Raw genomic sequence first — 144179 nt, forward strand, 5'->3', positions numbered from 1 at the left:
CATTAGATGGGGTGTGCTTTGAGAGGAGCAAAGAGAAAACTAATGACCAGAATAAACTGGTGAATAAAATAGAATCAGAGACATGGAAATGGAACAAACTGACAATTGTCAGAGGGAAGAAGGGTAGGGGGGCAGTAAGAGATTAAACAAAGATCTTATATACATATACTAGTACCTATGGACACAGACAATAGCGTGGCGAAGGTCTGGGGTGGGGTGGGAACTGGGTGGAGGTAGGTAATGGGGATAAAAAAGAGGGGCATCTTTAATAATCTCAACAATAAAGATTGAAAAAAAAAGAAATGAGAAGAATGATAGAAGTAGCAAATATTTAGTTATCTAATTAAGTATTGTCTATGTTCCAAACACTGGTTAAGCACTGGATATATAGGGGTGTCATTCCTGCCCTCATGAGATCTGCATTCAATGGTAGGAAACAGTAAAGAAGTGACATAAGCCAATTAATGACAGTTTATGATGAGTGGAAGATGGGAGATGAGAGTGTGTAACTGAGAATGGAGGAAGTGTTGGGGAAGTAACTTCAGATAAGGAGTTGAGGGAAGGTCTCTTAGAGCTGGAGAACTGTGAGCTGACAGCTGAGTGATGAAGACTCCAGAACTGTGTCCATCCATAAAGAAGAGACATTCAAATGTCCTGGGGTGGGGACAAGGCCAGCATGATCTGCAAAGAGCAGAGAGCCGTGTGGCTAGAGGGGAGTGAGCCCAGGAACACTGACTGTAGATCGAGTTGGACACACTGGCTGGGGATAGACGAAGAAGGCGTTGTCTGCTGGAGTGGGGAGTCACTTAGTTCTAAACCCATTGGAACCAGTGGACATCTTCAAGCCACGAGTGGGCATGGTTGGATTGGTGTGGCATTAATGTTTATGTTATAAGACATGATTCTTTTCTAGTTAAGCTTTTTTTATGTTGCACTGGAAATGATGTTTCCTGGAAAATATTCCTTCCCATATTAATTACTCCTGAACTTAACATAGAACTATTTATTCTTTGCATAACAATTTACTTTTCATAATATTTCTTTTCTTAATTGAATTTATTGTGGTGGACATTGGTTAATAAAATTACATAGGTTTAAGTATATAATTCTACAATACGTCATCTGTATACTGTCCTGTGTGTTCACCACCCCAAGTCAAGTCTCCTTTCATCACCATTTATCCGTCTTTACCCTCTTCTACCTCCCCCATACCTCCTTCCTCTGGCAATCACCATATAAACAAAGTGGAGACAGACTCACGGATACAGAGAACAGACTGACAGCTGTCAGAGGGTTGGGGGCTGGGTGAGAAGGGTGAAAGGATTAAGAAAAAAAAGTCATAGAAACAGGCAACAATATGAACTTTTTTTAAAAAAAAATTCTGGCTATCTATCTATCGGCAAGACTTTCTCCCTGCTTTACTTTTCACTTCCCTCTCCTCTCCACTGGGGGGCTCCAGAGTTTGTCATAAGTATCTAGCCTGGTTAGTCTCCGAGCAATTTCTCTGGGATGGTCTCCTCAGAGTCCCTCCAAAAGCTATGTTTAAGATAGGCAATACTGACAAGAGAGTATGAGCAACCGAAGAGATAAAAGATTAAAACACAATTAGCTCTTTGAAACAGGTCTGCCTTTGATGGACTGCATAAGATACAGTAATAAGAATCACTATTTCTCCATAAAACCTATGGGATGCCAAGCCTTTACATGGCTAAATTCACTAGGACCGATGAATAGTTTTTATTTTAAGTGAAAATGATTGTACAAACAGCAGAAAGATTTATAGAACAAATCTGAAAATTACTAGGGCAGACCCTGGAAACCTGCCAATTAGTGACAACCTTACCTGTTGACAGTTTCTGAGTGTTTACTCTGGGCTAACGCCATGCTAAGTGCATTATTATTTACATCATCTCATTCCGTCCTCCATCACTCACAGCTGGTAGGAATGACCATGATCCCCTCTACCGAAGTTGGAAAACTGAGCCTCAAAGTGACTTGGCCAAACATCTCAGATGTATTCAGTGGTGGAGCTGGCATTTGCACAAAAGACTTCTGACTCCAAAGCCCTTCGTGCTAACCAGGACACTAAAAGAAAGAGAATTCCAGAGACTTCCATTCTAGTCTCAGCACACTTTCTTGCCATTTCAGTTTCCTCAGTGATAAAAGCATATCATTGTTGCCTGAGGGGAGGTGGGAGACAACACAGGTACAACACATTTGCAGAGCACAGCATCCCTAGTGCCAGAAAGGTAATTAAAATGTGTTGTAAGCTACCAGAGGTCACACAAAAACAAAGTATTTTCAGCTAGGTGACTGATGTTTGCTTTCAAAAGAACACCCTGTCCCCCAAATGAATTCCTTAAAAATTCTTTTCTGTTTTCTGAACTTGGTTGCCCTCTCTTGCAACTTGACCCAAATTCCACATGAAATGTTCATTTCTATCATCTGATCCTCTCTCAGACAGGAGTTGGCAACATAGGTAAATTTCTACTGAGCTCTGCCACTAACTCACCCTGTGGCTTTGGGCAAATCCCTCTCTCAGAACCCCAAATGCAAAATGAGAGAGTGGGTTCATTGAAGTTCAAGGTTATTCCTATTGTAAAGTACTAGGGTGGAATGCTGCCCATGGCTGAGGAAAAGGGCTCGGTCATAACATAACAAGGGAATGACTCCGCAATATTTAATGAGTGAATTACGGGGCTCTTGACCCTCCGGTGGTCACTGGTATTTGGGGTGCAGCAGACACCATTCTAGGAACTGGTCCTGAAAACATGAACAAAGCCCGTCTGGCTCCTGCCCCCTGTGGAACTTCTACATCAACAGATCAAAACGTTGGAGCCTGAAAAAGACTTCCAACCACAGACGCATCTCGTCCGACACGCACACAGTTTCTAACGTTTGTGAAACTTGCCAGTGTTTAAATATAATGGGAGATTTCGCACAGACCGTCTCGTTTCCAGCTACTCTTTTAAAACAGGAATAGTTGGCAACGCTGAGCTGGCATTTGCACATGGCAGGGAAATGCTGGAGCCGAACAGAAGCCGGGACCACCCCACCCTCACCACTGCCCACCCCACACTTCAGCCGTCTCAGTGAGCCCCCCAGGGCTCGTTCTCCGGTGGCTACGCTGTGTGATAGAGGGAAAACTGAAAGAAGCTACTTCAATCGTGTTGGTTTGTACAAAGGGGAGGCACAAGGTGCTCATGGGGCAGAACGTATACACTTCCAGGGAGCTGCCTTCACCTCTGAGCCTCTGACCCTGCCCTCCCCTCCACCCACCGAGGAGGAGCCAGGAGACCTGGGTCCACAAAAGATCCTCTCCACGAATTGTTACGCCACACGGGGCAAGTAGTTTCCTCCTCTGTGCCTCCGTTTCCCCAGCAGTAGCCCCAGGAAGTCTGCTAGGTCCTAACTGTTAAGAGATCCTTCTTGCCGGGACCTACACAATTCTCAGTCCTGTCTCGGATCCCCCCTCCTACCCTGAGGACGGACGTCTAAAAGGGAAGCTTGCCTTTCTTCACCTGGATCTGCAGGCTCATACCCGCCACCCCCTGCATCCACCCACCCGCTGTGGCATCGCCCAGGTCTCTTGGACGGGAAGGGGGTCACTTCAGGGGAACTGGGCCTCGGCCCGGGAAGTTGGGGCGCGCTCTGCATCCCGGCGGCTGGGGACGCCGCCAGCTCCCAGCCCCGCCCGCAGCGGTCTTCCCGCACGGACCCCGGGCGAGTGCTCTCCGTTTCTGGGAACAGGCTCCGATCCGATCGCGGCGTCCGCTGGCTGGCTGCTCCCTGCTCCCCTCCGCACCCCACTCTCCAACCCTCCCCCTGGGCCAGCCCGGAGCCGCCCCTCCACGGGGAGCTGCGCACTTGGCGGCACTTGGACCCCTCGGCAGCCAGCAGGTGCCGCGCTCCCGCCCAGCCCAGCCCCGTCCCCGCGGCCACCCCTGCGCCCTGCTCTCTCCGCGTTTCTGGGGGTTCCCGTGTTACCCCTGCTCCCCGGACGGAAGCACCAGTCCCAGCTTCTGGGAAGGCGAGAAGGGAGAAGCCAGATCTAGGTGAGTGGTGGCCTCGATTTTTCCTTTTCTTGTTACTGAACTTACATGCTAAGGGCACGCACTGTTGGGAAGCTAGGAAGTTAAAAGGGAAGAGAAATAAGACAAAGGCAGGCGGTCCAGACAGCCCACCACAACCAGATAGGTCTGGGACCAGTCCTCGCTCCCTGGCTACTCTGCACCCCACAGGTCCCCCAGCCTCCCATGACCCGGGTCCAGACACACACCGACTTCAGCGAGTATTTGCTGGGTGGAGACAAGCGCTGGGAGCATTTCTGCTTGTTTCTCTCACTCAGCCTCTAATCAAGCAGAAACTGCCTTTGATGGTTGGCTTCATCTCCACCAGGATTCCTCCCCCCAGAGCGGAAGGATTTGAACACAGACAATAAAAAATGTGGTGTGTTTCACACCATGGCCTGCTATGCAGCACTTCACAAGCAGAAGTCAGGGCTGTGGGGGTCAGCATGCCTAGATGGCAGAGGTATAAAAGTAAAGGAGCATCAGGTGCAAAAATATACCTACTTTAGGATGTCATTTAGGTGACTTACTTTAAAACACATGTCACATTGTAAAATCGTAGAAAGTGGACTGTAAAATGTGTCCCAGATCCATGATTGTGGCTGTCTGGGCAGCATACAAGGGGAATGGATTTGGCATGAGGGTGAAGGTGGAGGTAATGTTTTACCTAGAATTCTGAATACATACAGATGACGAAGCAAAGATGATGAAACGGAAACAATATAACGGAGGGCACCGTTAACTTGGGTGTTTTTTTAATGATACTTTCTTTCTTCCCTCTGGTTCTACATAATTCCCAGTTTAAGACGTTCTGTTTTTCAAGTGCAAACACAATACGTTATGCCTATGCGATGCCTTGGCAATGAGATGTACAGTTTTGTCAGAAGTTGCAACTTTCTTGCATTACAACTTAGGTTCCTCAATTCCTGAAGATGACACCTCTGCACCGAGGAAGCCCTTACAAAAGCTCCCCTATTAACAGCCCCCAAAATATAGGCCCAAGGTCAAATGCTGGCCTCAGAGAAGGAGGCTGCAGTTAATAGTCTGGTAATAGGTCAAGGTGGAATCTGCAAGTTTCCTGTGTTCTTATAAACCGCATTGTTCTCTCTCTTGTATTTCCTGTGTTGAGGAGGTTCATTTCCATGGGTGGAACCCTCTTGACATTTTGAAATGAAACTTATTTGACACTGCAGACTTAGTACCAGGAGGTGAGGAGGGTGTTAGGTTTGGTAGAAGAGAGTCCTATAGCTCTTCTGGGCTGTACTTCAGTAGAATGGGGGGGGGGGGTGGAATGTGTCCCTATTTTCCTAGCAGAGAAAGGTTGATTTCTTTCTGGATGCGAGGGAAAGTTGCCTAATTTGATTATCCACATGGGGAGAAGAAGAGAAAGCCAGTTCTAAATTGGATTGGGTATGTTAAGTGCAATGGAGAAGCCACCACCTACCACCTAATCATTCCATCCGCCTTTCCCTTCCCTGTCTACATAGCTTCTTCCTGCTAAAAATCACCGCATCTTCGGTGAACAAAATTGCACATCAAAATGAACTTCTGAAATGTGGCAAGTTGCGGTAATATTCCTCTCTCTTTTGCTTTCTGATTTGACAACTTGCAAGGTCAATGCTTGGCTGCAGAAGATAAGCTACTCGAGAGAAGCCTGAGGTGTGAAGAGCGTATATAAGAATGACAGGGTGGGGTGTGGTGGGAAAACTTGAGGCCTCACATAAAAAAATAAAAGAGAGTATAGCCCCCCCCCCCCTCGCAACCCCTGCTGTGTTAACAATCACAATTCCTTAAAATCAATGTTCTCTTTAGGATCAATCTTCTCAAATGTCATCTGTGGTTCAGCCCTGACACTGGTCCCCACTTATTCGGGACTCCAGATGCAATAATAGAATGCACAGGGTACCCCCATCCTTCTTCTTAGCCCACAAGGAAACACTAAGACTTCTTCCTACTCCCTTTCCCGAGGGAATTAAAAGCTCTTTGTTTTTTTCAGCCTGGAGAGACAGTTGAGTTCTTTCTATCTCCCTGAGCTGAATAATCCCCCGGGCTTCCTCCGGCCACCTGTTACCACCTGCCCCTCCAGCCCCTCCAGCCCCTCTCCCAGGCCATTTAATGGGTTGCTTCCTAATTGCTGACTCTTTCTTTGCTCTTTGTTTAAAGATTCTTTTTAAAGTTCAGAAGGCGCTTTGCCAGCAGCTGGCTTTTAGTATGAAAAGTAGAATTTCTTTAATGAGTCTGCCTTCCACATGAGGGCTTGACTTACATTTTCCTCACAGGAAAATAAGCTTTTCTTCTAGGCTTGTTTAGGGGTTTCTCAAGTTCTTTTTCAATAACATCCTTAGGGCAGGTTCCCTTGGGACACTTTCCTCAATGATGTCTCTACTCTGTATTTCCTTCATCTCAGAAAACGTCCAAGAGGAAATCAGTCCGCAGGAGTCAAATTAAATGAATGCATAAATATATGGAACAACACACCCATGATTTTTTCTCTCGCCCTCCCTTTCCCTCTCTAAAAATCAATTAAAAATCATATATGATAAGGAACTCCTGCTACTATTAAAAATATCTGTAGCTAACATTTATTCTGTGCATGGGCCCTTCGTGTCCCCTGCTTGTGAGTAGCTCAGGCCATAGAGCTAAAAATGAATATTGAAATAATTTGTATAAAATCACTAGCTTCACCCGTTTATGGTAGATCTGAAAGGCTAGCTCTGGACCCATGTTTCCACATGGCAGCACTCTCTTAGATTTGAGGGCAGTAGCCTCTTTTTGGTGGAGCCTGGATCCTCCAGGTTGCCAGTGTTCCCACGGATCGGTCACTCTGCCTTCTGCCTGGGTTGGTGAGCTCATTTGCATTTCTGCCTGGCTCTGGTAGGCATCTGAGCCTGTGATTCCTGAGGAAGGCACTGTCGTTTTCCCCATGTTACAGGTGAGGGGTGAAGTCACCGGCTCAGAGCCATTCTCCGCATCAGTTTTAGAACCAGAACTCTGGATGCTGACTCTTACCAATTTCAGGGAAAGTAAAATTCTCTTTTTCCTCACCTGAGGATATATTTATTGATTTTAGAGAGAGAGAGGAAGACAGAGAGAAACACCTATATGAGATAAAAATATCCATCGATTGCCTCCTGTACACACCCTGAGCGGGGATGGAACCTGCAACCTAGGTACATGCCCTAACCAGGAATCGAGCCCATAAACTTGGTGTTCAGGACAATGCTCCAACCAACTGAGTCACCTGGTCAGGGCGGGAGAGTAAAATTCTTTACGACTGGGTTTAGGAATGAAACAAAAAAAGCCATAGTGCATATGTTTTCCAGGGCTTTTTAGCTCTCACATACATTACTTAATTTGAGCTTTAGAGTAACTAATAATTATTGAGCACTTACGCCGTGAAAATACTTTACATATTATCTCATTAAACATTTAATCTCCCTTGGCAGTATGGACCATGATCAAGTTCAGGGGAAGGGAAAAAAGAAACATGTTGAGTAAAAGTTAGCAACTTCCTGGGGTGGCAAAGCCCAAACTCAGCCCTTGTTCCTTTTATATTGTAGTACCTTCCAGGGTCAGAGAAAAGAGAGAGGGAATGTATTACTTACAATTAAAAAAGAAATTAAAGTTGTTGATCACACATCAAAATTTTTTTTTAAATCAGCATATTTTTCTCAAACATATGGAGAGTCACAATAAAATCTTATTTTTATTTTATAGTTGTTAAAGCACTGCTGACCTCATTTTAAACTTGTCTTCATACTTCAAACATATTTCGCTTTGCTCCTTCTTTGTTAAGTCTAGGTCCACTACTAATGAGTCTGTGAAGTAGCTTCTCCCAGATGCTTAATGTTCTTTCTCTGTTATTGCTGAAATTATTTTCAAGCACAAAAAATTTCACCAGAGTGGTACAAATGAACATTTCAGCCACAGTCTGCACTCAGGGTACTAGAGTATGCCATTTGTACGGTATTACAAGGCCATCATTTCTTGTTCTCTCCTTGATATCTAGCTAAGGCATCCAGACCTCTTTTGAGCGGAGATGAATGTTTCTGCCAGGATTATGTAACTGGAGGATCCAGGCCTGAGCAGACAACCATGGGAGCCAATACTTCAAGCAAACCCCCAGTTTTTGATGAAAATGAGGATGGTAAGCCATGTGTGGTGGTTGTGCATTAAAGGTGGACTTTTGCACAATTCCAAATAAGCTCTTAGTTTCTTAAGTAAATTTTAATGTACTGCAAGGGTGAGCCCAAGAACCTTGTACGCTCACAGTTAGATTTTACCACTTTCCATGGGACTTCAGGCAGCTGTCTTAACCGTGACTGTACCAATGCCCTGTGTCCAAAGGGGGCTGTTGGGCACTTGGTCAGGAGAAGACCTTGAAGTGAAATGATTTGTTTGTTCTCTATGCTGTTCCCTTGACAGTTGAAATTACTACTACCTACTGCTAGTTATTATAGAACATTTCTTATATTATCAAATTACATGTGAACGATAACGCAGACTCATAGTATAGAATGAAGTCATTACGTAGGTGTTCTCTGAGCCTCTAACTGGCAAAATCTGGGGTCCTAGACCAATTCCACAATGCTAGGTCACAGGAAAAAGAATTGGTGGAAAACTTTCAAGGCCAGACTCAGCAAGAAGAGCAGTAAAAAGCATGGATCCTGATTCTCCCGTCACCCCACCATGAGTCGTGCCAAAACCAGGCAAGGGCCTGGTGATTCTTCCTTCCCATAGTGGGAGTCAGAGCAGCCTCGTCAGTGCATGCAGGGTAGCAGCTGTTTATGTGTTGTCTGGGAAAAAGAAATCCCCTGCTAGTAAGTTGTCCAGGCTTCCCAGAGGGAGCCCCCAGAGTCATTTCCAGGGAGTTCTGCTAATGGGCCTTAAAGGAAAAGAAGAATGAATGAAATTCAGAAGATCTGAGCACCAGGCCTATTACAAGCTACCTGTGTGGCTCGAGAATTATTCCCTCTTCAGTTTCATCATAAGTTAAGTGAAGGATAGGCTGATCGTGAAGGTCTTTTTAAAGGTCTTTTTTTGTAACTCAAAAAGTTTACCATTTTGAGATCCTCAAACCAATTTGCAAACATGATGATGCAGTATCAAAGTCATTAAGGAAAGTTGTGTTAAAATGGACATTTGACTGCTGGAAGGGAAACTGAATATCAGTGGCTTAGACAAGACGGACATGTTTTCTTTATTATGTAACAATCTAGGCATAAGTAATAGGTGATATGTGGCTCTAGAAGGTTAGGAATTGTGACTCTGAAAAGCTGATTTCTCTCATTCTCTTTCCATCCCTAGAGTCTTACTCTCCCCCTGGTGCCTCTGGATGGCTCACCACCACTTCCAAATGCCAGCAGTAGAAGGGGGAGGGGAAGGCTGTGCCCACTCCTTTGAAGCACATGATCTGGCTATAGCTGGTCACTTTCATTCACATGCACATACCTAGTTACCAGGGACATGGAAATTTATTTATCTTGTATGGCCATGAACCTTCTCAAAATAAGGTGTTCTGTTTAGTTCCCCAGGAAGAATTAGCAGTTTGCCATGGTTGTGGGGCATACCAGAAGCCTGCTACAATCTAAGTTTTTGAGACTTTGGATTGACCCTTTTAAAAACAAAATATTTGATCCCAGCTATTCACTAGTAATTTAGAGGCACAAAATATTGTATTGGAACCCTGAAATTATAGAGTTAGAAATGGTCTTAAGAAATTTTTTCCGCTCTTAATTTCTATTGCTTTGCTTTGCTTTCTCAAGTAGTAAAGGCAAGGATCTAGAGACCAGTGATGGTACTTGATTTTTCCATCTCTAAAATGGGAAGACAAGTTGCTTTGGATTTTATTCATTTGGTTAACTATCCTCCCTATGGATTCAGAGCTAATGTTGTGCATGGGGCTGGTCCTCAGAGAACAGAGTAGGAAAGAGAGGCCAGCTTCATGCTTGTAAGTTGCTAAGGATATGTGTCATATTAAGGCAGTGGTTCTCAACCTTCTGGCCCTTTAAAACAGTTCCTCATGTTGTGATCCAACCATAAAATTATTTTTGTTGCTACTTCATAACTGTAATTTTGCTACTGTTATGAATCGTAATGTAAATATCTGATATGCAGGATGGTCTTAGGCGACCCCTGTGAAAGGGTCATTTGACTGCCAAAGGGGTCGCAACCCACAGGTTGAGAATAGCTGTATTAAGGTATTAGGATGGCATTAGAAAGAGCAAACATAGAAATGACTAAATCCTCTTTAATTCAGCCAGCCCTTCTTCTCATGGGATGCCCAAGGAAGTTAAGAGTAAGAAAGTGTGACCAATGGGAAATAAGGCACCACTTCATAAATACCTGCAAGGAACTCTGGAGAGTTAGGGTTAGGGTAGAGTCAGGTTTAAGGAGCAAGCAGTTCTTTCTCAAAACCCTCTAGGCTGCCACTTTTTTGTTGTCCAGCCTCCCCAGCGCAATGAGACGATCCCATGGCAGCACCCGTAAAAAGAAGAGCTGAGCAGAACAGTCTGTCTGTGCTTCCCAGGGGACAAGGCTGTGAGTCCATTCATATACACAGCTGCAAGGCAGAAACTGAAGGGCAACTCCAGCTACTATGAGCCTGTCACTCTGTTAGGATGAGGAATAGAATAGAAAACAAGATGGCCACGCCCTGCCCTTGTGGAGAAGACAAACAATAGACAAATAAAAAATCCAGATAACTTCAGAGAATGTTAAAGTGACTCCAAGGAAATAAGTCAGAGTGATCTTATGAAGAGTGACAGGCTGATGGTGGAGACCATGATAGATAGGGTATGGTCTGGTGTGGCCTCTCTGAGAAGGTGACATTTGACTTGGAAAAAGTGAAGAGGAGCCATTCATGCAATGACAAGAAGAATAGTTCAAGCACAGGAAAAAAGCAAATCCAAAGTCCAATCAATGACAAAATTGGGATTGAATAGTTGGCTATCTGATGACCATGAGTTTGCATATATAAAACTAATTTTTAAATCAATGCATCTCATAAAGTTGATTTGGCTCCTTTTATAGCTCTGGATGGAGCACAAGGTAAATTTTATTTGATTGCTGTGAAGCTTCCAACCAAGAAACAAAAACAACAAAGAAAAAAGCACAGACTAATCAATTAACATTAATGCTTATGTTATTTTGATGTCCATTTTTTAATGTAAATAATCAAACCAGGCCAGAATCTAGGGCACCAAATGAGCCAATTTAATTATTTTAAAAATATTGCTGAAGAGAATCCCAATATGTGATGATGAAAAAGTATGTAATATTTCCTTCCAAGTGTTTACTATTCCCAACATTGCTTTGAAGAATATTCAAGCCGATTTTCCCCGGTAATATTTCAACATTTGTTTCTCATGGAAAGTGTTTTGGTTCACATGGAAGGTAATTAAGGAATAAGATAAGATGTTATTGGATGTCCCTTGAGATAAGCTGTTCTCACTAGAATTCATCCTGACACTTTGATTTTTGTGTTGTTCCATCTGATAGTGATCCTGAAAGAATTTTTCTCTTCGCTACTTATATAGGTCTTTATTTAATGAAAACAAAGTCTAAGCTTATAGTACCGTTAGACACAATAAGGTTTGCTTGTTTGGTTAATGTTAAGTCAACTTTTACAAAGTAGATCTCAAATTATACTATTGTTCTGTTCTGGGGCTCTCACTTTTATATTTTAGCACAAACCTAAGTCCTAATTACTTATTTTATTATGATAAAATATATATAACTCACTGTACCATTTTAACCATTTTTAAGTGCACAGTTCAGTGGCATTGAGTATATTCCGATTTGGGGGCAACCATCACCACCATCTAGAACTTTTTCACCTTTCCAAACTAAAACTGCGTCCCCACTAAACAATAACACCCCATTCCCTCTTTTCCCCAAATTACAGAAAGGAAGGGAGAGGGATAGAGAGTTAGAAACATCGATGAGAAAGAAACATTGATCAGCTGCCTCCTGCACACTCCCTCCTGGGGATGTGCCCGCAACCCAGGTACATGCCCTTGACCGGAATCAAACCTGGGACCCTTGAGTCCGCAGGCCGACGCTCTTTCCACTGAGCCAAACCAGTTAGGGCAAGCCATTCAACTTTCTGTCCCTATGAATTTGACTATTCTAGGTCTCTCATAATATTTGTCCGGCTTATTTCACTTATCCAATGTTTTCAAGGTTTATTCATGTTGTGGCATGTATCAGAATTTTATTCCTTTTTAAGGCTGAATAATATTCCACTGTGTATGTATACAACATTTTGTTTATTCTTTCATCCACTGGTGGACATTTGATGGTTCCCATCTTTTGACTACTGTGAATTTGACTGCTATGAACATTGGTGAGCAAATACTTGTTTGAGTCCCTGTTCTCAATTATTTTAGCTATATGTACTTGGAAGTGGAACTTTTGGATCCTATGGTAATTCTTTAATTTTTTGAGGAACTACCAGACAATCTTCCACCTAATTATGTTTAGTGTTTTAGTAATGGGAAACCACCCGGCATAATGGGCTAAAAGCATGGGCTCTGGTATTGGAAGGACATGCACAGGTTCAAATCTCAGCTGGGCCACAGACTAGCAATGTGAAAACTAAAGGGGACATAGCTTGATCTGGAAAACATAGCTTGATCTGGCATCAGGAAACACTGAAGTCAATTGGACTAATTACAAAGTGTTCTAGAGGGACTTGCAATATCATGAACAAAGTCCCAGCCTAAACAACTACTAGTGAATTCATTTGGAAAAAAACAACAACAACTTATATATGTAAGCAATGGGTATACTTCATTGGGCCATTGTGAGGATTAAGTAAAATAATGCGAGTAAAACACTTAGCAAGCTGTCTTACCTAAAGTGATCACCCAATTAATGCCAGCGATAGTGTTATTTATTAGCACCAGAGTCTCTTAGCATGAACTCTTTGAACTACTTCAACTTTGGAAAGAAACAAAATTGATTCAATGCAACTCTGTTGATGCCATAGTCAACATGACCCATTCACAGTTCTATCAGTGGAATCGGGTCAGAAAACCTATATAAAAGCCCTCTAAATAGAAGCTAAGTTATTGACTGTACAAAACAGTCTCATCTGGTTTCTTTTTTTATCCCCCTGAGTTGATTGTGATTTTATTTAAGGCAAAATTGAGAACTCATTGAGCTGTAAATCAACAAACTTTTTCTTTTCTTTTTTTAAATATGTTTCTTTTTATTACAGAGAGGAAGGAAGAGGGAGAGAGAGACAGAAACATCAATGATGAGAGAGAACCTTAGACCTACTGCCTCCTTCATGCCCCTCACTGGAGATTGAGCCCGCAACCCGGGCATGTGCCCTTGACCAGAATCGAACTCAGGACCCTTCATTCCTCAGGCCAATGCTCTATCCACTGAGCCAAACTGGCTAGGGCTCAATAAACTTTTTCTGACTTCAACCTAAAGCTGCCTATTTAAGTAATCCCATTGGATCAACAGACACAGTGACAATTGCACTCCCTCCCTTTCCCCACTCCCCAACTACCATCTGGCTACTCTGAGAAAGGAATGAATGATACAGAGACATTTTAAGTTTTCTGAAAGAAAAGGAGTGCAAGTGATACTTGTTTTTAATGTTTATAACTCTTTTCCTTTAATCTGTTTTATTTCCTCTTTCTGAATGCAGTGGTTTTGTTTGTTCTGTGTAGTTTGGGCTTCCTCTTCTTCCTCCTCCTCCTCCTCCTCCTCCTCCATCATCTTTTTCTTCTGGCTGGTTTTATTTTTTTTTTAAATCAACATTTAAAAAGTTCAATAATTGAGGTCTTTGTGCTAATTTAGAAAAAGTTATTTCATAACAGGAGAGAAAGTAGATCTGTTAGTAATTCAGGGTCTAGCTAAGACCCAAGAAGAGGGCCTTGCAATCATTATAAGCTGCCTGTGTTTCCAAGTATGTATACAAAAAATATACAGGTGAGTGGGTTTGGTTCAACCAAGAGACAACTTTCTTCTGGAGGGTTGTAGCTAAGAAAAGTTGGCCTTAGGTTAAAAAGCTGCTACAAAGAGTCCAGCCATGTCCTGAGTTTGCAGAGAGAACTCAATCATTGCATTATTCTTTGGACTTGCTGAAAACTCAATGTTCTTCTTTCATTTGGCAACGCTGGTCTCCTCGGACATGTGGCTGTTTCCAGTTTTCTTCCGTCTTCAGTGACAGAGGCCATGGGTCCTTCAAAATGTTGGGCCAAAAAAATTGGTCACAGATTTGCAATCCAAAAGAAATGGGAGGTTACTGAATTGATTCCAGCAAGGAAGGACTTTGAGAACCTCCTTGGTTAGTTTAATGTCTGTGCATTGCATATTTGTACCCACGTTCCCCCCTCAAACTTGAGTAATGCTGTCTTATGTTATTCACTGTCTTGCATTAAAGTGGCTAAGAAAATAAAAGCAAAAAGTCTCTAGCAAGAATTAGCTTCTTAAAAAATTAAGTCATCTTGAAATGTCTAACCTTTAGGTATGACATTTGTCATAAATAACTTCAGATCCAACAGTTTATCGCAACAGTTTGTGAGGGCTTTAGTTGCCCCAGCCCAAGGGGTTGGAAGACTCAGAAAGAGACAAAATAGGCAGCTAAGAAACAACCTGGGAGATGGAACTAGTGCTTCCGACCTGCACGTTCCCCGAGCAGTGAGTTAGGAGCACGTGTGTAGGAAGGAGAAGCTGCTCAAGTGTATTAAGAATTGACATCCTGCCTTTGGAGATTCCCAGAGCTCCTGAGCATATTAAAGGCTCTGGAATGTCCTACAGTATTAAAATCTCAGTATCCTGATGTTTTCCAAACTTATTTCACAATGTAACCATTTTTTATGGAAAACATTTTAATACCTGGTGACACGTAATACTCTGTGGATCTCAATTTGGGAAAATACTCTAGGTTAAGAAACTAAATCTATAAGCCAGTTTCACCTTCAGACAATATGTTTGGTACTCCAAGCCTACTGTCTTTTATTGTTTTTTTTCATCCTTACCTGAGGATATTTTTTCCATTGATTTTTAGAGAGAGTGAAAGGGAGTCACATGTGACCTGTCCAGGGCGGGGATCGAACCTGCAACTGAGGTACATGCCCTTGACAGGTACATGCCCATGCCCCAAACCCTTAGATCTGCTCTAACCACTGAGAAAAACTGGCCAGGGCTGCCTTTTTTGTTTTTAATCCTCATCTGAGGATATGTTTGTTTTGTCTGTTTGTTTATTGATTTGAGAGAGAGAGAGAAAGAGAGAGGGAGAGAGAAAGAAAAAGAGAAACATAGATGTGAGAGAGAAACATCCTTTGGTTGCCTCCTGTACAGCCCTGACTGAGGATCAATCCCACAACCTAGATATGTGCTCTGGTCTGGAATTGAACCTGCTACCTTTTAGTGTATAGGACATGCTCCAACTATCTGAGTCACTCATTGGCCAGGGCCAAGCCTAATGATTTAAGTGAGAATGGGGGTGAAGGCCTTCAGGGGATCCAACTTCTCTTGTATGGCCTTTCCCTGGGAAACTTAATCACAGTAACTCCTGTTCACCATCATTTCTCCAATTCTAGTCTTATGAAATATAAATACACAGTGATTTCAGCTATGCCTTGCTATGTGACAACCAATGGGAATTTCACTTGGAAACACACACAGAAAGCCAGTCATGCCATAATATTCTTGTCAAACTAGGACACTGAGCCAGTTTACGTGGCAAAAAAAAATGCACAACTGATGGTTATTGATTTTTGAAAATTAAATAGTGTCACAGGCTATATTTTTTCCTTCTGAATGATTTCTTCTTTCATTTCTGGAGGCATTTTTACAGTAAAAGAGTAATATTAACCTTGTTTTATGCTTGAGTAGCCTATATTTTTTTGTGATTTCTGAGAATGATTTAAAGTGGAGTTGGAACACTTTTTCTGTACTGGCCCAAATAGTAAATATTTTATGCTTAGCCACTCATACAGTTTCTGTCACAACTAGTCAACTCTGCCATTGTAGGCTGAAAGCAGTCAGATAATGAAGAATCAGAGAGATGACTGTGGCTATGTGTCAATATCATTTTATTTGTAGACACTGAAATTTGAATTTCACATCATTTTCACTTGTAACAAAATATTTTTATTTCTTTCCAAGCATTTAAAAAATATAAAAGCCATTCTTAGCTTATGCGCCATGTAAAAATAAATGGAGGTTGGACTTGGCCTACAGGCCGTATTGTGCTGACTTCTGCTGTAATGTATCCTGCTGACATCTATTTCCACGGGCTGGGGCCGTCTGGTACCCATCCCATTCATAACCCTCTAGCCTTAACTCAGAGACTGGGCAAGGAAACTGACTCTTTGCTGTAGATTCTTAACAAATTCACTCTTTTTTATTTTTGTATTCAAATCTTTTCCTAATCTGATCTTCTTTAAAAATTTTCAAGTGACATTCAACACCATTCTACCTCAGTTTCAGGTGTGCAGCGTAGTGGCCAGACATTTATACAATCGAGGAAGCGATTCCCCACCCCCACCCCGAGCATTCCAGCACCCACCCGGCACCATACACACCTATGACAATACTACAAATTCACTCCTCACTGACCATCTTTTGGTTGATCACTGTGAGCCAGTGGAAATACTTGGACCAATCAATCAAATGTAGTAGAGGACAAAATATATTATTTGATAGCCCTACAGACTGGGTTTCATTAAGCGGGTACAGCCTGCAATTCATTTGCAATATCAGCAGGTAGAGTTCATTTCCTACTCAGAGCATTTATTCAACTGAGGGGCATCCACCAACTGGGGGTGTTGATCCCCTCATCCTGCCCTACTGTTCTACTTTGCAACTTGTTCTAAAGAAATAGCCAGTGTATTTCTGACTTCTGGGCAAACTCATGAATTGGGGTCCAGGCAGCAGGAAGAGAAGCTGTTGGTGCCCATCGCTTGGTCTTGGCACCAGTAACGGGTGTCAGTAAATCCCAGACTCCCTGGGGCGCCGTGTTTCATAAAAGGGAAGCGGAGGCTATGCAAACTGATGCCACCAACTGGCTCTGGAAGCTGCTTTTCTGGAGAAATTCCAAATATATTCTTAAAAGACCTGCCAAGCCCACATGCATTACGGGCAACCATTTGCTGCCAACCACTGGGATAATAAAGGGCTCATGAGCCAGCTAAATAATTTTTTCACCAGTAGATCATGAGTGATATAGCTGACCTCCAACCTTAACTAGTACCGTAGTATCACAGAGGTTAAATCAGTGGTACCCTCTGTAGACAAATACCAAACAATGGCTATTTCACTTAGTCTGTGGTGAAAAGAGAAAAAGGCAGACAATGTACCAGGTAATAAGCTTCTCATAAAGCTAAAGATTGTGTCCTTTCTTGGTGTGAGTGTTTTGTATTTAAGGGTTATGGAAATAGAATTTTTTTTTTCATAGTGAGAACTTAGACATGTGATTTGCCTCTCTGATTCCCAGTTTTCTCGTCTGTAACACGGGGGCTCATAATAGTATCTGTCTCAGAGACTTTTTTGCGGGAATAAAAAGATTATCCATGAAAAATGTTTGGCATACACTTGGCACATAGGAGTTGTTCAATAAACATTAGCTGTTATTACTACCATTTTCATAATCAGAGTTTTTAATGTCCTTACATGGCAAATAAAAGCTAACCAATGTTGGTTTTCCTTTTCTCTCCCTGTTTTACTTTTTTGGGGGTGGGATTTTCTGATTGGTGAAATTAAGGTCTATAATTATAAGTGCTATGTAGATAACTTAAGTAGCTGAAATTGGGGAGGGCAGGACACAAAGGTGATCTGTTTTAATGAGGACAGTCATTCATTTATGTGAATGATGCTTGGGCCAACAGAATAGCAATGTGGATGGAGAGTTTATTCAACATTTATTTTTAATATACAATAATTGGAAGTTACTAATGGTTTGATTATGGGGTAAGAGGAAAAGAACAAAATCAAGAATGAATCAGATTTTTGCTTGAGTAGTCAGGTAGATAGATGGCTGTGATATTTTCTGAGATGGAGAATAGGGGGTGCTGAAGGGCTGGGACATGTTTGGGTTTAGTCAAGAGTCCTAGTTTGGATGCATAAAATGATTGTGCAGCATCTAAATGGTGATGTCAAGTCTGGGTCTGGGGTTGAGTGGCCAGAGATGACTTTATATCCCTCTCTGATATAAAGGCATGGGGATTGGTGAGTCTTCCTTGGGAGAGAATGTGGAAGCAAAAGAAGGAAGGAACCCTAGTATTTAGAAGTCAAGCAGAGGGGAGCAATTCATCTAAGGAAATTGAGAAGGAACAGCCTGTGAGGAAGGAAAAACATTTGTCCTGAAATTTAAAAATGAAGGGTGTTTTAAGTACGAGAGGGCAGTCCCTTACACTGAGTGCTCCTGTGTGGTTGCATAAGGTGAGGCCTGTCTATAGGTTTAGGCAACTACAGGATGTTGGTAATATTGACAAAAGCAGCTCAGGGAGGTGAAAGCATGAGCCAGATTTTGGGGAGTTAGGAATGTTTGGGAGCTGAGGACATAGACACAGCAGGTATAGTCAACTCTTTCAAAACGTTTAATCTAAAGAGAAGCAGAGATGTGAGCCAATAGCTAAAGCTGAATATGATACTAAGGGAGGAATTTTTCTATTAAAGAGCAGATGCTAGAGCAAGTGGAATTAATCAATATAAAGGGAAGAAACTAATAATTCATGTAGCCAGGAACCAGGACTGGCTTCCTCCCTGTGGGGCCAATGCAGGCAGGCAGGTCAGTGCATTCAGGCCCTACATTTTGCTTTATGACCTGCAGGTACTGTCTCTAAATTCTTACTAATTTTATCTTTGAATTTGAGTGTGAGGTCTGATGGGACAATGGCTCATGCCCCAGAGGCTGGAGCTGGGCTCACACACTGCTGCCTCCCCAGGAAGTTGGTTGTTCCTGGTGCCACCCTGGCCCATCCCACCCTCTGTCTATGGCATGAGCCTGGGTGCCAGTGCAGGGATGGCTGGGGATGAGCACCCCCATGACATCCTCAGATGGCCACCCACCAGGCTGGAGTTTATCTGTTGGGTGGCCAGATAGAGACTCTTTTGAATTAGAAAAAGGGATATAGAAAAATAAGCTTATGTATAAACAAGACAATTATTGACTCCAGGGAAACTGAAACATTGTGCAAGAAGAGGAAACTAATCATGCTGAACAACTTAGCTGCACATACCATTTCCATACTCATAATAATTAGAATATTGATCTAATTGAAACTATTACATCAGATACCGATATTTTGGAAAGATAGGAGCATTTTGGCATAAGCCCAAATGACCAGGAGAGTGAGTTAAATCCTTGCCTTCTATCTTGGGAATTCAATAAGTAATAACTAAAGCTAAAAAGAAATAACAGTAAAATTATATTATTTAGAAGATATGGTGGAAACTACCAAATTTATTACCAAAAGAAGTAAAGGTGTTTATTTCTTGGCTTGGAAAGATTGGAAAGTGAGACAAATGGGTCATAGAACTAATATCAGTGTTTTATAATAGACTTTTAAAAACTATTTGATTCTAAGCTGTATATAAATATAGATACAGATATATAACTTTGGTAAAAATAAGAACATTAAAAAGACAAAATTTAATCAAAATATTAACTATTATCTTTCAATGATTTTGTTTTTCTTCTTTTTACTTTTCTGTATTTTTTGTATACCAAAAGTATATTAGTTTTATATAAAAATAATCTTTATTGAGAACAAGAAATTGAAGCTCAGAAAGGTCAGGTAAATTTCTAATTTTATTTCTCTTGTAAACAGCAGAGCTAGGATTCTAATGCAATTCTGTCTGACCCAAATAATATTTATCTTTCATCAAAGCTTTCAATCATCATCAAAAACCAAGAAGCAAACTTTTCATGGCGCAATATTCTTTCCCATCTCTGCAGGTCCAGAGAGCCTCTTTCTATGCCAAATAGTAACAGTCTGCGGCTGTTTTTTGTCTGCTGTATTTGCCCATGTACCTATTTATACTTACCTAAGTCTCTACCTCCAGAAAGAGGAAAGATTGGATTCCAAAGATACATACACTACACACTATAGCAAAATAAAATAAGTTAAAATGAGGTATGGTGTATTTGATTAGCTAATTTAATGTTCTCACAAATACTGCTGAATGAGTCACAGTTTTCTGAGGATGTGACTTAGTCCCAAGCTCCTTTTGTTTTCTTATTTATTTTTATTTATTTATTTAATTTTGAGAGCGAGAGAGAGAGAGAGGAAAAGAGAGAGAGAGAGAGAAATGTCTATGTGAAAGCAAAGCATCAATTGGTTGCTTCCTGCATGCCCCCTTCCGGGGAATCAAACCCACAACCTGAGCATATGCCCTGACTGGGAATCAAACCGGCAACCTTTCAGTGCACGGGATGATGCCCAACCAACTAAGCCACACCAGCCAGGGCTCCTTTTGTTTTATCATCAGTGCCTAGCAGAGTCCTGGGCACACAGATGCTCAATGAATATTTGTTGATTTGACTCACCAGCAAAGCTGTGGCTTCTGGGGAAGTGGCTAGCTTTTCCCCCCTCTTACTGTGACTACCTTAAAAGGGTATAAGTGAGCCTTTCCTTGCAAAGGCCTCCATTGGGAATGTAGCACGATGACCAAACATTCATTCATTTAATTAATGGAAAACTGTGAAGTCCACTGGAAGAATTATATCTGTAAGGAAAGCCTTAATTTATGTCTGTCCTTTTTCTTAAAAATGGGCAAAGTGACAGGATGTAGAGAGGCACTGATTCCCTCTTCCTTTGGACAAGGTGTATGGGAGACTGTCGCTTAATGTTGGCTCCTTTGTGTTGCATAGGATGATACAGTGATTTCCGTTCAAAGAAAACGCAGTGCTGACAAAGCAAGAGCCCTCTGACTCCCGCTGTTAATCACCTGCCTTTTCCTGGGCTTTGCATCCGTGGCCTCACTTAGGATAGCTGGTCACTGTGAAGTTGGTGGGGTGGAGAATGGCAGCTCTCCATGCTTCTGAGCTCAGAAAGTCAGTCAACCCTTGAGGCTTTTAAGGTATAAATCCATTTTCTCCAGATGAATCTGAAGTTGTAATATTATAATAACATTCCAATGGAAGCCCACTCTATTGCCCAGCACATTAACAAGCCGTTTGATAGAAAGTTGTTGGTACGACATTTCTTAGGAAGTACCTGTTATAAATGATGATATGCTAGGAAGTCGACGTGGAAAAAACTATCTTTAAATTTTTTCTCCAAATATAGCTTTATACTCTGGGAAACTTTGCTGACGGTGCTTTATTGCCTCCTTCTTCCACGGAACAAGGGTTTGCCACCTGCTACTTGCCCAAGGGGTTCCAAGCAATGTAGATATAGAGATAAACAGGGCAGGCCAGTGTCTGTCTTCAGGGAAGTGACATTCTTGGCAATGTGTCCTGTGTGAAGTCACAATATCATTTAGCCTAATGTTTTGGCAAATGATATTCTGGGCTGATATTAAGATGACTCACACAGTAACAATTACAAAAAATTCCAGCAATAATAGTGGTACATTTATTGAGTTCTTATTCTCTCCCCAAAATACCCAAATAAGAACCTTTGATACATCTTGTTTCACCTAGTCCTCATAAAAACCTTAGAAGGGATACTGTATATGACTAATTTTTTTCATAGGGAGAAACTAAAACTCAGAAAGCTTAAATAATTTACTTCAAGTTCATAGCTAGTAAGTAGTCTGGCCAGAACCCAAACCCAGAGTTTCATGCTCTTAACCACCATATTGTATCTGCTTTATCTTCTAGAATGCTCTTTTTCCAAATTTCAAGTGTCTGAGTGTTACAATAAACTGTAAAGAGGGTTTCCCCTTTTCTTTCCTTCAACACTGTTTATTGCGCAGAATGTTGAGAATGGGGAAATGGTATGAAAAGTAAAGCAAAGGAAATCAAAACATCAGCCCTGGATTCCACAATCAGCATGTTTGTGTTAGAGAAAGGCTCAGAAAAACCTGACCTGGCTCATCTGATTCTAAAAGGAGAGATGAAGAAATTCCGTCTTGTTCCCCTGATTCTGCCTCTGGGATAGGTAGATGTGAGATAATAACACTAAGACAACCATAAAAATAGTGGTTAAGAGCCTGGGTCCAGGCTCAAAAAGGTGTATATTGAATTTACATGAATGCTACTGAGCAGACTCAGGTGGGTTGATTCTGCCCACTTTTCCACTGAAGTATTAAGTGTGGCTTTGCAACAGGGACGGGGGAGGGAAAACAACAATGTGAGAGAGAAACATTGATCAGTTGCCACCCATACAAACCCTGACTGGGGATCAAACCCCCAATCTAGGTATGTGCCCTGACCAAGAGTTGAACCCATAACCTTTAGGTGCACAGGATGATGCTCCAACCAACTGAGCCACATTGGCTAGGTCAAGTCACTTCACTATTTTGAGTCTAAAACCAGGATTATTTGCAATGTACATGCTGCCTCACATGATTAAATGGCTTTAGTGGTAGAAATGAATTGATTTGGGAGTTTAGAGGAGAAAGTAATGATCAAGTCTATTGATGTAAGGAACATTCAAACCTGTAATGAATGTTTATGAGTTTACTTGAGCCAAACTGACGACAATTGCTAGGAAGCAAAATCTCAATGGACTGACAAAATGCCCCAGAAAATGGCAGTTTTACCAGTTATTTTGTACATCAGAATCAAAGGGGAAGATGTAAGGAGGTTACATGAAATCTATTTGGTGGTAGATTAGGGAGAAAGCAAAGTAGGGAAATCTCTGAGATTGGATAAAAAGTAAAACAGATAGACACATACTTCTTTTACATTGGTGGTATAGAATAATTAACAATGAACATTTACAGCATAGAGAGAGAGAGTATGCAGGAGAAGATAACCACGAGGGGTTCTGGGATCTGTGCTCCGGTGTGAGGCTGTAGAGTGATCTGGAAAAATGGGATCACTCTGACATTCCCAAGTTATGTTATTATAGATGCAAAAATGACAATAGACAGGCTCACATAAGGTAATGATCATCCTTTGTCAAAGGAAATACCTGCCTAGGACATTATTTCCCACAATGACTTGCTTTTAGTTAGGAAGTTTTTTGTTTGTTTCTTTGAATATATTGTTATTAATTTCAGAAAGGAAGGAAGAGGGGGAGAGAGATAGAAACATCAATGATGAGAGAGAATCATCCATCAGCTGCCTCCTGCATTCCCCCTACCAGGGATTGGGAGATTGAGCCTGAAACCCAGGCATGTGCCCTAACCGGGAACCAAACCATGACCTCCTGGTTCACAGGTTGACATTCAACCATTGAGCTACATCAGCTGGGCTAGGCAGCTTTCATTTCAGACCATCCTATGTGGTTACTTTAGGTCTCTGAGTTTGTAAGATCCACCATACAGGCCCCCCTGAGCCTGTCAGGTCTAGTATGTGGCCCCTTTTTCATCCATAAGTTATATTATAGACATGTTTTGACCCTCAGAAAGCTTGGAAAAGCCTTTAGATGTCCCCTTACTTATTTCTCTTTCCTTCAGAAAGAGATAATATAATTATTTTGAGAGAGAGAGAGAGAGAAAGAGAGAGAGAGAGAGAGAGAGAGAGAGAGAGAGAGAGAGAGAGAGAGAGAATACATCTTTTAAAAAGAAGAGTGGTACCTTTTAGTGTTTCCCAACCCTTTCAGAATAAGCTCTTATAATTCCTCATTTGGAATTTTACTCATCTAAATCCTTATTTCAAAAACCAGGAAACAAGTGGAATGTTTCCTCAAAATCATCAAGGCAAGAAACCAAAAATTGTCACCTAAGAGAATCTATACTTGGCTCTTCTCATCACCAAGCATTTCATGAGCACTGACCAAGAGACCACGCCACCTATGCACAGCTACTGCTTTTGACTTCTCGGTGCTGAAGTGTTAAAATGGCAGGTGTAAAAGATCATCTGCATTTCATAGCCCCATTCAGTAGACTCTGTCCACATGTTCATGCTAATCTCATAGAAATGTCCTTTGGGGATCGGCTCATTCTATGAACTTATGAGTGTAATAGTTTTCTACTTGGGAAAATGAAAATTATTAAGATACAAAGGAGTGGTTGGTTGGGGGAATAGGCAGGGAGAAGGTATTAGAGGTGCGGATCCTTAGTAGGACCAGATCCACAGGGGACTAGATCTCTCCATAAACATCTGTGTCAGAGATGCTCCCCCTGACTTTGTCGCCTGTGTGAAATCCCAGTACATGCTCTTAGAGCCCCACAACTTTATCCTTCCTAACGTTCAGTAGCAGTTTTAATTGTCCACTTATTTTTGTGACTGTTTAATCCTTAAGGGTTTCTTTCTGTGTGGAGCCTTCACAGGACCACAGGCTCCATTTGGGTAGAGGTTAGATTTCTACTCTGTTATTGCTGTATCCTCCAGTACTAAGCACTGTGATTATGGCATCATATAATACAATGTTCAAGAGATATTCATTGACTAAATGAATGGGCATTTTAAGCTAGTCTGGAATCTTGTTTTAAACAAGGTACTTCGGTTTAGCCCAATCTTTATTTATTATTTATTAGCTACTAAAAGACAACTGATAATCACTTACAATGTTCTTCTGTTTGTCTTACAGTCAACTTTGACCACTTTGAAATTCTGCGAGCCATTGGGAAAGGCAGTTTTGGGAAGGTGAGAATCCAAATGATTAATAGGGCTATACAATTCAGGGAGCAGAGTCCAGGATGTTCAGGTTACTGAGTTACTGGGACCACCAGGAATAATTCAGAGATGTCAAGGTAAGCATTAAACCTTTTCATGTGGGAAAGATGCCACCTAATTTCTGTTCTTCCCAAGTCGTACCATGTTTTTATTTTTTTTTAAAAATCCTACCATGACAAATATACATATACAGTCTAATTTTTTGGAAGAAACTTCTAGATTCAAACCCTGATTATTTGCTTCCTAGTGGAGATGTACCTTGAGAATATTTCATATTGAACTTGCATTTTAAAAGTATTGCTGTCTACATTATCAGGCTTTATATGAACCTCTAAAAATACGTCAAAAATATGGACATCGCGTTTCATGTTATCCCTTTCTGAAAAGTCTTTTTTGGTTCGTTACATCACTTATGGGTACAAACAGAGATTCTTTGCACAATATCATTCAGCCTGACAGCTTTGCCCATTCATTTAAGTCACTCAAGCAGAATGAGGATGGCATTTGCTACGGGAAGTTTCCTGACAAGGAGGCAGCTATTTTCTCCAAAATGCTGTTTTAAAAAAGTTCCCAAAGCAAAAACAGGCAAATTCGTTTGAGAAAGCAAAGATTTAGGAGTTTATCTTGCACATGGGAAGAAAATGGAGTTTTTTTTACTCTGAAATCAGAACTAAGTGGCAACTGTAGCGTCAGAGAATTTGCAAGTGATAAGGCCTCCAAGCCATGCTGAAGAACGCATCTGGTTCTGTCGCTCATCGCTATGATCCGTCATCTCCCTAATCACCTTCTCACTCTGGTTTGCCCCAATAGGTCTGCATCGTTCAGAAGAACGATACCAAGAAGATGTATGCAATGAAGTACATGAACAAACAGAAGTGTGTCGAGCGCAACGAAGTGAGAAATGTCTTCAAGGAACTGCAGATCATGCAGGGTCTGGAGCACCCTTTCCTGGTTAATTTGTGGTAAGTGGTTTTTTTAAATATAAATTTTAATTGATTTCTTAGAGAGAAAGGAAGAGAGAGAGAGAGAGAGGGGGGGGGAAAAAAACCAAAACATTGATGTGAGAGTGAAGCATCGATCTGCCGCCTCCTGCACACCCCCTACCCCGGCAGGGGGATCGAGCCTGAAACTCAGGCATATGCCCTGATAGGGGATCCAGCTAGCAACCTTTGGATGGACAGGATGATGTCCAACCAACTGAGCCACACGGGCCAGGGCTGTGGTGAGTGGTTTTATTGCACCTCTCTCTGAATGGAGATACCCCGTCTTCACCCCAATACTGTGGTATGAGCGTGCCTTGATTTCTAGGTGTGCAATTGCAAAGTCCTTCTTAGGATCTTCCCCAAGGACTCTTGTTCTCCGCGGTGTCTTTGGCTTGATAATGAAACAAAATAGCTGTTTTATTGTCACCAATAAGTACTTCTTGGTCTAGTTGTCACAGTTTCTCTTGCCCTTGAGATCAAGTTTTATTTTTTAAGGGCATTGTAATTAAATAGGTTGAAGGAATGAGTTCAGATGTCTCCTCACTCATTAGATACTTTCCCCCATTAACCGTGGGGCAGAGACTTTAGGTACAAAGTGTGGCATCACTGGCTGACATGAGGTTGATCTATAGAACTTGTACTAAGGGCTTTCTCCTTTAAATGATTGGCAATAACAGAGAGGTCTCTGGTTTGATCCCCAGTCAAGGCACATGCCCAGTTGCAGGCTCAATCCCCAGGAGGGGGCGGGCAGGAGGCAGCTGATCGATGTTTCTCTCTCATAGATAGATGTTTCTATCTCCCTCTCCCTCACCCTTCTGTTCTCTCTAAAATCAACAAAAACATACTTTCAAATGATTGGCAATAAAGCTGATTTCCTTGAAGCGAGGATGGGTGCTGCCTTTCTCTCCATATAGGTTTTAACAGAGCTGGAGCTACCTTAAGTGATCTGTTTTCAAAGCCATTATTACAACCCCACGCTTAGAAAATGGCGAGGCTTTCGTTATCTCTGACTTCCTGCTCTTTTCTTGTGTGTGGAGGTCTTTCTGTGGCCCTCTCATTTTGCTCTGCATTTGAAGGCAGCCATTATGCTCAGAGCCAATTCTTAAAGCTAATTCCGTAGGACTGTCATTTAAATATGCATACCAAGCAGTGCTTACTTGCCAGCAAAGGCAAGAAAAAGGTCTTTATCCAGCGAATACTAATGGAAAAATAATTGACATGTCACTGTGCATTTAGGGACATTCCTCTGGAGGAACGAGTGCATGAAACCTGTCTCTCTCCATCTTTAATGAACACACTTCCCTTACTATGCACTTTGCTCAAATGCTATCCACTGCCATTGAATAGAAGGCGGTTCCGTGTGGCTTGGAAACAGGTCTATTATAGCTTCTGCACGACTGAGACATGGGAGAGTCTAATTCTGGCTCAGGCTCCTGTATTCAGGCAGTATTTTAGAGTGGCCCGTTGAACACGCTGCCATGGAAAGAGTTAAACAGGCAGCTCTTTCTTCTCCATCCTTAGCAATCATCATCAAATTGCCTTTTTTCCATCTCTCTCCACCCTGAAAATGAGGAAGTGCTCTCACTTCACAGGCTCTTTTTGTCCAAAGTCGCATTTCCCTTCTTTCAAAGTTCACTCAACTAATTTTCTCTTTTTAAGACCAGGAGCCCTTCATAAAGACAGACTTAGCCTTTTACCCTTCCCTGCTTGTCTCTCATCACTGAGTAGGTAAGGCTGGTTTCATTCTAATCCTGTTTTTTTCCTCCCACATGGGTGGGTGTTATGAGACTTGAAGCTAGCCACAGTCTGCAGGCTTTGCAATCTGCTGACATGGTATCGTTCCAGATGACTTTCTGTCCTCCGTGGGCGCTGACTTGGTGACAACAGGACGTCTACCCTGTCCTTCTGTCTTTTCACACTGAGTCTCACAGTGGAACACTGGGCGCCATTAACATTGAGAGAGGAGAGAGAAGAGACACTCCACCCCTCATCCCATGATTCCAGCCCCGCGTTCAGAACTGAAAACTGGGAGGGGTACCATTCCTCAAGGTATAGCAGAAAACCTTTGTCTTTCAAACCCTGAGCTAAAGATCTTCTAATAAATGCTGTCTGGCCCTAGCTGGTTTGTCTCAATGGACAGAGTGTCAGCCTGCTGGCCGAAGGGTCCCAGGTTCGATATCGGTCAAGGGCACATGCCTGGGTTGCGGGCCCTATCCCCAGTGTGGGGCACATGGAAGGCAGTCAATCAATGATTCCCTCTCATCATTGATGTTTCTATCTCTCTCTTCCTCTCCCTTCTTCTCTTAAATCAATAAAAATATATTTTTTAAAAAATGCTGTCTGCCTTAGTAAGTACAGCACAGTAAATGTAAGTCACTCTTTCCATGACTCTTCAGCACCTTGCAATACTTCTGGAGGTGTGATTGTGAGCAATCTTTATCATTAAGTCACATTGTTCTAAGGTAGGGTTAATGGATATGACTTGGGTTGTTTTTGTGAATGAAATGAGACAAAGTGCTATGCTCAGTGCCCAGCATGTAGTAAGCATCTTACAAATTCTAGTTCCTTTCCTTGCCCCATTAAGGTGAAACATTCTGGACATGCTCATTATTAAACACCCAAAGTACATTTAAATGATGCTTGGAACAAGGCATCATGGGAAGTTGTCGGGGGTTGGGGGTGGGAAGGAGGAGTCTTCAACTTATTCTCTATAAGAGCTTATGTTTGTCTCACTTGGTTTTCCACCCTCATTCTGCAAATCAAACAAAAAAATCAAAGCATCCCCAGTATATTATGTACAATTGAATCAAGATTTGTGTCTTGGGTTTAACTGGACTTACTTGTACATTCCCAAAGCTTCAGGAGCCAATTTTCTTAAGAAGTACTGTATGGTTAGTAAAATAGCAGCAATATTTTTTGAACTTCTTGTACCCCTTTGTGTATTCTAGTTTACTCTAGTTTATTGATATGCAGAATATGCTTCTCAATATTGCTTTCAATAATCTTCTCATGTATTCCCAAAATGCCCCTTACCACAGGGATGTGTTCAGAAAATTCTGGGTTTCAGGCTGAGGGAAAACACAAATTGTTTCCTTTGTAAGCAGGTTTATTTTGTTTAAGATAGTACGTACCTATATGGTATTTGAAAACTTTTCTGCTCATGTCAGTCAATTGAAAATCGTACAAAATCACATCGAAAAACAGAAATTTTGCAATAATCCTATCACCTTGAAATAATCACCCCTAAGGCGTTCCTGTGTACTTCCCAGTAAAATATCTGCATTCGGTTTTCTGTTTTTGATCATGCTTTAGCTTTGTTCACTTCTTCATTCATGTATATATTTACTGAGCATCACAGACAAGCTGTAATTAGGGTTGCCAGGTAAAATACAGGATGTACGGTTACATCTGAACTTCAGATAAATAACCAATAATTCACAGTATATCTCCCAAGGATTGCACGGAACATATTTTAACTGGAAATCATTCATTATTCATATTCCTAACATAACTGGGCATCTTGTGGTTTTATTTGCTAAATCCAACAACCTAATTGTAAGAGGGACCCACACTGCGGGGAAGCCATGTCAGCAGGAGTGAACAGAACGCCTGACCTGCCTGACATTTCCAATACCCAGGAGAGGCCGACGTGGTCAAATGGCACATGGCCCGGGCCAGTGTGGCTCAGTTGGTTGAGTGCCCTTCCATGCAACGAAAGGTCACAGATTCGATTCCCAGTCAGGGCACATGCCCAGGTTGTCCACAACCGGGGCATGTGCCCTGACTGGGAATCGGGGTGTGTGCAGGAGACAGCTGATTAATGTTTCTCTCTCACATCAATGTTTCTCTCTCTCTCTCTCTCTCCATCTCTCTTTCTCTCTCATATCTTTAAAACCATATTTAAAGAAAATGTCACATAAATATATGAACTGTGAAAAGGGCATGAGAAGTATAAGGGGGAGTGTGTGTGTATGTGTGTGTTGAAGGGTTTCGGGGAAGGAAATTCGCTAGCCTGAGAGCAGCAGTGTAAAGGGTGAAAGAACATTCTGATTAAAATTCAAATCTTCCCAGGCTCCACGAACCTGGCCCCTCTCTGAACACAGTCATCAGATGTAGGCCAGGTTATACAGTGAAGGCTGCCGACAGGACTGGCATACAGGAAAAGCAAATAAAGTCTTCCTGCGGGGCCCGCGCTGAGGGCTGCTAACAAAGCCCTGGCAACCCACAGCCTGCAAACAAATGGGCCCCAGCCATGCCCAGCACAGCCGGTTCCCCAGGTGGCTTTTGTTAATTGTGATTGAATCTGCAGCTGCACACAGCTCCTCGGGCTCCACTTTCTCCTCAACCCAGCTCCCTTCTGACTTGCTTCTCTTGCTCCTGTGAGCGGAAAGGGTCCATGTGTCATTTCAGCAAATTAGGAGATGAGATGGCCTGTTTCCAGCGGAAGGGACCACTTGTACTGGGCGTGTGAAAAGGGGTCCTGCCGGATGGCTGAACGGAGCTGAGTAGAAGGGTTCCCTGGAAGACACCCCCATCATCTGTGACTCAGAAACCAGTGTTTCTTCAGGGAATCACAGACTATGAGAACTCAGGGTAGATGCAGGGCATCAACATCAATAATAATAATTAATAATAATAATAATAACAATATCGCAATAGTAATAGTGTTCCTATCCATGGCGTTCTACTACTTTTTGGGTTTTACATAGATTATCTCATGTATTCATCCTAACAAACTAGGTTTATAGGGATTATCATTCCTGTTTTACACTTGAAGAAATGGAAGCTCAGAGAGGTTGAGTAATTTTCCCAGAGTCGCACAGCTAGGAAGCGGCAGAGCCAGGACTTAAACCTAGGAATCCTGACGTCAAAGCCTGTGTGTGCCCTCCTGGCTATACTATACCATCCTCTATAGACATCTTGTGACTCCTTTACATGATCTTGTGGAAGGAAACCGACTTTATTTTGTTTATTGTCTTTCACATCCCGCAAGAATACAAACTCCCTGAAGCAGGTATGTTTGCATGATTTGTTCACTGCCTCATTCCCCAGCTCTTATAATAGTGCTTAGCACAGAGTAATGTTCAGTACATATCTGTTGAATGAATGAAGTGAGTTAGTGGTGGGACCAGGTTTCTGGCTCCTGCTTGTTTGCTCTTTCCCCATCATACCACTGCCACCTCTTGCACACTCACAAACATCCCTTCGTTTAATCACACCCACTCTGGGTCTTTGCAGGCCCTGATGTCAGAGAGACCCACATTGAATCCCCGAGTCACCACTTGGTATCTATGTGAATTGAACAAGATACCTTATGCCTTCTGCTTGGTTTCCTCATTTATCATTTGGAATAAGAGCAATACCCGTGGCAGAAGGTACTGCTATGAATATGTACTTAAAGCAGCTCACACATAGTAGATGCTTAATAAATGGCTTTAAACAAACAACTCAGTGAAGCCCCTTCCAGAATGGAAATCCCTATAGACAGAGAAGATTCTTAAGTGAGCCAGTTCACTCGATCTAGAGCTGGCTTGGGCATTAGAAAGTCTTTTGTTTTGTTCTCAACTATTAAAAATACAAATCATTCTTTTGAATGTAAATAACACATATATAAAATATGCAAATGCAGGGAGTCCTAATGAAAATAGAAATTTTGTCACTCAGAAATAACTATATTACTTTTCTATTGCTGCTGTAATAAATGATCACAAATTCAGTGACTTAACACAAACTGGAGTACTTGAGATTAAAGCTATTTTCTTATTTTTTATTTTTGTTAATCTTCACCTGAGGATATTTTTCCATTGATTTTTAGAGAGAGTGGAAGGGAAGGGGGGAGATAGAGAGAAACATTGATGTGAGAGAGCCACATCAAATTGGTTGCTTCCTGCATGCGCCCTGCCAGGGCCAAGGATTGAGCCTACAACCAAGGTACATGCCTTGACTGGAACCGAACTCGGGGCCCTTCAGTCTGCGGGTCCAGGCTCCATCCACTGAGCCAATCCAGCTAGGGCAAAGCTATTTTCATAATATGCTTAAGACATTATTTCCCTTCTGCCCTGCATTGTTATTTGCACTAATGTTCACAAACAGACATCATGCAGTCAACCAATGAATATATAACTAATCAGAACAACGATTCCTTATGGGTTGGAGAGCTTAACTAAAAGGTATGTGGCAAACTTTTGGAGTGGCTGAAATACTGTTGCCTTTACTGTGATGCCAATTACATGAAGGTATATATTTGTAAAAATTCAGTATGTGGTACACTTAATACCTGTGCACTTTACTCTAAGTGAATTGTACCTCATTAAAAAAATATGAAAAAAAATTTAAACCCACACATTTATTATCGTTCGATTCTGAGGGTCAGAAGTGTAAAATCACACGGGGCTGAAATCAAGCTGTCGGCAGGGCTGTGTTCCTCTGGAGGTCCTAAGGCAGCGGTTCTCAGCCTGTGGCTTTATCCTATGTCCCCTTACAAAGATGAGTAAAGCCAAAGATGAGAGGTTTGATTCCTTGCCCAAATCACAAACCCAGAAAGTGATAGCAACTCTGGGTTCCAAATCCCACCCTCCAACTTCTCTAAGCTCCTCAGTGTTAACCTATGTTTTCGTTCATTAATTTAAATATGTATCACTGCTTCCAAATCTCTAAAACCAAATTTTTAAAAATTAAATTCAATTGCAAAATCAGTAAGAAAAAGTTTGAAGAGCCATTTAAAGTAAATGGCTGAGAAATGCTAATGTTTTAGTGAAACAAAATCAGCACGTGTAACTTACTACACTCCAGTTTGAGAAAAATTATACCTATTCTACCTTCCCTGGTAGAATTCCAACCACTGGACATCAAAAAGAGAGATGGATAGGAGCACCCCCTGAGATGAGAGCAAAGGCAGGAAAGATCCCAACCTTTCTGAAGATGCACTTGGTCTGGTTTGACTATAAACACCAGGCAGGGGAAGGGAAGTGGGGTGCATTACAAATGGAGAGGCTAGGAGGAGGGCATGAAAGGCAAAATAAGAATTTCTGTTGGCCTGACTGGGTAGCTCAGTTGATTTGATTAGAGTGTCATCCCAATACACCAAAGTTGCAGGTTTGATCTCCAGTCAGGGCACACAAGAATCAACCAATGAGTGCATAAATAACTGGAACAACAAATTGATGTGTATGTCTCTCTCAAATCAATAAAAAAGAAAGAACAAGAAAAAGAAAAAGAAAGCACCATTGCCCTCTCCCCATCCCTGGGCAGACATTATTAATCAACCTTGGCATGCTTTTCATTGAGCCCAGACCCAACCTCAGAATCTTGGCCCTTACTGCCATGAGGAACTAGTAGCTCAGTGGAGATACAGGGGTGTGTGTGTGTGTGTGTGGGCGGGGGGGGGGGGGGGGGGGGCAGAGGTTGTTGTAGGTGTGCCTGTGGGGGAGGAGGTTCTGTAATTGGTAGTAGTGCTGGGAAATCCTCTCTCTGCCCTAAAATTCTGAGACTGGGCTGGCAACTTGGTCAGCCAGGAAGTAAATTGCCTCTCTGGCTACAGAGATAGAGGCTAGACAACACCCTGAGCCAGATGAACATTTTGTCTCTCCACTTCATCTACACTGGAGAAATAGCCAATCAAAGTGTGACTCAGCCCGCTGGTGTGGTGCAGTGATTGAGCATCTACCTATGAACCAGGAGGTCACCAGTTCAATTCCCAGTCAGGGCATATGCCTGGGTTGTGGGCTCAATCCCCAGTAGGGGGTATGCAGAAGGCAGACAACCACTGTTTCTCTCTCATCATTGATGTTTCTATCTCTCTATTCCTCTCCCTGCCTCTCTCTAAAATCAATAAAAACTTTTTTTTTTAAGTGTGACTCAGCACGTCCTGGACCTCTCTCAACCAGGTCAGAGCTGCCCAGTCACTCTCAGCATCACCAGTGGCCATTTGCCAACCCATCAATGACCCAAACTCATCCCCCTTAGATTGTCTCTCTGCAATCAGTCTATGAGTCTCATGAAGCAAAAAGCGTCAACTTCAAAATGTACTTTTCTGAATCCCTGATAAACACCATGCATAAGAGTCTGATTTAATTGTTCCTTCTTATCATCTGAGCTTGTGTCTTGGGTTTTCATTTTATATGGTTAGCAACATCTTTTATTCCCCTTGGCCTGTTGACTGGCTGTCCTAGTCTCTGAGGTAATGGTCTCCAGAGATTCTGTAGAAAATAATCAGTCAAATTTTCCCCAGACAGGCTTCATAAATAACATCTCCGGAGCCAGTGTAGATGAGCCGACAGATCGCAAAATATCACCCAGAGCTCTGTCCAGAGAAAGGTCAGGGCTGAAGAAAAGCCAAAGACTAAATCAGAACGTCAGGACAATAATTGGCAACCTATTATGTGTGATTTTTAAAAAATCACCCACAAATTTTTTCATTGTGGAAATCATGGATTTTGCTCACTTTATTTAAGGCTATAGTTTATGGTTTGAATCAGGCAAGTATGTCTATTACTTTAGTGAGGATTTCTTGACCCCCTATAATCAAACTTAGGTCCTTCTGAAAAAAAAAATGAACAAAAAAAATTATTAGGTTCTTCTGTTGGTCTTTTTTTTTTAATGTTTTTATTAATTTCAGAGAGGAAGGGAGAGGGAGAAAAAGATAGAAACATCAATGATGAGAGAGAATCATTGATCAGCTGCCTCCTGCACACCCTCTATTGGGGATTGAGCCTGCAACCCGGGCATGTGCCCTGACTGAGAATACATAGTAACCACGACCTCCAGGTTCATAGGTCAGTGTTCAACCACTGAGCCACACCGGCCAGGCTTTTCTGTTAGTCTTTATCATGGTTTCCTGCACTTCTCTCTCACAGCCCTTAGCACACACTACAACCACATATTTGCTCATGTAAATATTTGTTTATCTGTTATAAATGATTAGCTTCAAGAAGGGGGAACCATGTTCCTTAGTTGACTCCTTTATCTCCAGTAACTGTACAAGTAAATAAATATACAATAAATATTTGTAAAATGGCCATTGAATAAACAAATGCTCATTATAGACCAAGCTGTCAGGGGGTGGGGAGTGGGGGAAATGGGGGCGGCTGCTGATGGATTGAGGTGAGCAAAGCACAAATTCATCACATTGTTCAGTCAAATGAGGAATTTAGGTAAAACATTAATTTTCCTGATACAATCCTATCTAATAAAAGAGTAATATGCAAATTGACCATCACTCCAACACACAAGATGCCCACCACAAGATGGCCTGCAGGGGAGGGCAGTTGGGGGTGACCAGGCCTGCAGGGGAGGATAGTTGGGGCGGGACCCAGGCCTGCAGGGGAGGACAGTTAGGGGTGACTGGGCCAGCAGGGGAGGGCAGTTAGGGGCAACCGGGCTGGAAGGGGAGGGCAGTTAGGGGTGACCAGGCTGGCAGGGGAGGGTAGTTGGGGGCGACCAAGCCAACAGGGGAGGACAGTTAGGGGTGACTGGGCCAGCAGGGGAGGGCAGTTAGGGGTGACCAGGCTGGAAGGGGAGGGCAGTTAGGGGCAATCGGGCCAGCAGGGAAGCAGTTAGGCGCCGATCAGGCTGGCAGGGGAGTGGTTAGGGGCTGATCAGGCAGGCAGGCAGGCAAGCAGTTGGGAGCCAGCAGTCCTGGATTGTGAGAGGGATGTCTGACTGCCCATTTAGGCCCAATTCCACTGGGATCGGGCCTAAACAGGCAGCCAGACATCCCTTCAGGGGTCCCAGATTGGAGAGGGTGCAGGCTGGGCTGAGGGACACCCCCAGCCCTGTGCACGAATTTCATGCACCGGGCCTCTATTATAATATAATATAACCATCTATATAGATAGGTTTCTGGAGTGTTCTATACCAGAGAAATGGCTGGGTGCTGGGGAAGTGCACAGAGAGAAACAGAGAGAGGTAACATGTAATTTGTGTTTGGCAAGAATAGGTTAGGAAAGACTAAAGTAGAAGAAAGATGAACTTTGATCAAGGGTGTTAATGCCCAAAAAGTTTCTTTTGCTTGAAATGTACCCAAAAGTTTATTCTGCCAAAAAAGGGATTTTTAAATACATTTTTAAATGTATTTTATTTTTCCCATCACCATTTATCCCCTCTATGCCCTCTTCCACCTTCCCACTCCCTTCCCCCTGCAATCACCACACTATTGTTCATGTCCATGAGTTCTCTCTTTTTTGCTCAATCCTCCCACCCCTCAACACCCTCCCCACCAGAGCTGTCTGCCTGCTTTCTATCTATGAGTTGGTCTCTATTTTACTTGACATTTCTTATAACTCTTACATGGTAGTGCCCTCAAATCCATTCTACTCACTGTCCAAAGGATCTATGTAAACCCTAAATGATCTATGTTTATGAATTTTAACTATATGGATGTTTCACCTATACATACGCATGATACACAAGAGTGAGTGAGGTCATTAGTGTGTTCTCATGGGGGCATTTAAGGTGTGCTTTTTCCTCAGAGAACTTTATAAGGCTACTTATGAGACAGAGAAAAAGTACTATATACATTTCAAATGTTCTCGCTCCACTGGTGGGTTTTTCTGAAGTTAAAAACTTCTGGAAATTTGGCAACATACTCTAGAGAGAGGATATGGGGAAATGGGAACTCCCATATATTGCTGTTGGGAATCCAAAATCATACACCCTCTATGGAGATTAATTAGACACTATTGAGCAAGAATTGCATATGCCTTTACCTTTTGTTTTAACAAGTCTTTATCTTAGGGAACCGACTTCTAGAAATCTACACCAAAGTCAGACTGGCCAGAATACAAAAAGACATCGGCATAAAGGCTTTCACTGTTACACTGTCAGTAACAGCAGAAGACTAGGAACAACCTGAACGCCCTTCATAGGGAACAGGCAGAGTGTCGTTATGAACTTAGGATGTATTTATCTTAGCTTACATTTGTGTATGCATATGTACACTAGACCTTGACCTGGATCAAATATCTTTATTTATTTCTATCTCTGTCCAGTGAGAAATCCTAGTAACAGTAACAACCAGATTACAGCAAACCCATCTACCTCCCAGATAGTCTGGAAGAGGGCATGTGCAAGGTAGCCAGGAATATCTTTTCACATCAGAAAGTCATAAAGTTATCAAAACCTCCTAGGGTCATTTCAAAATAACACGATTCAACTTAACTATTTTTCTGCTGGTCAAAGAACAGTCATGAACTGAGCATCAATAAGGATGATAGCATCAAACCCGGGAATTCCTTAGTTTAAATAAACTTACTGATTTTTGCGGGGAGGGTTCTAGGAAACCAACACATCATTTTGAAAGTGACAGATAAAGACTTAAACTGTCAGTCTGCTCCATGCTTCCATGCTTCTGTTTCTATTTTGTTTGCCAGTTCATTTTGTTCATTAGATTCCACATGTTAGTAAGGTCATATTGTATTTGTCTTTCCCTGTCTGGTTTACATCACTTAGCATAATAATCTCCAGGTCTATCCCCATGATGCCACAAAAGGTAAGAGCCCCCTCTTTTTTATAGTTGCACAGTATTCCATTGTGTAAATGTACCACGGCTCTTTTATCCACTCATCTATTGATGGACATTTGGGCTGTTTCCAGATCTTGGCTATTGTAAACAATGCTGCTATGAACATAGGGGTGCATATAATCTTTCAAATTAGTGTTTTGGGATCCTTAGGATATATTCCCAGAAGTAGGATCACTGGGTCACAAGGTGGTTCCACTTTTAATTTTCTGAGGACACTCCATATTGTTTTCCACAGTGGCTGTACTAGTCTGCATTCCTACCAACAGTGCACTAGGGTTCCCTTTTCTCCACATCCTGGCCAGCACTTGTTTGTTAGATTATTGATGATAGCCATTTTGGCAGGTGTGAAGTGATTTCTCATTGTGTGTTTTTTTAAAAATATATATTGTTGAAAGTATTACAGATGTCCCCTTTTGTCCCCCATTGGCCCCCTCCACCCTGCTCCCACCCCCCTTCCAAGTCTTCACCACACTGTTATCTGTGTCCATGAGTTATGCATAAGTGCATATAAGTTCTTTGGTTAATCTCTCCCCAACCCCAACCTCCTGCCTTCCCTCTGAGATTCTTTAGCCTGTTTCATGCTTCTATGTTTTTGGATCTATTTTGTTCATTAGTTTATTTTGTTCATTAGATTCCACATATGAGTGAGATGATGTGACACTTGTTTTCTCTGACTGGCTTATTTCACTTAGCATAATACTCTCCAGGTCCCCCCAATGCTGTCTCAAAGAGTAAGAGACCCTTCTTTTTATAGCTGCATAGCATTCCATTATGTAAATGTATCACACATCTTTTTTTATCCACTCATCTACTGATAGGCACTTGGGCTGTATTTATAATAGCTAAGATCTGGAAACAGCCCAAGTGCTCATTGTGGTTTTAATTTGCATCTCTCTGATGATTAGTGACTTTGAGCATTTTTTTCATATGTTTATTGGCCATCTGTATATCCTCTTTGGAGAAGTATCTATTCAGGCCCTTTACCCATTTTTTCATTGGATTGTTTGTCTTCCTGGTGCTGAGTTGTATAAGTTCTTTATGTATTTTTGAGATTAGCTCCTTATCAGATGTATCATTAGCAAATATGTTCTCCCATTCAGTGGGATCCCTTTTCATTTTGTTGATGGTTACTGTGCAAAAGCTAGTTTATGTCGATATACATAGACACAGACAACCGTGCAGTGATAGCCACACAGAAAGGGTGGTGGGAAGTAGGTGGAGGTGGGCAAAGGGAGAAAAATGGGGATGGAAAGAGACTTTGCTTGGGGTGATGGGTGCATGATGCAGGGAGCAGATGATGTTTTATTGAGTTGCACACTTAAAATCTGTATGATTTTTCAAACCAATGTCACCCCAATAAATTCAATTTAAAAATGTAAGCACTTGTTTTACCTACTTTACTTTTCCTAATAGGAAACTAATGACCTATTAGTTTTCAATTGATGAAAGCCAAAATTTTTCTTTATAAAAGTCCTCTAGCTAAAATATAAAGGAGAAATGAGAGAATTGAAATATCACATCCCCTAAGGAATTTTTGGATCTAGACATTCAGATGATTAATGGCTGATAACACCATGAAAAGATACTCTTATTAATTATATGCCTCCTGATCAAAGATTACACACCATCTGTGAAATAGTCTTTCCATCAAAAAATCAAATCTGAATCCAAGCAAGCCTCCAGATCTAACCAATTTTCACAAAATACAGAGCTGTGGGACACTTAGAAAGATGTGATGTGAATGCAATCAGCAAAATTCAGATTGCGGAAATGCTACAGAAAAAGTGATTTGGTTTCTTCAACAAAAAATTACTAGGATTAAAAGAAGAGTTGTCAGGTAAGCTATAGAATTTAAAAAAAAAAAAGATTTTAAAGGCACATATACCAAAGGTAATATGTGAATCTTATTTGACTTCATTTAGAAGACCCAAATAGTCTATAATTTTTTTTAAAGGAACATTTAAAGAACAATCATGGAAATGTGAACATTCAGTATTTGATGAAAAGTACTAAATAATTTATGTAGATTAGAAGCTGACATATTTGTGTTAGTTCCTTTCCTGATGAGACAACATATATTACTATTATTCCTTTTTTAATAAATACATTTGACACATAACATTGGGCAAAGATAAGGTGTACAACATGTTAATTTGATATATTTATATATTGTAATATGATTGACATTGTAGTGATAATGAGCACCTCTATCATGTTACATAATAATCCTTTCTTTTTAGTGCTTAGAATCATTAAACTCTAGTCTCTTAGCAAGTTTGATGATTATAACAAAATACTGTGGTCTACATTCACCCTACTGTGTATGTTTCATGGCAAGGAAATGACATAATTATATCAGAGTAGAAAAAATATTTTTGTTATATTTTTTAGGCTTTTAAAATATAAAAATATGAATACAAATATTTATAATCTTACCATTTAGATAACTGGTTATCTTATTTCCAAGAAAAATTTTATGCCTATAGTGACATATATATAGTGACACACACACACACACACTTTAATAGCTAGTAGCTCAATTTTGAAAATGAAATGTATTTTTATAAGCACTGCCTTTATAATTATTTAAAGTATGTGTATACATTTTGGGGACATCTATATGTAATATATTTATTTTTCTTTCATGCTTGTGTGTATATCCTTTTTAAAATATATCCTAAGTATCAATATACTATTATGCTAGTTATGGTATAAACATTGCATCTATATATTATAATGTAAATTACATACTCTAATGCATATTATAGTATGAACATTGTTCTTTCCCTCACTTTGTCATTATAATATAATATCATAAAATCTTTTCACATCAGAATATAGATCTGCCTCATTTTTTAAATGTGGCACAATCTATAACATGAATTTACCATAATTTATTTGCAAGTTCTATTGATGGACATGCAAATTGTTTTTTATTTTATATGATGTAATGAATTTCCTTATAAGTACATCTTGGTATAATTTTTCAAGTGTATCAATAGTGAAAGCTCCTAGCAGTGAAATTACAGGCTCAAAATCCTGCATTTTAAAGAGATATTTCCAACTTGTCTTCAAACGTTTCTCCAGATTAGCCTCCATCCAAAGCATAGGAGAGGCCCACAGCTCCACATCCTCACCGACAGTGGCTCTTACCAGCCTCACTGGAAATGTGCAACTTTAATGAGAAGTCATGACATGCTTGTTTAGATTGTAAATTCCCTCTAAATTTACAGCAGAAAGAGTTGTTGTCTCAACTTGGTTCCAATGTTATCCAAGTCATTAACTCTTCTTTTACTTCAGTTTGTAATGGATGCTGTGGCATATCAGTTACACACACACACACACACACACACACACACAACAATTGGATGTAGTTTTGATAAACTGTTGAAATCTGACTTTTACAAACCTTGGTTTTTAAATGTTGTCATGGTAAATTAACTGGTTGAAATAATACTAGTTTGGTTTTACTTTTTTATTAATTTCATACTAGATACGCTTTGGAAAATTATTCCAGAGCCACAGGAGAAATACGATGGGCCATTGCGCCAAAGACAGGTTTTAAAATTCAAATTTCTAATTAAAGAATGGAACATTGTACCCTAACCTCGTCTTTGCCCATTCCTCAGGGATCTCTTCTCACAAGGCTAGTGCTTTTCCTAAACTGAAAAGCCTGCTGTGAGCACCCCTGTTCAGAGTCTGAAAAACACAGATACTTGTTCTATTGCTTTAGTGCACAGGACATTATTGGTTCTTAAAAACTTCTATGAGGGTCCCTGGCTGAAGATACATGTGTCCCAGCATTGGAATATGACGTTCCAGGAAGCACCCAAATTGAATTTTGGGAGTTGACTTGAAAGGGCATTTTAATAATTATCCTGGCAGGATTTTATTATAAGTTTCAGATGTTTTTTTCTCCCATGAACTTTATCGGGCATTGTGTGCAGAGCATGTGTGTTAACTGCTTAGGGTTAGATGCAGTCCTGCCTCCACAATTTCCTACCACGTGATTCTAGAGCAAATACTATTTAACCTCTCTCTACACACTAATCTTTTTTTCCTACTCAACATCCTCTTTTTATAACAACTTTATTGAGGTATATTTACATATCATGAAATTTACCCAATCCCAATGATCTTGAGTAATTTTCTGAGTGGTGCAACCATCACCATAAATCAATCTTAGAACCTTTTCTTCCTTCCTCTAAGATCCCCTGTGCCCATTTAGACTTACTCCCCATTCCCAACCTGAGCCCCAGGCAACTGCTAATCTATTTTCTGTATCTGTAAATGCGCCTTTTCTGGCAATTTCATCTCAATGGACTTATCAACATGTACTCTTTTGTGCTGCCTTCTTTTACTTTTAACATGTTTATGGGATTCATCAATGTTGTAGTATGCATTGCTAGCTTGTTCCCTTGTAGTGCTGCATGGTATTCCAGGGATAGGCAATACTGTGTAGATACCACATCTTGTCTGTCAATTCACCATTTGACATTTAGCTTATCTCCAATTCTTTTGCCATTAGGCATACATGCACAAATCTTTGCATGAAGATATATTTGTATTACTTTTTTTTTTAATCCTCACCTGAGGATATGTTTATTGATTTTAGAGAGAGGAAAAGAAACGTTGACATGAGGGAGAAACATCAAGTGGTTTCCTCTCAATGTTGCAACCTAGCTATGTGCTCTGACTGGGAATTGAATCCTCTACCTTTTGGTGTATAGGACGATGTTCCAACCAACTGAGCCACACTGGCCAGGGCTATACTTGTATTTCTTTTGAGTAGATATTTAGGAGTGGAATTGAAGGGTGATGTAATAGGTTTATGTTTAACTTTTTGAAAGTCTGACAAACTATTTTCCAAAGTGACTGTACCATTTACATTCCCACCAATAATACATGAGTGTTCCCCTTTCCCTACATCCTGGGGGCAATATTTGTTATTATCTTATTTCTTATAGTCATTCTGATGGGTGTGAAATTTATGGTTTTAACTTTTATTTCTCTACTGACTAATGATATTGAGCATCTTTTCATGTATATCTTCTTTAGTGAAATCTATGTTTGTATCTTTACTCATCTTTTATTGAGTTGTTTGACTTTTGGAGTGTAATAGTCCTATGTATGTTCTGGACATAATCCTTTATAGGTTATACATTTTATAAACATTTTCTCTTTGTCTGTTTCTTGCTTTTTCATTTCCTTTAATGGTATCTTTTGAAGTGCAAAAGTTTTGAATTTTGATAAAGTCTAATTTATAACATTGTTAATGGACTTTGATTTTGGTATTATATCTAGAAGCTTTTGCCTATTCTGAGGTCTCAAAGATTTTTATCTTACATTTTATTCTGAACGTTTTATTATTTTTGTACTTACATTTACATCTGTAATCTACTTGAGTTAATTGTTGTGCATGGTGTGGAAAACTAAGTTCATTCTTTTTGAATGTGGGTATCTAATTGTTCCAGCGCCATTTGTTAAACTGATTGTCCTTTCCTGCATATTTGTCAAAAGTCAATTGACTATAAATGCAAAGATTTGTTTCTAAAGTCTAAATTCTGTTCCATTGACATATATGTCTATTCTTATGTCAATGCCACATTTCTTGGTCTCTCAAATTTTTTCTTCTTCAAAATTATTTTGGCTATTCTAGGTATTTGTAATTTTCTTATAAATTTTAAGAACTTCTTGTCAATTTATACAAAAAAAAAAAAGCCTGCTGGGATTTGATAGGGATTGCACTGACTCCATAGATCAATTTGGACAGAAATGACATCTTAACAATATTTGAGTCTTCCAATCCATGACCATGGAATGTTTCTCCCATTATTTCAATCTTACCTAAGCAAAGATTTGTAATTTTCTGTGTACAAGTCTTTGCAATTCTTTGTTAAATTTAATCCCAAGTATTTTATTCTTTTTGATACTTTTGTGAATGTAATTGCATTCTTAATTTCATTGTTGTATTGCTCACTGTTTATATAGATAAAGACAATTGATTTTTGCATATTGACCTAATATGCTGCAAACTTGCTATTCTTTTTGTTAGTTCTAATAGGGTTGTTTTTGTGGTGTGTGTGTGTGTGTGTGTGTGGTTTCCTTATGATTTTTTTTGTATACAGAATTATGTTTTCTGTGATTAAAGGCATTTTTACTTCTTTCTTCTCTCTCTCTCTCTCTCTCTCTCTCTCTCTCTCTCTCTCCTTCCTTCCTTCCTTCCTTCCTTCCTTCCTTCCTTCCTTCCTTCCTTCCTTCCCTCCCCACTAATTATACTGGCTAGAACCTCCAGTACTATATTGAATAGAGGTGAGAACAGATATTTTTGCCTTGTTTCAGATTTTAGGGGTAAAGCATTCAACCTTTCCCCATTAAGTGTGATGTTCACTATAGGTGTTATTGTGGATGCCTTTTATCAGATTCAGAAAGCTTCATTTTATTCCATATTTGTTAAGAGTTTTTTTTTTTTTTCCAATCACGAATGAGTGCTTTTCCTGTCCTACTGAGATGATCATATGTTTTGCCCTTCACTTTATTAATACACGATGTATTATATAGATTGATTTCAGATCCCTTTTGGTCATGGTATATAATTTTTTAATATGTTGATGGATTTGATTTGCTAATTTCTTGAGGATCAAACCTGAATTCTTATTCTGAATCAGGAAAAAGTGGGGATAATGATATTACTTACCTCACAGGTTTGTAGTAACAATCAAATGCAATAAATACACATAAAGTACCTAATATCGTGTCTGATGCTAGTAAGCTCAATTAATGGCAACCATGCTGATTATACCACTGACCATAACTATCCTATATAATAAAAGCCTAATGTACTAAGTGTCCGGTTGTCTGGTCGGCTGTTCAATCAAAGCGTAATATGCTAATGATATGCTAAGGCCGCTCAACAGCTCTCTATGACGTGCACTGACCACCAGGGGGCAGACGCTCCAATCAGTAAGTTAGCTTGCTGCTGGGGTCCGGTCAATTGGGACTGAGTGAGACGGGCCAGACATGCCCTGGAACCCTCCCACGATCCCTTCCCTGCTGGCCAAACTCCCGCATCCCTCTCCAGCCCAATCGTGCACCGGCAGGTCCCTTGGCCTGGCCTGCACCTTCTCACAATCTGGGACCCCTTGGGGGATGTTGGAGAGCTGGTTTCAGCCTGATCCCGCAGGCCAGGCAGAGGGACCCCACTGGTGCATGAATTTGTGCACCGGGCCTCTAGTCTACATATAATTACCTCACATACAAGAATAAGATACACTGACATAAAACAAATTTATCTGCTTACTACCAGAACTATATTACATTTATGGGTGGAAAAAGGAAGGCAATTATAATAATAGCTAACATCTGTTACTTGCTATCTTCCAGACACTGTTGTAAGCCATTTATATGTTTGAACTCAATCTTCCCAACAGCCCTATGACGTATGTACTATTATAAATGGGGAGGTTTAGGGCTTATTCCAATTATTACAAAGATGTTAAAGGGCAGACCTGAGATTTGAATGAAAACAGTCTGGCTTCAGGGCCAAGTTTTCACAGTTATGCTGTGTGCCATGCTTTGTGCTAATAACTTTACAAACATTCTATCTAATTTACTCTTTGCCTGTGATACATAAAATCATTCCTAATGTAAAGATATCCTTTCTGAGTTTCCTTTAAGAGACTTTCTCTAAATTCACGTGATATTTACCCCAGGCCTGCCTGAAGCCTGTGCATTTCTCGCTTTTATTTTCCTTCAGTGTGATATCTTTGAAATCAATCAATGTCTTTCCTCCAAAATCGAATAGCTTTTAGAAGCAATAACTAATACCAGTCATGTGTCTCCCTTGCTTTGCTAGGATATATAAGAACTGACCCTTGCCTACAGAGAGTCTAAATGAGGATTGGTCACAATAGTTCTGCAGTAGGCAGTAGCTTCCCCCTGTGTCATCGTTTTTCTTTTATTTTTTAAAATATATTTTTATTGATTTCAGGGAGGAAGGGAGAGAGAGAGAGAGAAAGGGAGGGAGGGAGGGAGAGAGAGAGAGAAAGAGGGAAACATCAATGATGAGAGAGAATCATTGATCGACTTCCTACTGCATGCCCCCTACTGGGGATCGAGCCTGCAACCCGGGCATGTGCCCTTGACCAGAATCGAACCCGGGACCCTTCAGTCTGCAGGCTTACCCTCTATCCACTGAGCCAAACCAGCCAGGGCTCATCAATTTTCTTGACTGCCACTCATAGAAAGAAAGATATTTTTCATCACAAGCTGGTAGCTACACACACAGTGACACATATTGTATTCACAAGAACCAAAATTTCATAAATAATGTGTAGCCTTGCATGTTAATAGCATTTATTCTATGTTATTCAACCTATTTTATTTCTTCAAAAAAAAAAAAAAAACCCAGCCAAACTGATTTCACAACCCATTATTGGGTGGTGAGCATCAATTTGAAAATCATTGCATTGGAAAATATTCTAGGTCTCTTTCAGTGCTTAGACTTAGGTTAACCTCAAGATGTGATTTATCTGAACTTATTTGGTAACCATGCTAATTTCTAAAAATAGAGCCAAGGGAATGTATGACAGACTCACCTGACACTTTTGTGTTAACCTTACTTTTCTCTTTCCCTTCTTTATTTATTCATTTATTACTTTTCTACAGCTATTTGTAAAGATACACTTCAGACAGTGTACAAGCACTGAGAAGTTGAGGATGAGTGAAAGCAGGCATGCATTCTGATAGCACAGTGAGAATGAAAACAGTTCGCCTAATCGCACACAGAAAAATATTTTCAAATCACCGTAAGTCCTGTGAACAAGAATCCAGCATCACATAAAACAGGAAGCCAGGATATAACATGGACCATGGGAAAAGTCTCTGTGGGAAGTGGCACTGGGGCTGAGACTGGAGAGCAAATAGAAAACAAGCGGGCAGTGGAAAGCATGGATCACACCGTGTCACAAGCTTCTAGGACTAGAGGAAGGCATGGACTCCTAGTGGAGGAATGACAGGAAAAGCTCTTAAAAATAAGTCTAAAAAAGTAAGCAGGGCCAGACTGTACAGCAAGCATGTCAAACTCAAAGGCTAACACGGGCCAAATAAACGAGGCATGCGGCCCGTGGGCCACGAGTTTGACATGCTTTGTCGTACAGGGTCCTGTAGACCATGGAAAGAGATGAACGGCTTTTACAAGCCTGGATAACATAAGACTCACATTTTTAACATGTAACTGTGCTGTGTAGAATGGATTGGAGATGTTTGAGGTTATGCAGAGACAGCTCCAAATAGACTAGCACAATGGTCTGAGTCAAACATAGTAGACTAGGGTACGTTAGGGTGGTGGTCTTTTATTACTTATTTCCTCTTACTGAGCATGTTTTGCAATGCCTTTCAGGTGCACTGGGGCCAGACTTGTTAATTTTGGAGCTGTCAACTAAGAAATAAATAAGCCGCGATGTAGCATACAAAAAAAAAAAGTTGTGGAAATGCAACAGTGAGTCCAGGTGCTAAGTGGCCAAAATACAAAAAAAAACCCTCTTACTCTTTTCTTAAAAAAAGATAATGATCTGAACTTGCATATTCCAGTTATCACCGAAATGTACTATTTTACTAGGTACAGTTCCAGAAAATGAAATACTTAAACTCCCTCTGAGAGTTTAAGATCTGAGATAGAGAGCTTCAGATCTGATGTGCTGGAGGAGAAAGATGATTTTTAACAGCCAAACCTGGCCCCATGATTAAATAAATTTATATTCAGACTGGGCAAAGGAAGCATGTTGCCTCTTGCCTTGACTTCTTTTTTCTTTGATTAATAATTCCCTGCATGGCTGAACATTGTTGTTATCTTGCCATGATGGGCACCTTTTTCAGTGTGTTCTTAGAATAAAAATAGCTTAACCCAAGTCCCTATAAAAATAGTTTGCTCCTTCAGGGTGAGTTTAATAAAACCACTGTCCCCATTTGAGTTGAGTGGGATCATGGGAGAGAGTCCTCTGTCTGTCACTAATTTCTCCACCTGCCTGCCTCCAGTGGCGAGCTGAAGGCAGTCACAGCTGCTCTGAATCCCACCCCTGTTTGCGTAGGTTGTTTCCATTGGCATCTAGATCTGTTTGTAGTTGACACTCTTTCTCCCTTCTTTCGGTACTCAGTTCTCGCCCACCTCACCCTCTCTCCCCCATTCATTGGCCATCCCAAAAGGCTTTCTCACACGCTGAGCAGTCATTGTTCCTGTTATGTTAGCCGAGAGGAGCCTAAGGTACAACAGGTCCCAGGCATGGTTGCATACTAATTACCGTTCCTTCCTGAAAGAACTGGAAAACACAACAAACATAATTTTTAGTGATGCAGTTGGAAAGATTGTGAACCAAAGAGCTCAGGTACAGGCACCTTTCCTGGTGCCCATAAAACCTATGGCAGGGATGACCAACCAGTCATTGCACCGAGGTGAAGAGTGTCATTTCCTAACAGGCAATACCAAAGATGTGTTTCTCAGATTTTCACAAAGCACTTCCTGTGTTTCTGTCTGAATTGCCCCCGTGAGCTTAATTTCCAGCATCTTCTGTGTGACTCAGTCTTCCGTGGTAAACACGATTTTATCTATTGAACAAGTAAACATCAGGGCAGTTACTCCTTATTAGAATCGTAATGCCTCAGATTAATGCTTCATGGAATTTCTCTTTTTTTCTTTTGTTTTCAAGTCCCTTCCTTATCCTTTAGCACAATGATCCTTATAAAGAACAAAATGTACTAAGTACAGTTCACCCATCATTGATATTCTACATTTGCTTCCTAAGCTGAGAATTGGTCACAAGGAATTGGTTTGCATCCCCGGACACTGCTTGCAGGCACTTAATTCTTGGATTCAAATAAAACTTGAACGTGTGATTTCAGTGACATCATGTCAAAAGAAACATGTCAAAACAGTGTTGATACAAAGAGCTCTGTGGTGATGCGAAGTCTTTGAGGGAAACAAAACCAATCAAAGCAGCAGGAAAGCATTTAAAAAAAAAAAAACGGAGTTCTTTGCAAACAGCAGAAGCCAGATGTACTCTCCTGTGGCTCATTTCCTCTTCCCATCCCTCTACCCGTCCTGCTCCACCAAGTGTGAAGCCTGCATCTGATCATTCATCCTGCCTAACACCCTTCAGTGTCTCCCCAGCGTCTATTGATTCTGAAAGAGCTCCCATCCTGGGATCTACCCTCTGCCTTCCTCTCCAGGCTCAAGCTTCCCCATCCTCCCTGTGATTCCAGAAAACCCAAACTGTTTTCTTTCCCCACACACTCTGTTTTCTCCCAGGTCTGTGCTTAGTATGTGCTACTTTTCTCTTTCGAATAGGACTTTTGGACCTGGAGAAGTCTTCAGATCAACCATTTATTGGGTGCTTGATTTTTGTGCATTACTTCAACTTCAGTGAGCCTTGATTTCCTCATTCGTAAAATGGGAGCATAAAAGCAGCATTCTGGGACTGATAGGTGTAATACTGTTGGATGTTTCTGAGTCTACCCCAGTGGAGAAGTTGCTCAGAAGAAATGTCAGCGATATTAGCTTTATTCCTTAGTTATTTTTCTTGTCACCATCCTTTAGAATTTAGCTCAGGTTTTACCTCTGGTCAGAAGCTTTCCCTCACCTCCTCTTCCCAAACCCTAGGTAAATAACTTCCTTGTACTGGGCACTTTCTTCTTTATTGCCCCTTTTAAATTCTTTTCCTGTCATTAGTGTTGGTACATGCTTTTTCATAGTGTTGCTGGGCAATGAAGTTGTTGGCGTGGGAAAATGGGCACCAGAATGCTTCAAGGAGGCCTTCTAATCCACATTTTATGGACCTCTTAAAAAGTGTGGTGAGGATATGATCGTTAATGATAAGCGAATAAATGGGGTTTTCGTTATTTCCTTGGCTTTATAGCTTTGTAAGCTAACAGTTAATGAATGCCTACTATATTCCAGGCATGACACAGCTATTATCCTTTATTTTTTATTATGTTCAAATGTGGTAGATATTCTTATTATTCCCATCTTATACAAGTGGAAACTGGGGGCCCAGAGCCATAGAGCGAGTGATAAATCATCTCCTCCCAAAGCCTGACCTCTTAGCTCAACCACACTCTGCTCAGATCTGTAGGGTGTCTTCACCTCTGGGACTCTTTCGTGTGTAACTGTATCAGACACATTTTCTTTTCCGACTCGATCCCAGGTACTCCTTCCAAGATGAGGAAGACATGTTCATGGTGGTGGACCTCCTGCTGGGCGGGGACCTACGGTATCACCTACAGCAGAACGTCCGTTTCCAGGAAGACACTGTGAAGCTCTTCATCTGTGAGCTGGCCATGGCCCTGGACTACCTGCAGAGCCAGCGCATCATTCACAGGTCAGTCAAGTCCAAGGGGACAGCCTTGGACTGAGTGCACAGGAGAGAATTCAGTACCTGCTGCGTTCAATGGGTCCTTGTTGAACATGACATTCAACCCTCACCTAATTCTTACATCCACTCCTTGAGGTAGGTTTTTGGCCTTATTTTGAAGATTAAAAAACAAGACAACTAAGCACATTGTGCCCAAGGCCAGAACCAATGAATATTGGTGCTATCTTCTAACTAAGCTTAGAAGAAGAGGAGAAAGATGACATACAGGAACTTACTAAATAATAAATGAATTAATTGAAATAGTAATAAAGAAGTTCATAGGAAGGAAAGTCTCTGGGGAGAGCATTTGAGCCCTAACTACCTGTCAGCAGTGAAACTACTTGTTTCGCTCACTTGGTACATTTGTGTTAAATAAAGACAAATACAGTTGAGCCTTGAACAAGAGGGGGAGGGTTTAGGGATGCTGACCCCCATCAATAAAAACCTGCATATCACTTTTGACTCCCCAAAAGTTAACAACAGTGGTCCTTCAGTATCCTCAGTATCCTGGGGGGTGGGGGGAGGGTTGTTTCCAGGACCATCCTCAGATACCAAAATTCACAGATGCTCAAGTCCCTTAAATAAAATGGCCTGCTCTCTGCATCTGAGAATTCCCAACTGTACATAGAAAATACTGTTTTCAATCCATGGTTGGTTAAACCTGCAGATGCCAGACCCTGCAGCTGACTGTGTATTTATGGGGGGAATCAACATATAAATGGACCCATACAGTTCAAACCTGTGTTGTTTAAGGGTGAACTGTAACAAGGCAGCTATAAACCCAAGGAGACAATAGAGGGGAAAGATAATACTTTACATTTATAAAGAAATTGGTAGTTTTAATGATGGTTTCCTATGTGACATATCACCCGATCGCTGTAATAATTTGTGATAAGTGAACAGAGCAGATACAGTTAGATCAGTCTAAATACGAGAAAACCATGATTAGAAGACATTAACTTTTTACCTAGGTTACTGGTGAGAATTTTGAACTCAATCACTATCAAAGCAGCTACTATTTCCTGATGACATCACAGGCATTGCTAAGTACTTTCATGTGGTATCTTATTAAATTCTCAGAACTAAAGGCAGAATCCTCATCTACACTAATAAAAGAGAAAGATGCAAATTTACCATACCTTCGTGATGCCCACCAGCCAACCAGGAGTATGCAAATTAACCCAACAAAGATGGTGGGTTAATCTGCATATGCAGGCACAGGTGTTCCGCACCACCCCAGCTGCTCCAGGCCTCTGGGCAGCATGGGTAGGCGGAAAGGTGGCTCCGGGCCAGAGTGAAGGCAGAAAGGTGGCTCTCGTCAGAGCAAAGGTAGTGCTGGCAGCCAGGGGAAGGAAGACCCATTCGTGCACGAATCTTCATGCATCGGGCCTCTAGTGTCATTATAATATCCCCATTACACAGATGAGAAAACCATGGCGCAAAGATTTGCCAAGGACAAACAGATGACAAATGGCATTGCCAGGATTTAAACTTAGGCTTATTGATCCCAGAGGTAGAGTTCTGTCTGCTACCTCAACTTGCATTCATTACACACCATTAAATGAAAAATCAACACATGTGACCACCACTGTCATTTCTAATCCTTGAAGACTTTGCTGAGTTTTTAAGTATAATCATGTCTCATTTAGTAAACATTTGGCTAGATAAAATATTTGCCCAACAGTAGTTAACATTTATGTGGAACTTATCTGGATTAGTGAAGAGGCAGCGTAATAATTTTTTTTTCTTTTGGCCTTGGCCCTGTACACTTACATAGTTATTATTTAATTTCCTGTCTTTGGAAGGGCCTATTTATACTGTAAATGTGCTCTTCGGAAAAACAGATATGTGGGAAGCAGACCAGTGAATCATGATGTGGGAAGTAAATTTACACACCTGGTGCTTTGTCAATAACTAGAATCCTGTCCCCAGTGGTCTTTCTCTCACACCGGCTCCCACATTGGTTTCTGCTCTCCCATAGTGCTTTCTCAGGAGAATGTTGCTAATTCATAGCCTATGGAGTCCCTCCCAGAGCCTCCATGCTCACTCATCCACCCCACCAATGGCCAACCACTGTTTGTTTTGGTTGCTGACATTATAGATCTCAGAAAGGAGACAGTAACTATGGGAAACCAAGCCTTTTAGCCTTCTCCTTTCTCTGTGTGAACGTGGGTTCCATACCTTCTTTCTCTGAGCTTCATTTTCCCTGTCATCATGAGTCAAGATGCTCTGAGCACTTTTGCTGTATGCTTAGAACTGTGCTCCTAAAGGAATTCCGGAGCGGAAAACCCAACCAAAAACAAAACAGAAAACTTGATGCCATTGGTACCCTAATCCCAAATATCATTGTTCTGTCCTCTCCCTGTTTATTGCTCCCATCATCATTTTGCCACTTTAGTAAGAAACCAAGATTAACTTTCTGTTCGCTGCCCTTTACACACCCATGGTTATGACTCTGTGCGTGACTTCAGAAAGGCCTCTTTGTATTGAAATGTCTCTGCATCACGGCAAATGAATGGAAGGCAAACTCAGTGACATTTTGAACAGTGTGTTAACATGAGATGACATGCTCCTTGGGTGAAACAAACAATGCAGGGGCATTTCTATTGTCCACAAGGCCCGCCCACCTCCTCATGTCACAGTCAGAGCATCTTGCACCTCTCCCGAGGAGTTGTGGCATTTAGGATGTGTAATTAACTAATGTCCATTTGCTCTTCTAGGTTGTAAACTCCAGGTGGGAGGGCCATGTATGTTTTGCTTTTCATTGTATAATCAGTGTGCAGTAAAATATGAAGGAATGAACACTGCCTGAACCACACGAATGGCTAGTTGACTAGAATCACAAGGTTACAAATAACAAAGACAAAATTAAAATATATATATTTTTAAATATATTTTAAAAAAATAAAATAAAATATAGGACATGAAAACTAGAAATTTTGGACCTACCTTGGTTTTCACCTTGGGTAATCTTATCATCCATCGTCCGAAACAGAGTACACCTGAGGATGAAAGGAATTGCTGTTAATAATTATGCTGCGACAATAGGCAAAACTAAAAAGTATTCTGGGGAAATCAGGACATATATAAATATCATGAAGACTTTCCAAGACAGTCATGACCAGATAGGCATTTTAATTGTGAGAGAGCTCTAATAACCATAACTTTCTGCGCTCAGAGTACCAGGGATCAGTTTGAAGTGGTATTCATTTGAAATGCTGTCACATGGCTTAGAAAACATGGCCATGGTAAAAATGAGCATTTAAAGGACAGGGATGGTGGCACTCTGAGAGTGGGGCTGATGGGGCAGAGTTAAAAGCATGAAGAGCAACATAGAAGGAGAAATAGAAGCTTCAGAATATAATTCTCTAAAATCTCTTTCTTCAAAAGAATCAATCAGTTTATGCTGGATTTCATTGACTCCAAGAAAACAAAACAAAACATCTCTCAGCTGCTTGGAAGACTGGGTCGTAAGACACCTCCTGAGTTCCAAGATCCTAAAGTGTGAGTGGGGGAAAAAAGAATCGCCGAAATACAGTAAGAATCCGCAGACAAGACCACCTGTGTAAACCTGCAGCTGTAAAATATGTGACTTCCTAATTTCAGATGAGAAACATTTTGTCTCTGGACATGATTCATGATTATCCATAACAGTCAGCAAATATGTGTGGAGCAGAAGACGGCCATTTCCTGAGGGCTTCCTGGGTACCAGGCACTCTGCTAAGCAATAGTGAAGCATTTCGCCCAATCTGCCCGCAACCCAGGAGGTTGATGGTGTGATTGTCCCTATTTTACAGTTGATGAAACTCTGGCTCAGAAAATAACTGAGCTAACAAGTAGGTGAGGCATCACTTGATGGAAATGCAGAGGTCTTGGCTACTCTCTGCCCTACAGATGTTGAGCACAGTCAAGGATATAGTTTGTAAGGCTCATGACCACCTGCCTGAGGCTCCCACGGTCTGGCTGTACAGTGAAGATGATACGTGTGGAACCAAGAGAAGACAGAACAGCATAAAACTAGAAGCTGAATTGTGCAAGAAAGACCAAAGTATTTCAGAGAAGAAAATGGTTGGGGTAACAAAATAAAGTTTCTTGAGAACTCAGGGGGTTTAAAAAGGATTTTAATAGCCAAAGCGGGAAGAAGAATCTAGTCCTTGTAAAGGAAGCTAAATGAGTAAAAGTGCTTATTTGTCTCTGGGTGGTAACCTTGGATGGGCTGTTTTAATTTTTTGTCTGTATTGACTTTCTTGCCAGCAACGTCTAGCCTAGTTTATTTTTAAAAAATACAATAGGTCCTGTTTCTGACATGATTTCCAAGTGAGAAATGGAGTTTTATTTTGTTTGTGGATTTTCTAAAAATCCACAGACTTGAAATTTTTTCTGTACTTTCCTAAGTCTGTAGAATATTAAGCTAATTTCCCTCAATTTTAGAATTGTTCTTTTCTATGCTTGTTGTGAAAGACATGGATTGCATAATAATCATGAATTTGCAACTGTACAATTAGGCAGTTTTCTTTTTAGTCAAGAAGTCAAATGTTTTTCTATGAGTACAGCTTTAAAAGTCAGCTTTAGTTTCCAAATTATGGCCAGTTTCTAATTCACTGTTCCTCTTTACTTACATTAAATTGGTGAATGAAGATTTTAAAATATGGACAAAGTGATTATTTGCATTTGTTTTTTTTTGTGTTTTTTTAAAGTCAGGAAAATAAGTCATTACACTGCTTCCTATGGGATAATACTATTTAATTCGTTGCATACCAGAGTCTCTTAGATATAGAATAATGGGATGAAAAGTAATCATTACAGTCCAAAGATGAATGTGTATTCACTTCCTTGTCAGGTGTCAAAGAAAACCCAATTATGAATTTAAGCTAATGAGATTAATTGTGTAGGACACTTAAACAGTAAATCATCTTGGATCAGAATACCAGTTGAGTGGATGGGTGATTGTCCCTTCCTCTTTCTTGGAATTACCCCCACTCTAATGAAAATATAACTCACTAATTTCTAAATTCCTAAAGGAGTGGGATAAAAATATAATTAGGAAATTTGTATAAATAATGACAGTACAGCTGAGAGAGTTGCAAAAATTTCCTTTCTAATTGATTACAGATATATTGAAGTAGGAATAAGAAAATTGATGATTGTCAAAAAACAGACAGATGCAATTTTTATTCATCACCTTTGTCTTCTTTGCTGTAATCATGGGAACCAATAACAGACACCCGGGTTCCTCTCAGAGCTTCTGTAAGATGCACATCCCCTCTTGGATTGCAGTAGCTACTTGTGAGAAGTTTCTATCATTTTTCTAGAAATCATCATCTTGATAGTGAAAGAAAAAACTTAGGAATAATGCTTCTGTCATAAATATTCATTCAAACACTGATTCCTGAGCTCCTTTGCCAGGCAGTGTTCTCAGTGCTGGCCTCCTATGCTCCAAGGACAGACAGCTGCCCTGTCGTCCAGGATTGATAATATTACAGAGTGAAAAGGAGTCAAGTAAACACTTCAATACTGACATCAGAAAGGTTTATAATTCGGTGGTACATACTATAAAGGAAACAAGCAGAGATGTATGTGTATGTCCTGAATTTAAGCTAAATTGTGAATTTAGCTTAAATTCCCAATTGGGTCTTCTTTGACACCTGACAAGGGAGTGAATACACATTTATCTTTGGACTGTAATAATTACTTTTCATCCCATTATTCTATATCTAAGAGACTGTGGTAACCAACGAATTAAATAGTATTATCCCATAGGAAGCATTGAAATGACTTTTATTATGTTGACTTTTTAAAAAAAAAACACGCAAATAATCACTTTGTCCATATTTTAAAATCTTCGTTCACCACACACATCCCTCACATGGTTGCATCTTCACAATGGTCACGATCATAGTTCTAATTGTTGCCCCTGGAACACACTGTTTTTGTTGTTGTTGTGTTTTTTTTGTTTTTTTTTTTTTTTATAAAAAGCTTTCTCTTCCTCCTGAACTTAAGGCCTGTGGATGGAGATTACACCTCACTCATGTTTGTAACCTAATCTAGAGTGGTTGCTGAATAAATCAACACCTGAACCAATGAATGAGGGCAGTATATACAATAATCCTTGGGTGAACATAGATAGTAAAGGTTGCTGGGAAACATTGTTTTCAGCAATTTTTAATTTATTCCACACATTCCTGTTGCATACCCCTGGTGTGTGTGGCTTTCCCCCATTAGTTTTAGTTATTAGTTTTCTATGCTGGGTGACAAATGACCACAAATGTAATGACTTACTACACATCGATTATCTCATAGTTTCCTTGCCTCAGGAGTCTTGGCACATCTGAGCTGGGTTCTCTGCAAAGCTGCAAGCAAGGCATTGGCCAGACCTGGGCTCTTTTCTGGAGGCTGGAATGGGCAATAGTGCACTTCCATGTTCAATCAGCAAGTTGGCAGAATTCATTTCTCTGGGGCTATAGGACTCGTGGCAGCTTGCTTTTTCAAATTCAGGGAGGAGGGCAAGACTCTGAAGTGAGTCTGTGAACCAGACAGAGTATGTATCATTGAATAACATGACATAATATATCACCATTACAAGAGTGACTCCTATCAACTTTTGCCATATAATGTTGGTTAGAAGCAAGCCATACAACCAGCCTACACTTGGGGGCTTGGGTTTATACAAGACCTGAACACCAGGAGGTGGGATCATGGGGTCACCATAAAGTCTGTCCACCATACTTCATCTAAAGAGGTTGTACTAAACCAGAGTCTGACACCAGTTGTCTCTGTGAGCTTAAACATAGCTTTGAACTTCTCTGTTAAAAAGGGTCAAATAATCAAGAATGCTTCTTTCATACCAAAGAGTCTAGCGTGCTTTCTTCTCTGCACTGGTAGGATGCTCTTCAAAGTATGGTCTCATTGTCCTTCTATTCTCTACCACACTCCCACTTGTCCCCAAGAAGGCTGCATGAGGGAAATGGACAATCTACAGAGCAGGTGACAGTTGAGGTGTGATAAACAGCTTCCAGCACATTTACTAATCAAGGTATTATTTGCAATTCAGTTGTGAACCAACAGTATTTTGTTTGAACCCAGGTCTTTTACAGGCAGAGATCTTCTAGGCTGAGTTTCACCTTTTTGTCTGACTCGCACACACACTGTAGTAGCCTGGAAGTCACATTTGTATTTTCCTGAGGTGGTAATTGGGAGGAAAAAAATAAGATATTTCTGCAGCTAATCATTTTTGTCAATGATCATTAAGTGACAGATGAGCTCCTGAGAAATGAACTTGCCAACACAGTAACACCCCAGCTCTCTGAAGCCCGTGGGAATGAGTCATCTGGAGAGATGTTTTGCTAATTCCAGAAGGTGTTTACTCCTTTCTGCTCACCCACATTTAACCATTTAATTTATACTACAAAGTACATGCATCATTTTCTTAATGACTGAAGAAGAGCTATCACTTATGCATATATCAAGAATTAGGCACCACGCTCATAAGCATTTTGCACACACGGCCTATTTTAATAGTCAACAATACCATGATGGGGTTCAGTCACTTGCTCAATATCATACAGTTAGTATACTAAGGCCAGATTCAAAAGTAGGATTATCTGATTTAAAGACCTGCTCTTCATATTAGGCTCCTTTAGTTTCACTCTTATGAAATAATAGACATCCTCAAGGTCAAATGAGCTCTTTAGTGCTATTTACCCAATAACAATGAACATTAGTTTATAGACATTTTTAGTTGGTGTTTAAGGTTAAATTGTGTGTCCCCTCCCCCCCCCCCCCAAAAAAAAGATATATTGAAGTCCTAACTCCCAGTATCTCATTATGTGGCTTTAATAGAAAATAGGGTCTTGATAGAGGTAATCAAGTAAAAATTAGTTCATTAGGGAGGGCCCTAATCCAATGTAACTGGTGTCCTTATCCAAGCAGGAAATTTGGACACAGGGAGAAACATATTCAGAGGGAAGGTGAAATGAAGAGTCACAGGAAAAACTCCACATGAAAATGAAGGGTTGGGAAGAAGGTCAAAGGTTGTCAGCAAACCAACCGAAGCCAGGAGGAAGCAAGGAAGGACCCTCCCCTGCAGGTGACAGAGGGAGCAGGGCCCGCTGACACCTTGATTTTGGACTTGTAGCCTCCAGAATTTCCAGACAATAAATCTCTGGTTTATTTTTAAAGCCACTAAGTGTGTGGTACTTAGTTGCAGCAGCCCTAGCAAACTAATACAGTACGTTTTAATCGTTTTCTTAGCTGCTAAGATTTCAATCTTTGCTTCTTTAGCTGGTGTTACTCAGATCAGCTTCTGTCTTTCAAATATATTATGAGATGGGAGACCAGATAACAAAACCTGTTAGAATTGCTTGTAAAATTATGGTAGTCCAATCCGTTAGCTTTAGGATATGGTAACCTATTTTATGTTGCCAGGAAACTATCTTTGCTTACTTCTGTATTTCAGATTTGGTGAGATATTTCAGCTATTTGTGTGTTTTTTGAAATAACATTTTGTTTTGCATTTAAATATCTTGAAGGGAAGTTCAGTCTTTTCCAAATGATCAAATCAGCAATTCCAGCATGAGAAAATTAAAAGCCCCAAAAGCATGAGAGATTATCTGATTACTTATATTGTGCCTGTTTCACTTGATGCTGGCTTTCTTCCTTCCATATACTGATCATGTTTTCTGTTTCCTGAAGTGGGGTAATAGGTTTTGGGTTCAGGCTACTATTTTCTACGGGGTGGTTAAGAAAATGCCCTTTCTTTCTGGTTTGATAAGTCTTCGCTTCAGTAGCTCACAAGCCTTTGCCCAGGTTCTGTTTCTAACTCCCAGAGCAGAACAAAACGGCCGTGCAGTAATGAGGGTATTAGGTTGATGAGGGTATTAGGTGTTCTATTGAACACCTGCTCCCAAGCTACGGAATAATGAATGAGCATGAATTACGCATTGCAAAAACAGGAGAATCTGTCTTCTTTGTATCATTGATCAGGCAGTTTTGAAAGGAACTTTGGATTTGCGCTTTTCACACAAGGCCACCCATTCGTAAAAACCCATGTGAGAAAGGCAAAGGACTGCTCACTTCCAGGTTAACATTTAACTAGCCTGTGCTGAGCTTTTAATAAATTCTAAGTCATGTGCGGAGCTCCTGCCTGGTGGCCCCAGGATAAGAGTGTAGACTGTGTGAATCCAGACCCTGGCTCTAAGGCCGGAGAAGGAGGCACAGTGGTGGGACTGTAGTTGAATAAGTATGTGGATTTCACTTATGTGTGGAATCTGAAAAACAAACAAAAAAAACAGAAACAAACTTAGAAATATAGAGAACAATTTCATGGTTGGTGGAGGGGAGGGGGAATGGAGGAATTGGTGAAAAGGGGGAAGGAATTGAGATGTGCAATTGGTAGTTACAAAATAGGGGGATGTAAAATACAGCACAGGGAATATAGTTAATAATTTTGTAATAACTATGGGAGATGAGACCTGGCCTGTAATAATCCAATCCTGGCAATTTTCACCTCTACCTCCGGTTCCAAAATATGTGTTTCTGCTTACAATGTCTCCTCACACTCTCCCACTTCAAACAACTCTTTCCTTAACATAGATCTGTTTATGTGACCAATAGCCTTTGGGTGACACCCTAAAGAATATACTATAGAACTACATGTATGATATTTTCCCCTCTCAAGAACTTGAAGAAGACCCAACCTAGGAGACCATTATGTAACAGAGAGTTAAACCCAAACTGTAGACCTATCGGAAAGCTGGGGGACAGGGAGGGAGCTGATTTTGGTTCAGATACACTGATTTTCTTGTTCCCTGTTCTCACAACACCTTGTATCGGATTGCCCGGTGAGTGACTTGATCCCAGGGTAGGTGCAGTGAAGGGATGTAATTAGCCTATTAAGTTCTTCTAATGTCCTGGAAAGTCATTCAGGTGAGAACGTCAGGTATATCAGTTCCCACCTTGGACCCTGCCTCCACCGGGAGCATTATATTTGCACATGCTGTTTCTGGTTCCCACGGCAGGAGTCAGCTGAGAAAGCAGGGCGTGGCCTGCTCTGTTTCTTCCAATCAAGACGCCATAAGAGTTTCTAGGGTGCGTGTGCCTAGGATTGCACTTTACCACTCCCCACATTCTAGACTCGAGCTTCCCCTCTGCATTCGGGGACTCAGACTGCAGAAATCACGGCTTTATCACTCTTACTCTAGTATATACTCATCCATGTACTAAAATGATCAGTTGTGCCAAAACCGGCTTGGCTCAGTGGATAGAGCGTCGGCCTGCGGACCGAAGGGTCCCAGGTTCGATTCCAGTCAAGGGCATGTACCTGGGTTGCGGGCACATCCCCAGTGGGAGATGTGCAGGAGGCAGCTGATCGATGTTTCTCTCTCATCGATGTTTCTAACTATCTATCTATCTCCTTTCCGCTCTGTAAAAAATCAATAAAATATATTTTAAAAAAATAATAATAAAATAAAATAAAATGATCAGTTGTTTAGTTGACTAACAGTAAATATAGTGCATCTGGCATAGAGAGTTGTTTGTTGTTTTTTGTGTGTGTGTTTTGTTTTTTGGTTTTTTGCGGGGAGGAGGGATAGAGGGAGTTGTTCTTTTATTTTCTTTTTTGTTTTTTCTTTTCTTTTCTTACGGGAAAAAAGAACACTTGGCTTATTTTCCCAGAAGTCTTAGAAACCAAGGAACCAGATTCACCCATTTTTATGATCGATATTTACTTAAGCACTTTCTTTGTTCTGGGCACTTTGGGGAGCCTGGGCGCTTCGGCTTTGAACAATGCAGAAAAGGTGTCCTTTCTCTGAGAAGCTGATGGTCTCAGCGCGTCAGACGTGCCAGTTTGGGAATTGTGTTGGAGGGGAGGTCCTGCTGGGCAGGGGGTCGGCTGGAATAAGGAAGAGGAATGATGAAGGAAATGGGGGTAAGGAAACAATTGGGTGGGAAAGATGGAAAGATTGGAGGAAAGTCGGGGAAATGAGAGGCTACGGTATGAGATGGAATGCCCACACAGACACTGTCATCATTAGCTCCCTGCTAATGGTATGTAGGTTGTAAGAGACCTCCATGTACGTTTTACCCAAAGAATTTGTCCAGAGTGGTAGGTGTACTTTTCTCACACTTTTGCATTCATAGATAAGCTTGTAAGACGTTCGCGTTTTAAAATCAGATTGCTATTTTTTGGACTTGAACCATGCCTGGATGGTATTTCTGAACATGACTGTACATAAGAAGGTCTGGAGGAGTCTGTTTTGGACAGATGCCTGGGCCTAGCCACAGAGAGTCCAATTGCTACAGGACTGAGCTAGGTAGGTCACAGAATCCACGTTTCTTAAAGCGCGCCTGTCTGGTGATTCTGAACATATCCAGGTTTGTAGCCACCAAGTTAAATCATATCACAGAGCTTTAAGTGAAACCATATTGTAAGTCCCTTAAGTGAAACTATATTACAGATTGCCTTAAATGAAAGAAACATTTTAGCGTAAGTTATTTCATATTTAGGATTATTTGAAAAGATAACAAAGTGGTGCTAAATTTCATAATTAGAAAAATCTCAACTTGTTCTAGCAGGAATTTTTATACAGCATACTGGGTTTCTTTTCATTTTCTTTCTCCTGGTGTCTGAATAAAGAATGTTACTATTCTGCAGCTGGCCCTGTAGTGACTTAGAAGTCACCTCATCACATTTTGGGAAAACTATGTATGTAGAATCTATGCCTATCTATTTTTAGGTAGAAAGTCCACTTTTTCTTTTTAAATAGTCATATATTCTTTTTCTGAATTTAGTAGTAAATACATGCCTTTGCCATGTTAAGCCTTCTTTGCATGGTTCCTTATGAATCTGTCTTATTCTCTTCATCCCTAGAGGAACTATATCTCAGTTGTCTTTATATTTCTGAACTCCTAGCATAGTGACTTATTAAAATAAATATTTGATGAATAAATGAATATGAGATTGAAGTTAGAAGTGACACATTAAACTAATAGTTACCTCTCTGATCTCTGTATTATTCTTTAAGAATCATCTTTTGCCCTGACTGGTTTGGCTCAGTGGATAGAGTGCCGGCCTGCGGACTGAAGGGTCCCGGGTTTGATTCCGGTCAAGGGCATGTGCCTTGGTTGCCGGCGCATCCCCAGTGGGGGGTGTGCAGGAGGCAGCTGATCGATGTTTCTCTCTCATCGATGTTCCTAACTCTCTATTCCTTTCCCTTCCTCGCTGTAAAAAATCAATAAAATATATATTTTAAAAAAAGAATCATCTTTCGTTTCTGGGGCAAATAGTGGGTATAATGATATGTAGCATTAATAAAAAATAAAATGATGCTCAGAGATTTATAGAAGCTCATAAAGTGTCAAATCCAGAGCAATTCATTTTTTCCCCAGCAATTCCCCATAAATCCAGGCCACGGAATCAGTATGCTGATCTTGCCACATCCAGGTCTCTTCCTTCCCAGCTGGGCTCCTGGGGCCTCCTCCTCGCTTGGCAAACACTAACTCTCGCTCACTGAATGCAGCTCTGAAAGAGGTAGTAAGAGCCTAGCACCTGGTCTACTCTAAACTTTCAACTGTAGAGTGTTTGGAGGTGCACTGTGGTGCCCTGGTAGATACTGTCAGGATTAACCTTGAGTGCACTAGACATTTTCCTAGTACCAGAGAGTCAGTCATTTACTGGCCACCAGACACTGTGAGCCTATGTGATGGATTATGACATTAATTTAGAAACCATCCCGGACATCAAGGAGTTCATGATCCATTTGGAGAACAAAATAAATATAGATGATAAATGTTATGATGGAAGAAGTGTACTCTGAAGAGCACATAGAAGGAGCCATTGACTAAGAACTGAGAAATCAGGAAAGGCTTCCTGCAGGAAGTGGCATCTGAGCTATGAGGTGAAGGGTGAATCTGCACTGTCTGGTTGCATTGGTGAGCGGGCCCTGATTCTGGTGAAGGAACAGCAGAAAAAGGGGGGGGGGGAATGCAGGGAGCATTTAGGGGACTGTGTGTGCTTCCATGTGGTTGGAGGATAGGAGCCAGATGAGAAAAGAGCCTTTATTCCATGTAAGTGAGTTTGAACTAGATAATTCTTGAAATGATGGGATCCATCAAAGACTTTGGGGCAGAATATGCAATATTGAGAGATTAGCCATAGAAGCATGCAGTTGGAAATCCCCTACACTCTATCTTTTTAGCAAATTGCACCCGGCACCAGAGAAAAACTTGCCATAGCTACAGATGATCACTTATGAATCCAGAATGAATGTTAAGACCCTAACAAGCTAAATGAGAAGATACTCAAAGTTCATGAAACTATCCGTGCATCTGCATGTTGGGGGTGGCATATACTTGGTTGTGTTCATAGGTAAGGGGCTTGTTATTCAATAATATTTTTACGAAAAGAGGACCCTGACAATCTTGGTCTGCCAAAGACCAAGGTCACCTTATTCAAGTGACATAAAAGCCACTTGACTGGGCTGAAAGTGTTTTCCTAAAACCGATTTCAGAGTTTCTTCCCTAATGGCTTCTGTGAATTTAGGCTGAAGTGCTCTAATGGTACATTAGGGAAGGGCCGTAAAACCTGAGAGTGGAGGACCAGGGTAGTAGGCACAGCATCGCTGTTCTCTGATTGAGGGGCACTGCTTACAATATTTGTTTCAGCAGAATTTTGAAAACTCTGTACACTATTCCTCTAAGTCAGTGGTTCTCAACCTGTGGATCGCGACCCCTTTGGCAGTCAAATGACCCTTTCACAGGTATTGCCTAAGCCATCCTGCATATCCGATATTTACATTATGATTCATAACAGTAGCAACATTACAGTTATGAAGTAGCAACGAAAATAATTTTATGGTTGGGTCACAACATGAGGAACTGTATTTAAAGGGCCAGAGGTTGAGAACCACTGCTCTAAGTAGTTATCATGAAACTACTTCCTTTACTGGAAGAGGGTGGGGTTTGTTCCCTTCTAGGGATTTAAGGATCTCACCAAAGCACAGAAGACTGGTCCAAATCTTTTAATCAACCACCTTCACCTCTGGAATAATATTTATTAAGTAACTAGCAAATTAGAGCATCATCCTAAGGGAAATTCTAATCTCTGCATGTTTAAAATAAATTCGCATTATAGACCTTTTTTGTTTCTTATTTTATAGAGTCTTTACATTCATCCCAGATTTACACAGATGAAAATTAGTGTAAATGATAATTAGTACTGCTACCTTCTGACAATTTAGATGCCCCCTATGACCCTATGGAGCAATACTCTATAGAAATTAAGAGTCTGAGCTTTGGAATAAGAGAGACCCAGGCTCAGAGCCTTGTTCTTCCATTTCCTATCTCTGACCCTGGGCTAACTTAGGTAACTTCTTTAAGCCTTGGCTTTCTGATCTAGAAATTGGGGGCGTTCATGGTCATTGTCCCATAGATTCACTGTGATAATTTAATAAGATTGTGAGTAATGAGGGGCCAGTACATAATTTCAACCCTACTTAGCATTCTTGAGCACTTTCTCCTTTAGTTATGTTTTTTTTTTATTATAAGCAACTTTGTCTTTTCTTTTTACTCCCCTAGGGATATGAAGCCTGACAATATTTTGCTTGATGAACATGGTAAGTGAATGATTTGTTTGCAACCAACTAGACTTGTATATAGAACAATAATGATTATCCCCAGCTAAGGAGTATTACACGTAGAAAAGGTGTCTTGCTTGATTGACTTGAATTACATGTACAAACTCCATTTTATTTTATTTCTTTTTAATCCTCACCCAAGGATATATTTTTTAATGCTATTAGAGAGAGGGAGGGAAAGAGAGAGAGAGAGAGAGAGAGAGAGAGAGAGAGAGAGAGAGAGAGAGAAAGAAGTATTGATGTGAGAGGGAAATATCTATCAGTTGCCTCACACGCACACATGCCCCCAGTAGGAATGGAACCTGCAAGTCTTTGGTGCACAGGATGATGCTTCAACCAACTGAGCCGCACTGTCCTGGGTACACACTCCATTTTATAAGTGGGAGGGATAACCTGAAGAAACTTTAGCATTTCCAGCAGTGGGGTAGTACCCCAATATACCCTACATAACACTGAATTTACATAATGAGAAAGTAACTCTGTTTTCCATGTCCTTCAACTCATTTCTTCAAAGAAACCATTACAGTATTTGCTGCTGGTTTGCCTTACTGTCTTTATGACCATCATCCTCTTTTTTTAATAAAGATGAACAGGCCTCAAACTTAGAGCATTAGGCAGGCAATGGTATTTCTCTATAAATCTGGAACACTATTTTGTTGGCATGGCACCCACTTTCATGCTTTCCTTCTTAGGAGGGCAAATTGGTTTTACATTTGCAGAGGAAATATCAAGTTTTCTGTACAAAAAATCAACCAGGGTTCTGGCCAGGTATCTCAGTCAGTTAGAGCCTCATCCCAATACACCAAGGTTGCAGGTTCAATCCCTGGTCAGGGTACATACAAGAATCAACCAATGAGTGCATAAATAAGTGGAACAACAAAAATAGATGTTTCTCTCTCTCTCTCTCTCTCTCTCTCTCTCTCTCTCTCTCTCTCTCTTCCCCTTATTCCCTCTTTCGGAAAAAAAAATCAGTCACTTTAAAGAGAAATATAAAGTAGATGACAGTATATGTGGTACCCAGAGAGAAACATGATATAGAGATACGGGAAGAACCATGAAGGTGAAAAAAATGAATGCCAGAAGTTCAAAAAACACTGATTAAAGATGCCCTGTAGAACAAGCTTTTGCCGACAATGATTAAATGTGTCTATTCTCTTTCTAATATTTATTTGAATGCACATTTGGATTTATTGGCCCATCAGAGCAGACTATAAGTTATCAACGTTACAGTGGCGATAAGATCCTCATTCTTTTCACAAAGCTGCTAGATGAGTCATGAATCTGCAAAGCTCCTTACTCATGTGACTTTAACAGAAAGGACTTGCAAGTGGGACTGAAACTCCAAGTACCATCCATTGCTCGCTATTTATTTATTTTTCTTTTTTTAATTTTGTTTTATTGCTTAAAGTATTACAAAGAGTGCTCATTATTTATTTACCTAGTTGCATCTGAACCTGATTTGCCAGACCCCACCTGTTCTCAGAGAGCTAAGAAACACTTGTGCTATGACCTCAAATTTCCAGGCTTGGGGTCATTATTTATTTACAGACTGTCTGAAAAGATTTTCCACTTCCAACGCCTTATTTCTTCCTTCCCTTCACTGCTTCTGACATTTGGGAACAGATTCTCTGGATTTCAGAAATGTGAGCAATGGGGAGACTTAGCATGAAGGTGACTTGTGTTAACACACCAGCTCTCCCTGGTGCACATAAACTCTACGGAGTTCACGGTTATGGAGAGGGCCTCCCCTAACCTATAGGGGCCACCTTTGCACAATTTAGAAAAAGGTGCTTCATCTGCCCACCACAGTCTCATGAAAGTGCGTGGCTGGCTGGTCAAGCAGAACCCAGGTTGGGGTTCTGTTCCCACCTGTCCTGGTTGTCCTTGTTTACAATATATTGCTCTACCATTCGTTGTGGCTCTGAATGGAGACATACAGGTGCTGTCAACCAAAACTTGTTTAAGATTTACCTTCCATTTCAGAGAACAGTGTTTTAATCTGAGATCTCAAACATGGTTTCATCCTAATTTTACCATGAGGTCGTTCTGTCCTCTCGCATTCAACATCTTTCACCCCCTCATGGTTTCTTGCCAACTTCTTGGTTGTAGGTTGGGAGAAAGGTCCAGAAATAAATGAATCTATAAGTTTAAGCACCCTTAGAGACTATCCTTATGAAAGATTAATTGTGGATTCTGGAACCAGATTGGTGAAGTTCCAAACCAAAGAAGATGTGATACATATATACAATTGAATACTACTGAGTCCTAAGGAAAGATGAAATACTGTCACTTGTGCCAACATGGATGGATCTTGAGAATATCATGCTAAGCAAAATAAGTCAGATGGGAAAAGTCAAGAACCGTATGATTTCACTCATATGTGGGATATAAAACTGAAAGCAACAAACAAACAAGACAAAAAACACACACAAATTCATAGACACAGACAACCATATGTTTGTTACCAGAGGGAAAGGGAGGGTAGTTGGCGGAGGGGAGGTAGAAGAGGGTAAAGAGGGCCAAATATATGGTGACGGAAGGAGACTTGACTTTGGGTGGTTAACACACAATGAAATATATAGATGATGTATTATAGCATTGTATACTTGAAACCTATATCATTTTATTTATCGATGTCACCCTGATAAATTTAATAACATAACAACAATTCACCCACTCACTTGCACAGAGAGGGTCAACAGGTTGCCTAAACTTCCTTTGCTACCTTAGTTTCTCCAGGGATAAAAAAATATATATTTATTTCTTAGGCTCATTGTAAAAACAGACTGACATACTATTTATAAAGTGCTTGATTGCAATATCTACCAGAAGGAAATCACTCGATAAAGGTTAAATGTTAGTATGACTCCATGAGGCAGTAGGGGCTTTCTCCCCTAGGAAGGAAATGTCGACTACTTCATCTTATTTTATGTTGCTGTATCTCTATCAGATGGTCAGTGAACACTGGGTACTTACCTGTCTTTACTAAAGAATTATTTTTATTCCAGAAGGGATATACCCAAGAGGCCATGTGTCTATTTGTTAGGTCTTGTGCGGGGGGGTGGAGGGGGTCTACTTTTTTTAAAAATTAATTTCAGAGAGGAAGGGAGAGGGAGAGAGAGATAGAAACATCAATGATGAGAGAGAATCATTGACCCTGCACACCCGCACTGGGGATTGAGCTCTCAACATGGGCATGTGTCCTTGACTGGAATCAAACCTGGGATCCTTCGGTCTGCAGGCCGATGCTCTATCCATTGAGCCAACCCAGCTGAGGCTAGGTCTTGTGTTTAAACAATACTGTTGAACCCTAATTCTCAGGTAACTACACTGTCAATGGCCCATCCTGCTTTCCTTCGTGTATGCAGGGAGCTAAACCCCCTTTTCAGGTAAGTATCCAGTGTTCACTGATTATCCGATACAGAGACATAGCCACATAAACAAGATGAAGTAAGTTTCCTTCCCCAGGGCATCGTATTCTTGCCAGGGCGGCGTTCAGTTGCTTAGGGACATCCCAGTCATCCCAGTCAGCCTCGGGGGATGACCCAACTACACCTGTTATCTAGTGTATATTTACAATGACCCCTTTTCTCTTTCAAGGTTTTGGGTTTGGATAATAAATTTATATAGGGATTTCTGTATTATATTTCATTCTGAACTCCATTTGAGAATCTTTGCAGTTAATAAGAAAAACATTGCTTAAGGATTAGATATGTAAATGGATAAAAGCAAGCAAATAATATTGAGCGCTCTTCTCTAAACATTGTTTTGGGATCCCTTTCTGGGGACTATTTTTAAGGTTATTTACATTGTATTTATTCAGATTCTGAAAAACTAAGGCTTTCAGGCATTTCCCAGGGACCATAATTAACCACTTTTAAATAAACCAATTCCTAGTAATCCCCCACCCTTCACTCAGCATGTAGAGTTGCTCTTGGGAGAACCAACTGAACTACAAATCAATGTCTGCCTTTTGGAGGGTCTTCTGGTATGATTTTCCATGTTTCATTTATCCTCTCTGTCCACATGTATATTTTTCCCCAGACAGGCCATCACATGCACCTCTTACCCGGGAATTTTAGCAACTGGGAAGGATAATTGCCTATTTCTGATCTGCCTCCTATGCCCATTCCTCTAAGTGAGCTGTGTATGATACTGCATCACTTATATATATATTCATTCAGCACCAAGCAGAAACATTATTTTATTCTCACTGATTCATCTTGGTTTGTAATCATCAGAAAAGATTGATATTTAAAGGAGCAAAATCCTTTCATAAAGTGGAAAATCTTTCCATGATGTGAATAAACATTCTCTGCACATCAGAATTTGCCTTTAAATATGTTTTAATTTAGAGGATACCAGCTGCTGTTCTCCCCCAGTGTCTCACTCACTGGTTCAGAGCCCGAGAAGGCATTAGACATTGGATGGCCCCTAACCAGTTGTCCTGATATATATTTTTTCATATCCTGCCAATTTAAGCACCCCATCCAATTTCATCAATTTCCTAGTGTCTACAATTCTTGTGCTTTTAAGTTATTTGGGAAATAAATGCTGTCTCGGGAAGAACAATACTGTCTGCCTGGTATATCCGACAAAATAAAATTATGGCATCATCTATAATGTAGGTTTCTTAATATCATCCTAGTCCTGGGGAACAGTGAAAGGCAAAAACTTAGTCTGTGGGTGTGAAAAAGAACTAGGCTTGCTATCTTAATAGCTCCTCCCTTGAAGATCCCCAAAATGTGCTTAAAATCAAGTGGACATCATACACACACACACACACACACACACACACACACACACAGTACTTTATGTAACTCTGGAGTTTCTGATCATGACAAATAGCAATAGTTGAACACTTCCTACCAAATGCTGAGCTGTCTCCCACAGTCATTATTTCATTTGATCTTCCCAACAACCTCATGGGAAGACTATTATTATCATCCCACCTTCACAGAGAGATCAGCCACCTTGCTAAGATAACACAGCCTGTTAGTGATAGAACCTACACTTAAAGCCAAATAGTCTGACCCCAGAGAACAGGCTCTCAACCACAGCGTCTCAAACCTTGTGAACCACTGATGCAGTGCCCTGAGCATAACCCCTAGGGAAACAGAGAGAGAGAACAAACTGAGACCACCTACACTATGACAGGGTGAGCTGTCGAAGTCACCCACTAGTACCGCTCATGCCAGAAAACCTTACTTTTAGCTGGATGAGTGCTACTTTGTCTTAAAATGGAATCACATAAGCAAACGCAAACACTGTGGGCATAAAACAAACCTTGGCAATAAAGGCAGTGACATTTATCTTTAGCAGCAGGCTGGATGCCATCAAAGAGTAGATAGTCAAGTTTGGCAGGAGGCATATGGACCGAGAGACCTGGATGAAGAGTCAAATGGCATCCCCTCCAATTACAGCCACAGCTCATTAGAACCATGGAAGCACGGAAATGGAAATGCCAACACCTCCAGATCCTCTGACAGCCTATGACTTTCATGCCAACAGCTAACATAACGAGCTTATCTGCCCGAACTCCTGGGGCTGCCCCTTTCTTCCTTCTCACTGTCAGTGCAAAGACTCCAATGCACTTCACAGATGTGCTCCCTGCTGGATTTAAGTGTTAGACCCTCACAGCAACGGCACGAATGTGAGAGCTGAGAGAGACCCAGGCGATCAGCTAGTCCACCCACTCCATTCTTTATGAAGGGAAACTCAGGTTCAATACAGGAATTGAACTTAAAGTCACAATGTGTCAGGGGCAGAGGTCAAGGTAAGACGCAAGTCTCCTGGGTCCCAGTCTAAAAGTCTTTCTACAACCTCTTTGTAAATAAAGCTTAACTGTTTCCCCTGCTTCCCCGTGGTGAGTTATTTTGTTGAACACCATTAGAGGGCATTCTGACTTAACAGACAAAAAGAAAAAAACATGCCGAAACCGGTTTGGCTCAGTGGATAGAGCGTCGGCCTGCGGACTGAAAGGTCCCAGGTTCGATTCCGGTCAAGGGCATGTACCTGGGTTGCGGGCACATCCCCAGTGGGGGATGTGCAGGAGGTGGCTGGTCGATGTTTCTCTCTCATCGATGTTTCTGACTCTCTATCTCTCTCTCTTCCTCTCTGTAAAAAATCAATAAAATATATTTAAAAAAAAAAAAAAAAGAAAAAAACAACAACTACTAATGTTGTTTAAAAAAAAACAAAACACAAAAAAACAAACAAACAAAAAAAAACAAGGATAAAAAGGGGTTCTTTCCTAACAAAGAAATAGATATACTAAGTCCTATGTCGTCAGGAGATTTTTAGAAACTGTGACTTTAAGCAAAATGACATATAAGGAACCCAGTTTTCCCATCGGCTAATTGACATCAAGAAGAGTTAAGTTCCTATAGCATGTTCTGGCCACAAAAGCATCACCAAGCCTAACCGGTTTGGCTCAGTGGACAGAGCGTCAGCCTGGGGACTGAAAGGTTCCAAGTTCGATTCCGGTCAAGGGCATGTACCTTGGTTGTGGGCACATCCCCAGTAGGAGGTGGGCAGGAGGCAGCTGATCAATGTTTCTCTCTCGTTCATTTTTCTAACTCTCTATCCCTCCCCCTCTCCCTTCCTCCCTGTAAAAAAAATCAATAAAATATATATATTTTTAAAAGCATCACCAAATTTTTAAATAAAGACCCAAACACTTCTAATATTAAACACTGAAGTAAAGGTGAGTTTCATATATATATATATATATATATATATATATATATATATATATATGAAAGATGAATAAAAATAAGACAATGACTTTTCAACACACTTATTTCAGTTTAGGGACCTGAGTGGCCAGAACCTGTCCAGGCAGCTCAAGGACAAGGTGGGGACCAACCCTGGACAGGACGCCCCTCCATCACAGGGCCACTCTCTCTCACACACACACACACACACACACACACACACACTCATGCTGGGACAATGTAGACATACCAATTCACCTCATGTGCACATCTTTGGGATGCAGACATGGGGAGAGCATGCAAACTCCACACTGGGAATCAATCTTATAACAAAACAACCTTGAACAAAGCAGCCCTATTCAATGAGTGCTGGATTTCCATTCATATGTGCTTTATAGTAACAATGTTTCTCTCTTAAAAAAGATCCCATAAGAGACCATTGGCAATTTGATATTTTGCATAGCTCTTGGTTCCCTGTTGATACTCACAGGTTAAACCAACTTAAAATGTTGTGAACACAAATTTCCCAAGTAGAATTATGAGAGCATGCGCTCTTACCCTCCCCCTCTTCCCCCAAGTTAACACTTTCTGAAGCTGAACTGCAGACTTACAGTTAGATACTCATCTTTGTGGACCATGTTCTGGCTCCCAGTTTGCTAGAGGGTTTGCTGATTGAAGAACATACTGATTTGAGGGCAGAATGATTGAGCTTTTACTGCTGGTACCCAAAGCACAGAAGAATTTACAGATGAAGCTTCCAGTTAGAAGCATGGGTGTGCCCCTGGGTTGAATGGACCTAACGTTCTCTGTGGCCCTTCTCTCCCGCCAGGGCACGTGCACATCACGGACTTCAACATCGCCGCCATGCTGCCCAGGGAGACGCAGATCACCACCATGGCCGGCACCAAGCCTTACATGGGTATGGGCTTCGGGGGCAGCTGTCTGGACTCAGAGCAAGGCATTTGTTTTCCATTCCTGTAGAGACCATTTATTACGCCCCCATCACCTGTAGGGACTTGCAGCTGGAAATGACAAGCCCCCCTCCCGACTACCTGGGGAGCTTCTGATTTCATGGGTCTCTGGTGAGCCTCGGGGTTCTCCATTTAGGAAGCACCCCATCGGAGGCTGATTCAGGAGGGCCACTCATCACCTTTGGAAAACACTATTTTACAGAGTTATTTAGGATGGCGTCTGCCCACTCCCTAACGAAGAATATCAATTCAGTAAATGCCTACTAATTACCTCTGGGTCAGCAGTTCTCAACCTGTGGGTCGCAACCCCTTTGGGGGTCGAATGACCCTTTCACAGGGGTCGCCTAAGACCATCGGAGAACACATATATAATTACATATTGTTTTTGTGATTAATCACTATGCTTTCATTATGTTCCATTGGTAACCATGAAATGGGGGGTCACCACAACACGAGGAACTGAATGAAAGGGTCACGGCATTCGGAAGGTTGAGAACCACTGCTCTGGGTGCGTGGTGCTGTATCAGGAGCTGGGGACCCTGGAGTGAGCAACACAGACCAAGTCTCCAGCCCATGGAGCTGACTTTCTGGTGGGAGGAGTTTAAACACAGAAGCAATCAGAGAAGCAGATGCAGACATAAGTAGGATGCTAATAAGTGACGAGTGTTATTATAACCACTATTTACATGATACAGCATTACATGCAGGGGGCTGTAAAGTTTAGAGTGGCTTACAGTTATAATTTTTATTTTTACTTTATCACAATACCATGAGTTCTCCTTTTTGAAAGATGAGGAACTTGGTTTCACCTGAATATTTAAAATTTACCCAGAGTGAACAGATGAGAAAAAAATTAAAACGACATGCTTTTACCCTAATTAGTTGTGATGATTACAGTGGATGATGTCACTGGTTAAACTGGTGGCATTAAATTAAGTCGGGGGTAGAATGAATTTTACTGGCTAGAGGTGGTCGGAGGAATTCACAGGCCAGATATCTGTATGTGAAATCAAGGGAAAGGACAATGCCACTTTCTTTTCATATTTCATTCTTTTCCTCATGCAACTGAAGACGGAAAGGGAGAGAGAACCCCCACGTGCAGGACTGCATCACTTTCTAAGAGAAAGAAATCTATGGCGGGAAATGAGCTTCATTTTACCCGATATTTGAACAACCGCAAATGTTCTGGCTTCCAATTATCAGTGGAGGGAATAAATCTGTTTTGTCATTTCTGAAGTCATGGACACATATAATTCAGCCTATTTTCTGCCTAAAACCAATGGTACTCAAATGAGTTAAAGGACTATCCATGCCTGCTGGTCTGATGAGTTTAATTCTGCAGGTTACCTGGGTTTCCTTCCATATCAAGGACTATTTTCTTGGAGCCAAACCAGACAATGTGCATCTGGGGTTTCTAGGCCTAGTTGCCATGGTGAGAGGAGGAAAGGGAGGCCACCTTTATTTTCTCTCCCCAGTAATTTTCAATACAAGATCCATATAATTTAATTCTCCTTGAAATTGGCATGTCTAGTCTTTTCACCACATGGAGCTTAGAAATTGGAATCTGGACAAGGTTCTCTGTGCCTCTCCATCTTCACACTCATAATTAACAATTACTAATATTTACGGAAAGCCTTCTGTGGGCCAGATGATGTGCTAAATGTTTTGCATTCATTTACTCATTCACTTTTTTTCCTCAACAATCGTATACGACAGGTTATAATTATTCGCATTTTACAATGAGGAAAACAAGAAGCTAAGTGATTTGCCCAAGATCACGTGGCTAGTAATTGAAAATGGCCTAGATTAAATCGAGCTCTGTCTGACTTTAGACAATCAAGTTTCTTCCTGAAAGAGAAAAATTGTTAATGTTATTTGTGGTTCTTAAATGGTTGTAAGCCAATTTAAGTAGGCCAAACTGTTAGAATGGCTTCTTGTTTCTCTGTCCAGAAGTTGCCCTTGGCTTTGATTTTTGGATGGGAGTCTCTCTTAAGAAGTATTATGGGTGGAAATCATCTTTCTTTACAAAAATAACTTGTTACCAAAACTTGGCAAAATCTACCTCTAACCCTCACCAGCACTCATTTTATAGCACTCCTATAGGATACTAATTAGCAATTAACCAGAAAAAATATATCTGAAAATAAAAAAAACTTGGATTCAATACTGAATGAAGATTATAGGAATATACAACAGCTATTAATATGAGATGCAGAGCATATAATGAAGCAATTCCTTGGCTCTGGAAATGAGAAGATAAGCAGTCTGCCAGTTCTTAACCATTTTTCACTCATAATCTTCTAAGTCCATGCTTTCTCCCATCACTCCAATCCTTCCTTCTCCCTACTCCTAGGTCTGGGCAACTATAATCCAGGTCACTTAGAGCTTAAATTAAAACATTCTCCCCTCCAAAAACAAACAAACAAATTCACTATGGAAACCGTGCACCATGCAGATAAGCAGAGTGGACATTAATCCCTCTGCTTACAGACAAGTATGGTTTCCTTCCAGATCTTCTGTCTATGTGCACGCAAAGACATCCCTTTTTACAGTCAGATTATACTGAATTTCTGTAACCTAAATTTTCACTGTATAATGTAATCACAATAATAACAGGCATCATAAACTGAGCATTTATTATGGCCCATGCAGTTTGCTAAGTTTTTAACATTTTGTGTCATTAAATTCTCAAAGCAACCCTATAGAATAGGTTTCACCATTATTCTGATTTTACAGATTTACAAAAAAAAAAAAATCAGGCCTAGAGAGAAACTGACCTGGTCATAATCACACAGCAAGGACTGGTGGAGCACCAGGTTAAACCCAAGTCTAAATACGTCTCGAACATTGATGGCAATGGAGGTGCAATGGCTCACAGTTACTGAGCTCTTCCTACATGACCAACATTGTTCTAAGTATGTGTATCATGTCATTTAAACTAAACGAGGCAGGTACTGCTATTGCTCCCACTTGAGACTGGCAGACTGAGAAGTTAAGCTCTGCCCAAGAGGAGCTATAGCTACAGCCCTCAGGGTCTGACGTCAGAATCTACTCTCCGGTTGGTTTAAAATCTGAAAAACAAAGAATGGAAATCCAAATAGCTAATGAACACATTAAAATATGGCCAAGCTTATTAGTAATCAGGAGAATGTCCATCTCAACCACAATGAAAGATAATTAGGCACTCACAAGATCGGCAAAACTCAAAAGCTTAGTTACTACCAAGTGTGGATAAGGAGCTTGACTAAAGGAAGTCTTATGCCTTGCGGGTCATCGTGTTAATTGGTACAACCACTTTGGTAAGTAGTTCCGTGTGATGTGGTGCATGTGAAGACACACACTCCGTGCCCAGCAGCTCTCCTTGCAGGAATGGAATGTACGTACAGAAATCTTCCATGTGCAGGAGAGTCATGAAAGGGTTGTTCACAATGCTCCCAAATTGAAAATAATCCAAATAGTTATCAACTATAGAATAGGCAGGTAAATTACTGTATGTGAGCAAACTGTGAGCAAACTGAAGCCATGTGCAGCAATTTTGATAACATGTAATCTTGAGCAAGTAAAGCAAGACACCAAAGAAAGCAAGGAGTGGGATTTAACATATATGAGATGTATATACACACCTACATATATGTTATGTACACATACATGCTATATATACACACATATCCTTATGTTATATAGACAGGGGAGGGCAAAAGTATGTTTATAGTTATAATACAAATAAATAATGCAATAATTAATAAGTAATAATACAAGAATAAGCTCTTGTGTTTAGTGTACTCACAACTGTAGACCTACTTTTGCCCACACTTGTGTGTGAGTGTGTGTGTGTATAACATATAGTCAAAACTGAAGTATTGCTTAGAAATGCATGTAAAGGTAGTAAATCTATGTAAAAAGGGATCAAAATTACTAACATAAATTCAAGAAAGTGGTTACTTCCAGGGTTGCGAACAGGACAGGAATGAAGGTGGGGTCAACATTCTATTTTGTGACCTGTGTAATGGTCCCCTGGCTATTTTCTTATCACTACTTGTTAAGTTGCTCTTTTATGTTTTAGTTCCTTTTCTGAATGTAGGTTGAAATACTTTAAAAACCAAGCAAAGCACCCAGTGCCTGTTTGAGGGAAGGGGTGTCCCTCTGCACCTCTGTGTGTACCCTCTCGGGGGCAGGGGATCCTCTGGCAGGGTTGGCAAGAGCCCCTCGTTATCTCTTTGTCTGGCTTTTCAGCTCTTTGAGGGCTCAAAGCCTTGCCCATCCACTGTGCTTTTACATGTTGGCCTGATGTGTTTTTCTTCATGTTCTACCAAAATTCTTCAATGCCTAGCACACCGTGAATATTTGCTGAATAAATGAACACATATCCAAATGTCCTCCAAATGCTGGAAAACAGAATAAGCAGAAAATAAAAAAAAAATATGCTCATATAAACTCCAAGGATGATCCAAGATGACAGGATTCACAGCTTTTATCAAGTAATGCCATTCTGATAGGTATTTTCTTAGCACGATGGTCTATTTATCCCTCAAAGTCCTCTGCAGCTTCTCTAAGGGAGATGTCAGTCACCCTGGGGACTATCTGAGATGACTTGTTGTGAGATACTGAGAAAGGAAAGCAGAACTATAGGCCATTCCATCCAGTCTGGGGGGTACCATGGGGTCAGGGCCATTACCTCCCAAATCGCACAGGGACTGTGACTTATAGAAAGGATGCAGTGATGCATGAACCGTGAGTCCCGTGGGAAGGAAGCCTGCGCAGTCCTGCTATGGCGGCTCGTGCAGTCAGGCTCAGTCCTGGGAGGTCAGCATTCTACCTCTAAGTGCATGCTGCCCATAAGATTGTACTCAGAACTGCGGGCACTGGGCAGGGCAAGTCAGACCCACAACCCAACAATATTTTTTGTCCAGACTCAGCAGCTCACTACAGAGAAGGGTCCAGTGTGTGTAGCTCTTGGTTAGGTAAAATTCCCATTATTATAAAATGTTTGCCTCTCTAAAAGAGTGCCTAATTTTTTTTTTAATCCTCACTGTAGGATATGTTTATTGATTTTAGAGAGAGGGAAGGGATTAGAGGGGAGGTTTATGGAGGGAGGGGGAGAGAGAGAGAGAAGAGAGAAACATGGATATGAGAGAGAAACATCAATCTGTCGCTTCCCTTATGAGCCTAACTTGGGATCAAACCCACAACCTAGATGTGTGCCCTGACTGGTAATCAAATCCACAACCTTTTGGTGTATGAGATGATGCTCCAAGCAATTGAGCCACCCGGCCAGGGCAAGAAGAGCACCTAATTTTGTGAGCACTTTCTAGGTGCCAAACACTGAGCTGCGATTTGGGCATGCACTACATCGTTTAATTTCTCACCTCCAGAAAGATTGTCCTCTTATTCTGACTTGGCTGGTGAGGATTCTCAAGCTTAGCCAACAGACAATAAGCAATGAAGGCGAGTTTTGAACTCAGCACAACTCCAGGGCTAATAATTGCAACCATTGCTTGATGAATTGACTCAGCAGCATTCATTCATTCAATGTGTCTTGAGTGACTTTAAATGCCAGGCTCAATGCTGGGCACTAGGAATGTAGTGGTGAGCAAGCAGATGAGATACCTGCCTTTGCATTGTGTTCCATTCTCTCTACTCCACCCCTTAGGAGTCAGGGCTATTCTTGGAACAGTACGTAGAATGTAGAAGGTTCACCTTGTGTCAAAGTGCTTAGAGAACGGGCACTGGGGCCTTAGAATAAACTGTAGCTCTGCCTTGCACTGCAGTCCATTCACAGAGCGATGTTACACAGTGTAAGTGACTCACATTTTATATAAAACATTATATCTCTCAGACTGTCCACTCCCTCTTCCCTCCCTCCTTCACCCCCAAGAGCAAGGTGCAAATGCTGCCTTGCCTCTTCAAGATGACGGAGATGGAGAGCCAACACATTGCAGCCCTTTGGTCCAAACCTGCCAAGTCAAGACAACACACGTCATCTCCGCCTTCTTGGTTTCAGGGGCAGCCACACATTTGAGGCCTGATGGGATCTAATTTTTCATACTTGCATGTTCTAAATAAGAGAAGAATGTGTCCACGAATGCCTGAGGCTACCTGTTGTGTTGGTTGATGAATGAGGCTCCTGAGAGAGACCAGAAAATTAGAAATGCTGCCTGCTGTGAGCAATCAAACCATGGATGATAGACATCTATACAAGCGCATCTCCCTTCTACCCTGGTGTCTCACCTTTGGGGGACCCCGTTGGGAAAGTGGATTTGTGAATGTCTCGGGGAGTAGAACAGACCTAACTTTCCTGTGTTTTCAGCACCCGAGATGTTCAGCTCGAGGAGAGAAGCCGGCTATTCCTTTGCTGTGGACTGGTGGTCCCTGGGAGTGACAGCCTACGAGCTTCTGAGAGGCCGGGTACAGTAGGACTGCATTTCTTTGCCCTCTTCCAGCTATTTCCATTTTTAGATGGAAAAGATGGATTTCTGTGTGCGATAAAAACCCAGCAGTTTGTTTGAGAGGTGAAAATGGCTATGCCATGTGAAGCTGTTAGCAACCCTTGGGGTTTCTGTATTCATTCATTCTCCCAGCTATGGGGACCAAGCATGGGGGTTCACCTCAAAGCATGGGTGGTGGGCACACGGTGCAATATACAGATCTTGTAGCATAGAAACCCACACCTGAAACCTATATGTTCATGTTGACCAATGTCACCCCATCTGTTTAATAAATAAAAACATGAAAATAAAGAAATCAATGAACAATGTTGAGATTATAAACTCCCAGGGAGGAGAAATCCATATGACCCACTAAATACCTTGTACAAATATGTTTGTTTGTTTAAAGAAAAGCATTTTGCAGTCATGGTACAAAAGTCTAATGCAGACACACTTCCCCAAGGTGAGTGTGAATTATTAATTCAACATGATTCATGCTCTGTCTTGTTGGATTCCTGTCTGTCATTCAGTTCCTAGGTTCTGGGTTCAGTGGCAAATTACAGTAGTTTCCTTCTAAAAGAAATATTTCTTAAACTAAGAAAATGCCTATGAAGAATTTTTCTAACAAAATATTTTTTTCTTCCTCCCATATGTTATTTTTTACCTCCATGGTAGTTCCCTGTTATCTATCTGATGTATCAGTATTGTCAGGTTCTTTTTTCTGCTTTAGAAAGGTGAAGAAAAGTTATTATTAGGTTGCTGTATATATATATATATATATATATATATATACACACATATGAGAAAGAGACGTTTAAGTTCTACTCTCTAAGCATATTTCAATGTTATACAATGTACAGTGTATTCTTGTATTTTATTATTGTATTATTTTCCATAAGAACAACTGTAAACCTACTTTTGCCCCACCCTGTATGTCTATACACATCTGCATTCATCCTTCTGTTGATAGACACTTAGGTAGTTTCCATAGCTTGGCTTTTGTGAATATACTGCAGTGAACGCAGGGGTGTGGTTTATTTTTTCTAAGCACAGGTGTGACCTTCAACGAGAAAAAACGCTGCTGCTTCCAAAGCTTCACATAGTCACACACACACACGCACACACACACACACACACGCACACGCACACACACTCACACACACACTCACACACACATACACCCACACACACCCTTCACAGGACTTACCCCACCCAACAAACACCAACAGCCTTCAGATGTCTTCTCCTGGCTTGGCATTCTCTGCCCCATGGAACCAGGTTAACTTTTCAGATTTTGCTTCAACTTGAAAGACCCCAACTCCTGATAAATTCACTTTGGCCTCTTTGGATGTCCTCCTCTCTGAGGCTTTTTTATTCCTTCCTTTCTTCCTTCCTTCCTTTCCTCCCTCCCTCCCTCCCTACCCTCCCTCCCTCCTTCCTTCCCTTCCTTCCTTTCCTTCCTTTCTTCCTTCCTTAACCTCATGTTCCTTTGCCTATAAAGATATTTGCCAAGGTAAACCCTGGTCTTCTTAAGGAATCACTCTCACAGTACTGGGAATTGCTGAATTGAATTTGAATAAAGTTAAGGATGTGTCTTAATTGCAGGACCATTCAGCATCTTTGTATTCAATGTATATTGGTCCTTTCTGAGAATGCCATGCCATTAGACTGTTCCACATGTCTCTGTGGGGAAGGCCTTTCTCCAGGTCTTTCTTATTCAAATCCTACCCATTCTCGGCCCCTTCTCCAGAGAAGCATTCTCTGGTCTCCAGCTGAAGTGATCTGTGTCTCTCCCAAATATTTATGCACTTCACTTCTCTTATAACCTGAATTTAAAATTATTGGAAAATATAGAGAAGCAGAAAAATAAAGGTAAAATCAACCATATCCACTAAGGCAAAGAATATTCCCAATTAAAAATCCAACCCTCCTTTGACCTTCCAGTCCCACCTTTCAGAATTAACAGTCACCATACTCAGTTCCAAACCTTTTCTGTTTTTATAAGGTTAATCTGTTTTCACATACACATAGATACATGATTGTTGTTGCTTTAACAAAAGTAAAATATGCTTTGTCTTTCTGTTGAGACTTTTTTCCACTTAAGATAACATGTAGCACTTTCTACATCAAAACATATAAATCCATTTTATTTTTTAGGATTAAATCCATTTTGTAAATATGTTGCCCTTATCAATTTTTCCAGGTATGTCTATGTTGATGCTCGTATCTCTTCTATATTATGAGATGGTAAATTCATTAAAGACGAAGCATGCATCCTACATACTTTAGTGGTAACTCTAACTCGGTACCTATGTGTGTAGTGAATGGCTGGGGGAACGAGTCTCCACAGATCAATTCATACATTCCCGGGAAGGATCACCAAGCAGGCTGCGTGGAATTATGTTTCCAAATAGAGCTAATCAGAAGCAATGAAACACTGCATTTCATAATGACCATCAGCACGACTCACCCACAGAGAGAGTGTGCCAAACAATCATGTCTCCACATTTACAAAGGTACTTGAAAACATCCCCATGGTTTCTGAGCTTGATCGCAGCTTTGACGAACGGGTCCCACAGCTATTGACCTGCATTGTCTCCCAGCTGTCATTGCCAAGGCAAAGCCCATAGCTTTCCCAGTTTTGTATTTTCCCTAAGCATTAGCTTCATAGGGACGTACGGAGTTTTGCACTAAGTGTACATTCCTAGCTACAGTTCTTGCTGTGTACTCTGGAAATATTATATAATCCTAAAACATCACTTTCTCCCATCTACATTTTTACATTTTCCACTTTTGTCCATTCTTTATATTCTCACTCTTAATATGCTGCCTTAGAATTGTTTGATGCATCTTATCATGTACACTGTAATTTTTCTTTATAGCATGAATTACATTTACTGAAGCATGTGTGTACAGTCTGTATAACTATTTGTGGTTTCCCTAGGGAGATGTTAAGCTCCACCAACATAGAAATTATATCTGTCTCATTGTTATTCTTCATCCACAATGCCCAGTAGAGGTGCTGGAACATACTAGGCATTCAATAAATATTTGGTAAGTGAGGAAATATATAATTCTAGTAGTTAATGAATTAACATGGATTTTTAAATTTAGAACTAGAAAAATGTCATAGAAGAGAAAGGCAGTTTGATTATTTTTAACAAGTTGATAGGCCATGAGGATTTTTTTAAAAACTATTAAAAATCAGTTGTACGGCCTTCCAATAAATGAAAACAATCTTAAGCCAGTTGCTTGTGGCATTCATCAGTTAATTATTCACTTATCAAATCATTTGTAATTTTAGATGGCTAAGAAACAGTAGGTTGAGAAGCAGCAATGAGTCAAAGAAGGAAATTAGAAAAAATATTGATGTTGCACACGTATGTAACCCTGGACCCTACCATGCCAAACATGCCCTGACTCTTAATGGTATACACGGAATGAATCCCAGTAGAGACCCACAGGGCCCTTCACCTAGTCAGCAGTCAGTAAACATTGATAATAGTGATAAGGTGCCTAGTACTCATCTTCTGATATTGGGTTGCATGGGTTATTTCCATTATATGGTTATTGAGACCAAAATTAGCATTGGTCCTTTATTGCATCTTGAGGGAAGAAAACATGGGACAGGTGTGTTTAGACCTTGCCTATAAAAATAATGGTGGGCCAGTCATCTTTTTGGGAGGTCAACTCCTAGCACTTCATGGTTCCTTGATAATGGACATCTGCATGCCGTGTGCGTTAAACCTTTCTCCACCTGTAGGATGAGTCACTGTTCACATTATATCCACCTTTTTACCCCACGTCAGTAATCACAAAATATTTCTCCTATATTGTGTCTAATATATACTAGCCACTCTATTGAGAACTTTACATGCATTATGCCATTCAATTTCCCCAACAATCTCATGAGGTGGTTCCTTTTACAGATGAAAGAATTGAAATCCAAATTGAGTGGCTCCATTTAGTCCTCACTTTCTTTTGCCTTCAGAGCTCAAACACTTCTTATATTACCTTTTAATACTGAGTTACAACAGGGAAAAATAAACTCCCCCATTTCTTCCAATTTGGTTCATCAGTCCACAAGTATTTACTAAGTATCTCGAAAGGGCAGACCCTTGATACATGTGCATATCCATTTTAGCTGTCCTGCTAATGGATAAACCAACATGGAAATTTTGTTCATTCAACAGGCATGTAATAAGCACCTACTAGGTGCTAGGACCCCTGGGGAAAATGTGAGTATAGTATAAACCCCTGGGGTTTAGTAGCTCCCAGTTCACATAAAAGAGAAAATGCCAGCATGGATTCCTTTATGAAATAGAATTACTATAGGTAAAGGCTGCCCTCGTGTGGACATTTATGAAAACTGTAATAAAACCACTTTTTTTTTTTTTTTTTTTTTACCCCACCGAAGTTAAAACTATAGAAGAACCTGGTTTTCTCAGAAGTAAAAGTATTTTTGCCTCATCATAAAACTTGCCACCCCACTTCATAGAACCAGGGACGCATGACTTTTGGGACAGGGTTGAAGTCTTCTGGGTAACTTTCTATTCTGAATGTATTCATTATGATTCAAACAATTGAAGACAGGTATATGGTAAACTCTGGATCTCTTTAGAATCAAACTAAATAACAAGATTTTAAAATTTCAACTTACTGAGTTTTATGAAAGATGTACAGTGTTTTATAAAAATTCCTCTATAAGTTACCTTATAAAACTATTCCAAATTAGTATCTCAGAGGTGGATTTAGCCCACAGAAATGTTTTGTTTGACCCAGAATGATTACCAACTTTTAAAAATTCTGAGATTTCAAAACCGCAACACAGGATGGACCATATGTGTATATGCCAACAGGGCAACAGCTAGAGGGGATAAGAAAATGATACTGAGATTTTCCTGGTTGACAGTGTGATTTTTCACACTTTTACCCTGTACACATGAAGACGTTTCCTTCCTCTCTCCCTTAAGAGACCGTATCATATTCGCTCCAGCACGTCCAGCAAGGAAATTGCACACATGTTTGAGACGGCTATTGTGCCTTACCCTTCTGCCTGGTCACCGGAAATGGTGTCACTTCTTAGAAAGGTAAGGAGGAGGAGGATCGCACGACAAAAAGAAACGCTAAAACAGCAGCAGGCGCTCTGGTCAGAGTTAGTACACAGTATGCATTTCCAGCGTGGGCTTTGCAGCCAACAGCTTTCAGACGCATGGCTTCGTGAGGCAATGCACATGTCCTCCTGTAGGTGCCAAAGCCACCCCACACTCAGCGTGCCCGAAATGGGGTCTCGGTCTCTCTGTATTTCCTGGACTTTCTCCAAGCTTCCCAACTCAGTGCCTGGCCTCTCCATCCAATCACTTCTGCAAGCCAGAAACCGGAAATCATTCAGCACCCCCCTATCCAATCCATCACCAAGTTCCGGAATCTGACCTTTTAAGTATTCTTTGAATCTGTCACTTCCCTCCATCTCCATGACTGTCTCCCAACCCTACGGCCGTCAAGTCTTATCACTGGTCCGCCCTGTGCACTTCTACACACCACATTCTGTTCTCCTTTCTGCCCCATAATGACCTGTTCAAAGCACACTTTGTTGTCTTCCCATTGTCCTTAGAATGAAGAGCAAAATAATTTGTATGATGTAAAAGTTCTAACTACCTCTCAAGCCTTATTTTGGACTTTTGCCCCTATTACACATAAACCGCTTTAGTCTTTTTCTCTTCTGTTTCCCCTCCCCCATCTCACTCTCACATATCCGTCCCTCACCACAGGCCCTTTGCACATGCTAGAGTCCCACTGCCCTCTCCCCAACTCTTCCAGCTCCCTCCCTTAGACCAGGACCATTCAGTGTGATTCACTGATTAGTTCAAGTCCATGAATTATTTCTTCAGGTTCATGATAAGTACAGAAATTGAAAGAAACATTCAGAAATATTTGTAGCAATTTGATATTGCTACTGCCTCTCAGCACATGGCCAGTGGGTTCATCTCATTTCTAGCAGGAGCTCAATAGTATGTGTCCAATGATAGTGTGTGAAGAATATGGACCCCAAGAGGATGGGTGGGCTTCATTCAGGAAAGAAAATTGCACAGGTGATGGCAGGTCAAGGAAAAGGGCCTAAGAGTCAAACCTGTGTCTCTTGCCTTTGGGGTCAAGTCCATTTGTTTTGGAATAGGGACATTGCCATTGGTTATGGCAAAGATGAACAGGGTGGTCATTTCCCATAAGCAAATTTTCTCCAGTTTCAAGACAGCCTCTTCCCCCCAGATTTCTCCCCTGGCGATCCCAGGTTATCCCCTCCAGAACAATTCTCAGGTGGAATTGCCACTTTCCATTAGAACCACAGGGTTGATGTGGCGTCGTTGGCTCTGGAGTGGTTAAGGGGGAAAAATCTTTAACCCCAGTTTATAAAACCCAGAACTATAACAGGTACCTTAGTTACACCTTCTCTGTGTCACCCCCAATATACTTTGGTTAGTTGTAAAAACAGCTAAAACTTTTAGTGGGAAATGAATTTCATTTGTGAAAATGTGCGCACATTCCTCCACTAATGAGAGGTGTACGGTAAACTACACTAATGAGAACAGACCTTCTCTTAAGCACTGTATATACATGGCCTCATGTCATCCTAGCTGCAACCTTATGAAATAGGTTACTATCCCCTTTTAATAGATGGGTAAACTGAGATTTAGAGGATAAACTTGCCCATAGTTAATAAAATAGGGGAATCAACCATCAAAGACACATTTGACTCCACAGTTGAAGCTGTTTTCACACTCCACCTTGCAAAAAAAAACCAATAACAACCTACAATTCATTCTAACTGGGCCTTATCTGTATTATTTGTTTATGGGGTCAGGGAAGGGGGATGATGCCTTATTTCCTTCAATCCTACACTTGAAAACATTTAGAGGGAATTTGTGTGGGGTTTTTTGGCCCCATTTTGACCTTCCTCGTGATCTTAATGTTTCTGTTCCTTTGGCAGCTACTTGAACCTAATCCAGACCAACGGTTTTCTCACTTGTCTGACCTTCAGAACTTCCCATACATGAGTGATGTGAACTGGGATGCGGTTTTACAGAAGAGGCTCATTCCAGGTTTCATTCCTAACGTGAGTCAATCCTAACAATCCCATAATAACGCACATGCAGTGCATGTCGCCCTGTGTGCCAGAGACGCGCCTGGTCTGGTTAGATAACCACAGCAGTGCTGTGAGACAGCCCACATTCCCACTTTACAGATGACAACACTGAGGCACACACAGGTACCTTGGCCACCGAAGCATCCCGTGGCTACCAAGCAGCCGAGTGGGAATTCCAATCCAGCTCTATCTGTGTCTGGAGTTCCAGCTCTAACCACTTGTTGTGGCATGCTTTTTTTTTTTTCCAAAGAAGATCTAATCCTCCTAATACACAGTCCTCACTTAACGTCATAAATAGGCTCTGTGACTTTAAGAGAAGTGGCATAGAATGAAAAGTTTTACCATTGGCTGGCTGATATAAACAAGACTTAAGTTCCTACACGTCTCCTCAACGTTATATGGAAACAAAACCTCAAAGACCTGCTGTTGTCCTTTCCAGGAATCTGCCAATTGAAAAAATGATGCTTTCTCTGATTCCAAAGATGTAGGAATTTGTGTGCCTGGGGTTCTGTGAGTCAAAGTATTGAAACCTGTCAGGGTTGGGGTGAGGCATTTCTTTTTGCCATTCATCCCTCCTGTATCCGTAATGACTAAGAGCCAAAGGGAAATCTTTCCCACTGGATGAGTCCCTGGCCAGGGGACATCTGTGGCCGACGGCAGACCGCTGGTAAGAGCCGGAATCCAGGTCAGAGTGCTCAGTGAGACGGCGTGTGCTGGAATTCTGGGGGTGGAGAATCACGACCTTATGGAGAGGCCAGAGGGTGGGGTCAAGGGCTTACCTGGCCACTTTGCCGAGTCCAGTAGGGGTGGCTGGTACCAGGCTGTCAGGTGGCACGGGATTCTCCTGCTGCTTCCACAACCCGCACCCCGACAAGTAACCATCAGTTCTGCACCAAGAGGCCCTCCACCCACAGCTCTGACTTTATTGTGGATCAGAATCACGTGGGGAGCTTGTGAAACGTGCAATTTTCTCGCGTGCAGTTGGGGAACTGGGAAGCTGAGCAAACAACTCAAGTGATTCTAATGGTCTGCATCAGTGGTTCTCAACCTTGGCTGCACATTAGAATCACCTGGGAATCTTTTTAAAATCCTGATTTCTGGGCCTCATCCTCCGGAAATTCTGTTTCTTTGTTACTAATGTTGTGGCCCCACCCCATAGCAAAGAAACAGAATTTCCGGAGGATGGGGCCCAGAAATCAGGATTTTAAAAAGATTCCCAGGTGATTCTAATGTGCAGCCAAGGTTGAGAACCACTGGTCTACATGATTGTTAGAGCATAAATTTGAGACGCAGAACCCAAAAGGTCAAACTTTAGAAAAATAATTATCATTGATTTCCTCTCAAGTCAGCCCATGGGGGGGGGGGGCGCTCATAGGTAGTTTAGAAAAATAAACAAAATATAAAACTAACAAATGTGAAAAACAATGCTAGCACAACATTATCCAAAATTTGCGTGGGAATCCTAGCTCTTTACCCTTGGAATGCTCCTTTAGGCCCCTGTGTCTGTCCCCACATTCGCTCAGGTGTAGTTTGGAATGATACAGGGATCTAGGGAGTGAGCCAGCCTGTGTTCCTTGCAGAAAGGCAGGCTGAATTGCGACCCCACCTTTGAACTTGAAGAAATGATTTTGGAGTCCAAACCTCTTCATAAGAAAAAGAAGCGTCTGGCAAAGAAGGAGAAGGAGATGAGGAAATGTGATTCCTCTCAGGTGAGCAGGTCCCTGCCCAACCCGTGGGAACCTTCAGGATGGCTGCAGTTCCTCTGAGAGCTTCTGCTGGGAGGTCAGCTCAGTGCTGGCTTTTGCTGCCTGGTGAATGCACGGAGCAGCTGAACAGCTAGGCAGCCCTGGGCATCCTAGCAGCAACATTTCCCCATGGGCGTTCTAGCTCGGTCATGAACTCGATCCAGTTAGTACCTTCTCCCAGCTCTCAATTCAACATTGTCGATTTTCTGGGAGAGACTCTAGTGGGCCAAGCCCAGGCCAAGTGACTAGGTTTGGAAGCACAGGCATGCCTCGTTTTATTTGCCCTTTGCTTTGATGTTGTGTTTTTTACAAATTGAAGGCAGGACTCTCCGCCAGCAAAAAAATTACGACTTGCTTTGTTGCAATACTTGCTTCATTGTGGTGATCTGAAACTGAACCCACAATATCTCTGAGGTACTAGTATGTCTGTATACACGTGGCTGTTTGGTGCCTCACTCCTGCTGGGAGCGGCCGGCCCTAGAGGTGGTATCTGTTCTTTGCTATAAGCAAAATTTCATGCTACCAGAGCGAGCAGAATAGAGAGCAGAAATGACAGAATTCTTATATGGTCAAGTACTATTTTTGGATTTTAGGCTGAGTTGATTTTTTAACCATACTATTCTGTCAGAGTTAGAGCTCAGATCTCAATACAACAACTTATAGGGCAGTGATGGCAAACCTATGACACACATGTCAGAGGTGACACACGAACTCATTTTTTTGGTTGATTTTTCTTTGCTAAATGTCATTTAAATATATAAAATAAATATCAAAAATATAAATCTTTGTTTTACTATGCTTGCAAATATCAAAAAATTTCTATATGTGACATGGCACCAGAGTTAAGTTAGGGTTTTTCAAAATGCTGACATGCCGAGCTCAAAAGGTTCGCCATCACTGTTATAGGGACTCAGTAGGATTTTATACACGTGGTTCTATGCTTTATAACAGTGGTGAAGAAATAAACATTCAATTTGCCTCTAATGATTAGCCATTCATCTAGTCATTCACCCATCCTTCCATCCACCCACTTACCCACTCAACTAATGGTCATCTATCCCTCCATCCATTTATTTAGGCTACTTTTATTGAGAACCTATTACCTTCCAGGTCCTATGTTAAATACCAGAGGGAGTTATGAGTATCATTCCTGCATTCAATGACATTTCTATTCTCAAAGATTATATAGTCTTGTTAGCTCTGCAAACAAATTAGAATGCTCAATGTCTTTCATTTCTCTAGTCCTCAGGAACCACTAGACCCTTAAAGGCCAACTGAAGTCCACATCCTGTTTGTTCACAGGCTGGCCTCTTGCCAGATCCCCAGCCTTAAGTGTTTTCTAGGGCCCTGCAAAGAACGCTTAGCTGTGCCACAACCCATCTTGCTTATTGCTCTGCATTTTGACCATTTTCCTCCTAATGATCTGTTCTTCACTTCATCACTAACTGGCTTCTCCAGAATTACCCCTCTCTATGTCCCTATATAGTTTGACTCAAGCTGGATAGAGGCCTCAAATGTAGCAAATACAAGATATCATCTTTATGATACACTAGAGGCCCGGTGCACAAAATTCGTGCACTTGGAGTTGGAGGGGTCTCCCTCAGCCCAGCCTGCACCCTCTCCAATCTGGGACCCCTCGGGGGATGTCCAACTGCCAGCAGTCAGACATTCCTCTCACAATCCAGGACTGCTGGCTCCCAACTGCTCACCTGCCTGCCTGCTTGATTGCCCCTAACTGCTTCTGCCTGCCAGCCTGATCACCCCCTAACTGCTCCCCTGCTGTCCTGATTGACACCTAACTGCTCCCCTGCCAGCCTGGTTGCCCCCAACTATCCTCCCCTGCAGGCCTGGTTCCCCACCCCCAACTGCCCTTCCCTGCCAGCCCCCTGCAGGCCTGGTCACTACCAACTGCCCTCCCCTGCTGGCCATCTTGTGCTCACATGGGAGTGGCCATCTTGTGTGAGGGTGTGGCAGTCAATTTGCATATTACCTCTTTATTATATAGGATATATGTTTATATAAATGTGTTTTGTTTACATATACACATATTTTTATATATGTACTTAATGTGTAAGTACATACATATATATGTATATAAATATATAAACATATACATATATAAAATAAACAAAATTTTATGTAAATATATTTTAAAATAGTATGTAATATTTTGTTTATATATTTATGCAATATTTTAGTGTTAAAATTGTACTTGAATATATAGCATTTTCTAATTCCTAGATTTTTAAAAATATGAATGAATGGCATTTCTCTCTTGGAGAATAATATTTTTCATCAGAAGTAATTTGGAAGTACTTTGTTGCAGACTTTTAAAATATTGGATCTGGGGCTGACACTGTCTTGGGCCCGATGAGTATCATTTTTTTGAGGTTCAGTTTTCTCATGATGATGGCCAAGTCATTGTTTGGTGTTGAAAGCTAGACAGTGAAACAGCAAAGCAAATGGTTTGTACGTCTGTGAGAAGCCACAAATATGGACAGCTCTGTTTGCTGCCCCTGAGGTCTAGTTCATGAACCTCAGCACAGTCACTGAGGGGAACATTTGATAGGAATTCAGTGTGAAGTGATGTTTCGAGGCTGTTTATTAAATTCAAGTAGAACCTCCAAACCTTTCACATGAAGGCCAGGAGACTAGAGGTGAGCAGGTAACTAGCTTAATAAGCCCTTGTCCCCACCCTCCTTCCAGCCATGGTTTCTTCTAGGGCTGCTTGGCTGAAAGACATCAAGGTCATGAACCATAACCCAAGTCTTCCCTGCTGGCTCATTGTGGGGAGCAGGGAGTTGATGTATTTTATCCTCTCGTTGTTTCTTCCCTATTTGCTGCCCTATTGTTCTGGTTGGGGTCTCACTCCTGCTACAAACGTTGAGATAGCATCTGTTTTAAGGATGCATTCTTTGATTGGGCCATTCAGTGAACAGTCACTCAATAGGTGTTGGCTGCTTGAGGACCCTCATTGATCTACTAACTATATCTCTACTCTTTTTTCAACGTTCACCTGGAAGATGTGCCTTCTGCAAGAGCACCTTGAATCTGTGCAAAAGGAATTCATCATTTTCAACAGGGAAAAGTAAGTCAGTAGCTCCTGTAAGAACAGTAGCCCAGCAAATGATAGTGCTTCAAGCCAGACTTTACTTGCAAAACCTTAATATATTTTTAACATTTTTTATTCTTTCTAATTACAAAAAATGATAATAGAATGTTTGGGAATTTATGGAACCTTTTTTATTTTTTTTGTAAGAAATTTCAAATATTGTAGTAGGTAAATGAGCTTCAAGTTTCTGTTGATGGGAAGAGCAGAGAAATCGGGACTTAAATATTTCAAATCTATGATGTTTTTAAGGTTTCCCTTTATAAATTGTTGGGCTTAATGGTATCATTTCAAAGGCTTAACTCTCTTTATTTTCAGTGAATAAACCCTCTTTCTTTTTTCCCCCTTTTAAGAGTAAAAAGGGACTTTAATAAAAGGCAAGCAAATCTAGCCTTCGAACAGACCAAAGACCCACAAGAAGAGAACAGCCAGAATAACAACCTGTGAGTCGTCAACATCTTCTTCTTGGGACATTTCCTGCCACTCGGGCCAGCAAGCTCTGACTTCCACAGCAGGATGAGCTGACGTAGTTCCCTCCGCACACCTCACACACCTTAGAAAACGTGAATGCCTACTTTTGAGGGAGGCAGCACGAGACAATGAAGAGCTCCCTGGGCTCCTGGGAACTGGTTACACCACTAACAAACCATGTGACCACGAGCAAGTCACTTAACCACTTCCTCTGCTTCAGTTTATTCTTCTAAATGAGAGGGCTCTACTAGATGAGCCCTCCTCTGCCTTTTTATTGAAACCACTGTTGTCCTACACAGCTTTTATTCTTATTTCTAAAGGACTATTTGGATGTAGATTTATTTTTCCACTCCTAGTTACACTGTGACAGATGGGCAAATGAACATAGGTGGGTGATTGAGTGAGGTGTTTGGGGGCTGACTGAGTGAGGCTCTTCAGAGCTAGGAAACTTCATAAAGAGGTCGCAATCCCCCAGCCTGATTGAATAGGAATAAGGAATCCAATCAGGAAGAAATGAGTGGGACTGAATTAAAGTGAAACAGACTTACCTGGGCCTCCCAGTGCTATGCCAAAGTTACACACCACATCAGCTTATCCCAGCTAGCAAGAGCCTGCTGTGCACATCTGTCCCAACACCCTGTACAGTGACATGAAGTTGGGGAGTTGAAATTGGTGATGATGAGGCATTTACACCATGGAAATTGGCCAATGTTGTCCTAACCGGTTTGGCTCAGTGGAGAGAGAGTCGGCCTGCAGACTCAAGGGTCCCAGGTTTGATTCCGGCCAAGGACATGTACCTTGGTTGCGGGCACATACCCAGTAGGGGGTGTGCAGGAGGCAGCTGATCGATGTTTCTCTGTCGTCAATGTTTCTGACTCTCTATCCCTCTCCCTTCTTCTCTGTAGAAGGATCAATAATATATATATATATATTTTAAAGAAATTGGCCAATGCTACAAATCAAGGCATTTTCCCCACCCACCCACCCAGCAAGCCACTGTTAGATATTTTATTAGCACACCACTTGTCTTCTTCCAGTAATCACAACCCTTGAGAGCTCATGGTCCTCTTAAGATTATCAGATGGATAATCTTAAGAGGACCATCTCCTACATCTGGAGGGGATCAGGAAAGACTTGTCACATTGATAGCATGTCCACCTTGCAGTACAGTGGCGTGTCTTACTTGGGAGTTACAGCTCAGTTAGAATGTGCAGTGAATTTGAACAGTAAAATTTACCCTTGAAAATTCCCTGAAATTACCCATAATGTGGGTATCTTGTCTTTGTGAAGCCAGGACAGTGAGCTGCGGGTCAACAATGAAACAAGTCCCCGTTTGGGGTTCGTTTTGATTTTGCTGTTTACCTTTATTTTTGGCTGATATCAGATGAATCAAAACATTGAGCAAATTACACAGGCATTTATAGAGTAGAATTACACTAAGCACCGTGGATGTGTACATGTCTGTGAGGTTAGGGGTCATGGAACTAAGGGAATGCCTTGTGCTCACTGAAGAATGGCAAGTAGGATCACCTAATTACTTAAAGTCTGATTGATGTCTCACTGTTTTCCTTTATATTTTCTTTATGTATTTGTAAATCGCCAAGTTAATTCACCTACATGAGATGTGCATGTAATGTATCTCCACTCTCCTGACGATCTCTGCAGAGGAACTATTTTGGGCCACCTACAGAGGCCACTGCCTAGGGAGTCAAGAAGTGAATAGTCTTGACAGGGGACTGTTTTAACCTCTCTGCCACCCTTGTCCTTCTTTATGGAGAGTGTGGGCCTCACCAAGGTGGTGTTAAGCTGGCAATAGGGGAGACCAGACGGGTCCATTTGAGAAACCAGACATGTGGACATAGGCAGAAGTCACAGCTGCGGCCACCCGCTACACCAGACTTTTCCAGGAGGGGTTTGCACTAGGGCATCTCGGCACGGGTAGAAGCCAGTGCTGAATTTAACTCAGCGTGTATAGTAGTCTTCTCACTAGGCTGATAGGCCCAGCATTTCTGGCGGAGCTGTGAAACAGTGCCTACCTTCTTTAACAGCGACCATCCTTTTGTTAAGAATTAAAACCAGCTCCTTTGTTCTGTGTGTTGGATTCCTTTTCTCTACATTCTCCACACTGTGTCTATGCTATTTTGTTTTCCTCCGAACACTATAAATTCTAAGTGCTTGCCCTGACTCAATTTCACAAGGAGAGGGATGGGTTGACGAGATGACCAGATTCGGCTCCAGGGGGTCAGGGGCCACCCGCACGTTTACCAACTTCCATCTTTTCATTTGTCCTGATTCAAGCCCTGATGTGCTTGGACTTACCCCCTAGTCACTGCTTCCTCCTCTTGCTATGACTCTGTATGCATCAACCCAAAGGGGAGGCTTTGGGAAACACATAGCAAAGGGCAATGGGGTTGGTAGGATCTCCACTGGGATGAGAGCTCATCATTTGTACCATTTCACGTCTGCACAATGGAAAATGGGATAGGAACCCAATGCAATCGCCAAGCCTGTGCCTGAAGCACCTTGATGGGCGTTCAGGAACCAAGGATCCGCTGTGCAGAGAACACCACCTCAGAGAGGTGGCATGGATTTCCAGCTTTAATCAGGTTATAGCCCCGCGATGTGTTTCCAGCTAGAAAAGAAAGACCTTTGCATCCATCAGTGTAGATAACGACTAATTATAAATACCTTCCACTGTTATATATTAGGACAAACCGGTTTTCCAAAAATTAAAGGATGCCTAAGTCCTTACCATGATTGCTACTTATTAAAATCAGACCTTTTGCTTTTTGCCATTATAAAAAGCTGAAAGTTACTATCCTACATTGTGGAACATGTCTCATTTGGATTTGTAACAACCAGGGCTCAGGGCTAAGAATTTTAGAAAACAGTCACTATTGCATTTTTCTGTCTCATATTCCTGGAATCCTTTCCTCCTAACAGCTTCCTCCCTTATCTGTGTGGAGCATCGAGTCTGAGCAGGATTTGAAGACCAGAACCTCCTGCTTATAACACTCTAGCACTGCAGCTGGCCACCATCCCGGTGCATGCACAGTGACCTCTAGTGGATGGGCGGGGCATTGAGCTCTGTGTCCCAGGCCACAGCCCTAACTGGCAGTGAATACTCTGCTAATGGCTAACACACCTCCATGGCAGCACTAGCTTGGGCTGAGAGCAATGCTAGGGAAGGAATAGATGTGGAGCAGCACAGAGCATGGTTAAATTCATTTGGATAATTAATTAGTGGTTAGGCTTCTTCTGATAGGAAAATTTTAACCGGAAGTGACTAGACATTAGACCAGCGGTTCTCAACCTGTGGGTCGCGACCCCTTTGGGGGTCGAACGGCCCTTTCACAGGGGTCGCCTAAATACATCCTGCATATCAGATATTTACATTACGATTCATAATAGTAGCAACATTACAGTTATGAAGTAGCAACGAAAATAATGTTATGGTTGGGGGTCACCACAACATGAGGGACTGTATTAAAGGGTCGCGGCATTAGGAAGGTTGAGAACCACTGCATTAGACCATCGTAGGTTGTCTAGATTGAATGGACCGATAAATAACTACCGAGAAAGGACGGTACTACCGCTGGCGGGGCCAGTGTTGCTGCTTTGGGCTGACGCAGTAACGCTAAAGCTTCAATTCTTCCAAAGCTGAATGAAAAGGCATGAGAAGCACAGCGGGTTTGTTTCAGCACCCAGTTATCCTTGCATAATGTCTACACGGAATCCTGTTTCCCACTCCACCTGCCTGTGATCACGGCTTCTGACAAGCTCCGCGTGTCTGTGTCTGATGGTAAATGTGGCTGTGGAACCTCCACACGTCAGCTGTCTGCTGTTGTGAACAGGCGGTCCTTGGATGGGAAATACACGGTTCCGTTCAGCTGTAGCCCATAATGCAACTGTGCCTGGTGATTGACACGTCTTCTGTGTACCGTGAGCCACTGACCCTTCTTTGTCCGGTGTATGTCTGTGTGTGTCTGTGTGTGTGTCTCTGTGTGTCTCTGTCTGTGTGTGTGTCTGTGTATGTTTGTGTGTGTGTGTCTGTGTGTGTGTATGTCTATGTGTGTGTATGTCTGTGTGTGTCTGTGTATGTCTGTGTGTGTGTGTGTCTCTGTGTCTGTGTGTGTGTCTGTGTATGTCTGTGTGTGTGTGTCTGTCTGTGTCTGTGTGTGTGTGTGAGTGTGTGTCTGTGTATGTGTCTGTGTGTGTCTGTGTCTGTGTGTGTCTGTGTGTGTCTGTGTATGTCTGTGTGTGTGTGTGTGTGTCTCTGTGCGTGTGTGTCTGTGTGTGTCTGTGTGTGTGTGGTGATGGTTTTCTCTAGAGGAAGGGTTGTGGTGCCCAGCATCACTTGTTCTTACTTCCATTTCCTGCTACGAGGAAAGTCCTTTCCCAGGCAAACTGGTGACAGAGATGAGATTCTATAAACTACCAGATGTAACACAATTTAATCCCATGTATGAAACCTAAAGACCTGGCCGCTCCAGCATTTACACCTTAGGGAACACAAGCCAGAATTCCAGATGTTGCCTTTCACCAGGACCATAACCCATGAATAATAGCCTGAGCACCCTTCGCCAGCACGCTGCCTGCCTTCCCCTCAACGTCTTTTTCCTGCTCCATTCCGTCCACCAAAGCAGCGGGTGGGTGTCTCAAGACCCGGACTCTGGGACGGGAAGGGAGTAGCCGCTCTGAACTCCTGCAGCTAGAAGCAACGTCTGCCTTAGGAGAAAATACAGGTACCTTCACTACCTCTCAGAGCCACATCTTAGCAGCCAGGCCAGCTGGTTCCCTGGGGTTGTCCTGAAATAGAGAGGCTCCTGTAAGCCACGTGGGCTCTGAAATCCTGCGCGCTGAGTGCCCTGCTGCCCAGGCCACATTCAATCCTCTGTCCTGTTCTCAGCTGCCATTGGAGCGCAGAGCAGGATCTGGGCCTCTTCCGTTCTGAAGGGTGCCAGCCTTCAGGGACGTCATTTTTGCAGGTTGCTTTGGCCTTTCATCCCCCACTTCCTGTTCATGGTTAGTATTCCCTTTGTGATGGCTTGAGGGTCCCAGAGCTGATTCCCGAAAGTTCTTTGAAACCAGAGGGGTCCTGTAAGTCCTGTTCAGTGTCCTCATTCCCCACCTGGTCAGTGTGACTCCGCCTAGGATCCCTCCAGCCCGCAGGCGTGTGGAAGTTAGTCACTGTGTGAATTGTAAGGACATTTTTTAAAAAATTGCTCCATCCCTTTTGGAGCCCTGTAACTTGAGTTCACTGTGAGCACTGACCGTGCCCTTTACCCATGCTAGTCCTAAACAGAGCTCAGCTGCCGCCTGGTCAGGAGAGGGAGCGGTGTGTCCCCAATCCTAAGTTTGAGCCAGAAAATGGGACTATGGCCTAAAGCTTATTATTTATTTTAATCTTCATTCAAAGTTTTGTTTTTCTGATTTTAGAGAGAGGAAGGGGAGAGAAGGGAGAGAGAGAGAGATGAGAGATGAGAGAGAGAGAGAGAGAGAGAGAGAGAGAGAGAGAGGAGGGGAGATAGGAGGAGAGATAGAGATGAGAGAAACGTTGATCAGTTGCATCCTGTACATGCCCTCACTGGGGATCAAACCCACAGCCTAGGTATGTGCCCTGACCAGAATTGAACTGGTTACCTTTCTGTGCATGGTATAATGCTCCAACTGGCAAGGGCTGGGTCAAAGCTTATTAATCATCAGACCTTGAACCTCAAGCTGAAATAACTCTTTATGTGTTCAGAGTAGCTTTCAGTATGGTTTCTGAGCTTCTATGCTCCTGTACTGACAGCATTGGTCTATCAAACCAAGAGGGGCTCCTCATACAGAAAAGCAATTCACCAGAAATTAGCACCCAGATCTCCTTCTCTTCCCCCCTCCCTCCACCCGGTCCCATCCTAGTCACACTTTGCTGAGGAGAGCATCCATGCCCTTCAGGCTTTAGACAAGTGATGGGACCATCTGCTGCTTTTGCCTGCCCAGCAGCCATCCCCTTGTCTTCTGATATCACATTAATATTCCTTGAGTTCGTGAGAGTCCACGTGGTTCAGGTGGCTCAGGACTGGCCATGTGACCAGGTGTGACCCATCAGTGCCAGTCTCCCGGCCACAGTGACTAGTTTCCTGGTGAAAACACATGACTTGAGCCAGACCAATTAGAGTCAGTCTCTTTGGCCAGACCAACTATCCCGGGAATCTCTATCCTTCCCCTGAAATTACTAGGCAGGTAACAAGAAAACCTAGAAATGCTGATGGCCAAGTTCGCTCCCACTTGCTTTCCTAAGAAGGCAAGAAGGACGAAGAGACAAAAACAAAACAAACAAAATACTTGTGCTCGTTTGGGCAGTACATATACTCAAATTAGAACCACACAGAGTTTAGCATGGCCCCCGTGCCAGGATGACATGCAAATTGGTGAAGCAACCCATATGTTCTTAAAAGAAAAGAAACAACATGCTAGATCCAGCTTTGCTTAAGTCTACCCAAATCTACCCATGTTTTCAGTTATACACTTTTCAAAAAAAAAAAATTCTTTGCATACACGAATCTAACATTTACAATGAAAAAATGTCCTATGTAAATTGTAATTAGGTCCAGAAGTGTTTCCCCAAAAGGGTTTGGTGGAATTTTAGAAGAGGATAAATAGATTAAAAAAAAAGTTTGAGAGCCTTGAATTGGACAGATTTTGAAAGATAAGATTTCTAAGAGCTTTGAATTTGATGAGATACACATAAGTCTCTCAAAGGAGTGAACATAGTTAATAATCCTAACACTCATGAGATTCCTTGGGACCAGCTTGCTAAAGAATATACTTTGCAACATGCTTAGTTTGCATTTTCTCAAATTGCAGGCCTTTATGAAGAAGCAATGCTTTAAGGGAATGACACAACAAAGAACAAACAAAGAGCTGAAACCGGTTTGGCTCAGTGGATAGAGCGTCGGCCTGCGGACTGAAGGGTCCCAGGTCCGATTCCGGTCAAGGGCATGTGCCTGGGTTGCGGGCACATCCCCAGTAGGAGATGTGCAGGAGGCAGCTGATCGATGTTTCTCTCTCATCGATGTTTCTAACTCTCTATCTCTCTCCCTTCCTCTCTGTAAAAAATCAATAAAATATTTTTTAAAAAAAGAACAAAGAAATAAAAAAAGGCATTTACACTAATACCAAATTTGATTATATATATATATATATATATATATATATATATATATATATATAGTAATTCCCCCAAGTTTTAACAATAGTCATCAAACTCTTTAGCCAAATAAAAGCTCAACCTCAACTGAAAAGATAGGAACTCCCCACATTTTCTCTGGGTAACTCTGTTTTCATCAGATCTGCCCCCCTTACCAACCATTTCAGTTTTACTGATTTTAACAATTTGGGTCAATGTCGTGTCACACACAGAAAAGACAGAACGACATTGTGATTTTATAGTTATTTTAATAACCAGGTTTACATGAACAGTCACTTGATGAAATTTTTTTTTTCTTCTTAATCTCAGCTAAACTCAAAACACAGTTTTCTTCACGGTTCAAACCAAACAGCTCTTCACATTCCAGAGCCGCCTCACAGCTACCACAGGTCACAGGGAGGTCACTGTCCGTCCACGGTCACCAGACACAGAACTGAACACCCGCACACGACTTTCCAAAGAGGGGACCGACCACGGATGCTGGCTGCCGGGACAGCCCGGTGTATGTCTGGGGCTCCAGCTGGACTTTCCCGGGAGAGAAGGCCTGGGGTGCTTGTGTAACACGTCACCCTGTTGGGAAGGGCTACTCAGGGTGAGTGAAAGTCCAGGCTTAGGATGGAGGCCTTCACAGCAGACGGTGACTCTCTGGGTGTCGGTACAAAGACAAAGGCCAAAGGATGAGGGGACTTGGAAGAAAACCCATTTTCAAGATGGCTACAGCCCTGCCAATTTCAGAAAACTTAGAAGTATCTCTGCTGGGGTGACGGAATTAACAGTTCCTCAAATACCTTTCAAGCACCCAAGATCGTGGCTCTCCCACACAGAACCCTAGCTGATGGCCATCTGGGTTTAGGGACAACGTGGGGAGGTTGGGGGGAGGGGAGCAGGCGGGGTATCCTTAGAGAGGGCCCAGGCCAAGACAGGAGACAGCAAAAGAAAGCCTGGGAGGAAGACAGAAGACCCAGCAAGCCCTCCCACAGTTGGAGGTGCCAGTGACTTCTGAGAGGGCCTGACTCACTGTGGGGATCTCTTCCTAAGCCCGTGTGTATGGGGCTCTTTGATGTGTCTTAAGGAACAGGACAGATTGGAATATAGAATTTAACTTAAGTAACAAGGAACCAGAAATCAAAGTCGACAGTGGGAGTGTTCTGGGAATTCCCAGGAATTTCTGTGCTTGGGAAGTCACTAACAGGCATGAAGAAAGGGGGGCTTTTCTCAGATCGTGTTGCCCAGCATCGAGGCATGAAGGGGCTGCTCCCCCAGCAGGGGAAGCTCGTGGAGAACGTAAGTCCTGGTTGAATGTTTCATTCAGAAGTCCCAAGTGCAGCCACCTGGGCCATGAAATGTTGGTTTTCATGGCATAGCGAGGTCAGGAAGGATGAGCTGGACTCGGGGGCTGGTAACAGCAGCCGCTGGTACAGAAGTGGATGTTCCCACTGGTTATTAACGTGTCTTTTCCTCCATCTGGTGGTTGTGGCTGGTACTGCAACATATCCTAATCCCAGCCCAGCCAATGAGGTATATAGAATACGCTTCTGATATAACAAGCTAGCTGCCGGTCTGCAAAACTGCCGCTCCCAGTTTGAAACAGGCTCCCACATCTTTGAGTTATAAACCACGAGCCGCACCCTCCCTTCACTTACATTTCCTTAAAATAAAGGCACCATGAAAAAGCTTTAAAGGTAGCAAGGTTCCTTCTTTTAAGAGGAAATCCTCTTTTTCATAATTGGACGAGAAATTAGCTTAGTTAGGGGGAATCCTCTTCCTTGGCTATTTCCACATGCCTCCCTAGCCACGTATTCTCTCCCTCTGGCCTTCCCCTTAAAACGTGCAGTTAGGTTTCTCCCAAACGCCTGGAAGGTGTTTGCGGCCTCTCTTCAAAGTACCTAGTACACAGGGTTACGAGTTCTACCAGCTGGATCCCAGCACAGAAGTCAGATCGCAGGTGAAATACATTTTTTTCCTGCACAGGGGCCCCTTAGTTCTACAACCTCGTCCGGGTCAGAGAACTTGTTCTGAAGTTGAGTTTGGATGGGGAAGGACGTTCAGCTCCGGCAGACAAGGAAGGTGCCAGCGCTCCCTGCTAGCTTCCTGTACTTGTGGGCCACTTGTCACCGCCTCCCACCTGGGGAGACGTGGTACCAAATGAAAGCTCTCCCCAAGGCTGTGCTGATGGCCGGGGAGATGGACAGCCTGGGACTGAGCACCAGAACCACGGTCACAGGACATGCTCTTGCTGCTCCAGGCTGGCTTTCCCAAAGCCCTGCCTGACTCCCACACAAGCTCAGATGAAAGTTAAAGAACCCCTAAGAAAATCAGCTTTCAGCAACAGCAGAAATCCGATTCGCTCATGGCTGTGCCGGGATCTCGGGAGACCAAGAGAATCAAACACTCACCACCGGCAGGAGCAGCCCTCACACAAGATGCCAGGGCAGGCTGCCCTCCTCCGTTTGAAAAGACCAGCGAGAAGGTGACCTCTGCCCCCTGTTTACAGGGAGGTGCTATGTAAGCGAGGCCGCTCCCAGGTGTTGCCTCTGAACAGCACCAAGACCAGAGAAGTGTCCCTTCTCCCTCCTCTCCTCCTTCCCAGCCAGGAAAAGAGAAGCATCTGAAAGCAGCTCTGAGAAAGACGCCCTGCCAAGCACGGGCACGACCAAGGGGAAGCCACGGCTGGGTTTGGTGTTTTAATAAAATGCTCAAAGACATGAAATCTACTAAGAGAGGACGTGACAAAGTCCGGAACCTGAAGACCCCGCCTGCCTTCTCTGCTGCCCCCGGACCCCCAGGGGCCATCTTCCAAGGAAATAAATGTACTTCATTAACACAATACACAAGACCCCTTATATTCACCCACCCACCCCCCTCCCCGTGCTGACCCCACCCCAGCCCTCTGAGCTCCCAGCCTTGCTCAGGCTCCCACCACCCACTCACCCCAAATAACTGTGTCCCTTCTGTTCAGTCTCCTGACATCCAGCTTTGTCTGTCCCCTTGTCTTAAGATGCAGCACTACACACGCTCTCAACACTAGATAGCAGACTCCTTACCTTAGTGGCCTGTCTGATTGCATGCATGTAAATGGGGGAGGGGGGTCAACCAAATCAAGGCTAGGCATAAACAAAGCAATATTCGTAAAGCTAGGCAAGCGAGCGTAACATTGGAGAAACATAAGGCTTGAGGCTTATTGATTCTTTAGGTCGTAACTGTTTGGATTCGCTCTCCTCCTTAAATATCGGTGTACCACGTTGGCTTCAAATCAATCTCTTCTTGCTTCTGCCCCTCTGGGGAGGGGGTGCTTAACTCAGGGATGTGATGTTAGAACGGCCTCCAGGGGGCGCCACGATGCGCTTGCTGGCGGAGCGGACCCCTTCATCCACTTGGGTGCCTGCATTCCCAGGGAGAAAAATCGGGAGGGGGTGGGGTGTGGACAAGAGAGAAACTGGATTAATTTTAAGAGTTTAAGCTATTATGTGCCTTCTGGCTTCCTCGCCCAAGAAACTTCCATTCTCGTTTGGGAGGTCTTCCAGACTTTTCATACCCACCCTCCTGAAACTCACCCTCTGCCAGGGAAAGCCAGGTTTATATCTCGACTTCATCCAACCCTCCACATCATAACAATGATAATAAAAGCAACGAGGGGAGTGTTATGAGAAATAGCTGCTCCATTCACGTTTCAAGCAACGGTTTAAATGTTTCTCCGTTTGTCTTACTCAACTCTCCCCACTATCTTTCCAGAAATGGACTGTTATTATCCCATTGAAAGAGGAGGTGACTGAGGCTGTGAGGGGCTAGGGCAGTGGTTGGCAAACTGCGGCTCAGCAAACCGTGGCTCAAGAGCCACATGCGGCTCTTTGGCCCCTTGAGTGTGGCTCTTCCACAAAATACCAACTTCTGCGCATGGGCCACGAAGTTTCAATGGCACTGTACGTGCGCGCCCCACGTGGTATTTTGTGGAAGAGCCACACTGAAGGGGCCAAAGAGCCACATGTGGCTCGAGAGCTGCGATTTGCTGACCACGCCGGTCACAACTGGCAGTGGTGACGGCCAGGCCCCTGCAGCCACAGCACACCAGGAAACACCAGTGAGTCCCTCTGTCCGTTCAGAAGGAGCCGGAGAAGCTTAGGGCTGAGGGGAGCCAGGGAGCAACAGAAAAGGGCAGAACACGGGCAAAGACTTCAGCAGAGAGCGTGCTGTGGCCTCTGGCCATGTCACCTGAGACCCTTCAGCCCTTTTCTTTTGTCTTCCTCCCCGACCTAGGTCCCCCTCATCGCTGTTCCTCCCCATATCCTGCTGCTCCCCTCCTCACCCCCTTCCTGCTGCCAGTTTTCTCTTTACACATCTCTGCCCTGCTTCCCTCACATTTAAATTGTTCATCATAGAGACCCTAACCTACATTTATTTTTTCGCAATTTAAGACTACTGGTTGTGGAGGAACTGAATCATTATTTCGTATTTATATCAGGCAGTTCTTAAAGAATAGGTAAGATTCATGATATGGCTGCCCCACGGTAAATGTCCAATCAGCAGCGGCTGCTGTTAGCTTGATTACTAGTAAGAGGAAGGGCAGAATAAAAATCCTGGGCTGGAAGAAGCTATTGCAATTTGAGCATAAAAAGAATCTGAGCTCTCTTTTCACCTGGGCACATTGCACAGCTCTCAGTCTAATGCAGAAAATCACTATAAATTCACCCCCCATCCTCCCCCACCAGATGGGAGCTCTGAGCAGAACTGGTGTCATTTAAGCCTGACCTTGAGCCTGACTGAGCCTCATCTAGCTTTCTCAGCAGGACTTATTTATTGATTCAGCACAAACCATCCTTCTTGCCCAGTAACCTGTCCCCTAAAAGGCGGTCTGGGTTCGCTCCAAGGACCACCGTTAGCTTGGAGCACTGAGTCCCCTTCCCCCTTCTCTCCTCCCTTTCTCATTAAGAGTCACCATCAGCTTTTCCGACTCACCCGACAGACTAAATCCCGACTGATGGAGGTTCCTCACAGGTGGGGTTGGCCGAGTCGGGGAGCCCCGGGTGGAGCCTGCGGGGGTACCCCCCTTGGGCGTGGTGGTCAGGTCAAACACTGGGCCATCATACATGCCCCTCGGGACAGCGTGTAGGTCTGCCATCTGCGGCAGAGAAAGCACATCACCTTCTATTCCTTTAAAAGCTAAGGGTCGGTTCTAGGTAGCACAAATATACCAGTGCATTAAGTGTGTGCAGTGAGAACCAGGAAAAAAAAATGTTATTTGAAGGAGTGGAAGAGTATAAAATAAAGGGGGGGTGTATGATAGAATGCTGATGGAGGTAGGTGAAGGGTTCTCTAAGGGTGACCTTTGATCTTAAGGATCCAAGAAGCTTGTATGGGGCTGGAGTTAAGGGAGGGAGGAGGCTGGGGGTGCAGAGGTGTGTTGTGGAGGGCAGCGTTCCCAGCAGAGGAAACCACTGCGGAAACATGAAATGGAAGAACCACCTGTACGGCCAGAGCAGAGCAGGTGGGAAGGGTAGTTCAAACTCCAGGCTCCCAGGGCTAGTCTAGCCCTGCTGTGTGGAGCCCTCACTTACCTAAAAGTGACCTGAGACTGTAGGGGGTAGGATGGGGAGCTGAAAAGACAGAGTTCTCAGCCTTACCCCTAGATCCACCAGGGATGCTCTGCTTGTAACGCGTAGGTAGGTAGGTAGGTAGATGGATAGATATACATGTGTATATGTCTGTCCATCTAGCTATTAAATCAGAAATATAAGATTTTATTTGATGCACCGAACCAGCTGAAGAATTATAAACATGTGCCCCCGTGGACCAGCCCTGCCTGGACAGAATGGGACCGGGAGGGTGTGGACTCCTGGTTCTCGTAAGCCTTAAAGAGTTAAATATATATATTATTTTGAATTATTACAATTTTAAATTATTTTAAAGAAAAGCACTATAAAATGGGGAGAAATCATTTGAAAAAACCTCTTTTGACCAAAACATTTGAAGACCCTTCCTGTGTGCACTAAATCGGAGCGCGCGTCCCCGGAAGAGACGAGCGCTGTGCATCTCTTTGGTGGGTCTGGAGCGCAGCGACCCCTCGCGATCCAGGGTTACAGTCCCTGTGCCTGAACAGGACACAGCCCCTCCCAGCCCTCCCACCCGGGGCTCCCGGCCTCCTCACCTTCCTCCGGGCTTTAATGCGCTTGTACACATAGTCGGAGAAGGGGCTGCAGGGGGTGAAGCGGCCGGCCCCCTGGGTCACGTGCAGGCTGCCATCCTCCAGCATGATCTTGCCCTGGCAGATGACCACCAGGGGAGCCCCGCGCAGCTCCATGCCTTCAAAGATGTTATACTCCGCGGCCTAGGGACAGGGCGGGGGACACAGCCATGGGTATGGGCGTGGGAAAGGGGGAAAGTCAATGCGGTCCTCATGTGCTTGCGATCCTGCCTTCAGCGTGGCTAGAACTGACTGGCCAGGTAAGCCAGGAAATGCCTACAATGCATCTACAAGGGCTCAGTGGGTAGAGGCCCTGGAGATAGAAGCTCCCCAAGTATAGGCTGGAATTCCTAGCAAAGAGAAGCACCCAGTCCTTATTAAGGTCCCCATGATAGAAGTAAATTTTGTCACTGTCAGTGCCCAAGGAGAAGCTGGTCAAGTATCAGGGATGCTGTACTTGGCGGCCTTGAAGTGGTGGGTGGGTAGGTGGGTCACATGACCCTTAGGCCCCTGCTAGCTTGAAATGAAATAATGTGATGTGACACAATGTCTGAGCAAAGGCCATTGCCACCAACAAACGGGATTTCTCCCCACCTCCTTCATTTATTCAGCCAGTGCAAGGCGTCATTGCAAATGGTTACGGGCATCAGTTCAGAGTCAGGTTGTCTGGGTTTGAAGCCTAGCTTCATTTCCTTGCGGTCTAAATTATTTAATCCCTCTGCACCTCCATTTCCTTATCTACAAAATGAGGATAATGATAGTGCCTGCCCCTGGAAGACTGCTGGGGAGATTGAATGGATGACAAGCACAGTGCCTGAAACATAGGTGCTTGAAAAATATGAGCTATTTTTATTTTATTAACAAGTATTAAGCCCCTGTCTGCAACGTACTGGGAGTTATCTTCCACCTGAAACGCTTCCCGATGACGTCATCAGTGCTGGTCACACCTCCCCCCTCCCCCATTCTTTTTCCTTCTAGGCACAAGGCACCATTGCATTTCCTGCCCTCCTGGAGGGCTGTGGTCAATGCAGCATGACAGGAAGTGACATGTTGGGAAAGCTTTCGGAGACACATGTAGAGATGACATCTCTATCGGCCTCTGTCCCGCAGTGACTATAGTAGGCAGAGCCCTTCTGCTGACTAACTTTGGAAGGCGGGAGTGAGAACTAAACTGTAGAGGTTGGAAGTCACTGAGAATTCAGGTTGGTTTGTTATTGGAACACATCCTACCTAACTACCCTGGCACACCACATACACACCTCTCTCCTGACCAAGTTCCCTAAACGCGTTCCCCGCCCCGGTCCACGCCTCTGGCTCCAGCCTCACCGACTGGTGGTTCTTGGCAGAGACGATCTTTACAGCATCTGGATCCCAGATCACCAGGTCGCTGTCGGAACCCACAGATATTCTTCCCTTGCGGGGGTACAGGTTGAAGATCTTTGCAGCATTTGTGCTCGTCACAGCCACAAACTGGTTTTCATCCATTTTCCCTGTGGCCTATGGAAATATAATTTTTTTTTTATTGTCCATGCAGGGCTTCTAAGCTCAGAGCAGGGTGACCACAAAGGCCCCCAAATACAAACAGGAGCCTTTGAGGTTGTGAGCACAGAACCACACCCAGCAAGCTTTCAGAACCAGCTGGGCTGTCATGGTTGCCCAGGCAAAACGATTAAACACAAGGCTTAAGAGGGAAGTTACTGCTCCTGAAGTAGGCTTTTCTTTTTCTCTGGTTATGTGCATACATTTACTTACTTTTAGCCCTTCTAATTCCAACAGGGGTTATAGAGAATTCACACTAAAAACAAAGTGATGATGAGCCCATTGTTTAAATATGTGCTTGTATTTGCACACACATAGGATAACTATGGAAGAACCTCGCCCAAATGATAACAATGGTTATCCCTGGGGAGTGGAACTGATGAGTAATTTTTGCTTTCTTTCGTGAATGTGTTTTTTTCAGTGGTTTCCAAGTGTTCTTTATCAAGAATGTACTATGTTGCTAATATATATGTGTGTGTGTGTGTGTGTGTGTGTGTGTGTGTGTGTGTATTTATATATATATATAATTTTTAAACAATTCTAGATAGTGCCAAGATAAATACACTCACAAATACATAACAATGTAAAAAAATAAAATCTAAGTATATAAGAGAAGAGACAAAAATATTTATCCTTTCTCTCTTGTCAAAACAAAAGGCCCAGGTAAGAAAAAAAAGAGTTTAGCTTAAAATCTAGTTTCCTGGTAGCCAAAAAGAAAAGGGAAACTTGGCGGATTACACTGTATAGATAAAGGAGGCAGTAGATCATACACATCCTATTGGGTTCTGTAATGAGTGTCTCTAGAGTTTTTAAAGTAGAACAGAGGGACATGATCAATTTAAAATATTAACCAGTAATTTTGCTGAAAACTTTAAGAGCACTCTCATTTGCATGGCTATTCTTCTGGCAGCGTAGATAACGTTAACAAGGAAAATAAAACCAGGCCCTTTTGCCAGAAGACACCGACGCACAGTCTGGCTACCCTGCCATGACCTGATCCTTACCACCGCCTTGTCCCAGATGACAGACATCCGCTCCTCCACCCCATTGGTGCCTTCAGGAATGGCCGTGAAGTTGTCCTTCCCAATCGCTTTCTGGGCGGTGCTGAAGGTGCAGTGGGCACTGCCTGAGAGCTGCAGGTCCCCACTGGCAAAGGAGAAAAGCTCCATGTGAATGGACTGGTGGCCAGAGGCACCTCAGGGGCCCAAGCCCCAGTGTCTAGTGTCAGCATTTGGAGTGCCATGACCCAAGTGCCAACTATGTGGACTTGCGTGAATGTCTTCCCCGCTCTGGGACTTGGTTACCCCATCTGGAAAAGGAGGGGGTGGGATTCGATCATCCCTTGTGTAACAAAACAGAGGGGACCCAAATGAGTGATGGGACTGATCTGCAGAGAGAAGCAGCCAGCAAGGCCCCTATAATTTTGGTCATCATGACCAGCTGTTCAAATTTTGGCAAATAATTTAGTCCCTCTGACCCTCAGCTGCTTCATCTGTAAAATGGTTATGAAAGTCCCTCACTTATCAAGTTCTAAGGGACAATGAGATCATGTGTGTGGTCTCACCCTAGTGCCTGGCACACAACACACATTAACTGCTGTTACCATTATAAATGTAATTACTGTAGTATTTTTAAAAACACAACGGGGAAGAGCCTGTTGTCTGCCCTCCAGATTGCAGGGGAATTCTCATCGTCGTTCCTCACTGCAGACCCAAGTCCAGCTGATGGATGGGCTGCCCTTGTCCTCATCTCACCAGCCCCAGGACGTTTCCACGCAATGCCAGCTGCTTGTCATTCTGCACCAACCTGGCCAGCAAGGAGTTGATGTAGTCAGGAGTGGTCGGGTCAGGACTCAGAGGTGGGGATGTCACAAATGCAGCTGCCTTGGCCCAGTTCTTGCTCCAGTAATGGGTTCCATCTGTGCCAAGGCTGGCAGTGATGGGCTCTCCAAACACCACGTTTCCTACAAGGGGTAGAAAACGGGCAAAGAGTTTGCATAAGGCACGGCTACCCTGGGCACGTCTTAGATAATCAGCCTCCTTGCCTACTCAAGGCTGTGGCTCTGGAATCAGACAGGCCTGGGTTCAAGTCCACATTCCCACCTTTTCTAAGCCTCTGCTTTTCTAGCTGCTAAGTCGGGGGGGTGGGGGGGCCGGCGGGGGAGCATTCCTCAGATTACAAGAAGCCACTGCTTGCAAGATACAGTATTAATTGTCAAATTTTGAGGCAAATTAAAATGGAAAGCAAAAGAAAAATATATAGACATTGATTATGACATTCACCCTCATTTCAGAAATATTAAAATGTAGCCCGGCTGGCGTGGTTCAGTGGTTGAGCATCAATCTATGAACCAGGAGGTCACGGTCCGACTTCCAGTCAGGGCACATGCCCAGGTTGGGGGCTCAATCCCCTGTGTGGGGCATGCAGGAGGCAGCCAATCAATGATTCTCTCTCATCATTGATATTTCTATCTCTCTCCCCCTTCCTCTCTGAGATCAATAAAAATATATATAAAGAAATATTAAAATGTAGAATAGGTCCATCTTGGAATTGATGGAACAAAATAATATCTACTTACCAGGCTTGTGAAAATAAAAGGATCTGGCAAGTACAAAATGTCTGCCACAAAGGATATGCCCAATAAATCTAATTTCTTTATACCTCCTCCTCCTTCCCACTGTAGGGCTCCAAAGCCCCAAATGTGCCCATGTCATTGGGAAATGCTAGATCCTGCTGCTCCAAGAACATGCATTGGTTCCACAAAGTAAAACCCACTCCATGGCTTAGAGGCTCTCATGATATTTCCCATCATGTCTATTACTCCCTAACCCAAGGCAAGGAATGATTTGCTCAAGGATACCCAATAACCTGGGCACATCAAAGACGAGGCTCGCTTCATGGTCCCTATGTCTGGAATTAGGGACTTAAATACAAATCAAGGAGAAGAAGGATATTGGGAAATACACTGATCTAAGCTTCTGTCCGACTTCTTAAAGAAGGAATAGTGATACAGAAGGCAAATGCAGAAGGCAAATACAGAAGGTGGGTTGGTACCAAGATTCTCTGAGCCAGGATCCTGGGCTAGAGATGGCCGGCATTGCCCTGGGCTTCTTCAGCTTCAGTTCTTCATCTTCTACATTCAAGTTCCCCACAAGGTTGAAGTTCAGCAAGGCTCAATGGCCAGGATTAGAAATAGGTGTTTGCCTTGCTCCAACTGTTATCAATTGATTTTGTTTGACTGAAATTCTGCATAAGGAAGAATTCTAATGCCTCTGGCTTCACTAGAAAAGACTCAGGATCGATTAATGATGTCTGCCTTGGGCAAAAGGAGGAAGCAATGGCAAGGATTCATACAGGAGTGGGCAAAAGTAGGTTTACAGTCATGAGTGACATGCTTTTAAGCTAATAAAGCTACTATGGTCGTCATAACCTGCATGTCTTTTTCCATAGGAGAAACTGTAAACCTACTTTTGCCAACCCCTGTATATGACACCCCAGCTCTTTGGGATGACAGTAAAAAAGGATCCGCACATGACTAGTGAGAATTTCAAGGGCTCTCCAAAAATATTTGCCAAACTAAAGCATACAGGGCCACAAAGAAATGAAGACATGAAAGCCAAGGCAAGCACTCAAGCACCATTAAGAGAAATGACAACGTTAAAAGTGGAAGATCCCTCCCTTTGGGCTATACATAGATGGAAGAGTAGGATAGCAAAGACTGGCATTATACCTGGGCTTGAATGCTAGCTCTCCAAGCTGGGAGAGAGCTGAACAAGGCGAGCTTCAATTCCCTTTTCTGAAACTGGGCGTAATAATGCCTATTTCTCAGGGTTCTCTGAGAATTTTACATCATAATAAATTTAAAGTGCAAGCGTACCTCGTTTTATTGTACTTTGTGCAAATACTGTGTTTTTTACAAAATGAAGGCAAGAGCCTCCACTAGCAAAAACGATTATGACCTGAAGTCTCAGAGAATGGTTAGCAATTTTTAGCAATAAAGTATTTTAAATTAGGGCATGTACATTGCTTTTTAGACATAATGCTATTGCACACTTAATAGGCTACAGTGTAGTGTAAACATAACTTTTATATGTACACTGGGAAACCAAAAATTCATGTTTAACCTGCTTTATTGCGGTATTTACTTTATTGCGGTGGTTGGGAACCAAATCCGCAACATCTCTCCGAGATATGCCTGTATTTGTCTCAGTGCAAGATATACAGTTGGCTTCACAAACTGTAGATCCCTAATATTAATTCTGAGCAGCAATGCTGAGCTGCTCAAGAGCACTTGGCGATGAAACACACGGCGGCTTATAGAGTAACCTGCTCGGCAGGGAGGAGGGGCCCTGCTACCCTCTGTCTTCCTATCTGAACGCCCTTGACTCTCTCCCAGGGAATGACAGTTCATGCGAGGCTGACTGGCTTCAATCTCAGCAGCCAGTGTTTTGTCACTGAAATGATGTAACCCTTCCACCCTAGAGACACACTCTCCTTGTCCTTGCCGGTGAATCTTGACCCAAAAGGCCAAGGGTGAGGAATTTTTCCACATGCGGTTTAAATTAAGACCCAGGATATCACTGACACACTCTGTCCTGGGCCCCCCAGGTCATCCTGAGAAGGGGTGCCAGGCAGGACATAGCCATCGGCAGAAGGTACCGGTACAAGGATGGCTATGGTAGTGGGTCATGGGAAGAGATGTGGGGGTGTCCCCAGTGCTCCTTTCTTTTTCTTTTTCTGCCTTTCTCCAAAAATGGATAAGGAACATGGTCTGCTTTCCTGGTTCTCGACCGATGACTCATCCCCAGCGTAGCAACCACACCATGTCATGTGGAGACACCAAAAAGCTGAGAGAGGAAACAGCAGGCTTACTGGGAGCAGCCCAAGGCAGGAGGTGCCCGGAATCTGCCAGCGAGAAAGACCATAGACAATTAGGACGATTCCCTTCCCTTTGCCAGAGGCCACGCAGCCGAACACAGCCGTCAGCAGCTGGACTATTTTCAGTGACCACCCTGGCCACTCACAGCTGGACTTTCACAGACCGGTTCTGAGTTTGGTAGATGAGTCACTCGCTATGGGTCTCTACGCTTCCAGAGCAGCCACGACACACCGTGGTCACAATCATCCAGCTGGGCCTAGTAAATCCTTGCTCCCAGCCAAACACAGGGCCCCCACCTCCAGTTCCTCAACCACTGTTCCCAAGTGAGCCCATCAGTCTCCCATTAAGGACAAGAATGGAAAGCAGAAAAGAAAGCTTTGAAATGAGAGTAAACTTTAGCTTAGCACAAGGTGAGCGAATGGTGTCCAAGTTAACAGCAATGGAGGAAAGCGGCCAACGGCCGTGGGGACGGAGCCCTGGGTCACGAAGGTCATGCCACCCATTCAACCCCTTTTTGACAATAACTTGTGTTGCCCTGTGGGGCTCAGGGAAAGGACCCTGCCCTCAGCCCTGCCAATCAATTACACCATCCAGAGCAGATACTGGATCAGGGATGAGGCCATCACAGTCCTGAGGACTTGGGCGTGAGCTGTTGGAAGACAACAGGCGTTTATTCTTGTCACTATTCATACTGAAAATAAGGCCACCGAAAGGCCAGCAGACCCAAGACAGGAGAGTGACAGAGCCCTAATCCCATTGTTTAACCCCCTTGCTGTGGCCACGCCTGAAACACCTTCAACCAACAATTTACTTTCGTTTCTGTAAGTCAGTTTGAGTCGGGTCTTTGACTTTCGCACCCAATATAATCTTAATATGTCCATTTATAAAGCTCAGGTAATGTGAACTGACAATAAAAGATAAAAGGGAGGAAAATGAAGCAAGTCTCCAAAGAACTGATTCAAGCTGTGTCATCTGGGGAAAACCACTAACCCTTCCTGAGCCTGTTTACTCCTCTGCCTGTTGGGATTAATCCTGGGATCCTGTTTTCCACGGGAACGTAGAAAAGATAAATGCGCTGCTAGGGATGAGGGCTTCCCAGAGAGCGAGGCCATGAGCAAAACAGGCACCATTTGCACAGGATACCCAGGGAGGAAAGGAGACGTGCAGTGTCAGAGCCCCGAGAGCTTTGGGAGCACGAGTCACCTTTTTTCCTGGCTTGGGAGATGAGGTCGGCCGCACTCTTGCTCATGACCTTCGTGACATAGAGAGGGCAGTTGGTTTGGCTGGCGATAGTGACGGCACGGAACACAGCCTCAGCTTCCAGCTGAAAAAAAAGAGAAAAGGCCCCTGAAGTCAACAGGAATGGGAGCCTCTCAAAGCCACCACTCCCACCTCCACACACTGAGAACAGGGCAGAGGCGAAAAGCCTGGCGCTGCACGCCCTGGGTCTAAATCTCATAGAGGTCTTCCTGGCTGTGTGCTTCACGGAGCTTCCCAGGGCCTCGGCCCCTCACCTGTGGCGTGGAGATCAGGAGAAGACAGCGCGGGGCCTGGCAAAGAGCAAACACTGCCTCAACGCAGCTGGTTTTTCCTTAGCCTATACTCTCCCCTCCCTGTGATGATCACAAAGGCTACATGTGATGGAAGCCTTTGCTCCCCAATCTTCCCAGGACAGATTCTCCAGCAAAACACAATCCCAACACCAATGGAATGTAATAACCAGTCCAGGCGATGAGGCGCCATGTGTCTTCCAATCCTCGCCTGCACCAGCCGGTGGTCAGTGAAGGGTTAATTCCAGCAGGCACACCCTGTACTGATAATTCCCAGGCTTCTCCACACAAAGGCTTCTTTTGTTATCAATCTCCTCCATCCCACCCCAATGTGGAATGCATGTTTGCAAAGATGCTAACCAGCCCAGTTGCATTTATTAAGTAAGAAAGAGTGCGTTCCCCTTATTTTGCTAACAAAGCAGGGTCTGAGGGGCAGGCTTCCTCAAACGGCCTGGATCTGAGTTCTGGTTTTGTCACTTAGAAGTGGGGTGACCTCAGGTACCTCAAACAACCTCCTAAGGCCTCAGTTTCCTGGTCCATAAAGTGGGGATAATAGGACCTGACACATAGGGCTGTTTCAAGCACTAAAAGAGTTCACCCATGCAAGGCGACTAGCCCACTCCTGGGGCGAGGCCAGTGTTCCTTGAAGGGTCGCTGTTGGTGTTCATGCTGATGGCAGCTTCCGACTGGTGTGCGAGAGCCTGTGTTATACCCAAAGTTACCACCCAAGTTAGTCCAATTCAGCCCAAAGCAGAGACACTGGCGTTTTTCCATTCAATCGGCAACATTTTGGATGGCTATGACATTCTGGTTAGCCTATGCAGCCCAACCCTTTCAAACAGACCAAAAATAGCTTGCAGATGCCCGCTGCAAACCAGTTTCTGCCTGTGGTGAGCGTGGCTCAGCAGACTCTTAAGAACTCAGCTGGTCCAGCTGGCATCCCCCAAGCTACACTTGGTTCCACGTGGATGAGACCCTGGAGGCCACCAACCCCAGGGAAACTCGGCCACCTTCCTGAAGCTCCCAGAGCAGCACCTCTGAGCCTGGGGCTCAGCTCTCTGAGCAGCTCACTCAGCTGGTACCTGGGTATGCTCTGAACCTAAGAGGGGCTGGCTCCTCCCATGCCCAGTCCTCCCTCTTCCCACCTCTGCTGACCTCTCCAGCCGCCCTGTGACCTCTGTGACCTCTGCCGGGGCCCCTTTGATCTCACTCTCTCCCAGCACTGCAGGTTTTTCAGCACCTTAACAACATGACTATCTTTGGAAGGTTACATCACTCTCCAGCTTCACCCAAAAGGACTTCCAGGGTTGTCGAGATCTGCCTCTGAGAAGCTTTCTACTAAAAAGGAGACAGGAACAGGGAGGAACGGGGTGTGGGGGGGTTGAACAAACAAACCAAGGGACAAAAATAGACTTTGCTCAGAAATCCCCTGGCTGCTGCTGAAGGATCTATCTCGCCAGCACATCTCAACAGTGACCAGCATTTAAGAAAAGTGGCACAAACAGCGCCGATCGCCCTGGCCCACCTGCACTGTGCAAACTTCCAGGCCCTTCACACACGATGGGCCTTGAGGGCTCTGCTCTTCAGCTTCCTTGTGCACAATCACCCCGACCACCCAGAGCAGCAGCAAGGACAACTGTGACAATGCCGTCAGCACAGTCCTGGGCAAAAGCAACTGTTCCCCAGGGGGCCTGGCACTGAGGACACAGTCTTTCACAGGGATGCTGTGACTGTAACCTCATCACGATTTTTTAAATTGAGGTTTAATGGACATAGAATACTATGTTAGTTGCAGGTGTACCACATGATAATTCCATATTTGTACCTATTGCGAAATGATCACTGTAAGTCTTGTTAACATCCGTCACACACAGTTACATTTTTTTGTGATGAGAACTGTCCAGATGTACTTTCTTAGCAATTTTCAAATATGCAATACAGTATCATTAACTACACACTATGCTGTACAGTACATCCCCATGATTTATGTATTTTATATCTGGAAGGCTGTATCTTTTAACCATCTTCATTCAATTTCCCTACCCCTTGCCTCTGGCAACTGCCAATCTGTTCTTTGTATCTATGAACTTGTTGTTGTTTTTTTGGGGGGTGGGTGTTGGGGGAGTGATTGTTGTTTTGTTTCTTGATTACACACTAAGTGAGATCCTATGGTATTTATCCTTTTTTATCTAACTAAGTTCATGTAGCATAATTCCCTCAAGGCCCATCCATGTTATTAAAAATGGCAGAATTTCATTCTTTTTATAGCTAAATATTCCTGTGTGTGTGTGTGTGTGTGTTTGTGTGTGTGTATCACATTTTATTCATCCATTCACCCATCGATGAGCACTGAGGTTCTTTCCATATCTTGGCTATTGTAAATAATACTCCAATAAACATGGGGTGCAGATATCTTTTTGAATTAGTGTTTTCCTTTTCTTCAGATAAATACCCAGAAGAGGAATTGTTGATAGTTCTGTTTTGAGGGACCAATTTACACTCCCAACAGACAAAATTATAAATTATTTCAACTGGTAACAAAAGTATCATTAGGCAAAGGAGTTTCTGGGGTGCTGATGATGTTCTGTTTCTCCAAAGGGGTGCTACTTACATAAGTGTGTTCAGTTTGCGAACATTCCTTGCACTGTTATGACAGGAACACTCTTCTCTATGTATGTTAGGATTTAATTTTTTAAAAGATTCTGGAGATGGGCAATGGGCATGCAATCATTTCTGGTTCTGACACCTTCTACCTATTTAGAGTGCGGAGCTTGAATGACAGATCAGGAACATGGTTCACTTCGCTGACATGGAGGACCTTGAATTTGCTCCAGGTGCCAGACCCAGGGTAGTCCTTCAAAGCCAATATGCTCTCAGCCATGTGGGCAGCCAATTTCCAGCTGTGCCCTATGCTGGCAGCTGGGTTTGCTGACATCCCAGAGGCATGGAATCAGCCCCCACTTACCTTTCATCCGCTCTTCAGCTGCTAAGCACAGTCGCTAATCAGCATTCATTTTACATGCGGGAAACTTCCACATCTAAACACAATCCACCCCTTACACAAATCGACAGACGTATTGCCTGTTAAAACCTACTCTGCCTCCTATCCATAAGGCCAATATTTTGCAGGACTCAAATTGTAATGTGGGACACAGGAATAAGTAGAAATGTCTCTGGAATTCACATTGATTAAGAAAGGATTTAGAAATTTTCCACTCCTACTGAATAACTGCGGAATACCTCCAACTGGTGTTATCTTTAGAGATTAGGGGTCAGAAGCAAGCATTCCTTTCTCATTTTCTCAGGGGCCCTTGAGTTGGCTCAGTCGAAGTGGTCTTTGGAAGCAATGTTCCAATCTTCTGTCTGGTACTGATAGAGCCTCCCTGCCTCTCACCATGTTTGCTCAGACACTGTGTGTGCCTGTGCCTAGGGGAGGCAGGCTGAGCACTAGCGCTGCCAATGTAAAATGACTGACAGGCCATCCAGGAGGCTGCTGGGATTGGCACTGTGATGACGGGCGTCTCTGGGAAGATGCTGGCAAAAGAAGAAAGCCCCTCCTGCTATTGCTTCTCTCTCTTCCTCCCTCCTTCCTCCCCTACCCCCCTGCAACTTACCTCCTCTGGTCTGCTCAGCACATGGCCTTCTGGGCCAGTTATCCCCATTTCCAACATCCGGGCTTGCTCCTAGAATGAGAAAAAAATAGAGGAGAGTTTTTATTTTTTAAAACTTATGGCATCACTTAGTCAAGATTTATTTCAAAGCCTGAAATCACTCAGACCAACCAAAAAAATGGTACTACTGCAATTGCTTGTAATGCATCAATACTTACACTAAAACTTTAAAGCTCATAAGATGCTATAAACTAACTCCTAACTCTATTTCCTAAGACATAGAGGGCAGTTTTTAGATGGGCTCAACTGAGATTTGGAGAAGTTATGCTGAAGATGTGTTCAAGGGAGGAAAGAATAAAATACGTATGTTGAACAAATTCATCAACTCTCTAGAGGAATTGCAAAATAGGATAGAGTCTGAATTAAAAGGAGAAAAAAACATTTGAGTAGCCTGCTTTTATTAAAAGAAAGATAGTCTGTTAAAAAGTACCATTTTTTTTCTACATTGTGCTTCAAAACTCACACAATCACTTATACTTCATTTCTTTCAGATGCAAACCTCTGTAAGCACACTCCCTTAACTTGTTTTTTAATTTATTCATGCATTTAAAACCTATTCATTCAACAAAAATATTGAGTATCTGCTTTATGCTAGGCTCTAGGTTAGGTACTTACTTGAATGAAGGTAATGAGGCCCCTGACTTGATAAGACTTACAGTGTGGTCCTGCCATTACCCAGAGTCTAGTCAACCCACCACCTACATCGGGTTGTTTGTGGAGATGCGGAAGTCTGGCCCTATTCAGGTCTACCAGATCTGAATACCTGAGGTTAAATTCTAGGAACCTGCATTTTAGTAAGCCCATCAGGCTCTTTAATGCTTTACTTTTATGACTTAAATGAATGGATTAGAATTTAACCAAACTACTACCTCTAACCACCATTACCTGAGTTTATCTACTGGTCAAACTCTAATTAATTAGGTCTTGGATGAGGCAGAACTGCCTACCCGTGGTGGCTAATGGCTAAATTCCTCGGACTTCTGGCCAGCTCTCTGGAAGAAGCAGGTGGCTGGACAGTGAGCACACGCATGGCTAACTGGCACTGGCACAAATCCTAAGCCACCATCTCTGCAGTTTTGCTGGCATTCACTCTCCAAGTATGAAGGCCACTTCCTATGGGCCTGTGCACTGGTGTGGTGAGAGATGTGAAGAGAGTGAACTGAAACCATGAGGTGTTGGGAAGAAGGAATTCCTTCTACCTGGAAAAGAACTATTTTGTTGTTGATGTTTGTTTGTTTCTAATAATAATTTTTAAAAGAAGAGTAGAAAGGAAGATGCTACTACAAGCAACCATGACAAGTAAAATGGCCACTGTGCCCAGCTTTCCGGTATTTGAAAAAAGGTCAGAGGCTAATTGTTCCAGCAATGTACCTCCCTTTCATTCTTACTATTGACTTGATCAAAACTTGGACTGAACAGCCGAAACCGGTTTGGCTCAGTGGATAGAGCGTCAGCCTGCGGACTGAAAGGTCCCAGGTTCGATTCCGGTCAAGGGCATGTACCTGGGTTGTGGGCACATCCCCAGTGGGAGATGTGCAGGGGGTGGCTAATCGATGTTTCTCTCCCATCGATGTTTCTAACTCTCTATCTCTCTCCCTTCCTCTCTGTAAAAAATCAATAAAATATATTTAAAAAAAAAAAAAACAAACTTGGACTGAACAAAACTTCTTCCAATTCTGGTGAGTTTCCACTTAATTGCCTTGTGAACTCACACAAGGGTTAAGGTCTCCAATGAAAGCATCTTCTATCTTTTAGGACACTCTCGCTGTTATCTTGTTTAAGAGTTCTGGGACAACACCCAGGTGAAGGTCACCAGGGGAACTCTTTCAAACACGCTTGTCTGAACACTACTCCTGACCGCCTAAATCTCAGTCTAGAGACCTGGGAGAATCCTAGAAATCTTAGAAATGCTGGAAAGTCCTGTGCCAAAAGTCAGGTTGCCCCTACAACTGGAAGATTAAGAATGGCATGTAAGCCTCACCGGTATGGCTCAGTAATGGAGCATCAACCCAGGAACCAGGAGGCACAATTCGATTCCTGGTCAGGGTACATGCCAAGGTGGTGGGCTGGATCCCTAGTAGGGGGTATGCAGAAAGTAGCCCATCGATGATTCTGTCTCATCATTGATGTTTCTATCTCTCTCTCCCTCCCTCTCTGAAATATATATATAAAGAATGGCATGTAAAAGGCCCTGGATGGGTACTCAGTGGTTAGAGCGTCGTCCCAATACACCAAGGTTGCAGGTTTGATCCCCGGTCAGAGCACATACCAGAATCAACATACAAGTACATACAAATCAATGCATAAATAAGTGCATTGATCAATGTTTCTTCTTCTCTCTTTCTTTAAAAAATCAATTAATAAAAAAAAGAATGGCATGTGAAAAGCCACTGGTGCCGCCTGGCATGGGTGGGGAGCAGGGGCACTTTGAGGCGCTGAGCACTGGGGTAAGCACACCGTGTGGGTCAGGGCAGTTTGGTTTGCTCCAGGAGGAAAGAGACCCTGTCTTTTTCATCTTCCCTCTCCAGTGCTTTACCATAATAGGTGTCCAATAAATATTTGTTGGATGAGTGGCTAAGGACGCTGTGCTCTCAGACTGTCCTTTGGAAAATACCCCTGGTTGGGACCCGTAGGGAATGATTTCTTCTTCCTTAGTCACTTTGGCATGAAGTGCAGCCAGAGACTGAGGACAGCAGCTGCTTCATTTAGATAATGTGATCAAATCTTTCAGCTCAAGCTGAATTTCATAAACACGCACAAGAAACTCATCCAAATGGAAGAATGCCCTTATTCTCTTCCTAACTCAGAACAGATCTTCCCAAGGTAGGGGGCGGGAGGGAGGGGGGCGGAGCAGAGACACTTCTGTGCCACGGAGCCACAGAGGAAGTGGGAAAAGGGGCTTTGAGTCGGAGTGACTTTGCCTGCTCAGGCTCCTGAATGAAGAAGCCAGGAGTTTGTTTTCTAGGGTATCTGGAGGGAGGGCTGGGACCTCTGGCTGCTGCACTGAAAACTTGGAGAAGGGGGAGGAGTGATGGCTCTAATACCACCAGATACCTCCCCTGGGAGCAAGGCATTTGGACCTTCCTTGGAGAATGATTTCATTCGCTCTGAGTGTGTGGAGGACGTAGGAGAAGGCTGTCAGGGGCCTGACTAATTAACCTCTTGGTCCTAAGAAAGAGAAAAGTGCACACTTAGCTCACCTCCTCCGCTAGGGAGACAACACTCCAACCGCCGGAGCCCTACAGCTGGACCGGTGGGGCAAGGGGCCCGATGTACCATCTCTGGGTGAGATGCCCACTGAGGCTCATCCCCTACGGGACTGAGATTCTGTCCTCCCAGTTATTTGCGGTGATCTTTGGGCCTCAATGTTCTCATCCACAAAATGGGGAGGATGGCGGTCAACTTTAAAGGGTTGGGTGAAGATTCAATGAGAACTTAGGAGACCACTTACAGGAGCCTGGCACACGGTAGGAAGTGCTCACCAAGCGGTACCGGCTATTGGGAGCCAACAGGTCTAAGCTAGACTGGGCCGCAGCATTGCTCCCACACCCCTGCCCATCACATTCACCAAGTCCTGGACAACTTCTGAAATGAAGGCAGAGCCCAAGCGCTTCCGAGCCGTGGAGGACATCTGTTTTGGCTCACCTCTGTGTAGCCTGATGCCTGGCACAGAGCGCTCAGGAAATACTCTCTGAAAGAATGAATAATGGCTTCTTGCTATTAACCGTATCGCATGGACTAAGAGAGCTCACACGCTTTCCTGGCAGCCTCCATCTAGCAGAGGCCAATCTTGGGATAAACAAAGCCGTGGCTAAGGCACATCTGTGCATCTAGCCCATTAAGCAGCCCTGGAGCTGGGGAGAGAAGTGCTTTCTGCTTCCTCACCAATGATCCATTTGGGCCTTGGGACCCTCACTTTCATCACTCCGCAGGTTTTTCAGCATGATTTCTAGGAAACCAATGGGACGTGTAGGCCCCACAAGACTTAAATTCTTTATTATCTATGGCCAGGAGTACCGCAGCCCTGGATCGGATTTCTGGCTTCTGAGAAGTGCTGCCTTAGGGTTTTTCTTTAGGACACAGAATGCCACGTAGCTTGGACTCATTTTCAAAAGAGAAGCAGCAATACTCTCCCAGTAAATGACCCGATTTGAAACCTCCTCTTACAGGAAGCCTTTCTGGATTCTCCAGAGCGGCCAGATCTCTCTTTGTTTTCCAACAGCTGACACCTGCTCCCTCACTTGTCCACATTTCCTTTTTTCCTCCTCCCAGACATGAGGTCCTTTAGGGCAGGATTTTAATGGAGCACTGATGATGGTGCCTTCCACACAGTGAGAGCTCAAGCAACGGGGAAGCAAAGAGGAAACGGAGGGGATGCAGAGCGAAGCCCATGCCAAAAGCGCCCTCCAGGGAGCTGCACGCTGTTACCTGGGCAATGATGTCCCCATTCTCAGCGTGGACCTGAGCAATGGCTCCCAGCTCTCCCAGGCAGGTGAAGATCTCGTAGAGCTGAAACGGAAAATGAGTCTCTGTCACCTTCACAGGCCACCGGTGCTTTCAGCAACCTCACACAGGCCCGATTACGAGAGCCAGAGGGGATAAACCAGAGGAAGTAAGTGCCTAGAGCAGAAATACAGACTAAAACACGCCCAGCCCAAGAGGGGCGCGAGTCCGAAGAAATTCCAGAAAACTGTCTATATACAGAACCTACTGTGTTGCCTAAGCAGACAGGGTGGACACATAACAATGCTACCGGCCACTCTACTCCCCCTCAGCACACATTTTTAAGGAATTATTTCCCATTGAGCTTCAGAATCCTTCTCAACCCGTGCTCCCAAAGACCACCACAGCCCGGCCAGAAGCTAACTCGAGAGCTAAAACCCCTATCTCTCAACCTCTCAAAACAGACTTCCCTTCACCTTCTAATCAGGGAAGGTGGGAATTAAAACTTAAGATTTGTCTAAAACACATCTCACAAATTTCTTAAGGAAAGTCAGAGACAAGCTGGGACAATTTCCCCAAACAGCAGACGGCCCTCCTTATGCTGCAAGGCTGAGCATCTTGCCTCTTCCGAACTTGTAAGGAGTTTGCTTTGCGTTTGCTTGGTAGATGGAGACTGAGGCAGGCCCTTCCTCTAGTCCTCTTGAGAAAGCTGCTGCCAGTGGAACTTCTAGCTCCCTGTCTGCCTTGCCGGCGGCACCCTGCCCGTTACCTGATTTAAAAGGGAGCGTGGACTGCGAGAAGCTCTCTGGCCCAGCTGTCTCCCGCAGCGCCCACACTGACTCGTGTTGAAGGAGTCAAGGTCATCAGCAACAACAGGAAACCCATCCAGATACCCCAAGCCACACAGCAATGGATCATTACCTCTGTGTTGGACACCTGGTACAAATCCTTGTAGGCCATGTAAACCATGAAGGAGTTAACCCCTGCAAGAGAGGGAGGGGAGGGGAACAGGAAGAAGACAGCATTATCACAACCACTCTCCATCCTTTAATCCCACTTCTATGGCCCATGGGGCCCGAGTACATTACAGGCTCCGGCCCAATGCAAAGTGATGCTTCCCGTTCTCCAAGAACATTTTTCTATTCCCTCCTCGCCCTGGAAAAGCAACGATTCCTACGTAATGTCATAGAGAACTGTCTCTTCTTCTGCACCTCTTTCTTGCCTACAACCAGCACTTCCCAGCTCACAGGTCAATAGGCTTTGTTTTTGCTTGAGGCAGTATCCTATGTAATAAAGAGCTAATATGCTAATTAGATTGAACAGCAGAACGACCATCTGGATGACCTTCCAGATGAAGCCAAGGCTGCAAGGGCTGGCCGAGGCTGGGAAGGCCAAGCCCCTTGCACGAATTTCATGCATCAGGCCTCGAATATATATATATATGTATATATATATATACAATTTTATGTATATATATATATATATATATATATATATATATATATATACATAAAATTGAGAATCACTGTAGCACACTGGTTGTATTCACACTCTGGAGGTTGCACCACATACTAGTTCAGTGCACTTGGAATATCTAACTTCTTGAGCCTCAGTTTCCTCATCTGTAAAATGGAAAAATAACAATACCCTGCTTTATAAGTGTGGGAAACATTAATGAGATACATGCTGAGCTCTTAGCACTCACTAACCCTGACACATACTTGGTCTCCATGAACAGATCTTAAGGAGTGCCTGCCCTGCACGTGACCACTGCAGGGTTGAATCTGAGAGGACCGTGTCCTTGGAGAACCAACAGAGCTACAGGCGGAAGTCAAGTGTCACCTTGAGCTTAAATATCTAAGTCGTAAGGATATTGAGAAATGATCCATTTAGTTTTTCACCTCAAATAAACTACTAATATAGTAATGTACAGAAATAGGTGGGACTGGGGAGCAGAGAGTCATTTTGAAAAAAGGAGGATAATTTTGATCTCCAACCATCAGGGCCGCCTCAGCCCACAGGGTTCCAGGCCAAAAGTGGCTGCAATTTGAGACCTTCCCTACCCAGAGTGGTTCAACTGAGGGCAGCTTTTCCCAACACCACCCTGCCCACAGCCTCTGTGTCATCTGTGGAATGACCGGGCCCTTTGGAAGGAAATGGGTGTTAAAGCCGTTCTGAAGTCCAGTGTGAAAGGAGACACAAGGAAAAAGGGAGAGGGTTCATCTCACATTCTGAACCAGGAAGGACAGGAGCAGAGCTTGCGGGGTGAGGAGGGGAATGGAAAGGAAAGCTCGTCTTCTGATAGGTCATCCTCGCCCCTCCATCCCAGAAAGCACTCTCTTCCATCGCGCTCCTGGCCTTTGCATCAAGACTGTGCGTCCGGCCAGCCCTCCAGCTCGTGGTATCTATCCTGATGCTCTTCACTGGCCTGCTCCCTTCTGCCTCGGTGGCTCAGCAGAGGCCATTCCTTATACTTCCCTACGTCCCCCAGGCAGCCTTAGATGCCGAGCACATCATGTGTCTGTATGGGGGATGGTGCATGTGTGTAAAATATATGGCCATCAAAATGTAGGAAGAAGTGGAGAATAGAGGAGTCTAAGAAGACCATAGGAACCTAAACCATGTACTCACTGAGAGGACCTCCCCACTCCCTACCTCCTCACCCCCCCATACACACGAGGACATGTTTCATGCCCTAAGCTCCTAGCCTGAGTACAAACACATCTTTGCTCCCAGAAATATCTTAGCTTATCTGAGGATCCTGTTGATATATAATAGAAATGAGTTTGACCTTTGGAATAAAAATAATGAAGCTTAAAAACTCCTCATCTCATATCCAGTAGGTGTGTGACCTTGTATATGAAGTTAACCTCTCCTGGCCGCAGCTTCTTCCCCTGTCAAATGGGCAGCATTGCATGGAGGTGAAGAGCCTAGACCGGGGTGGGCAAACTTTTTGACTCGAGGGCCACAATGGGTTCTTAAACTGGACCGGAGGGCCGGAACAAAAGCATGGATGGAGTGTTTGTGTGAACTAATATAAATTCAAAGTAAACATCATTACATAAAAGGGTACGGTCTTTTTTTTTTTTTTTAGTTTTATTCATTTCAAACGGGCCAGATCCGGCCCGCGGGCCGTAGTTTGCCCATGGCTGGCCTACACTGTGGGGAGATCTACTGCTTGCTACTCATTCTAGCCTCAGGTTCTCCATCTGCCAAGTGAGGATAATAATTCCCATCTCGTGGAGACCCTGCAAGGAGTAAGAATGATGGACTAAATAAGCGCCTGGAACGCAGTGGTGCCCCTTTCTTCCAGCACGCATGCTTGAGGTTCCAGGCTCCAAGCTAGGAGAAGGGACTCAAATGAGTGGATGTTGTGTGGAGGAGGGGCGAGGGGGAAGGGAGGAAGGCGCGCTCGGGCTCACCTTTGTCTTTGATGAGGCTCTGCACCTCCTGCTTCACACTGTCGTTCCAGTGGGTGATGTCCACATGCAAGGCATAGTCACAGCAGCTCTTCCCATCGGCCCACTCCCGCCACTTCTCATAGGCCTCCGTCAGGCTGGACTCGGGTTCGGGCACCACGTGGTCGACTGAAGGACAGAGACCCTAGATGGGTGACTCACTGACACAGCCTCTGTTCCCCTTTGCACAGGCCTGCTCCTGCTTGCTGAGCCATGGCTGCAGGATTTCCATTTCCTGAGCACGGAATTAACCTTGGAAAGTGTTGCTGATGACTTAACTGTCACATAACTACGGGACCTTGTACAAATTATTAGCTTCTCTAGACCTCATTTATCTCATCCTTGAAATGGATCCCAAGTACGGTGGGAGACAGGATGTCATCGTGCCTTCCTTCTAAGTTTGTTATAAGATGAAGAGGGAAAATGCACCAAAGTGCTCTGCCTGATGCCTGGCACATAGTAAGCGCTCAACTAACGTTAACTATCAATGTGTGCCTACTATGTGCCATTAATAGCAGTACTGTAGGGAGTCATTAGAACAGATAAAAGTCCAACTCCCTCCTAAGGTGGAGGAAGGGTTTTAGAGTTATATCAGGGCCCAGAAGAGTGACACCCTCACGCTTACTGTCAGAGGAGAGCCACTGTCTGCTGAAGGAGCCTGACGCTAGGCCCACAGATCTCATTTCTATGCAAATTCTTCATCAAGAATCCAGTTTCCCTGAGGCCCAAATCTACTCATGCAGTACCTGCAACCTAAACGATATTTTTTTAAATAATAACATTCACAGTTGGTGAGGATAAGGCAAAAGTGACACCCTCAGAGTTCGCCTGGGCAGTAGAGGAAAAGTGAGAATCGGCACAACTTGCCTTTAAACAATTATAAAATAGATGTCAAAAACCTTGGCAATTTTTTCATACCTTAACTCAGGGTTATTTCTGTGCCTAAGAATTATTCCCACGGGAATAAACAATGCTGCATGCACAATCTGGGTTCTAAAGATGTCTGTCAGTCTAAATTATTACATATTTACATAAGTGAAAAACTGGAAACAATTGGAATATCTAACAATAGGGAAGTCTGGGTAAATACATAAATTGTGATACCTTCATAAAACAGAGGGTTTGGCATCCGTTCTACATGTTGTGGTAGAATAAAAATAAATGAAGGGAAAGACATCCTCCCATTGAAAATGGGAGGCGAAAACACAGTGTGTCTATTATGATCCTATTTTTGTTAAATAGGAAAAAAAATATATAGCCAAACTGAAATAGTGATGTGGGATTTATGGGTTTTCTTTCCTTATTTTCTTTTTCATATCGGGGTTCTTTGTCTACGAAGGACACGTACACTTGTGTGGTTCTTTGTATACTTTTCTCCCTTGCCACCTGGAACTCTGACTTTCCTCCTGCTCCTTCCCTCATGCAGAAGACTGAGCAAAACACACATCTGCAGAATGCTGACACGCTCAGCTCCTTGCCCAGATGGCAGAAAGCCAAGCCAAGATCCCTCATTTCCTCAGCCCTCTATCGCAAGCAGCCTAAGTGCACTTATCGGAAAGCAAATGCGTGCAGCTACATTACTGATGTCTGGACACACACCAGGGCCTCCGTGGGCAGGCGGCTGCTGAGAAGTCAGCTGGCTTCCCCACTTTGGCTGGAATTGCACCTTTTATGGCCTCAATGCAATTGTCCTGGGCTTCCACACCCAGCTAGCTGAAGCTGAAGCTGAAGCCTGCTAGGGCTCCTGTTGAAAGTGAATGATTCTACGGCTTAGGCTGTTCTGTGCTCGTGGGTGGATGTATAAGGTGTTAAAATAAACAGCACCCTTGATGACCAAGTTTGGAATGGGGCCTGGGAGGGGACCCAGTCACTGGGATTTGCTTGGGACAAGAAGGACTGCCCTGGACCACTTTCTGTTCAGTAATCCAATGGCATGCAACTCCCTAGGTTTCCTTGGAATTGTAATAGTTACCAGAAAAGAAAGAAAGAAAGAAAGAAGAAAGAAAGAAAGAAAGAAAGAAAGAAAGAAAGAAAGAAAGAAAGAAAAAAGGAAACCACAGACATAGCTTGCCCGATCTTAAAAATATGAACTGGTCAACAAATAGCTCAGACCAGATAACACCAAACTCTCTGCTATGCTCTCTGCCCCTCCTGCCTGAGACCCAAAGGGGAAGTTCTGAAATAACTTTTTGCCCCACTATCCACAAATTTTTCAGTCCGCTTTTCCCAGTGACCGGCCGAGGTGGTCACTTCTGATTGTCCATCACCTGCACGCCCGCCCCTAATGCTAAGGAAGACAGGAGGGATGGCTGAGCTCATTGTCATGAACCTCATGCATCTCTTTCATGCAGTTGTGGTGAGCTGCCAGTGTCCTCACTCCAACCTGCTTCTTTCAGGACCCATCAGGCAGAAAGTCTACCAACTGTCTGAAGGGACGTGTACAAGTTATCATCGGAGAGCACGGTGGGTAACACACTCCTAACACTGGGGACCAGGAGTGGGTGATTTGGGGGAACTTACTAATCATGGTGGTGCCGCCAGCTAAGGCAGCCTTGGTCCCTTGGAAGAAGTCATCCACGGTGGTCATCCCCTTGTAGGGCATCTGGAAGTGAGTGTGGACATCGATGCCTCCGGGGATCACCATCTTCCCATTGGCCTCGATGGTCTTCACTCCTCCAGGGACAATCAGATTGTCTCCAATTTGCCTGGCAAGACAGTGAAACAGCTGGCAATTTAAAAGAGTGATTTCAAAGACAGACATCTCTCTATATAATAGAGAAATATGCTAATTAACTGGGGGAGGGCCTGATCAGCAGCGGCCGTGGCTGCTTCAAAGGCCGGAGAGGAAGGCAGGGCCGGACTGGCGATTGAGGGTGGGCGGCACCAAGCGATTTCGAATCGCGCACTGGGCTCCTAGTAATATTATAAGTTTTAAACATAGGAACACATTTATCAAAGTAGATTCACAAGTTTAGCGATCTAGAAACAAATAAAAGTAGACATACATACAGAAAATCATTTTTACAGACACAACACAATCCAATGTGCTTTTTGGGGAAATCATGTGTCCTGGTTTAGTACTGTAACCCCAGGGGTTTGAGAGTGTCTAGCACATAGGATGTGAAATATATATTTTTTTTAGGAGAAATTGCATGGGATGATGAATCATTTAAAAAACAGGAATGTGAATTTAGCTACTTCACCTGGGCTCCTAAAAAAGAGGTCCTTTGGCACCCCAGTCTTCGCTCCCCAGCCCACCTTTCTTGATGATGTACCCATCAATCACACACAAAGGCAAGGGAGGAAGTCAAAGCTGTAGCCACCTATTCTCAGCTGCTTTGGCGGGGTCAGCACCTCAATGGAAGCTTCCAGCCAAGGAAGATGATTATGCCAACCTCAACCAAACACCTTCCCCCAGGAAGCTTCAGAGCCTCTCAGGGAAAATGAGAGGGGGACTTGGGTGGGGAAGAAGCTGGTGAGTAGGCCAAGGCACCTTCCACCAGGCAAGGAACAAACACAACTAGTCCTGGAACAATGTCACCTCACTCACCATCTCATGTTGCTCGAACTATTTGTGACTTCACACCCTTGACTTAAATGGCCAATGTGGTTTGCAGGTAGGACCCTGATTTATAAACTCCTACATTGTCATTAAATGCCTCCTACCTTGGGGGATCCAGGAGCCCCACTGCCAGTATCATGAATGTTCCCCCTTTGTTCATAGCCAGCCGAGAAGGAAACTCCCTTGGGGCACCAGAAGTCCACTACTGGCCTGCCAAAATCTTAGTTCTGCAACTGAAGTCAAGTATTTCTGACATCTCTAAGAGTTCAACTTCACCACATCACCATGGGGCCATTCCAGAGCCACCACAATTCAAAACACACTGTGGAAAAAATGCAGCTCTGATTGGAACCCTATTCTAGTCAAGATACTGGCCAGCCGTGTTCCCATTTTTCCTCTCTTGCTGGTTTTCCTCTGAGGGAAAACGAGAGCCCAGGGCATGAAGAGCTGTCTGGTCTCTCTGTGTGGATGCACGTGTGCTTGCACCACTATGACAATTAGTACAATACCAAGCCCCAAACAGATGTGCCTTCCTCTTTTCCTCCACTGAACTAACCAAGGTTATATTAATTCCTGAAGGCTGGGCTACCATCTCCCCTCCTTGGTCAAGTTTCTACTGACAGCCAGGTCTAGTAATTAAGTGTAGATCAGCTCTGGAATTGGGGTAGCTAGAGGCACAATCTTGGCTTTTCCAGTTACTAGCGTTATGACCTTGGCCAAGTTACTCAAGCTCACCAGGTCTCAATTTTTTCATCTGTAAAATGTCATAAAAATGCCTACTCCATAGGGTTGTTGTGGAGATTAGATGTTATTGTGTTAAGCTTAAAGGACAACGTTAGGTACATAAGAATTCAATAGATATCAGCTACTATGATTAATAACCATCCTACTCCCATTTATTAACCAGTCCTCTCCCTCTGAATCTCATCATTCTACTAATTTAATATTTGATGTTGATATTATCTGGTAATGTTAAATCTGTCATTTGTGTGCACACACGCGCGTGCACACACACACACACACAAGCACACACATTATTCAGTTCCCCTGAAATTATGTAAGGTTCCCAGGGGAAGAGATGACTTGGATCCCAAAGGCATCTAACATAGCATGTGTCCAGTGACTAAGACAGCTGCCCTGCACATAGCAAGCACTCCATAAAAATTCACAGGCAAACAACTATGTGGAACAGTTGGAGGAAATAATAGATGCTCCCAGACTTACAGTGGGATTATATGTCCCAATAAACCACTCATACACTGAAAATATCGTAAGTTGAAAATGCACGTAGTATACCTAACTTAACCAAACATTATAGCTTAGTCAAACTGAGAACTTTTGGATTAGCCTAAAGTTGGGCAAAATCACCTCGCTGTAGCTGCCTAGCATCGTAAGAGAGTATTGTATGCCCTATCACTAGCCCAGGAAAATTCAAAGCTTGAATTATGATTTCTACTGAAGGAGTATCACTTTCAAACCATTATAATATGAAAAAATCATAAGTCAAACCATCTTTGAGGACCCCCTGTATTTCTGTTTTTATACTCTGTTAAGAATGTTGTTAGAGACACACAAAATGTCAGGATTGGATGGAGATCATGTTTATCCAATCTTGTCTCCATCGCCAACCCACACATCTGTTGGTTAAATTCCTTCTATAACATCCTTGTTAAGTGGTCCCTAGTCCAATCTAATAAAGATGCCAAAAGGAATTCATTTTGCATATTCAACTCTGGTAGTAGATGCCTGAATAAATGTGTGAAGATGGATTGAACTTTCATTTAAGACTCAACTGTGAAAAGTTCTGGGATCAATTACTGATGCCTATCATAAGCTCTGAAATAAGAAAGAAGCATTAAGTAATAATTTTTTTTCTATTTCTGAATCTCTAAGTGAGGGAATTTGCTACCTCCAAAGAGAGCCGACTATATAAAATAATATTTAGCAATAAAAAATATAAAATCAATTGTGACTGATATTTTGACAAAATTGTTTTATATTTGTTAGCTTGCCTATTATTTCCATTTTTTCCTACTTCTACTATGAAAAATTATTTATGGAAATTGGCAAGGCAACTAATACCAAATCTTGCATTGTTCATTCATTCATTCAATGTATCTGATTTATATGTTGATCTTTAGCAAATTACTTTCTATGTTATTTTTTCTCATCTGAGAAGAGGGCAATAAAAGTACTTACTTCATAAGGTTTCTGGCAGATCAGATGAGGTAAGGTGTAAAAACATTTAACAGTGCCTGACATACTACATACTCAATAGAAGGTAGCTCTTATAAAAGTGCTAAGTGCTCAATGTACTAAATACTAGGTTCAATGCAGGGAATATGAAAATGAACAAGATATGGTCCTTGCTCTCAAGGGGGCCTAACAGGAGGATTTCTGTGATTGATAAAAACACACGGTGTTTTATACTGAAGGGGAAGCTAGCTCAGATTGGGGGGCTGATAAGGAATGTCCACCCGCAAAAATTTACTAGTATATCTAAGCCAAGTTTTCAAAGATAAGGAAGAGGTCTCCCATAACCAGAATATTAAACTAGCCAATAAAGTTGAACAACTTAAGTATAAAGCTGAACAAGGTCAGGAATGGCTAGTAGGATGAGTTGAATGCACTAGTTTTACACAATATCGTATCCCTGTGGGGATGTACCGTGCCTTCTGTGATGAAAGGCTATGTGTCTATCAAACCTTTCCTTTAAAGGTCATTAGGTAAGGAACGTGCACTTAAAGGTTACCTGGCTGTGCTGCTTTCAGGATTCCAATAGCAAACCATTTTGCTAAGTAATTACACATCCCTAAAGTATCTATTTGGAAATTTGCCTGGAATATATGTCCTATCTGTGCTCTTACCTAAGTCAAAGTTCAGTTTAAATGGCCTTTCCACCCCAAAACCTTCCTCTGGACACTTCTAAAAGACTTATCCTCAGCTGAGCTCCTTGGGGACCTATTTTAGGGTGCTATAAGTTGTGCACACTTTTCAGTATCCTTAAGGACAGTGGTCACATCTTCCACTTCTCCAAGACACATAGGATGCCCATCAACGCAGCTGGCCCAAAGTGCCCTCCACCTCAGTGGGTTGATCAAACTCAGGTTTTTCACTTTATTCATGTGATCCAAGTGAACGAAGGCTAGCTCCCACTTTTGAAGAATCATGTGCATCCAGACTGAGGGGTGAAAATAAAGATTCATTTTTAAGGAGAAGAAGACATGAAACCAAAGAGATAAAGAGAAGGGTTCCAAATACATACTTGATTAGGCCATCTTCCATGTAAATATCAGCATAAAAGGACTGATCATCGTTGACGATTCTGCCTCCCTTGATAAGAAGACGGTCACTCTAGAAGGAAAAGCGAACAGCAGTCATTCTCGCAGTCAAGACTTCAGAGAAGAGTGGTCTGCCAAGCTTTTCCCAACTCCTTGCTTTGGAAGTCCAGTGAGAACACATTTACTGATGGCATCTATGCGCTCAATGCACTCAGCCTTTGAACTGGGGGTATTTCCTGGGGACCCAGTCTTCGCCTTTGCTTCTAATACAAATTATTCTGGAGTTTCACCTCTTGCTTCTGCAACCTACCATAACAAATCAGAAGCATAGCTACTTGAGGGAAGACACTCTTTTTATTATGTTTCTCCTTCATTGAGCATTCAATATTTAAAGTGGTAATACATATACTTCGGTGCCTACCACCCAGTTTGGTATTTTTGCTGATGCTCCACGTGATTCTCAAAATCACGTAGGATCCAGCATACCATGAAACAGCCTTTAAAAGTCTTTACAATGACTTGGTAGTCATGTTACATTTAAAATTCAGGATACTTACACAGGTATGCACACATGCACACGAAGTTGTGGAATGTATAAGAAAACTACTCGATGGAAAAGAAGACAAAACATCTATAGTACTTAACTCAAGGTGAAAAAAATTATGCAGGATTCATATTTGCTTCATTATATTCAGTATCTCTCTCACATCTGAAATATATTTCTTTATTGCTTTTATTATTAAAAATTGCTTTTCTTGATGAGAAAAGTCTTTACAAATTACAACTTAAATAAAGTTTGGAGAGTGATCCAACTGGAAACAACGCATGTAGATTACAAGATTATTCACAAAATACAAATATGTGTTTTACATGTAAGTCAGGAGATAGACAAATCAGTGTCAGCTTTAGAGACTGAAAATGTCATTAAATGAATGGAGCTGAGACTGCAGCATGAGGGATGGATGAAGCTTCCTTAGGTTCATAGGGGAGAAGAGAAATCTTAGGTTGAGTGCACCAGAGCATGAAAAAGAATAGTAGGTTGGGTTTTGTTAAGGTTTAAACTTAAGGACTTCATCCACCCACTCATTCAGCAAATCATTATTTAATATGTATTACTCAATAGGTGGGGATGGTGCCCTTGTGAATGAGTCACGCAGGTCACAGCATTTATGGAACTTACGGAGCAATTGGCAATAAAGAAAAAGAGTCAATAAAACAAATAAAATGTAAAAATGTATTAAGTGCCCCCAAAATATAGGGGAGTGGAGCTTGTCTATTTAACTAGAGGCGGGAAAAGGCCTTTTTGAGAAGACCAATTTAGATGGGGTGGAGATGGAGAACTACAAGGGGAGGGAACCGCGTGTGCAGAGCCCTGAGGTAGGGGTACGTTTGGTTTCTTTGAAAACCTGAAAAAGATCAGTGTAGGGGGAGCTTGGGGATCAAAGAGGAAAGTGGCATGAAATGAAGTTGGTGAGGCAGACATTGGCTTTCAAAGAGAACACACGTTTTATTTTGGTTTTTAAATCTTTATTGTTGAGAGTGTTACCTATGTCCCCTTTCCCCCCATTACCTCCTTCCACCTGGTTCCTGCCCGCCCCAGGCCTTCACCACCCTATTGTTTGTATCCATAGGTAACGTACATATGCATATGTTCTTTGGTTAATCTCTTCTCGAAGCCTCCTTCCCTCTGAGATTCCTCAGTCTGAGAACATAGGTTTTATGGGGAAGGAAGCCCTACATACGAGCTGACCTCTGGCTTCAAAAATTAAAGTAGACAGGGCCAGAAAATGAGAATTGAAAAGAGGGATCCATGAGCAATAAAGCAAATTACCACTTAGTTTCTCCTGCTTCCAAGGTATTGCATGAGAATAAGAAATTTCATCATGCCATATTGTCAGGGGAGAGGATTTTAAATAGATACTGATCAATGAGGCGCTTAGAAAGAACCTATATATGTGGTGAGGAGATGCAGTAATAAGGTCAAATACAAACTCCCAGCACCCATGGCCTACAAGCCCCTCGTGATCTGGGCGTGGTCAGTATGTCTACCCTTCTTTATATCATGTAATGCCTCATATTTTATACAACAGCAGAACTTGTTGAAGCGTGTAGTTCTTATCTCATATCAGGCTGAGCCTTTGCAAAGATGTCCTCTCTGCTTTCTCATTTGTTTACCTGGCACCCAACAACCGTTCTCTCCTTTGTTCAGCCTATAGTCAAAGGGTTTCTCCCTTAGGACACGTTACCTGACTTCCCAGCAAATTCCACCTGCTACCATTGCAATTTAGTTCACACAATTATATTGCTCTATAATCGCTGGCTTATTGTTCAATTGTCTCCTGACCAGACAAAGACTCTCTTCGTCTTGGAACCATGTGTCTTTTGATCATTTTACCTTAGTTCCTGCAGCCCATCCTTGACAGCTGTGAGGTCATGGCCAAATGAATGAGTGAAGGGTGGGAAACAGGAAGTTGTATTATATCGGTATGATGGAAAGGCCATCTGAGTCAGAAAATTATGGTAAGGGGCCAAAAAAATTGGACTTTTAAGAAAAAAAACCTGGAAGGCAATTCTAATCTACTGGTTTAACAGCAACTGAAAATTTATATGAGGCAGTCAGTCCTAGGACTGTGCTTCCTACACTAGAGAACACAGATTCCCATGCCCTGCTCTGGTCACATCTATACTTTATAAGCGCCATACACAGCTCTGGTGTCATCAGCCAGCCCAGGACCCAGTCACACACCAGTGGCAGAAACCATTGCCCCAGGCACGGTTCTGCGTGCTTATGAGGGCGACAGGAGCACCTCCAGTAGGAGCTTTGTAATAATAACAATCTTGGTAACTATACTAATAAGAGTCCCCTCTTGTAGCTCAGTGCTTTTCTGATATTCTTTTATCTTTCTACAAAGAGGCGAGGTAAGCTGGGTTTTGGAAAGGAGCCAGTTACTGCCTGAACGGAGACCAGCTATGAAATATGACCATCCTCCTGCCTGGGGACATCCATCCCTGAGCCACTGGCCTGCTCATCACTTCCTTCAACACCTATCAAATGTCAGCCAGGGGCAGAAGCTATCTCAGGCCCCATGTACATTGGGGGATCAGTAAGAGCTGATCTAAGTGGAGTGAATACCATTGGAAACCCTTCACATGATAATTAAATAAACCTCCTCTGGCTCAATAATCAGGAATCTAAACAGAGCCACCAAAACCTCAATTCATAGAACTCCAAGGGATGCTGCCTTGGGATCCTCAGCTTTTCCCCCTAACTTTTATAAAAGTGGTTAATAAAACTGCTTTATTCACGTTAACTCTTTCCATGCATGTGGGATGGGATCCACGACAAAGGGCAGCCCAGGCAAACTGTTACTAGACACAGAAAAGTCTGAAAAGCCAGCCTTGGGCTTGTCATTGAAGGATGACATACCTGCTGACCACTCCCAAGCCACATAAAAACAAACTTCACTTGTTACAGAACATGCTCGTTCGTGAATTCCTGGATCAGCTTTAGAGAGTAACTAACACATGCTGGGGTCGAAAACCAACAAGACGAACACATCTGACTTCTAGGATTAGAAGGATGACGTTAGAAAGGATGGGTGATTGTGGCTTTGTGGGCTTTCTGTTCCCGGCAGCTGAAGTTGTCTAGCATCCATGAGCTGATGCCCAAGGAGGTAAAATGATCTTGTTAGGAGCCTACCAATGTTTCTCCTGGAATGAGGTATATAAAGGATGAGGGTATTGCTAGAGCACCCTGGGATAATCTGGAGGGTATCTGGAATGCAAAATGAAGCTATTCAGAGCCCGAAGCAATCAGCCCAGGGCTCTCTCTGCCTTAGACCCTGCACAGTCACCCAGGGCTGAGTGTGGCGAGCTCTGAGAGCCCATAGGAGTGCCAGGCATACCAGCTAGTAAGTGTGAGACCAGCTGGGTTCTCCCGCTGCTGGGAGAGCTGGGCAGACCATTTAACTAGGCGTGTGATCTTGAGTTGGGACTTAACCTCTCAGAACCTCAGGTGTTTTTTTATTAGCTAAAAGTGGATATAATAGCTAGCTTGTCACATAGGGTGGCTGCCAGGAATAAAGGGTGTGTGTGTGTGTGTGTGTGTGTGTGTGTGTGTGTGTGTGTACACATATATAAACTATCTAGCACACAAGTAAACATCTCTAAATATTAGTTACATTGATTCCATCCATATTACTTACAGTACCCTAATATTTTAAAGCCTTAAGAAGTATGTTGAAAAGGGGTGACTTCCCATTTATCAAAGAGAGGTGAGTGGCTTCCTCTGAGTGACAGAGTCGATTAGTTCCAGTTGGAAGAAAATCCAGGTCTCTACCTCGCGGCGCTACACCCGTTTCCATCGGAAGCCACTGTACCAAGTGTCTTAACCCGTATGACAAGTGGCTCTTCCTGACAGGGCTCTCTTCTCTGTTTAATTCTGACTCTGACTGTCCAGTGCTGAAACTGCTGACCGGTGCTCTGCGGGAGGTAACCTTAGGAATCCAGTAACTTTCCCAGTAACTCTTTGCCACTTACAAAGAGTCAGGGCAGTAAACCTTCCCCTTATGTGTCAATGCAGTTCATAAAGGGACCTGATTCACAATCCAGGGTAGCACAGGTCCCTGAAGTCTGAGAAAGTGGTGAAATCAAATCTTCTTTCCTTCACTAGTATATACAGATAACTAAGACAAACCAATACAAAAAAATTAGGAATTTGCACCCTAGCCAGTTTGGCTCAATGGATGGAGCGACATCCTGCAGACTGAAGGGTCCTGGGTTCGATTACAGTCAAGGGCACATGCCCCAGTTGCAAGCTTGATCCCCAGTAGGGGGTGTGCAGGAGGCAGCTGATCAATGATTGCCTCTCATCATTGATGTTTCTATCTTGCTCTTCCTCTCCCTTCCACTCTGAAATCAATAAAAATATATTTTTTAAAAATTAGGAGTTTGTGAGAATGAGGGAGGGGGGAGAGAGAGAGAGAAAACGAAGGAGGCAGGAATGGAGGGAGAGTGGAGAGGAGGGAAGGCAGGAGGAAACAGTTGTAACAGGAAAGGCTGGGGTTCCAGTGAGAATAGAGAATGAAAGAACAGAACCTTGAACTCAAGCCTATTGGAGATGTTGGTTCCCGTTTTCATTTTCCTCATCTAGTCTTCAACTTCAAGAACTTGAATTATCACCTCCGTCTACCTGAGGTCATGAGACTATGCCTCCCAAAGCCCCCCCTCCCACCCCCGTGGATTTTTCGCATCAATAAAGCCAGCCTGATAACAGTACTTAAAGCACCTCAGTTGTATGTGCGGTGGACATTCCAGCAGCCCAGAGTAAAACCTAGAATCCTGAGATGAGTCTTCCAAAATCACGTATGGTGTTACCTCTGCTCAAATCACAGAACCTGACTCCCATCCTCAAGTGGGACTCGAGATCCTTTAGAATTCCAGGGCAAGGCGCCGGTGGCTATGTAAAACACATTCCCTTCTGGGTAACTAGATGTGACTCTCTAAAAACACTTCTGCTCCTAAGAATACAGCAGGATGGACAAACTACACGAATGAAATTTTGTTTTTCTTCCCTGAAGCAGCATCCATTACCATGTGAAGTGCCAAGCCTGTTTTGTCTTCCTTCCCAGTTCAGTCACCACGACTGACATGGCGCTTACTGTGTCTCAAAGAAGAAAGAGAAAGGGCCCTCTGAGACAGTCCAGTTGACTCAAAATGGTGTTCAGAACAAGGCACCCGTGGGCTCGTAGGAGACCAAGCTTCTCATCCTGGCTCTGCTGTTAAATACGCACCTTGGACGAGACACACAGACTGAGTTTAAATTCTAACACTAGCACGACCTGTGTTTGGACAAGTGCCTCCACCTCTCTGGGTTTCAGCGGCATCGCCTGGGAAATGGGGCAGTGATGCCTCTCTCTCAGAGTGCTGGCTAGGATGATGGGGATGCTACATGTGAAGGGCTGAACTCTGCTTGGCATGCTACAAATGCTTCAGACATGTGAGCTACCACCATTATTATTATTCCTTATCGTTACAACTGGCCACTATAAACCCCCCCTCTCACAAATGCTCACACAGAACTGAACTACATTTTGTTCATCGAAATCTACAGGCCTTGCCACAAAGGGATGCCAGTCCCTAGCCAGCCCTCAGCAACGGTTCTCAGCTCCTGCCACCAGCAGCCAAGGTCACCCCTCTTCATCCCCCTCCTCCATCAAGGGCAAGTTCCCATGCCCCTCCTGGTCATTCCTCCTTTGGAAATAAGCCTCCATGAGGAGATAACAATCTGCTTGCTCTTTTCTGGGAGGAATGGAGAGTGGGTGGAAAGGTCTTCAACCTGCCCCCCAAACCCACACTCCCCGCCCCAGGCATGGGTCTGTTTCTAGGATCCCCCCAATGACAAACGTGCCATTGAGACAGAGAGACAGAAAACATCGGGAGAAAACACACGTCTCGAAGAGCAATGCAGTGCCCTGGCTCTGAGTCTTCATTGAAACTGGCATTGTTTGGCAGGGTTGGCTCTTCCAAACTTCTGAACTGCTCCAGAGGAATCTCAAAAACATTCCTCCTTCCTCTCATCATCCCAACACACTATGACCATCAAAGGTGTGCTAGATGGAGGTTAACCTGGGGCACCCCCTTCAGAGCACAGCCCACCAAGCCAAATGCATACCAAGGGAGAAGCACTGTGTGCAGGGGATCACGCTTGGCTGGGCCCTGCAGGGACAGATTGCAGGGTAGGCGAAGCAGCCAGCAGAGGAAGCAGTAGCCGGGGGCAATATTAACCAGGACAGGAGGTTGTTCAGTCTTCTCGACCAGAACATCAAAGTCAGCTACGGGCATTCTCCCCTCCCCAGAACGTCACGTGAACCGTTCTAAAGATGCATCTCTCAAAGGGCCAGGCAAGTGATGTGGCCAGCCCTCGGTCAGAGTCCAGGGGGGATGGCTGTGACGGCTCCTTCATCCCAGCCCCCTGATAACAGTCTCTCCATCTTCAGCAGGTTTCCAGACACGGATAAGCACAAGTGGGTAGCCAGGCCAGGAACGAGAGGATGGGGAGGGGAGGGGCAACCAGCCCTGCACAGGAGGAGCCACAAGCCATTCCAGTCTCAAGCAGGAAGGTCTCCTGGACCTGGGAAGCCCAAACCTTGGTCACTTATACACTGTTTTCATGATATTTGACATATCCTGGTACAAACTGTGCTGTTATTATTGACTTAGTATCATGCTCAAATAAATGTGTTATTACAGGAAACACTCTCTACCTCCCATAAATTCTAAGCCAGTATCACTTACCAAAAATAGACGTTAAAAGTAGGAATAAAAACATTGCTAAGTTTTGGCTACATTTTGCTGCCTCGAGAAATGTTCTAAAGGCTGAGCTCAGATCTGCTACCGTTGTTAAAAAGGAAGGTTACCGCAAGGCCAGAGTGGCTCAGTAGGTTGAGGGTTGTTCTGCGCACCGAAAGGTCACCGGTTGGACATGGACCTGGGCCTGTCAGAAGCAAAAGCAGGGCCCAAAGCAGAATCACAGGGACCTGCCAGGCCCCAGGCGGTGCAGCAGAGGGAGGAGATTATGGGGATCATGAAGGACCCCTGGGTCATAAGGTTGGGGTGAAGAGGGAAAGGCAGGGGTGGGGAAGGTCGAATGTGGGAACAAACACGCCTTATCAGAAAAGAGTATGTATGTATCAGATGCGAGTCAAATAAGAAATGTGGCACATTTTTAGCTGAGCTTTTGGGAGGGGAAATAGAAAGGATGCTGCTTAGGATGAAAACCATTTTGCAGAGCTCTTGGGAGAGTGGAAGCTAGAGCTACATTGGCGTCTCTGCCACCTACTTATTTGTGTGATTTTTTTTAGGCAAGTGAGTTGATCTGTCTCTGGGCCTCAGTTTCCTCTGCTGAGTGAAGGTGTAGCTCCCCAAAAAGGCCCGCTTATGTATTTATACGGTACAGATCATTCTGCCGACCTCAAGGAGTTACTGTGAGAATTAAATGTCACGCTGCAGGGTTGGGCCATAAGTGGTAAGCATTTTATTTATTTATTTATTTTAAAATATATTTTATTGATTTTTTACAGAGAGGAAGGAAGAGGGACATAGAGTTAGAAACATCGATGAGAGAAACATCGATCAGCTGCCTCCTGCACGCCCCCTACCAGGGATGCGCCCGCAACCAAGATACATGCTCTTGACCGGAATGGAACCTGGGACCCTTGAGTCCGCAGGCCGACAAGCATTTTAAGTATTAATATAATAACCCTACCACCATGCTACCATTTCTATTTTATTGCTCTTATTATATAGATGCACAATTAAAGGCAAATCCAAATTGCAGTACAAACAGAAGTGAGTCATTACTAATAAACTGCCTGAGAAACGTGTGGCTCAGGACCTGAGTGCAAAGTAGAACACAGACTAAAGAAAAGTCAGTGCTTTGGAGAACGAATCCATGGCCATCTTCGGTCTGGGTTTGTCTGGTACTTTTGTGTTTCATTACTCTCTGGCACTGCTCCTTTTTAGGCCTCCAGTCCACGGGCGATGGGTGAGACCTCTCTGTGCAGATGAGAAAACTGGGTTCCACCTTCGTTCCTCCAGGATCCTACGTCCGTGAGTCCCAGAGCCTGTGCCAAAGCCAAATGCCTGCGACGTCAGGCAGGAGGGCCTGAAATTTCAACCCTTGATCCCAGGGATAACCGGGTTTAATAATTCATCCTTGAAACACACACTGGTGTGACTACTGGCTGTGAAGCTGCACGTTAGGTTTACGGAGAAGCAAAGATGAAACAGTAGGAAAAGGAAGCCATGAACACAAGCAATAATGTGAAATCAGAAGAGAGAGGGTGAGACGATAGACACAGTAAAATGATCAGTGGTTTGGGGAGGTGAGGAGAGAGGTGGGAGGGTGGTGAGGGGAACAGCTGGAGCACTGAGGATTTTCAGGGCAGTGAAACTATTCCCTAAGACACTTTAACGGAGGATGCATGACAGTATGGATTTGTCAAAACCCACACGACTGTACAACAAAGAGAGTGAACTTTAATATAAAACTATGGACTGCTGTTAATAATGCATCAATATTGGTTCATCAAATCAAAACACATGTACCACGCCAATATAATATGTTAATAACAGGAAACTCTGGGGTGGGGGAGTGGAGAAGAGTATATGGGAGCTCTCTGTACCTTCTACTCAACGTTCCTATAAACCTAAAACTGCCCTAAAAAGCAAAGTCTATTGAGAGAAAGACCCTTGGTTGGGTAGATATCAAAGAAGGTCTGAGTCTTGGGAAAATGACTGATCAGGACATGCAGAGTGGGGGAACAATAATTCCTAACTAGCACTTACTGAAAACTTATGTGACAGAAACTCTCAGAAGCGTGCACATTTTGTTCCATTAACCCTCAATCAAATGCTATAAATTCTGTGTTGCTATTACCCCCATTGAATTGATGAAGACACGGAAGGTCAGGGAGTTCAGCTCATGGTCCAACATCACATAACCAGTCACTGGGAGACCAACTGTACCAATGCGAGAAATGCATGTCTAGGAGTGAGGAGTGGGGTGGGGAGGGGACTGTGGAGTTGTGCAGGGTCCCTAATGCTTAAGATCCTGGGATGAGGGGTAGGTGATGCAAGAGATGGCTGGCTGGGAGTTTGCCCTTTTTTGTGAATCCTGGGGAGCTCCGGAAGGATTTTGATAATATGAGTGAAAGGAAAAATTAAGCTACCAGAATGGCCAAGATGGAGATTAAGAAAGGAACTAGTTAGAAAGTAATAGCAAGTGGCAGAAAAAAAAGAGCCTTTATCACTTAGGTTGCCAGGAAACATAAGGAATTCAAACATATGGAATACAAAAGAGAGGTTAGCAAAGGGATCATTTAACAAAGTGTGGACAGAGTTTAGGGAAAATAAATGGATGTGCAGCATCCCAGGACCAACAGTAGGGAGTCATCGCCATCCCAGGCCTGAAGGAGGTGTGGGCAGGCCTGGTTATGGGCAGTGAAGAGGGCAGTTGTGCGGAGCGGTCTGTGCCCTTCAGTGGGGGCATGCAGCCGCTCCAGTGGCCCAGCAGGAGCGACTCAGGGAAGTAACCTGTCTCCATCTCCCAGTGGTACTACGTGACCTGAATCCCCCCAGGCACCCAAGGGCAAAGGCAGGTCCAGGGCATGGGGCAGGGCAGAGAAAGGTGCAGAGGATATCCAGAGGCAAGCAGGAACTATCCAGCCCAGGCTCTGAGCATCCAGCCATGGAACATGATTTCATAAACTGCAACACAGCCACACTATGGATTATTATGCAGCTATTTTGTAAAAACAGGTTAAACAGCCATCTTGAACTGGAGATCTAAAATAAGTGCAAAATAGGATTCTGTTCTTGCAAAAGCAAACAAAAAAATACTCTAGGTAAATATGTTTATGTTTTTGTGTGAGCAAGAGAAAGGTCTTAAAGGATGTCCACCAAGTTATTAACACTGGGTATGGTAAGGAGAAGGAAAGCACAGGGAGGGGGTACTCGGAACTTAATCTCCCCGCCTTTCTCCTCTATTTATTAATTTATATAATTTCACCAGTTGCACAATGTGTATGACATTTTATTACTTTTCAAAGAGGTTTAATAAAGAAAATCATAAAAAGGAAATAGACTAAGTTGATTGCTATGGTCTACTGTGACAGCAAGACTATGGGTCAGAAAATGCATGGCATACTACAGAAAAAGCAGGGATCCACTTAGCAACTGAAAGGGAATGGAAAGTGATGTGTCAAAATCGACTGGGCCTGGCTGGTCAACCTATGAACCAGGAGGTCACGGGTTCGATTCCCATCAGAGTACACACCTGGGTTGTGGGCTAGATCCCCAATAGGGGACATGCAGGAGGCAGCCGGTCAATGATTCTCTCTCATCACTGATGTTTCTCTCTCTCCTTTGTCCTTCCTCTCTCTGAAAAAAACAACAACACGCACACACACACAAAACTTCACACACATTACAAAAAATTGAAGTTTCAAGTCAGGACAGCAGGGAGGACCCAATAATAAAAATGGAGAACAGAAGGGAGAGTAACAAAGTGGCGGCACAAGACTATGGATACTACTTTAGACATGCTGGCCAACCCAACAGCCATGCAGCAGATAGCTAGAATGGGGGCCTATGATTTGGAAGGATGGTCAGGTGTTCATGGACGGACCTGAGTTAATGTCACACTGAAAATGACTACATCAACTGAAAGGCAGCGAAGGGTAGAAGAAAGGACTCTGGAATGGAAGTCAAGAGCCCTGTATTCTGGTCATAACTCTGCGACCCCGAGCAAGGCACTTAGCCTTTCTGGGCTGCTGGCCAACGCATGGTACCCACTTCCCTCTTTTAGAAGCGTCTCTCCGCTTTGATCACTTCTGACTGGCAGCTGGCTTTGACTGAGCCTTTAGAATGACAGGGAAGTCTAGTGAATTCCCACCCGACTGCTTCTCAGAAACAAGGAACTCTTTCACTAAATCTGAAAGCCAGCCAAAATGCAATTCCCAGAGGAGAAACGCGGGCTCCAGGCTTGGAATGTGTGAGCGGCACCTTCAAATGACAGGCAATTACTCCCCATCTAGTTGTGGTGGCCATGGGGATTCTTCTCCAAGTCTGACCTTATACTTTTAAAATTGGCGGGGGCTGCCTGGGGATTGTGGTTATGGGCACACAAACCACGGGCTTATGCAACTTCCTAAAACTGTCCCGTGGTGGGTGCATTTAAGAGAACATACAGCTGCAATGTTGCAACTCACACCACGCTGCGGCGGAGAGAGCACTTGGAGAGGCAATGTGGGAGGAAGGTACTGTTCCAAAGGCCAGAGATGTTCCCCAGTTTGCTCTGCTCTGGAGTCCGGACATCACAGAGACTGGGTCTGTACAGGAGCCGGGGCCGGTCTCTGCAGGCCTCAGCACTCACTTTGCAGCTAACGATCCCAAGTGCCAGAGCAGCCTGATGCAATGGTGACAACAGTGGGCTTTGGCTGCAAAATGAGAAAACTTTGATCTGCCTCAGAGGCCTGAGGTGAGTATTAAGCCTAGGTTCTGGTGCACAGTAAGTGATCAATAGTTGCACATTTCTTTTGTTCAGGCCCGTGACACCGGCCAGATGGGCAAGTGACTCAGTCTCTGTGCTGCCAGGAAGCTCCAGAGCCACTGACGAGGTCCGAAGTGGCATGATAAACAGTACAGAAAGGCCCATTTGGGCACAGCCCTGAAGGCCAACGCTTTTTGAGGCGCCTCCCATGCAAAGGGAAAAGTAGGGGGTTGAAGCCAAACAGCCAAATTCTGCCATCAGGAAGTGTGTCAGCATCCGGCTGATCACGAATCACCTCCCCCCAAAAATCACAGCCTTTGTACCCAGTGACGGTTGTTCGAGTTTTATTGAGGCAAATGATGAAGTTCTGGTTGCTAAATTTGGTCACAAAGGTCATGCTGTTGGTGACATTCCTGGAGTCTGCTTTAAGGCTGTCAAAGTAGCCGCTGTCTCTCTTTTTGGCCTTAGACAAAGGCGAGGAGGAAAGGCCAAGATCCTAAGTTCTGGTGGCAAAAACATAGTAATAAATTTTCACATGCAAAAAAAAATAAAAAAATTGGACCCAAATCTTCTAAGATTCACCTGGATGCCTACCCACTCTCTCTTCTCCATCCCCCCAAAGTAACTTGGCTTTGCATTTTTTTTTAGTTTTTACATATGCTTTAACTACCTTCTGCTAAGAGCCTAGCACACTTCCTAAGATGGAGTTTGGGGAGAAGAGGGAATGAAGGAGATGACTCTTTTTTCTGGCTCTTTCTGTTGTTGTTAATCCTCACCTGAGGATATTTTTTCCACTGAGAGAGGGGGAAGGAGATGAGAAGGGAGGGGAGGGGAGGGGAGGGGAGGGGAGGGGAGGGGAGGGGAGTGGAGGGAAGGGGAGGGGAGGGGAAGAGGAGGGAAGGGGAGGGAAGGGGAGGGAAGGGGAGGGAAGAAGGACATCGATGTGAGGGAGACACCTTAATTGGTTGTCTCCTGCACACACCCCTACTGGGGCCGGGAGCAAACCCAAAACCCAAGTACATGCCCTTGACCTGGAATTGAACCCGTGACCCTTTGGTGTGCAGGCTGATGCTCTAACCACTTAGCATACCAGCCAGGGCTTTCTGGCTCTTTCTTGACACAAGAAGCAGACAATGGTGATGACTGATTCTCTTGGTCACAGCCATCTATCTGCCTAGAAACCTGCATACCCACAGCTCCACTTTCATTTGCTAGGTAGGTGGTTATTTTACTCTTGTGCCCCAAATTTCTCCAAGTTATAGTGACAGAGAAAACTACAGATGCTCTGAGAACAAGGACTTCAAGAGGTCAGGCCAGCTTTGAAGGATATGAACACTTAAGATAAATACAATTGAGGCTCCACTTAGAAATGATCAGAGTCAGCAGTTACTCCTATAGGGAGATGTTTCTTCACCTTCAGCAAAGATCGAAGACTGTACACAACAGGCACCTCCTGGAATGTACTCAAGACTGCTTTTATTTGC

At 43.1% G+C, this 144179-nt stretch overlaps 2 protein-coding genes and 1 pseudogene across 3 annotated transcripts in view; 2 read left to right on the forward strand and 1 right to left on the reverse strand.

Annotated features, from left to right (window-relative positions):
- The first annotated feature begins 3862 nt into the window (after positions 1 to 3862).
- On the forward strand, positions 3863 to 91596 carry STK32A (serine/threonine kinase 32A). The gene is made up of 13 exons (XM_081091216.1): positions 3863 to 4055; positions 8080 to 8217; positions 24686 to 24741; positions 25582 to 25733; positions 49473 to 49646; positions 64251 to 64288; positions 71855 to 71944; positions 78304 to 78401; positions 83395 to 83511; positions 85407 to 85532; positions 87143 to 87271; positions 90331 to 90395; positions 90770 to 91596. The coding sequence occupies exons 2-13, from the start codon at positions 8166 to 8168 to the stop codon at positions 90861 to 90863; spliced, it is 1191 nt and encodes a 396-aa protein (XP_080947342.1). The 5' UTR covers positions 3863 to 4055; positions 8080 to 8165; the 3' UTR covers positions 90864 to 91596.
- Positions 91597 to 98385: 6789 nt separating this feature from the next.
- DPYSL3 (dihydropyrimidinase like 3) overlaps positions 98386 to 144179 on the reverse strand; it is a 63224-nt gene continuing 17430 nt past the window's right edge. Inside the window, exons 2-14 of the mRNA XM_081091217.1 lie at positions 130628 to 130716; positions 126321 to 126505; positions 123765 to 123929; positions 121264 to 121325; positions 120328 to 120408; positions 115843 to 115911; positions 111882 to 112002; positions 107606 to 107762; positions 106804 to 106945; positions 105587 to 105757; positions 104225 to 104404; positions 103036 to 103198; positions 98386 to 101464 (exon numbers count right to left, since the gene is read on the reverse strand). Coding sequence (XP_080947343.1) covers positions 101376 to 101464; positions 103036 to 103198; positions 104225 to 104404; positions 105587 to 105757; positions 106804 to 106945; positions 107606 to 107762; positions 111882 to 112002; positions 115843 to 115911; positions 120328 to 120408; positions 121264 to 121325; positions 123765 to 123929; positions 126321 to 126505; positions 130628 to 130716 — 1674 coding nt within the window. The 3' untranslated portion in view covers positions 98386 to 101375. The remainder of the gene's footprint in view (positions 101465 to 103035; positions 103199 to 104224; positions 104405 to 105586; positions 105758 to 106803; positions 106946 to 107605; positions 107763 to 111881; positions 112003 to 115842; positions 115912 to 120327; positions 120409 to 121263; positions 121326 to 123764; positions 123930 to 126320; positions 126506 to 130627; positions 130717 to 144179) is intronic.
- On the forward strand, positions 138127 to 143195 carry LOC308519255 (small ribosomal subunit protein uS12-like; annotated as a pseudogene). Its single transcript has 3 exons — positions 138127 to 138251; positions 139167 to 139253; positions 142800 to 143195. The product of its transcript is annotated as a small ribosomal subunit protein uS12-like (transcript).

Source organism: Myotis nattereri (genome assembly GCF_964212035.1).
Source record: "Myotis nattereri genome assembly, chromosome: 5".
NCBI classification, from domain to species: Eukaryota; Metazoa; Chordata; class Mammalia; order Chiroptera; family Vespertilionidae; genus Myotis; species Myotis nattereri.

Coding starts and splice junctions, on each gene's coding strand:
- STK32A (XM_081091216.1), top strand. CDS start 8,166: ATGGGAGCCAATACTTCAAGCAAACCCCCAGTTTTTGATGAAAATGAG. Junction 85,533..87,142: donor TTCCAGGTTTCATTCCTAAC/GTGAGTCAATCC, acceptor TGTTCCTTGCAG/AAAGGCAGGCTGAATTGCGA. Junction 90,396..90,769: donor ATCATTTTCAACAGGGAAAA/GTAAGTCAGTAG, acceptor CCCCCTTTTAAG/AGTAAAAAGGGACTTTAATA.